Source organism: Ursus arctos, unplaced genomic scaffold (assembly GCF_023065955.2).
Source record: "Ursus arctos isolate Adak ecotype North America unplaced genomic scaffold, UrsArc2.0 scaffold_2, whole genome shotgun sequence".
In the NCBI taxonomy this organism is placed as follows: domain Eukaryota; kingdom Metazoa; phylum Chordata; class Mammalia; order Carnivora; family Ursidae; genus Ursus; species Ursus arctos.
Window position 1 is genome coordinate 18,101,245 of NW_026622874.1, and position 144,179 is coordinate 18,245,423.

Sequence of the window (144,179 nt, forward strand, 5' to 3'; positions counted from 1 at the left end):
TTATTTTCACCAGTATCCAAAGGGACTGATTTGAGTTCTTTATCCTCTGGTGAAGATGCTAATGAACACCGATAGTCAAATGCCAAAACACCAAAGGGGAACCAGGGGGTTTGGATTATCTCCTAAGGATAGATAATTAAGCACAGACTATATTTTAATTTCATACATTACTTGGTCTTAGCAAACTTTACATCTGGAGTCACTCTGTCAATCAAACCCTCCTTTATCTGACACCCCCTCCAGTGACCACTCCACTTCCCTGAGCCCTTTGTAAGCAAAACTCCAGAGTCCTCTGTCTTTATTATTTTCACTTTCCCCTTCCCTTTCTCTCTCAAACCCACTTCAGTTGGCTTGCCCAATAAATGTTTCACTGAAAATGCTTTTGTCCTTGTCACAAATGACTTCCATATTGACAAATTTGGTGGTTAAATTATTGTTCTTCTTTTCAGTTAGAATTTCTTAGGCAATATTTACACTACGCAAAAAGCATAAATAATTCAGTGATTATCTGTGTACCTACCACCCAGCTTAAAAAGCAAAATATTACCAATATTGCTGAATGCTTCCTGTGCATCCCTCCTGAATCACTTTCTCTTCTCCCACTCTTAAAATAACTAGTATCCTAAATTTCTTACATTCTAGTTCCATGTATTTCTTTATATTTTGACTATGTAGGCTCCTCTAAGCAATGTTTGTTCTGCATACTTTAAACTTTGTAAGTGGTATTCAACTGCTCATATTCCTCAACTTTTTTCCTCACTACTGTGTTTGTGGGATTCATCCACATGACTCTACCTCATTCATTTTTCAGCAGAATAAAATTCCACTGTGCAAACATAGCACAGTGTGTTTACTCGTTCTCCTGTTGATAGACATTTGGGAATGCTTCCAATATTTTGCTAAAAATAAACAGTGCTTCTGTGAGCACTCTTGTATGGTTCTTGTATTGACCCCAATAGTCAATTCCCATTGCTCTCCTTACTTGACCTCCTAGAGACATTTGATGCGGAGATCACTCCCTCCTTAAAATGAACTTCTAACAGAACTTGACTTTAACTTGACACCACATTCCTGTCTTCTTCCAATATCACTGCTGATTCTCAGTCTCCTTGCTGATTCCTCCTCTTTCCAACCTCTAACCATGAGGGTTTATCACTCCTCTTTTCTTTTTTTTCACTCTCTAATCTCATCCACTCCTACGGCTTTAAATCCCATTTTTGGATGATGATTCCAAAATGTAGATCATTAGCTCTGCCCTCCCCCGCGACTCTCAGGCTTCTTTATCCAACTTCCTATTCAATACCTCCTTGGGATATCTAAACTTAACATATTCAAAATTGATGGATTTCCACCAGTTGGTCTCCTCAAAGCGTTTTCCTTCCTGTGTTCTCTCCATTTCATTGAATCAAATCATTCAGTCAGTTGCTCCAGGGGAGGGGAGAAAAAGCTCTCTTCTTTTCTTCCCATACACCACTTCAAACACTTCGAATCCACCCAAAAATCCTATGGGATCTACCATCAAAATACAAACCAGTTCTCATCACTGCCACCTCTACCAAACCACCATACTCTCTTACCTAGACTATGTAATAGCTTCCTGCTCTGCCTACTTTCACTTGGGTCTCCCTGCAAGCCATATTTATGTATTTACTCCCTGCAAGTAAGAAAAGTAAATACTCTTTAAGAAAAGTAAATGATATAAATCATATTATGTCTTTCCTCTGCTTGGAACTCCCCAGTGATGGCCCATAATCCAATGGCCCTGCCACAGCCTGTGAAGCTCTAGATGACCTAGCCCCCTAATTTCTTAGCTTCCTAATCTCCAACCACTTCCCTTTGCTCACTAAGCTCCTATCGCCTGGGCCTCTTTGCTGCTCTTCAAATATACTTAACATTTGATACCTCAGGTCCGTTGCATTTGCTATTCCTTCTGCCTGGTTGCTTTCTCCCCCTAGATTTGCATAACTTGGTTTCTCATGTCATTCACATCTCTGCTCAAATGACTCCTTCCCTGACCATTACTCCCTACTTCCTTATCCACACCACTCTTGTGAATATGTTCTAGATTCTTTTGGAATTCCAGGTGCTCTGACTTTGCACTTCAAGCCTTTGGGAATTGAGGTCTAAGCAGAATTTTTCAGTATTTCTGTTTGACATTTGCACTGCTGTGATTCTTCTCATGGGTAAAAAGAAATGCCTGACATGAGCTTGAAAGAATGTGCTGAGGGATACATTTTTTACTCTGTTTTCAGGCCACTTACACTTCTGTTGCACAATCCAAGATTCCCTAGAATATTGGTGTAGACAAAAACTGCCAAGTCTGTCAGCTGGAACTTGCCTCAGACTTTCATGGAAACATCATGGAAGATCTGGGAACACAGAGCTCTCTTGTGGGAGCTGTAGGAATAAATTCATTAAAGCACTGAACCACCATAAGACACAAAGTACCACTATCACTCTATTCAAAAATATGAAAGTGTCAGGCATGGTCTCTACCCATCTCTGTGTCCCAGAGGCCCATCATGGGGCCAGAGATGTACTGAGGTATCTGAGGAGTGCTATACTGGGTGCAAATAACAGGACATGTGCTGCAGTTCAGAGGAAAAAAGGTCAGCAAATAACAGCACCCAGCATTTGTTGAGCAATTAGTGTGCGAGGCTCAGAGCTAAATGATCTACATATATTATTTTGGTTCAGCTTAAAAGTCATTCTTGGAAGTAGACATTTACTATTATCCCCATTGTGCAGACAGAAAAATTGAGGTCCAACATCACACCAGCAGAAAGACCTGGGTCTATTCCATGGCAAAGTCTGAGTTCTTCACCCCACGCCTGCATAAGAGGGTGAGTGCAATGTCACCCACCAGGAGTTCTGCCCTCTGAGCCCTCAGGGTGTACCTCAGTCACAGTAGAGCTTGGAAGAGGAGAGAACTAGAATGCGTTCTGTTTACAAACATTTATTTAGTGTCAGCATTGTGCCACAAACTGGGGGAATAAAAATGGACAAGTGGAGCCACCATCCGCACAGAGATCAAAGCTGAGTCAGAAAACAGGCATTGTTAAAGGCTGTACTGTAGTTAGATCACCCAGACTGGAATCCTGGCTCTTCCACTACTTACAGAGTGGCTTGAACATGTTATGTCACCTCTCTATGTTTCAGTCTCCTACTCTATAAAATGTTGCCTTGTTCATGCATTCATTTAGCAAATCATTTTTGAGTACATGTTATTTGTTCTAGCTGTTGGGAAACAGAACTGAGCAAGATCAACAAAATCCAGGCTCCATGGATCCTTCCATCCAGAAAAAGATCAGAGTCTACCCCATAGGTTTTTACAAATAAAAAAGGAGATAGTAAGCATTTAATATATGTTAGCTATTAATATATTTTCAACACATTCATTTATTCAGTAAATGTTTGTTGGTTGCCTCCAATGTGCCAGGCACTGGTTTAGGCACTGAGGATATAATAGTGACCAAAACAGAGGAAGTCCCTTGTGCCCATGAAGTTTACGTCTAGATGAAGAGACACAAAATGAATAGATAAATGCATGATACAATGTCAGGTGAGAACCATGAATATAAAACAGAGTAATAAACCAGAGGATGACAAGGGTCAGGGGATTAATAGTGTGGGTGAAGAAATAGAGCAGGGAAGGCCTCCCTGAGGAGGTGTCATTTGAATACAGACATCTGGGAAGAGAAAAAGACAGACATGCTAATATCTGAGAGGACAGCATTCCTCTTAGCACTCTCTGAGAGCAGAGAGAAGGGCTGAGGTGCAGGAATGCGCCATCCCTGTTTAAAAGAACACCAAGGAAGCCAGAATGGTTGGAACACAGGGACAGAAGAGAAAAGAGATAGTTCAAGGCTAACATGATGAGAACCAAGTGACATGGCCTGATGGTTAATTTTATGTGTCAGGTTGGAGGATGTTTTTGGACGAAATCAACATCTAAATTAGTGAATGCTGAGTAAGCAGACTGCCCTCCATAATGTGAGTGGGTCTCATCCAGTCAGCTGAAAGCCTGAATAGAACAAAAATACCACAGTCCACAAGCAAGAGGGAATTCTCCAGGTGCCTGCCTTCAGACTTCTTCCATTGTCACTCCTGGGTCTCTGGGCTACAGGCCTTCAGGCTGGGACTGCACCATCAACTCTCTTTGGTCTCCAGGCCATGGGCCCACACTGCAGACTCTGGACTTGCCAGCCTCTTGTAATCATGGGAGCCATCCCTTATGATGAATCTCCTATACGCAGACACATCCTATTGGTTCTGCTTCTCTGGAGAATCCTAATACACACAGGAAGCACTGATGGTTGTGAGCAAAGAGTTACACAATCGAATGCATCTTTCATGTCTAGCTTCCAAGTGGAAAATACACTGCAGGGAGGCAGACATGGAAGCAAGGAGATCAGGTCAAACAGAGCTCAGTAATCATGATGAGAAATGACAGTGGTCTGCACGGGAGTGGTAGAGTGGATGTGGTGGGAAGTAATCGAACTTGGGATATATTTTGAAGGTAGAGCTGACAGGATTTGCTGATGGAATAATTATTATAATCATTGTAAAAATAAATTATGACAGAATGTGGTAAGAGCCATAATTAAGGGACACATAAGGTCATGTAGGATCAAAGATTAAGGAGAAATTAGTTCCTCCTGGAAGGTGAGGGTTCCTGGTCAGAAGAGCACTGAGATGCATTAAAGCGACCTTTGGGTTGAGCTTTGAAGAGCAAGTCCCATGTACAAGGTGGAGCAAAAGAACATTCCAGGCTGACAGAGAGACATACCCAGAAGCAGGTGGGCAAGAACACACAGGGCGCATCCAGGAAAGGTCCCACTAGCCTCGTGAGACCTGAGCAGAGGTCCTAAGGGGGACATGCCTGGAAAGGAGTTTGAAAGGGAGATTGGGAAGGTAGACAGGGGTGTCAGCAGGCACTTTATCCTATTCTAATCAGATGATTGTACATAAGAAGATGCATTTGAAGAGGGTGGTAATGGACTTCTGGGGCCTCCCAGGCCAATGGAAGAACCTGAAAAGCATCTTCAATCCCAGCTGAAAATGGCTGGTGACCCCAAGCAGCTCACACTGCCTAAGTCCCAGAAGCAAGACCAGCGCTTTCAGAATCAAGTCCATGGGTGCAGACTTATATTCATCATCTGATGCCAAAGAAAAAGTTATTTCATTCTAAGATGAGAAAAGCAGTTGAGCTATTCATTCCTACAGCTTAAATTTGCCCTCCGTGCCTGCTAAACACATTTTTTTTTTTTTTACAACCTGGCAGCAATCTTTGCCTATTAAGCATCTCTGGCCACAGAGAAGTGATATTGATTTATTTTATTTTTATGGCCAGAGGTATTTATTCCTATTTGCACCCGTGATTCTTTATCCCAGCTTTAAAAATATCTATGGTGGTGGCAGATCCTGGAGGTGATGATTCATAACTGGGGACATTCGGAGGAAGGGACAATGAAGGTGAATGGATGTTCATCATGACTTCTTCCTGGAGACAGAGTGAGCATGCTTGGTTCGGCTAGACAAAGTTGAAAAGGACTCAAAATCAGTGCAAAAAGAGGGGTCCATGGATTCTAACCAGTTATCTCATTCCTCTAGATCCACTATGCGTCAATTGCAGTGCTCAGAGCGGAAGGTATGGAGATGGAGGTAGGCAGGGCCTTTGGCCACAGAGTTTACAGTGGGAGTCAGATGTGCCAATAAAGCAAACCATCATCACAGAAGATGGGCATGGCTTTAATGGACTGCAAACACTGTTAAGGGCAGTGAGAACTCCAAAGAAAGAACTACTGGATCATCCCAGGGAGGTGAAGAATGGGACCACTGGGAGGTACCCTGCAGCTGAGATGTGAGGAAAGCAGTCATGAGACAGACAGGGTAAGGGCATTCCGCACAGAGGCAACCATGGTAGAGCAAACGATGCTTCGAATATAGTCTGACAAGAAAACTCCAGCAGTCTGTCTGCTCAGCAGAACTTTACCAAAGACAAAAGTTCAGCCACTCATTTCACACTAGCTACTTTTTGAAAAGACGTAAGGCCGTGGGCTTTGTAAAGAAATACACGGCAAGCACTTTGTATTTCCAGTTTTAATCAAAATGTCTCCATAACTGTCTTAAATTCTGCCAGGGCTGGGTCTGTGGCAATCCCTCCTTCTGTGATGCTCTCACTGGGATCAGAAATTACTTCAGTGGCACCAGCAAAGTGGGGCAGGTCTAGGGAAGCCACTGGCTACTCTAGGGACAGACAAAACCACAGGCAGGAGAGAAGGTAAAAGAGAAAGGATGAAAAGCAGCAAAAGGATGAAAAGAGCAAAGACAAAGAGGGGAGGAAGAAGGGCCAAGAGAAGAGAGGATCAGCTTCATTTGAGAGCTGGGGAAAGGCCTCACCGACTGCCACACAGGTTACTATCCAGGCGCAGGACCTACATCTACTTCGGTGTGGCTCACTCACAGCCTCCAGGGGTCCTCAAGCTTGAGGCAAGGGATGGGAGCTAAGAGCTGGCCAGAGGAAGATGCCTGCTGCTGCCCCAAGGGGCCTCCAGTCTGAAAGCTTCCCAAGTATCTTACAAATACCTTAGACCTTAAAAATCAAAACAAAAGGAAGTGGCTCCAAATAACAAAAGTAAAACTGAGATTAAGTGTTTAATTGAATGTCTACAAAATGTAATACTAGGTCGGCTCCATTAACTGTTCAATTTAGTAGTCCTCAGAAAGTCATTATATTAGAAAACCATGTAAGGTTTCTCATCCCATGAGAAATCTTGAATATGGATGTAATTTCTAAAAATCACCTATTGTAAATAATTTTTAAATGAAAATTAGAAAATAATTTTAGGGGCACCTGGGTGACACAGCGGTTGAGCATCTGCCTTCTGCTCAAGGCGTGATCCCGGCGTTATGCGATCGAGCCCCACATCAGGCTCCTCCGCTGTGAGCCTGCTTCTCCCTCTCCCACTCCCCCTGCTTGTGTTCCCTCTCTCGCTGGCTGTCTCTATCTCTGTCAAATAAATAAATAAAATCTTTTAAAAAAATAATAATAATTTTAAATTTAATAGCAAAAACAGAGAGAGAGATAAATTTACTGGGGTCTATGGAGGCATTTCAGATCCTATCATGTACTTGGGATGTTTAAGAAGATCTGGGCTGAGGCTTCATGGGTAAGAGGGCCCAGGGCCCACAAAATCCTCAGAAGAGCCCTGGCTCTTGATCCTTTTCTGGGACTTCCTACCACCGTCTTTCACCAAGACAACAAAAACTATCCAGAACCACTTTGAGCGATTCAGAATATCCTCTGGTAATAAATAACGTTCACTTGGAGCTCTGTTTGATTACACTGTCAGCGTAGGCTCCCATTCTTGGAATGTTTTCTGGAATTCCCAGTAAGTAACAGAATGCCTTCCCAAGACGTCGCTTTTCCTGAGGGCAGGATTTACTTGACAAGTAAATAATTTGATGAATGCCTATCACAGTGCTTAGCGCATAGTTAGTGCTTAATAAATATTTATCTAATGGGCAAAAGCTCCTTCTAGGACTCCACGATGCTTTATAAACCCCCACCTCCAATGCAGCATGCGTCTACTGCCCTGCAGTTTCTGGTGTTTCGCGTCTCTGGGCATGAGGGTCTGCTCCGCTTAGCTGTGCACTCGACGAGGACAGGGTCTACACTACACTCACAATGGAAGACCTAGCACCTAACACGGTGCATCCTAGGTGCTCAAAACGTAGCTGAGTGAATGAGAGGTTAAAGGATAAAGAGATAATAAATGTAAAGATTAAATCAAGGTTTTCTCCTAAGGGGTCAGCTCCTACTAATTCCAGATCTAATAATAATCCCACCCGCCAGTTTCTGAATGGTTAGTGCGCCACTGCACGCCACACACTTTTCAGTGACGCCCCACACGTGTGTGAAGAAGGCAGTAGTAAGACAAGGAGACCGAAATTCAGGGACATGAAGCAAGTCGCCCACGGTCATACACCTAGGAAGTGGTGAAGATAGCATTTGAACCGGTAATACTGATGTCCTCGCAAACAAAACAAGCTTTCTTTTACTCTGTTCTATACTACTGCCTTGCTTGCTCTTTCCACGAGACTCAAGATCTCATGGACATGAAGGGGATCAGAATTCCTGCCCAGAACAAACATACACAGAACAGCTCCCCACATCGATTGTCCTGATGTCCCAGGCCCAGATTCTGACCGTACCCTTCAGGAGGGGGCCGCTGCCCACTAACCATGCAGTGAGCACAGACAGGAGTGGAAGCAAGGCAGACACATGAGTCAGTGCAGCGACCCTCTGAACCCCTCTGGAGGGGGGGCCACACACTGTGAGGGAGAGGGCGCTGGCTCGGGACCAGGAAGCTGGGGCTTGGGCTCCTCAAACTGGCTGCGTGATCCCAGTCAAGCCTCCTAGCTTTCCTGGATCATCTTCACGGCCTCCTCCGTGCTAATGTCTTCTCTGTCTACAGGCCCCATCTCACCTCCACCTTTTTGCATCCCAGGGGACGTGCCTCTTCTCAACCTGGCCATCATGGCCTGTCTCACCGCAGAGGATGAATGACCTCAGGAACTGCAGCCTTAACCAGCGTAACTGCCAAAACGGCCGCTAGTCTTCCAGGCGTCCGAACGCCCAGCTAACGGCCTGCCTCAGTTAATAGCGAGCAGGTTGAGTTCCTTCGCAGGTTAATTACACACTGAGTGGAGAGCACTTCCTTTCATCAGTTCTAAATTTGCTCCCTTTTAATTCTGTCAAGTGCGGCCTCTTTCTCCTAGTAGGGGAAAGGGCAAGCGGGAGCCTGCAATTGGCTTGCTGCTCCCATTCATTACACTCGCCACCTCAGGAAGTGCTCACCCCTTTCCTCTGCTCCTTTCAGAACGAAATGTGTCCTCTTTCTTGGTGTGGAAGTCGTCCCGTCCCCCATATCCATCTGTTCTGCCCTTCTGGCGCCCTTTTCTATTTCTGCTGTGTCCTATCCAGATGAGGTGAGCCGCAAAGTGAAGCTGGTAGTCAAGGTGAGGAGAGAGTGCAAATTTCCCGGATAGAATAACAATTCTTCCCCAATTGTGCTCCGGTTCTCTCTTAATGCCGACTAATGTCTCACTCACCTTTTGACTTACTCTTTCCCTTTAGAAACGAAATCCAATAGCGTATTCAAGATAACTAGTAGATCCTTTTTACCCAAAAGTGTGCCAGTAATTTAAGACTCAAACTCGGAAGTTTAAATTTCTCTCTCCAGTGGTACCTGGGACCTTTGCTACTTTTTTCTTTGTCAATACATAATGTCATCTTCCCAAGAAAGAGAAGTTTGTTCCTTGAAGTAAAACAGCATACTACTCTCAGGCCCAGGGATCCCAGGCCCAGAAGACATCTGTGCACTTGGCACAGATTCCCTATAATTGGATCTGGATGTGGCATTCAAGGCCATCTAGCAGCTACCAAGCCCAAAAAGTTTAGTGGGTTGTCCCAAGTATGCCATTCTCCATTTAACCACTTAACAAATATTTCTTGAGCACTCACAATAAGCAAACACCTTCATAGGCATTGAAAACACAGGAGTGAGTAAAACATATCTAATCATAACAGCTACAGTTGCTGAGAACTTGCCAGGCATTCTATAAATCACTTCATATGGTATCTCACGTCATCCTCCCCACAACTATGAGGAGAACACAGCTATTCTCATGCTCATTTTTCATGTCAGAACACTAAGGCTTAGAAAGGTCATGAGCTTTGTCCTAGGTCCCACAGCCAGAGAGTTGTGGAGCCAGGAGTCAAACCAAGAAGGTGCGACATCAGATTGTGGCCCCGCCTTGGCAGGCTCAGCCTGCTATCTGGAAGCCCGCTGCAGCCTTCCTGTAAAGCTGGGCTGAGAGCTTTTCCTCTCACGATGGGATACCGATTATTTCTTCCAGCTCTCATCACTCCACCATGTCTCAGCCCATCAAGGGCTTTTTAGCTATACCTAAGTCCCACATTAACATCTGAGCCCTAGATGATACCCAAGCAGTTTTCAGGCTTCATAAGTGACACCAATAGTTCTGAGGTTCAGGGCTTTGGATTCAAAAATGCCATCTTAGCCTGATTCACAATGCTATTCCCAAATCCAATGCCAGAACCCAGAGCAGGGAGCATCGGGACATTACTGAAAGAGGGTGCTCACCAGCCCTGCTCCCGGACGGAGCTTCTGCTGGGCTCCTTGAGGCATGTGAGAGAGGAGCAATGTTCATACGTGTACATCTGGGTTCTGGATAATGATGAGAATAGGTAACATCCAGTGAGCATTCACTATGGACCAGGCACTGTGCCAAGCGCTTCCCCCACATTCCCTCATTTAAGACCCATAATTGCCCTATGAAATAAGTACTATTACTTTCTTTAACAGAAAAGGCTGAGACACAGAAAGGTTAATTAACTTGCCCAATATTGCACAGCTAGGCAAGATTCAAACCTGGGCTGTCTGATTCCAACAGAGGAATTTAGAGGGAAAGTTTCAATGATGCTTAAAGAAAAAGAAACTCATAGATAACCATGGAGGTCAGTGGCCCATAGACAAAGGCTCCTGGCTCTCCTACACAGAACAAGCATAAGGATTTTTCTCTCCTGTGCTCAGGCCAGCCATGTGACTGGAATCCAGGAGCAGAAAGAGAAGCCTCTGCCCTTCCCCAGTAGCTCTGTCTGCTTAAAGCTGTGGCTGTTTATTACTGACTTCTCCTGATCTAATGGGAGTTGAAATTTCCATTAATTAAGAATATAAATAAATAAATGGGTAGGAAAGAAAGCGAGATGGTGGCGTGGTGCCCAGAAGGCTCTGCTGAAAGCAGCCAGTTCACGCTTCATTAGCATCTTTGCTTCTTCTCCAAACCTGCTAGCACAGCCTTTCTCTGACACACACTCAGGGAACTCCAGCTTGGAGGGGATGCTTTGGTTTCAGCCTTCGGAGCTCCTGTGCATTTCTCATTGGCCTTCATGGTCTTTAAAGACCAGCTTGCCCCAAACCCAGGATACCTCCTCGGCTCAGTCTCCCTCTTTCCCACAGTACCTTCAAAAAGAAAGCTATTTCTGCAGGTTCCCCAATGGGAGCCTCAATGCAGTCACAATGCAATGTTGTGATGGTGACTCAACTGGTCATTAACATTTTCTTGGTCAAGTTTTCCCCTCAGCTAGGTCTTTATGCTCCTCAGGTCAAATCTCTTCTCACCAACTTGGGTGGAAACAGCATTGCTAGAAGTGAGCGTTTTACCAGCAGGCTGCTGCTGTCGACCAGAAGCAAGAGGTGGAAGGGAGAAATGAAGAAGGTGGGACAATGGTGGGAAGTCCATTAGACCAGCAAGCATGCCCGGCTCACCTGCCACCCTGGGCTTTTGGTCAGATACAAAGTGCTGGGAGCAAGTTCTCTGCCCTCCATGTGCAGCCACTGCAGGAAGAAGACACAATATGACAGCAGGCAGCATTTAACAAGGACAAAACTGTGCGCTGCAGACTTCATACAACAGAGTGCAGGAGAGATGATGGGGGTGGTAGAGGTAGGAAGAAGGTCCAGAATGCCTACATGGTAGAGGTGTGGAGGGAGGACCTAGGCTATCACTTGCTTCACAGCTGCCCTGCCAGCACAAGTGTGCTGTTATCCTTTGCTACAGCGTAAATAGAGCTAATGGAGAGGAGGGTGCCATTAGCACCTCCCAACAAGCTGTCCCATGATGCTGCTACTTTCATTGAGGGCTATGCCATCCTGGAAGCTGGGGCTCGCGTTCGGCCAAGAAAGGATGGTAGACATTCCATTCTGCTTCCTCATGAAAAATAGGATTAGCAGCTAAAATGGGTGAGTGGAGCTGGAATCAATGGAGAATTGTTTCTGAAGCGGAGTCAGAGAACAGAGTCACATGCCAAACAATGCAACTGGGCCGCTGTCTTACACCATCCACAAAGGATTAACTCAAAATGAAAAGGCAACCTACCAAATTGGAGAAAATATTTGCAAATCATATATCTGATGGGGGCTATTATCCAAATTATATAAAGAACTCATACAACTCAATAGCAAATAAACGATCTGACTAGAAAAGGGGGCAGAAGATCTGAAGAGATATTTTTCCAAAGAAGACCTACATATTGGCCAACAGGTATGGGAGAGGATGCTCAACATCACTTATCATCGGGGAAATGCAAATCAAAACCACAAGGAGACATTACTTCACACCCACTAGAATGGCTATTATCAAAAAGACAAGAAATAACAATTTCTGGTGAAGATGTAAAGAAAAGTGACTTATGCACTGTTGGTTAGAATGTAAATTGGTCCAGCCACTACTGGGAAACACTATGGAGGTTCCTTAAAAAACTAAAAATAAAATTACTATATGATCCAGTAATTCCACTTCTGGGCATTTATCTAAAGAAGAAAACACAAATTAAAAAAAACAAATTATGAAAAAAAACAAATAAGAAAATACAGCCTGAACAATGTTTAACGTGTATAAAATCTTCTGTATATATAAACATTTGTTATTAATCTTTGTTTCTTTTTAAATAAAATGTGGGATTCTAGAAGATCCTATAAGAGTACCCAAATTATACAGCCTTCTTTCTGGGAATAAAAGGAAATATAAAAATAAAAAATAATAAAAATAATAAAAAGATGTATGCACCCCCGTATGGAAACAACCTAAGTGTCCATCACAGATGAACAGATAAAGAAAATGTGGCATATATACACAATGGAATTCAGCCATAAAAAAAGAATAGAATCTTGCCATTTACAACATGTATGGACCTCAAGGCACCATGCTAAGTGAAGTAAATCATACACAGAAAGACAAATATCATATGATCTCACTTATATAGAGAATCTTCAAAACAAATCAAAAAACAAGCTCATAGATACAGAGAACAGATCAGTGGTTGCCAAAGGGTGGGGGGTGGGAGAAACGGGTGAAGTGGGTCAAAAGGTACAAATTTCCACTTATAAAATACCTAAGTCATAGGGGTATAAGGCACAGCATGGCAACTATAGTTAATAATGCTGTAATGCACACTTGAAAGTTGCTAAGAGGTTAGGTCTTAAAAGTTCTCATCATGTAAGGGAGCGAGCACAAATCCAAACGTGACTTACCCACAGCCCTGCCTTGGTAACAAAGAGAGAACAGTCTTGTCCCCAAGGCCATTGCTGGGCAACTTCATATTCCATTCTTCATGGACAAAAATTGTTTAAGAAAAAAAAAAAAGAAAAGGAGCAAACAATTTACTTTAACACTTGCTGAACAGTCTCCTTAGGAGAACTGCAAAATTGGGGGTGGGAGGAAAAGATGCTTTTGTAGGATAAAAAATTAAAAAGAAGGAAGAGACAAAGAGACATAAAAAATATCCAATAGCCTGGAGCCACACAGTCAACCTTGTTTCGGGTGAGAAGCCCCAGAGTTGGCTTGACATTTGGGGATTGACTGCTGGATACAGAGCGTTCCTGGTCAAGCAAAGCATTTATGGGGACAAGAGTTATGAAATTCCCATCTGCTGAGGTGGCACCCTTGGCAGGAGCAGCTCCATCTTGGAACAGAAATTTATTTCAACAGACCCCAACCTTGTTCTTATGCCCGCCTTCCATACTTTGCTTAGCTTCCTTATTTTTTTCCCTAAAAGGTAAGGATAAGGCAGCAGCTGCGGTTCCGCTGGACCTGTCTCTGGCTTCGGCAGAGTTAGGACGGCGCTGACCAGAGACGCCCCTTCTTCCCGCCTCCCACCAGTCCCTAACCTCTCCTCCAGGCTCATCTCCAGAACCATCTTCTCCGCGACCCTCTGGCCCCGCGAGCAGCCCGCAGAGCATCTTGGGCTTCCTCCTCGTCGCCCTGGACCATGAGCTCCGGGGTTCACCCGAAGGACTCCACCGCCCGCTCCCCAGCACCCGCGGGCATCGTACCCACCTCTCTCGGGGCTTCCACGCAGCAGCGATGACGAAAGAGCTCGTGAGGGCGTGGGTCACACCCCGCAGCCCCTGAGCCACCGCGGTCCCGGAGCAGAGCCGAACCAGACCCTGTGGGCCTATGGGCTGGGTGCCGCCGACTTCCGGAAGGCCACTTCCGGCGCGAGCACGTGACACTCATCAGGAAGATGCCCAGCACTTGATTCACCCCTGCAGCCTGCGCGGCCGCGTTCTCCTCCAGAGGCCCGCCCTCTAGCTCGGCTAGGAGCCCCGGAGCCCAGCAGCCTAAGAGGGGCCCCACTGGCCTCTCTCCCCCGGAGCCAGGGCTTCCGCCTGAGCCTCTCCCTGCCCCCACTGGGCAGCTCTTCGACCACCCTGCACCCTCTCCGGAGCGGTGGGCCAAATGGAAACAATGAAGCTTTTTTCAGGGATTAAAAAAAATGTAACAGTAGATTCCCTGCAGTCAGCCTGCTTCATAGGTTAACCTCATCAAAAGAGCTTCACAGTGTAATTATTATAAATATTGTCCTATTTTGGATTCTTGGAGGTTGGGGTTAAACTTCAGAGTCATTAACTTAGTAATTTGGGGGGATGTTGGGTGTGAATACGGGCAGGGACGCATTTTAGGGCATTAGAAAGAGCTCATCCAGCATTTCTAGCTTTCTTCCAAATTAAAGTGCAAATCATGTCCTGTTACATTTCTTCTGCCTCTCAGTCCCTGCCTAGTCCTCTCAGAGTTTCCAGAGAATAAGCTCACCCACCTTGATTGTTTAAATGAGAAAGGAGCTGCTATTCTTAGCCAGGGAGATTCACTTGTGTTGCTCTAACAGCCTGCCTTTCTATCCTTTCCCTTGAGAGTGCCTCTCTTACTCTAATGCAGCGCTTCTCAGCCTAGTTACATATTAGAATCACCTGGGGGTGCTCTTTAAAAAAATACCAACACCTGGGCCCCACCTCCAGTGATTCTGACTTAATTGCTCTGCAGAATGTTTCTAATATTCAGCCAGGTTGAAGACAATTGCTGTAGTGGATGAAATAAATTTATCATCCATTTTCCTACCCTCATCAAGCAATGGGCCTTTCCTCTCCTCTGATGGGGTGAGAGTCCAGTTCTACTCGTGATTTGCCTAGCTTTGGATGGATTGGGATTTTTTTTTTAATTAGTTTTTGGGATGATTTTTTGTGAATTAGAGAATTAAGATCTTTGTCTTTCTGAGAACAGTCAGAATATTACATGAACCAACTCACCCCTCCTTTGACCAAAATGAAAGTGGGCAAAAATATTTTTAAAATAAAACTCTGTGATGGGCATTCAGGAGGGCACCTGATGTGATGAGCACAGGGTGTTATATGCAACTGATAAATTGCAGAACACTACATCTGAGACTGATGATGTACTATATGTTGGCTAATTGAATTTAAATTTAAATTAAAAAAAAAAAAGACTCCTTGAGACTCCCAATTGAGTGTAACACTTCGACAGATGTTAGGATCACTTAGTCCAGTCTTTCTCAACTACAGGCCATCTCAGAATCGCCTATGCCCTGCTCGATGCCCCACTGTAATCCAGATACCAGGCCCCATCCTCCAAAATTCTGATTCAGTAAATCTGAAGTAGGGACCAGGAATCTGAAGCTAAAACCAGTTCCACAGGATATTCTGATACATAGCTGATTTGGGAAACCACTTGTTTTGACAATTTCTCTCTTGCATTAATTGATGTGAATGCCTTAGTTTCTAGAGTAGTGTCCTTCAACCATCCTCTTTCAAAATGGCACCCGAACTTTGAACTGTCGATGGCTCATCCCTAGCACCCCTCTTAACAGTGTATTTAGCATGTCTTGCTTACAGTTAGAGAAAATTTCTGTTGAAGATTCTGACAAAAAGTGTAGGGCTAGAGTTAGGGTTGAATTAGGATCACAGAACTCCCTTTGGAAATAATACCAGAGAGGTATACTGCAGTGAGAACACACTTGAATCAAGGGTAAAGTGGAAGGGGAAAAAACATTTGAATAAGAATTTGGCCTGCTCCCTGTTCAAAGACCATGAAGGAGTCCCTTTCCTGGGTATTGATAGGGGTCTATTCTTTTTCCCCAACCCTGTGTGTACTCTTCAGTGCAAAGGAAATGAAACAGGAGACTTGAAAGAGAAAACTAGAGGAAGGCTAAGGTAGAAAGGAGTATGGGAAAGGAGGGAAAACAACCATGTAAGGAACAGTATTACGAAGCCTCCAAGTAGGGTTTGACATTGGGGAAGAAAAAACTCAGAGAGAGAAAAAATAGGATATGCCACATGCCTCAACCCCTAGCACTGACTCCCAAGTCTTCAGGATGTCCCCGGACCTCTCCCATCTCTAAACACATGAAACCTGATGCGGCACCATTTTTCTGCAGAGCAGTATGCACCATACAGATGTGAAATGGGGCTCCACCTTTTCCACAGTACTTCCTTATCAAAATGTCCCTATATTGCTTCCTGCCTGCAGGAATCTTGGAAAAGTGGAGGGGAGCCAGCCTGCAGGTGGAGTTACAAAGTACAAGTTGAAGTTGAGATCTAGGGAGGTGGTGCTTTGAGCCTAAGTCATCAAATCTCTTTGCCTTTCTCTTTTTAAAAAATCACTGAGCACTTGGTAGGTATCCCGAATTTACCCACACATCTCATTTCATCCTCGGTAGGGCCCTAAGAAGCAGGACTACCATTTACATTTTACAGAGAAGGAAACTGAAGCTTCAAGAAGTAGCATGAAGCATGACTGATCCAAAGAAGTAGAGCCAAGTTCAAACCCAGATCTTTACCAAGAACAGTGCTCCTTCCTCTGTCCCCTGGCTGCTTTTAGATTTAAGCTCCAGGTTTTAGCCCAATAGAACTAGAATGTCATTTTTCCCTATTAACTGCTACATTTGGAATATGAAAATCTGCTCATGTTAGGAGAATTAGTAAAATTTAGGAGACAAATGCATCAGAGGGCATCTCTTTGTTACTTTCTGGTCTTTTCCCTAAATTTTCCTCACTCTGTTGATTTCCTTACAATTGCCCTGTTTGTCCCCATCTTGCATTCATAACAGTACTGCAGAAATCTTCCCATCCAGCTGACTATGTTCAGGTTCATCTGTAAGTGGAAGAATAGTCATTATAGTCATCATTTATTTATTTTATTTTATTTATTAGACATCATTTATTTTTAGTGAGTGCTTACCATGTCAAGAAACTAAACTAAGCACTTCATAAACATTATCTCACTTAATCCATCCAATAAACTCTTGTGACTAGTTCAATTAGTATCTCCATTTTACACATAAGAAAACTAAGGCATAGAATTCATGTAACTTACCCAAGATCTCACAGCCATTGAGTCCAGAGTTTCAGACCCATGTCAAGCTACAGAATTCACATGACTAAACCAACCTAGATGAGTCAAGAGAACCATGAAGCTCTCAGGCCAGACCATTCAGAAATAACATAAAGCCCACACCAGAATTTCACAAATGGAACGAGCATGATATTAAAATGTTAAGCAATAATTTGAATCCTAAAGTTAATACGGAACCACAAAAGACTCCTGAAAGCCAAAGCAGTCTTGAGAAAGAAGAACAAAGCTAGAGACATCATGTTCCCTGCTTTCAAACTATATTACAAAGCATAATAATAAAAATAATATGATAATTGGCATAAAAACAAAACATAGATGAGGGGTGCCTGGGTGGCACAGCGGTTAAAGCGTCTGCCTTCAGCTCAGGGCGTGATCCCGGCTTTCTGGGATCGAGCCCCACATCAGGCTCCTCCGCTATGAGCCTGCTTCTTCCTCTCCCACTCCCCCTGCTTGTGTTCCCTCTCTCGCTGGCTGTCTCTATCTCTGTCAAATAAATAAATAAAAAAAATCTTTAAAAAAAAAAAAAAAACAAACAAAAAAAAACATAGATGAATGGAACAGAATAAGGAGCCCAGAAATAAACCTGTGCATATATGGTCAATTAATTTATGACAAAGGAAACAAGAATATATAATAGGAAAAGGACAGTGCCTTCAATAAAGGGTGTTGGGAAAACTGGACAGACATGCAAAAGAGTGAAACTGGACCACGGTCTCACATCATACACAAAAAATAACTCAAAACAGATTAAAGACATGACCATAAGACCTGAAACCATAAAATTCCTATAAGAAAATATAAGCAGTAAGCTCCTTGACATCAGTCTTCACAGTAATGATTTTCTGGATTGGACACCAAAAGCAAAGGCAAAAAAACAAAAATAAGCAAGTGGGATTACCTCAAACTAAAAAGCTTCTACACAGCAAAGGAAAACTTCAACAAGATGAAAAATCTATCTACGAGTGGAAGAAAATATTGGCAAATAATATATCTGATGAGGGGATAATACCCAAATTATATAAAGAACTCATACAACTCAATAGCAAATAATCAACCTGATTTTTAAAAAGGGCAGAGGATCTGAAAAAATATATTTCCAAAGAAGACCTACATATTGGCCAACAGGTACATGAGAAGGTGCTCAACATCACTCATCGTCGGGGAAATGCAAATCAAAACCACAAGGATATATCACCATAAGAATGGCTATTATCAAAAAGACAAGAAATAACAATTTTTAGTGAAGATATGGAGAAAAAGGAACCCTTGTGGACTGCTGGTTGGAATATAAATTGATGCAACCACTGCGGAAAACAATTCCACCTCTGGGTATTTATCTGAAGAAAATGAAAACACTAATTTGAAAATATATGCACTCCCATGTTCATTACATTATTTACAATAGCCAAAATATGGAAACATCTTAAGTGTCCATCAACAGGTAAATGGATAAAGAAATGTGGTATATACATAAAATGAAATATTATTCAGCCATAAAAAAGAAAGAAATCCTGCTATTTGTGACAACATGGATGACAAATACTGTATGATCTTACATGTGGAAACTTAAAAAAAGAAGAAGAACTCATAGAACAGAAAGGTGGTTGCCAGAGGCAGTGGGGTGGGGAGGAGGGAGAAATGGTTGAGAGGATCAAAAGGTATAGACTTCCAGTTATAAAATAAGTCCTGAAAATATAATGTATAGCATTGTGACTATAGTTAATAATACTGAACTACATATTTTAAAGTTTCTAAGAGAGAAAAACTTCTCATCAGGAGAAAAAAGAATTTGTAACTATGTGTGGTGACAGATATTAACTAAACTTATTCTGGCAACAAAAATTAAATTAAAAAGCACTTAATAAATGTAGAGAGTGGAATGAGAGATTTCTTTCTTTTTTAAAAAAGATTTATCTATTTATTTTAGAGAGAGAGAGAGAGAGCACGCACACATGAGCAGGGGTAGGGGCAGACGGAGAGGGAGAGAATCTCAAGAAGACACCCCACTGAGCACAGAGCCCAATGCAGGGCTGGATCTCACGACCCTGAGATCATGACCTGAGCTGAAATCAAGAGTTGGATGTTAAACTGACTGAGCCACCCAGGTGCTCCTGGAATGAGAGATTTCTAATGCTGTTCCAGAACAAATAAGAACTAAGAATTTTCCAAAATGAGTAATGCAAGAGTCACCAAGTCAAGACTGCCCTCTGACTGCTAAGCAAGAAAAATAAAGATAAATCCATATTTGACACTAGTAAACCTGCAGAACATCAGGGAGAAAAGAGAGAAAAATACTTCAAAGCTACCAGAAGAAAAGCCAGATTGCCTACAAAGGAATGACATTTGGAATGACAGAAGACTTCTCCCAAGCAACAAAGAGGATAGATGACAATGCGGTTATGTCTTTGAAAAGCTGAGGAAAAAATGTCAGCCTAGAATTACAGACCCAGTTAAAATATTGTTCAAGAGTGAGAACAAAACAAAGGCAAGTTTTAGTCATAAAAAGGCAAAAAATATATCATCTATGTCTCCTTACTAAAAGATGTACAAAAGGATGTACTTCAACAAAAAGAGACATGAATACAGAAGAGAATCATGGCAACACAGGAAATTAAAAATGACAACAGAAAATAATTTCAGTCGGGGCGCCTGGGTGGCACAGCGGTTAAACGTCTGCCTTCGGCTCAGGGCGTGATCCTGGCATTAAGGGATCGAGCCCCACATCAGGCTCCTCCGCCATGAGCCTGCTTCTTCCTCTTCCATTCCCCCTGCTTGTGTTCCCTCTCTCGCTGGCTGTCTCTAACTCTGTCGAATAAATAAAATCTTTTAAAAAAAAAGAAAAGAATTTCAGTCAATAAATTTAATTAATTATTGGCCATAAACATTGATAACACTTTAGACAATAATAATGAGACAGAGCACAAGAGTTGTACTAATTGGAAAATGGTGTTATGCCCATATCATGTTCAAAAGAAGGAAAAAATAACTTAGCAGCTTGAAATTATTTATAAATACTTGTAATCAAGTGTGTATCTTTTTAAAGGGTAGGGGACACTACCAATAAAAGAGCAGTACCACAGTCTTTATCTTCCAAGCCAACAGAAGAAATGTAAGAGGTTGGTGGTGGAAATACAGAAAATTGATCAATCCACAGAAGGCAAGACGGATAAAAAATAAAAGGAGGGGAAAAGATGATAAAAACACAAAGTAAGTGACGCCTGGGTAGCTCAGTCGGTTAAGTGGCTGCCTTCAGCTCAGGTCATGATCCCAGGGTCCTGGGATTGAGTCCCACATCAGGCTCCTTGCTCAGCGGGGAGTCTGCTTCTCCCTCTGCCCGCTGCTCTCCTGCTTGTGTGCGCTCTCTCTCTCTCTCTTCCTTAGACAAATAAATAAATAAAATCTTTTAAAAAAACACAAAATAAAAATATTAAAATAAGTCCAAATATGCTACTGTGTGTGTATACAGATTAAATTTTCAATAAAACATCAAAGAGCACAATCTTGGAATTTGTTTTAAATACAACTGTTTTTGCTTAAAACAGACACACCTAGAGCAAAACCCCCAGAAAAGTTAAAATAAAGAGTACATCACTTAGGAGAACAGGTTATCAATACCTAAGTAAAATCCAGGATGACCAAAATTCTTACTTCTTGGTGGTATATCACAGAACAGTGTTTTTCAAACCACATTCTGTGACCCATTCTTCAGTCATGGAATCAATTTTGTAAGACACAAATACGCGTGCATGTGCACAGACACACACACACACAAACACGCACACACAGAATAGGAAAAGGAATAATTAGATGACAAAGAATAGGATATAACAACAGGATAGATATCAATGTATATATCACAATGCTTCATGGATATAAGGATGTATTGTTTTCATAAAACTTTTGTTTGTGGCGTGTATGTGTACATGATTATGCAAACATGCATGTTACTACACTGCAACATAAAGTGCATCTCTTCCCTTTTTTTAAGTTTGAGTAACCCTAGCCTAGAGTAATTCTTGCAAGTGTATACAAGAAAACATACAGGGAAGTTCACTGCAGTATTACTTGTAATCAGGAAAAACTGGAACTATATTGAAAGTTCATCAACAGGAGAATGGATATATTAATGGAGATAAATATGCATACAAAAAAGAAAATAAACTAAACTTGATTATGTCAACATGGATAACTCTCAAAAACAAAATATTGCATGAATAGAGGAAGCTGTAGACATGTATACACTATATGCTAAAATTTATACAAAGCTTGAGAGCAAGCGATACTTTGCACTGTTAAAAATGCACACATACAGTACGTAGAATAATGATACAAAAACCTGTAAGGGCTGATAAATACCAAATTCAGGAGAGTAGTTAACTCTTGGGAATGAGGTGGGGGCAGGTAGTGGGGGTATGGAGGATTACATAAGAGGCTTCAACTATATCCATAATGTTAAGAAAAAATGGAAGCAAATATAGGAGAAATGTTAAAATGTGATAAGGCTGGGAGGATATATAAGTGTTAATAATTTACTCCTCACCTTTTTCTCTATAATTGAAGAATTTTAGAGCAAAAATTATAAAGTTTACAAAATCTGTGATTTTAGTCTCTGGGCTAATCCCAGGGTCTGGTATGAGCTTCCCCCCTCCCAAACCTCATGTTTGGCTCATCAATATTCCAAATATTGACCCACTACCTTACTCCTAAGCATGCAGATGTAGTCAGCTTTTCCATGATCACATGAAGCAAAAGAAAATTCTCTACATTGAGTGTGAACCTCACACATTTATTTTTACCTGCAGCAGAAGCAGAGTTAGAACTCAGCTCTATGTATAAAAAAGAGGCGGCCGCATTAACCCTGAGTGCAACACAGGTCCCATTGTGCTTCTGATGAGTGAAAGATGACTGTATCACTTTACTCCACCTAATGAACATTTCAATCTTCTAATAAACACCCTAATAAAGAAAAATTGAGACTTAACTCACTTTTATTATCCCAAATGACATGTCGCAAGGTCTTAATTGGGCTGAAAACGGCTTCCAATAATAATACCCTCCTTAATTGATTCATTAAAGGGGCCCCTACTGAGACAGAAGTGCTAGTTCCAGGAAAAGGAATGAAATAGAGCCCCAATTTCCCACTGAGTGGCTATGATCCCTGTGCCATCAACTCCCCAGGCCGCTGAAGAGGATGTTAAGAGTGTCCAATGCCCGGAATCATTCTTCTAGTCCCAAAGTGGGCACACACTCACCACTCCCTTAGTGAGGTAATAAAAGAAAGCAAAGGAATCTCATGGAATTCTTAGTATCAGATGAATCGGCAAATTAAAAAACCAGGTAATGGTAACTACACCCACTATAGTGACAATTGAGTAATGTATGGAATTGTCAAACCACTATGCCATACACCTGAAACTAATAACATTGTATGCCAACTGCAATAATAAAAAATTTTTTTTAATTAAAAAAAAAACAGATGAGGGGATGCATTAATAGCGAGAGATTAAAGGCTTTTACAAGATTGAACCAAAAATTAACACAGCCCAGCATGGCTGAGCAAGGAGAGGTGGGACAGGAGTAGCAGAGAGAAGACATGAGGATTAAAAGAAAATTGTCTGTTTGCAAGAAAGGGTAGTTTTGATCATATTATACAGATAAGATAGTCTAGTCATTAAAGGCATGGGATTTAAAGTCAGGCAGACCTGGGGGTCTGTCCCATTCTTCCTTTCACTTACAAGCTCTGTCACCCTGGACAGGTTACCAAGCCCATCTACATCTCAGTTTCCTCAGCTATAAAACAAGAATGATAAACTAATAATCTACCCCAGCAGCCAGAGTAAGTCATATCATAGCATTCTCTTGCTCACAGGCTCCAATGGCTCCTCATTGCATTCCCACAGTATCTGTGCCCTCCATCACCTCTCGCACGCCAGCTCCCACTCCCCTCCCCCACTCACTTCCTAGTGCTCTGCCCTCCACCCACCCACCCACCCCCTTCCTTGAAAGTACCCAGCAGGCTCTCATCTCTGGCCTTTGCTAGTGGTGTCCCCCCTCCAGCTTTCTGTACTGCTCACTCTTTCACTTCTGTCAAGTCTTTGATCCAACATGACCATTCTATTTAAAATTGAAAACTGTCCCTCTGTTTATTCCAATACCACCTTCTCTGCTCTACTTTTTTTTTTGCATAACACTTATCACCTTCTAGCAAACCATATAATTCATTCGTTATGTCTATTGTTTATTCTCTCCTGCTGTTTTATTCACTGATCTATCCCCAATGCCTAAAACACTAAAAAGCATATAGCAGGTGCTTAATTTTTGTTACATGAAAACCTCATAAGATTGTTTTGATGACTAAATTAGATAATGCATGCAAAGCACTTAGCTCTATGCAGGCATACAGAAGTGTTCAGTAAATATTATCTCTTATTACCATAGTGGTTGCTATTATTGTGATTATTCTTATTTTCCATTCAACAAGAGGGATATTATTAACTAATCAGGTCATGGTTCTTTCAGCCATTGGTTCCCGGAGATGGAAGGCCTAGATTTAATTAAGTAGAGTTTTCTGACACTATGTCATCTTGTTATGTATGCATCACCGGCCAGGTCCACTGGCCAAGGATTAAAGGTGCCAGGTCACCTATAGACATCACCCCATCCCATCCACTCTGCCAACACACATAGGGCTGAGGGCAGCTGCTAAGTCAAGAATGTATATCAAAGTACATCTAGGAACTCTTGTCCTTTTAGGACTGTACTGCATATAAATACCAACTTGACAGCACCTGCATTACAACAGGAGGGTAGAAAGGGTTTTATTTTACATTTAACAAAGGATAAGAAAGGAAACAGGGAGAGGGATTATCCCACTGGCTTGCTGAGTCCCCAGAATTTACGCTGTTGCCACACTTTCTGAGACTTTTGTGCTTCTGTCCAAGAAAAGAAGAAAACAGTAACCATCTGCCTACCTCATAACCTCCCAGGCACTAATGAGATGCTTTCTTCATTGTCAAACACTTAGGAGTTTCCATGATAAAATGCTGTCCTGGGTAAATAATGAATGGAACAGACCCATTAGCTCAAAGTTTGACTGCATCTTCTGTTTCCAAAACATGAAGGAAGACAGGAGCAGCCTAGTCAATGAGCCATCCAGCACTCAAGAGCCAAAGCTCGCTCTCCGGTTCTGAGCTGATAAACCATGTGAAGAGTACACAGCAGCCAAGATGCCAAATGCAGGTTTCTGTGTGTTTTCTTTCCCATAATGCCCAGCTCCCTTTGCCTGCTGCAGATGGCACTGCACAAGGAAACACAGTTGGTGTGCGTGAGCGTGCTGATGGAGCATCGGCTTGGCCATCTACACGGACACGGGGGGTGGGGACAGGGCAGTGATTCAACAGCACAAGCACCTGAACAAAACCACACTGTATTCAAATCCCAAATCCTTCAATTAGCATCTGTGTGACTTCCCACCAGTTACTTTATCCCTCTGAGCCTCCGTTTCCCCATCTGTAAAATGTGATGACGTTAGCAAACTCATAAAGTTTGTGGAGGACTGAATGATCAGTTAACACTGAGTCTGGAGGATAGTAAGTGCTCAGTAAATATTACCCTTTCTTTGGAAGGCAGAGGGTCTGCAGGAACAAAAAGCTTACGCCAATCATCTCTTCGTTCAACAAATATTTATTGAATATTTACAAGTTCAGTCAAATATTTAATGAATGCCTACTGGTTCTAAGTCGTATGTCTAGCTCCCAAATATATAGCAGTGGGCAAAACAGACAAGATACTCTGACCTCACAGAGCCTACAGCCCAGTGGATAACAGCAGCCCACACATAAGAGGTACTTACCATGTGCCAGGCAGTGTTCTAAGTGCTTTATCTGTATGAACTTATTCAATACTTACAACCACCCTATGAAGTACATTAACCCTTATTATCTCCATATGACAGAAGAAGCAACAGAGGCACAAATCTGTGAAGTAAATCGCCCAAGTTCATAAGGCCACTAAGCATCAAAGCCAGGGTTTGAAACCAATTAGACTGACTCCATAGTCCATTCTCTTAAGCATTCTATGTACCGCCTTCTTGCAACTGCTAGATCGTGAGCTCTTAGTAGGTAGAAAACACATCCCATTGATTTTTGTACCCCCAGTGAAGCACCTGGCTTGTGAGAATGCTCAGTAAGTACTTGCCGAAGGAATGAAGAACGTTCTTCTTTGAGGCACTAGAGCCACTCTTTTTGCCAGTCTCATGACATCTCCCCATAAACCCTGAATATATAATGAAAATACACTATTCTTCCTCTGCATAGAGAACATTATTGATCTTCTGTCCATAGGCTATTAAATGTAAGACTGTTTTTCCAGAAATGGTGATGAATTTTCCTTGAGCCACCTGCATGCATTTGAGAGGGGTCTGGCAGGGATTGAGCTGTATTTTAAAAGTCCAGAAAATCTAGTGCCAACAGGACAGAATACGTAACACTTCTCCTTTATTTTGGAAACCAGTTAAATACCCCAACCACACTCAACACATCTCACTCAAGGCCTGAGATCTCCCACTCAAACACCTCTAACTCTTCACTCTTCTCAGGACTATTTATGAACATACTAGTTGAAATCTGAGTGGGCCACAACTGAAGGAGATGACAGAAGCTACTACTACATTGCGGGGGATGGAGGCAGAAGAAAGAGGAGCTCCCTGGGGACCAAGATTGACAGTCCAATAGAGCAAGCTAATCCGCACTGAATATGGCCAGTACTTGATCAGTAGTAATTATAATAACTATTATCATATTATATTGTATTAATTGAATTCATTGACTGTTATACATTATATTAAATGTTTGTTTTGTACCAAGCATATTACTAATATAGTACGTTATGATTATTATTATTACAAGTGCCATTTATTCAGAAAGTTTGCTAGGCTTCCATTTGGGGGATCCGAGTGTCTTCTTGACTTCCCCTGTACATTCCAGCCAGCAGCAGGTGGAAGGAGCAGTGAGAGAACATGCCCATTTATTTTAAGGATACAGTCCAGAAGTGGCTCACATCGGGGCGCCTGGGTGGCACAGCGGTTAAGCATCTGCCTTCAGCTCAGGGCGTGATCCCGGCATTATGGGATCGAGGCCCACATCAGGCTCCTCTGCTATGAGCCTGCTTCTTCCTCTCCCACTCCCCCTGCTTGTGTTCCCTCTCTCGCTGGCTGTCTCTATCTCAGTCAAATAAATAAATAAAATCTTAAAAAAAAAAAAAGTGGCACACATCACTTACATCTCATTGGCTAAAATTTGGTTGCAAAGCTGTGGTGAGGAGTAAATTGAAAAACCAGATGCCTTGAGTAAGGAATTTGATAAATGTCTACTTCTTTTCCTTGTCTTTTTGACATCAATATCTTGAAAGGGAATCCTAGTATGATCATTTGATTATTTTTCAGCAAAAAGCTCACTCCCTTCTCCTTCCCACTGAGGACAGAGTACACTTCCCTGCTCCACTGATGTTAGGCTTGGCACATAATTTGTCCTGTCCATTGGAAAGTTAGCAGACATGATGCAAGCACAAGCTTTAAATGTGTTGTGTGGTTCAACTTAAGAGTGCTCCACTGATATGTTTTAAGAGGAGATTATGCCCAGCGTAATCCTGAACTGAAAACAAACTCCTATGGAAAAGACCTGAGCCCGGAACAGCCTAGCCAACCCCAATCACATGCAACCTAAAACAAGACCCCTTGCTGAGCTCAGCCTAGATCGGCTGAATGACAATCCAACAGCAGACCTGAAAAGGTGAGATTAAGGACTCATGATTGTAAGTCATGAGTTTTGGGGTAGTGTATGACGCAGCATTATTTCAGCAATAGCTGGCCAACAGAGAAATTGGTATCAGAAGCGGAGTACTGTCATAATGAGAACCTAAAATATGTGACTGTGGTTTGGTGATTAGGCAGCAGATGATGAGGAAAGTGTTATAGAAAGCTGGAAACATGCCATCCATGTTATTTAGTGATGAAGCACTTGGCCAAACTCAGTGATAACGCGGAGGACAGAAATCTGTCTAATGAACTTGAAGCATTGAACAAGAAAGTGTCAAGGCAGAATGTTGATAGTGCAATTTGATTGTTACTAGCTGAATAAGGGATTGAAGGACAAAGTTGAGTTTGTAAAGGAAACTGACCAGTATTCAAGCAATACTGAGAGAAAATATAGAAAGCCCAGAAATTCCAGGACTTGCAGGTTTGAAACGTTAAACTATCTTTATCTTAACCATCTTATCAGCCTCAGGACAAAGACTAAATCAAGTGTGATTGCCACATCCTTTGTTACAACTTCTTTTGAAAGGAGGAAGTGGTGCCTATCAGTACTTTTCAGTTGGACAAAGTGCTCCCAGAAATATAAAAGGCACGATCCCACAGAGGCCTGATAAACCCAAGGTAGCCGAAATTAAGTATTAAGAGAGAGATTTGTCTCAAGATGAATCATAGATTTAACAAACATGGAGTTGACTGAAATCAAATGTAGGAAACTCACAAAACTTTTGAGATACCTGTATTGGTAAGATGCCATCGACCTGAGACTATAACTGTCTGAGATGTAAAAAGATCTCTGGCTCCCAGATATCTATAAGGGGAAGGCAGGCTGAAAAAGTTGCTGATCCAGAAAGAAAGGCTTATTCTTTAAGGTTCTCTTCAGAAGTGGACACGCACGGTGTCGAAAAACATTGGCACCGAAGACATGAGGAACAATGGACCAGCAAGCCACACACAGGGAGAAGAACTAGGGCCTAGTCCAAGGGACGGCCCACAGAATAAACCGTATGTCACCCAATTTAAATAAAGTTTTATTGGAACACAACCCCACCTGTATATTTACATATTGTCTACTGATGTTTTTGCCATAACACAAAATTGAGATGTTACAACAGATAACATGGTCTGCAAAGCCTAAAATATTTACTATCTGGCCCTGGACAGTTGCCAATCCCTGGCCTGGTGACAGAAGACTCTATTCCTATGCAATAAGGAAATGTGGTTATACTCTACACAGAAGGATTTCAGAATGGCTGGGGTCAGTGACTGCAATCTGCTACCAGTCTTCCTTTTTTTTTTTTTTTTTTTAGATTTTTATTCATTTTATTAGAGAGAGAGAGAGAGAGAGACAGCAGAGGAGGGGCAGAGGGTGAAGGAGATAATCCCAAGCGGACTCCACCCTCAGTGGGGGGCCCAATGCAGGACTGGATCCCACATCCCTGAGATCATGACCTGAGCCAAAACCAAGAGTTGGATGCTTAACTGACTGAGCCACCCAGGCACCCCTTTCCCTTTTGCAATTAGGAATATTTATTCAGTTATTCTGTCCGTGTCAATATTGTATATCGGATGGTTAGAAAGCAAATAATTTGTCTATTTCGTAAATATCTCAGTCAATAGAAGCCATATCAGGATTTGGTATAATTTCAAGATCTTCGACATCGGGCCTGATACTGACTGGATGACATTTAAGGGTATTGAGATGGGAGTAAACGTATTTTGCATGCACAAGACAATGAATTAAAAAAACCAGATTATAGGGGCGCCTGGGTGGCTCAGTTGGTAAAGCGTCTGCCTTCAGCTCAGGTCATGATCTCAGGGTCCTGGGATGGAGCCCCGCATCAGGCTCCCTGATTGGCAGGCTCCCTGCCAATCAGGGAGCCTGCTTCTCCCTCTGCCTCTCCCTCTGTGCCGTCTCTCTCTCTCAAATAAACAAATAAATTCTTAAACAAAAACAAAAACAAAACCAGAGTGTGATGGCTTATATTATTATTCACTCCCCTTCCCCTCCTGTTGGGTAGTATATCCTTCCTCACTACATGGGTGTGGCCATGTGACTTGCTCCAGCCAATGGAGCAATGGTGGGAATAGGGACTTTCCCTCTGTGCTTATGTGGTTCATCATAGATCTTACATTCCAGTGATCTGCCAGGAGAAGAGCAACCTCTTCTATCTGGTCTTCAGAATAAATACACATGAAACAGATGTAAACCTAAGACATAGGCTTAAGCCAGATCCAGCTGACCTGAAGCTTGAAGCAGGGCCACCCAGGTGAGGCTCGGCTAGATTAGCTAATTTCAGTGAAGCTGTGGACCGGTAAGTGATAGCATGAATACTTGTTTTGAGCTATTTGAGTTACTGAATTTTGAGGTGGTTCATTACACAACATTATTGCAGCAGTCACTGATTGATACACAGGGCTCCCATAAAATGTTAAGGTGGCTGGAACCTAGTAAATTACACTTGAGTTATGAAATCAAAAGACCTCAGATCAAGTCCCAGCTCTGCCACTTACCTGTTATTTAATTAGAGGGAGTCACTATACCTTTCTGAATCTCAGTTTTGGATTTTTTTTTTTAATTACAAATGAGAGTATTCACAACCTAAATCAGAAGGTCATTAAAGATTAAATTAGATAGTATACTTAAATGTCTTGTAAATACAAGATATTTTTATTATTAACTTCAGTTCACATAAAGCAGCCCTGGTTATTTTTTTTTTAAGACTTTATTTTTAAGGATATCTCTATATCCAACATGGGGCTCGAACTCACAACCCTAAGATCAAGAGTTGAATGCTCTTCTGACTGAGCCAGCTGGGTGCCCCAGTCCTGGTTATTTTTAATCAATTGTGGAGAAGGAGTTATGCCACTTCTGTCCTCTGACCCTGGAAGGTGGCCATGCTAAGTCTGGAAAGCTAAACACCTGTAAGCTGTTAGATTTGCAGCGGTGTTTTAATAATTCTTTCTTGATTTTGTTTAATCTGACTACTGAGTGTTTTTTTTCTCTAATAAACATGTATAATTTCATAATAAAAGTCCAAAACAATATAAAGGTTATTCTTCTTAAAATTGATTATGCTACCCAAGCCCGACACTTCTGAGCACTTTCTACTTCCCCAAACCTGCCACATGAGGAACACACAGTGCCCCTGACAGCAGTAACCTAAGTATTAGAGTGAAAAGAAAATTCTCTGAGCCTGTGTTCCTCTCTCATCGCAGAATGAGGGAAAAATCAGAATGTTTCTCTTCCTATACCACCCACAAATCACTGAAAAGCCCAACCAGTTAGCTGGATCCCCAGCAGACAAGGAACCTCCATTAGAAATAAAAGCCCATATTATTCCACCAAATTATTTTCCATGGACTCCAGTGTACCACACAACCAGAGTTGTGTCTGGGGCATTGCAACACCATTACTTTGTGCTCATGTCAAAAAATCTTTTCCCATGTTGTACACATGAAACTAATATAATATTGTATGTTGATTTTACTTCAATTAAAAAAAAATGTTTTTCCTTCTCCAAAATACCAAAGGGAAGAGTGGGTTTCCTAGAAATGGCTCTAAATTGTCTTGCTGCACCCAAGAGAATGGAGCAATGAGGGCACAGACACCGCCCACCTAGAGAGGGGAAAAGGTCAGATCAATAACACTGGCGATGCCCATTTGTTCCACGAAGGCAGCCAACACAGATCCTGGGGAAGGTTATTTGAGAAATAAATCTACCCACACAGTTCCTCTGAATCCTCCAGCCAAAGTAGCAGAACCCACTAGAAATCAGATCACACCTCTCAGCTTGCTTCCTAACAGAGCAGCCAAGCTGGGCAATAACATGACAAAATGGAATCATTGATCAGATTAGCATAGTGCTGAGAGCTGTGGGCATGGGGTACAGGACACAAGGGCTTTGGTGGAAGGGAGGGAATGGCCCCTGGGGAGAAGTCAGATACTTAGAAGCACAGTCCTCCCTAAGGCAGAGCAATTATGGTGCCCACCGCAGGGCTAACTTCTGAGGGCCGCTGTCCTGCTGTGGGCACCCCCAGGCGCAGAACAAGAAAGCAACAAGCAGCAGAGGAAGGAGAAGCAGAGAGAGTGGTGCTGCCAGCGAGGCCTCATGATGACCTCCAGGCTAGAAGGTAGAACTCTAAGTCACTCATTCCCCCTATAAACATCTGTTACCCACCTACCACATGCTTGACTACGCTAGGTGCTGGGTATGCAAAGATAAGGAAGAGACCCTTCCTGCTCTTACATCGTGTGTGCCCCAGTGCACTTAGCACATACCAGGAGCCCCAAGACGTGTTCAGTGTTACCTTACCGTTCAGCTTTACGGGGCCTCTTTCCTCGGCCCTCCATGACACTTTTTTAAATCCTTATTTAATGAGTACTTACAGCGCTCTGAATTTTAGTTACTGATGCATGTTTTATTTCCCCTAAAATAGAGCAGGATTGCTCAGTATACGATCTGTGTGTTCCTGTCACCACATCGCTCAATAAATATTTATTGAAGGAATGACTATGTCATCATAACTAGTGTGTCACTACCTGCTACCATCATTGGAACAGGATGGGAGGTCTCAGGTCTGCAACTGAGGGAGAAAGCGTGCTGGCTGAGGAGTCAGGAGACCTGCCTTCTAATGGCAGCTGTTGTCGTCCGCTGGCTGGGTGACTGTGGACCACTCCTGAGTGCCTCGTGCTCAGCTGTAAGAGGAAGGAGTGGGTAGACTGTCGCTAAGGTACCTTCCAGCCTTACGATTCAACAATTTAATTGTAGATTACAGGTGACATTCACTGAGCATTTGGTGTGGTTCAAGCACTGCGTCAAGAAGTTTGCCTGAGGGGCACCTGGGTGGCACAGCGGTTAAGCGTCTGCCTTCGGCTCAGGGCGTGATCCCGGCGTTATGGGATCGAGTCCCACATCAGGCTCTTCCGCTATGAGCCTGCTTCTTCCTCTCCCACTCCCCCTGCTTGTGTTCCCTCTCTCGCTGGCTGTCTCTATCTCTGTCGAATAAATAAATAAGATCTTAAAAAAAAAAAAAAAGAACTTTGCCTGAGTTATTTCATGTGATCCTCAGAATAACTTTTTGAGGTACAATGACTATCCCTATTTTATCTAAAGAAAGGAGGCCTAGAGAGGCTAAGTAACTTTCCTAATGCTTGCTCAGCCACATGTTGAGTACCTTTTGGACCATCACTTCTCCTGAACAGCCTCATTTTCCATCATAGTCAATTTCTTTTTTATTTGAGAGGGAGAGAGTCAGTGAGATCATGAGCAAGTGGGAGAGGTAGAGGGAGAAGCAGACTCCCCGCTGAGCAGGGAGCATGATGCAGGACCACAGGACCCTGGGATCATGACCTGAGCCAAAGACAGATGCTTAACCAACTGAGCCACCCAGGTGCCCCCATCATAGCCAATTTTTTAAAAATTGTTAGAAAAGCCTTTATCAGAGAGGCACAGCAGACAAGCTGTGCATACCTCACACGGGCGGATGGTGAATTTCCTTGTTTTTCCAGGCTCTGGAGCACCAGTCCAATTGCAAGAATCCCTACGACAGCAAGAGAAACTCAGCAACGAGTCACAGGGGGTACCAGCCGTGGCCCAGGTATAAGGCAGTTTGAGCCTCATTGAGAAACCACCTGAGAAGGCAAGAAAAAGAAAAGAAAGACAGTATTTGGTTCAAGGAGCTTTGGGGAACTATAAAGACTTTGACCATATTCCAGATCTATCTGACAGATGCTTCTATTCATTCTCCCCTATATTTAAAGCATAGAGAGGAGAGACGTTTACTCTCCAACAGACAACTGACAGGGTCTGTTGGGAGTCCAACAGTGAGCGTTTCAAGGTCCTTGTCAGTTTTGGGAGAACATGGTGCCTCACACATGGGCCTTAAAACACCCAGCGGTGGCAGAGATCAATGGCACTAATGAAGGAATTGGGGCAATACAGAAAAAAAAAAGAAAAAGATTTATCCAAAGGAACATACTTATATAAGGAGATAGAAAAATCAAGTAAAGCTCTAAACCTCTTAGAGTTGTATCCAAATTAAAAAAAAAAAAAAAGATAAATAAGAAGAGTGAATTCAAGAACGGAAAGTAAATGCATGGTCCCCAAAAGTGAGGACCATAAATACGTGCTACTTGAAGGAGAAAGGAGAGGAAAACACAGCTCCTGTTTAGTAAGCAAAGATATGGACAAATCTGGCAGGAGGAAAGGGTCTGATTAATTAACCACATGCAAGTGAAAGGACCTCCCTTCCAAACCAAATAAACTTGAACCCAAGGTAGGGAAAGAATAGGAGCATAGGATTTGGAGGAAGATGAATGCATTTTAATTGTCTGAAAGAGAAATGTGTGAGTAGAAATCCAGGAGTTCTTTGGGGTGTGTGTGTGTGTGTGTGTGTGTGTGTAAGAGACAGAGAGAGAGAGAGTCTCTCTTGGTGACAGAAAAATAGAAACCAGTGGGGCTAGGTGGTTGCTACTCCCACAGTGAGAGGAAGTCCTATTACGTCTCATAACAAGCGAGCACAGTAAGCCTTCCTATTAGTATTGGGCAAATGATCTTCCAGATATGCCTAAATCCAAACCACACAAAAGGAGCCAGGGCAGAGAAAGGCAGTTTGCTCTGAGGCAAAATGACATTTTTCATGCTTAAATTACCAATTCCCTCCTCCACCATCTTCCTTTAAAATGCTGAATTGTTAGAGCAGTGGGCATTCTGGAAAAATAGGCAGGTAGAGATTTCGATTTGTTACCAGAGAGCAAAACCCGGCTGCATTCCCCTGCGCTTGTTGGAGCCTGCCACATCCACCCTGCACGGCCCCGCTACCCTCTCCTGCCCCCTCTCCTCCTCAGAGCTGGGCTCCCAGCAAACTCAGCCACCCTCCTCCTCCTGAATGGAATGGAAACATCGCCGGATGCAGCCTCACACCCTCCCTGATCAACAGCTCAGTTTCCAGACCTGCCCCACGAAGCCGAGTGAGCCCCGACACCCAGGATGCGTGCAGGAGTGGAGGTAGATAGCCAGACGTGTTGTGAGGCCATTTTGAAGTATTTACTTGGCTGTTTCTAAAAACAACTGCTTTGTATCTCCCCTTCTCTGAAGATCATAATCCCCCACACCTCCAAAATTTAAATTGGATCTATTAGAAATATTACAATTTACAATTCTACACGAGGGGTGTGAGGGAAAAGGCAGGGTCTCCAGCCAGCCTTGTATGTTTTCCTCAGTGCTTAAATTATGCTCTGGTGTTTTAAAAACTCTTTGAAGATATTTAATAGATGAAGAGAAATGGGGGCGGGGGTAAAAAAGGAGAAAGAGAGGGCGAAAAGGGAGGATGGAGAGACAGAGGGAGGAAGAGGAGACAGGAAGGCTGTTCCCCTAAGAGGCTGATAAAATTTCCTGGCCCACGGAGCAACTTCCTCCCGTTGAGCACAGTAACACTGCCACCTAGAGGCTGAAAGGGCCTCCCTGAACTTCTACAGGTTGTGCTGCCCAAGATGTATTTATTTGTGTAACTAAGGCAGTTAAGGATATTTGAAAAGGGGGAGGAAGATGATGAGGGGGGAGTGCTATCAAGAACTATAATATTTCAAAGTGGCTCGTATTTATTAGGTGCTTACTGTGTGCCAGGGACTGAGCAAAGGGCTGAGAATACAAACACAGTTAAGACATTCCTCTGCTCAAAGACCTCAACGTAAGGGGAGAGACAGATGAATGTGGAAATCATGCAGGCGGTGATACTAACCATAACATATGGAAACATTGTGCTAACAGTAACAGTGAGATTAATTCTAACTAGATCTGGAAAGAATTCAGGGAAGAGATGCAGGTGAGCTGGGTCACAGGAAATCTGGACAGGTGAGTGGAGCTCCGGGAGAAGGTAAGTGCTCAACTAGGCATGAAGAAAGGATGCTGGGAGTGCTCAGTAGGACTGGACAACAAGGAATGTGGATATTACCTGCAGATGTGCAGAGAGACCATAAAGGCCAGAAAAATGAGTTAAGCCAAATCGCAGATGACATCGAATGTTTGGCTGAAGAACATGCACTTTTTAAGTGACTCTGTAGCTACTTTGTTTACTCTGGGATGCCCCCCCCCCCCCGCCCCCGGAAGAGTGCTTGGCACGTAGCAGTTGTTCAATTACCATCGGAGGAATGAATGACTAGAACAGGAAGAGGGTGACGATTTTAGAGAAAGAGAATAATTGGATACAACCAATGTTTCCGGGAAATATAACTTGAGATAATCTGTAGGAATGGAAGAGGAGTGGAAAGGCTCCATTAGACTGGTACTGCCAAAGTCAGGTCACATGGGTCTGACCTAAGGCACAGTAGTGGGGATGGAAAGGCTGGAAGGGCCATGAGCAGTCTTGCTGAAGTCAAATCTAGAAGTCTTCAATACCAACACCCCCTATATGTGTTAAGCCTGAGTCATGGCATTGGGCCAAGATAGAGAATGCAAAACGAGGGACGATGCTGGGGAGGAGATAGGGAGTTTAGTTTAAGAGATTGAACATTTCAGTTTCCAAGAGACTAACCAAGGGAAGATGGCCAGTAGGCAGTTATAGGCACAGTGTGGGGCTCCGGGAGGGCTCTTGGCACCCACATACCCTGTCCTCACACCGACATGTACATCCTCGCCTGAGCTGAATGCTACTGACATTTTTTTTCATCCTAGTGTCAAAGATAAGGTAAGCCTGTAACAACCTTGAGATTCAATTGTAGTCTATGCTTTGGTAGATCCAGAAGCTTGGAGGAGCATTCTCAGCTTCCACACCTAGAAAATGGGAATGTTGTAACCCATGTAAAGTGCTTAACACAGTGTCTGGCATAAGATAAATGTGCAATATGCGCTGGTTTACAATCTAGTCTCTCATTATGATGTGATAATTAGACTCTAAGATTAAAGTTCAAAGTCCAGCTCATCCACTTATAATCTATATGACCTTGGACAGGAAACATGGCATCTCTGAGTCTCAGTTCGCTCATCTGGTAAATGGGAAAAGTATTACTTAAGACATCAGCCTCACAAGATAAAATGAGATAATGCACCTACGAGGGTCTATAAACTTAAAATCAATTTACAAATATTTTGTATGATCTGTCAAATGGAAGACCGAAGTACAAACATCTCTGAATTCCTTCAAGATACTGTGGTTCTAGATAAGCATGTATCTTTTTAACACCCTTCAGTCCAAAGAGAGAGATTCTTCTCTGCCCCCGTTTAGCAAGAAATTCCTCATTCGCCACCTTTCTATGTTGCAGACATGCTTTCATCACAGCACAGTTCCTTTATCCCATCTTCAATTGAGATTTAAAAAGAAATCTTCGAAACTCCCCAGCTGGTAGAACCACTAGGGAATCAAAGCACATTTGTTCTCTCTTCTACATATTCCCCACATGGCTGACCAATCAAATTCATGCTGTTAATCTCAACTGACAGGAAATGGAGTATTATTTAAAGGAGACAAAGATGACCATGGCAGAGGAATAGAAACAAATAAGATTATTCAACTTCCGACCCACAAAGCATTTTGTTTGTTCTTTGTGCTGTCAATTCCCTCTAGAACATACCTGTAATGAAAGGCCAGAAACCTGGACAGCTGCTGGTTTTAGCCTTGTGGCCATCCACCCACCTCTGCACCTGTGTGGAGGCAATAGGAAAATCACAGAATCATTAGGCTGGAACTGAAGGAAATAGAATATGATGTGACTTTCTTCAGCCCAATTTATAGCACAATACAGGAAGTCTTTTTACAGTCAGTGACCAGCAAGCATTTAGCTTCGACTTAATCCCATTCAGGACCAGGCATTCATCACTTGGTAAGAAGCTCATCCCACCAATAGGCAGACTGAATCAAGCGTTAGCCAGCTGTCTCTATTCTAAGCTGAAGCCCACTCCTGCTGCTTCCACTCACGGCTCTCGGAGCGGCCCTCTGCTGTTGCCCACAATGAGCCTCCTTTTCCCCGCAGCCTTCATTCCTTCACAGTGTCCTTGCATGATGTGTTTTGCTGCCTCAGCTCCTTGCTAAATAAGAACCATAACTACAAAAAAGATTTGAGCTCCCCTTGTTGTCCAGCTACCCCCAGGTGGTCACTGTGCATTAAGCCTCTAAAGCACCCAAACTGTACTGGGTGACCACCATGTAGCCAGCCCCCTTCCACGCAAGGGCAGCATCTCTGTGTGGTCTTGTCTGAGCTACAACAGGCCTGGGGGCGACGGATGAAACACTTCATACCACCACAGCCCCTTCGATGAGGGATAACCATGAGCACGACTTTTAGAGAAAGTTTGGAGGTATTTTCAACTTTTCTCAAACCGAAGGTAACAGCGACTCCCCTCCCTCCCCCGTTCTGCTGGTGGCACCACCACGCTCTCAGTCAGCCTGGTCCTGGGGGCATGACCCTAGCCTCAAAGGCTCCTTCTCCACATCCACATATCCAGTTGGCCGCCACTTCTGTCCATTCTCCACCTCACACCATCTCCTGCATTCACTGCTCTTATTCTGACTGCTGCCAACTACCTCTGCTCGAGTCCTCTTGTGTTCAGAAACACTGAATGATTTCCAAGTGTCCTGATTAAAAAATACGTATATAAAATCTTGAGCACAGCCCTCAACGTTCTCCAAAATCTAGCTATATTCAATCTTTCTGGCCTAGTCTCCCACTACTCTCTGTATCAGTCAGGGAAACAGATAGTACACACACTACAGGGTTCAACGAGAGAGAATACACCCAGGGGACTGTCTGTAGGGCTGTGAGTAGGGTTTAAGGAACCAGCAAAGGAAAGCGAACCCCACAGGAACCAGTACCCCATGGAAGGCCATGCTGTGGCTAGGTCTGAAGGAGTGAAAGCTAAGAACAGTGTTCCCCAGTCCCTGGGAGAGTCACAGGTGGAGAAAGAAGAGCCTGGGACAGAAGCGTCACTAGAAGATTGCTGGACTGTAGCTCTCCTAGAACCTCAGCAGCTTGGGGGTGTGGGGAGGGGGAGGGGAGAAGGAAGGGAATAAATAACCTCTCCTCTTCTTCCCCCATCCTCTGATGGCTTGCTGTGCCTCCTCTTGTTCAATTCCAACAGGAAACCTCAGGGCCAGGGAGTCCCTGTGATGGAACCACAGAAGTCAGTTTCCTGGGGCACAGAGCAAGGACAAGAAAGGCAAAGAATAGATAGATATGAGGGGCATCTGGAGAATAACCCAGACATTCCCTCCCTAGGATCCTATCTTCTGTTAAATGCACGAGCTCACTATTTCCTAATCACAAATACAATTTCCTGATCTATGCCTTTGTTCCCACCACCTCCTCTCTTTGCTCTGCCCGTCCCCTGCAGGAGAGACTTGCTCAGGGTCATCTGAGAGCCACTGAGGGTAACACATTCACTCAGGGGATCCTTGCTGCAAGCCTGGTTCACAGTAATACAGCTAGTAGAATGAAGGATAGACGAGGAGGGCAGTACTTACAGGCAAAGCCCCAAACGTAGGGTTCATCGACTAGGAGGGATGCTCAAAGGGATCCCTATAGGCCCTCAATATACTCTGTTCATTTTTTTTAAAATAATAATAAAAAGGAGAAGCAGGTACTGGAATGAAAAATGTGGACCTGTGTGGGATGACATCTGTCATCTGCAACTGGAAGGCAAAGCCTGTCTCTCTGCAGCACCTCTCACTCCCCAGGTCAGGGGCTGATGGCAGGACCACTGGTTTCAGACCCTGGGTCCTCTTGAGCCAAGTCCCCTGCCCCAGCTGCCAGCCTCCTGAGTCCTCTGAATTGCTCCGTGGAACAGTAAGGCCGGTCCTGCACTTAGCAATTCTTTTCAGAGTAAAGGTTTTCCTCCCCGCATAGTTCTTGCCTTTTGTCAAGGAAAAGAAAAGAAGAATCAACCCAGAGTGAATTCCTTGTAGCTGGGTGTTTGTAGGCAGAAAATGCTGCCAGAAGCACACACAGCGTATTTGTCTGAAACTGGCTCCTGCTGCACAAAGGCAGGAGGCCCCTGCCTCCACCTCATCAGGGCCACCCTGGGGGCTGGAGCTTGGCTTTCAGCCTTCAGGGGGCCAAAGAAGTCACATTTCCCTCCAAGTAGGGTAAGTGGGGCAAGGTGGGGGGCATCTAGGCATTCTAGATGGATCTGGAAAGCTGGCAAGCACTTCTGCTATCATGCAGAACACTTTTAAAGAAAAATCAGGAAAGCTGATGAGGAAGCTTCTCATTTATGTATTCAACGAACATTTGCACTTAGCCTGGCAAAGCGGTAAAGAGCATGGGCTTGGAAGCCAAACTGAATGGGTTCAAATTTTGTCTATACCGTTAACAAACTGTGTGCCCTTGGGCAATTTGGGTATTCTCTCCGTGCCCTCTGCTGGGAGGCCTAATTCAATCCATGTTAAATAATTAGCACAGTACCTGGCATCGAGTAATACCTCTCAAGAAAAACATCTCCATTTTCAGATGAGGTTATGTGGGTGAAAGTTGGTTATATAATTTGCCCAAGGTCATTCAGCCAGTAAGTGTCAGACCTTAGATTTGAAGAGTAGCAATGAACCAAAAGGTAAATTCATAATTACAGCTGGTGAGAAACGCTATGAAGAAAATGTGAAGCATACAGTGATAGAGCACAAGAGAGGGCCCACTAGGGAGATCGGTCAGGGTATCCCATGCTGAGACGTGAAGCGAGAGAAGCAACCAGCTGTGCAAAAAGCAGAGAGAGAATTTGAGGCAGAGGAAATGGCAGAGAGGAGATACTCAAGTGGGGAAGAGATCAGAAACTAAAGGAAGAAGGTGAAAGAAGGCTGGTATGGCCAGAATGGGGTAATTAAGGAAGAAAGGGAAGTGGGATGTGTCTGGAATGGAGGGCAGGATCCAGATCATGGCAAGAACTCATAGATCATTACAGAGACCTCAGATCCAAATGCAACTGGAAGCTGCTAGAGGGTCTTAAAATGAAGAGCAACCTGATCTGAACGTTTCCATGGCACGAGCCAAGAATGAAAGCATGGGGAGTCTTAGAAGCAACTGTGATCACGTTTAGTGATTTGGGCTGGGAACACGTCAAGCTTATTACGGATAAGGAAAGTGCCTTGTGACCAGGATAGAATAAAGGCATCACTCACATCCTCAGCCTGGACTTGATACAAATAAAATATTTTTGTGTGTGTTTTTCCATCATCATGACTATCAAATCATGGGTGGATTTCAGAGGGAAGATGGTGGCAGAGTAGGAGGAACCTAGGCTTATTGTGTCCCAGGAACACAACTATCAAATCATAGGCAAAGATCAAAATGGCCCTGGGCTAGTGATGACTCCATTTGGGCTTCCAGGCACGGGGTCTCCCCTCTGGTATGACAGCTGACTGCACCGTGCCCCAGCCACCATGCATATGCAAGGACCTAAAGAAATCCTAAACGTAAAAAGCCCAGAAAGAGAGTATATGGCACCAGCCTCAAGCACAGACGGAAGGATGAAGACTTAGGGCAATCATGGGAGTTGCCTACAACTGCCCTTTTGACTGTATCACCAATGAGGGACCGTAAGTGCCCTCTGCCCCATTCTCTCAGTGTCTGACTGTTTGATACACTACTGCAGAATATTAAGACACTTACCCATTCATTCATTCATACACCAAAAATGATTGAATAAACATGCTGTATCCCCTGTACTGAGTGTTGGGAAAATACTACGACAAATAAAACACCATCTATGCCCTCAAGAATCGTAAGGTTCCTTACTCCACAGACAAGTAAAAGGGCAACTGCAGGGCAATATGATTGGAACTAGGATGGGGGGGGGGGGGACAAATTGCTGTGCAAGTACTTATGATGGCCATTAATCCAGGGGCAGGGGCAGAGTCTCAGAGAAGGGGTATAGGGAAGACAAAAGAGGGGTGGGGCAGCATGTATGAGACTGGAGGGCACCTCTGGGATACAGAAGGACTGGAGGTACTTAGTGTGATTTAAGCCCAACATCCAAAAGGTGATAAAGGGACATGGGAAGGGCCTTTAGGTTATGCTAAGAAATTAGGACTTTTTCCAGATACTATGGGAAGCCATTAAACATTTTAAAGGAGTGTGCAATGGTTGTATTTTACTTTAGAAAAGCCTTCTGTGTGTAGTATGAAGAGCAATGTTGAGGGGGAAGGACTGGAGGCAAGAAAACCAGGGACAAGTCTTTTGTCATAATTCAATAATCAGAAGGGTGTGAGCTAAGGCAGGAGCAAAGAAAGTAGACAGAAAGAGGGCCAATCAGTGGCATAAGAGCAGGGTAAATCAACAGGAGACTGTGACTAATTGGATTTGGTGAGAAGACAGAAAGAGAAGGGTTAAAGTTTCCTCCCTCATATGAGAAATAAGGCCATACCTGAGAGGTTCTGCCTGCCAGCCTGGGATGTTGGGCTTGACATGGTAGGCAGTGGGGAGACACTGAATGCTTCTGAGCAGAGGAGTGAGAGATAATGGCTGTTACTTAATATGATTAATAGGCCAATAATATATAAAACAGGGTGGAGGAGAGACACTGGAGGGGAGAAGATAAGTAAGAACTCTCTTATGACAGCCTACTACTAAGTGGGAGGAATCAAGAGGCCTGAACTAAGGGACATGCCCATGGACTGGAAAAACTGCAGGGTAGAGGCAAGAGCAAGCAAGTTTCTTGAAGGGAAGGCAATCAAGAGCAAGGGTGGAAGCACTTGCCTTGACAAGGACATAGGGCTCATCAAGCCCTGAAATGGGACAAGGCACAGAGAAGATCAAAGCTGGTGAACCCCTATCTGTCCCCAAGCTTCTCAGTGGCATCAACAGCCATGAAGAACCAGCTAAGAGGGTAGGGTATACCTTAAAAGTTATGTTGAAGGCAAATATTGAAAGACATATAAAAATGTTCAGAATTTATTGTTAAGTAAAAAAGCAACTTACAGGGGCACCTGGGTGGCTCAGTCGTTAAGCGTCTGCCTTCGGCTCAGGTTGTGATCCCAGCGTTCTGGGACCAAGTCCCGCATCGGGCTTCCTGATCAGCGGGAAGCCTGCTTCTCCCTCTCCCGCTCCCCCTGCTTGTGTTCCCTCTCTCCCTGCCTTTCTCTCTGTCAAATAAATGAATAAAATCTTAAAAAAAAAAAAAAAAGCAACTTACAAATGACATAGGTGTTCTATTTTGATGGCTGAGTAGTATTCCACTGTATATATGGACCACAGCTTCTTAATCCAGTCATCTGTTGAAGGGCATCTTGGCTCCTTCTATGATTTAGCTATTGTGGACAATGCTGCTATGAACATTGGGGTGCATATGGCCCTTCTCTTCACTATGTCTGTATCTTTGGGGTAAATACCCAGTAGTGCAATGGCTGGATCATAAGGTAGCTCAATTTTTAACTTTTTAAGGGACCTCCACACTGTTTTCCAGAGTGGCTGTACCAACTTGCATTCCCACCAACAATGTAAGAGGGATCCCCTTTCTCCACATCCTCTCCAACATTTGTTGTTTCCTGCCTTGTCAATTTTTGCCATTCTAACTGGTGTAAGGTGGTATCTCAATGTGGTTTTGATTTGAATTTCCCTGATTGCTAATGATTTTGAACATTTTTTTTTATGCGTCTATTAGCCATTTGTATGTCTTCATTGGAAAGGTGTCTGTTCATATCTTCTGCCCATTTTTTTATTTGATTATTTGTTTCCCATGTATTGAGTTTGAGAAGTTCTTTGTAGATCTTGGATACTAATCTTTTATCTGTAGCGTCATTTGCAAATATCTTTTCCCATTCCATGGGCTGCCTCTTAGTTTTTTTGACTGTTTCCTTGGCTGTGCAAAAAAGCTTTTTATCTTGATGAAGTCGCACAAGTTCACAACATTTGCAGCAACATGGACGGGACTGGAGGAGATAATGCTAAGCAAAATAAGTCAAGCAGAGAAAGACAATTATCATATGGTCTCACTCATTTATGGAACATAAGAAGTAGGAAGATCGGTAGGAGAAGAAAGGGAAGAAGAAAGGGGGAGTAAACAGAAGGGGGAATGAACCATGAGAGACTATGGACTCTGGGAAATAAACTGAGGGTTTCAGAGGGGAGGGGGTGGGGGATTGGGATAGGCCGGTGATGGGTAGTAAGGAGGGCACGTATTGCATGGTGCACTGGGTGTTATACGCAAGTAATGAATCATGGAACTTTACATCAAAAATTAGGGATGTACTGTATGGTGACTAACATAACATAATAAAAAATTATTATTAAAAAAATGACATAGGTGTTCTAATCCTGTTTGTTGGAAGCATGTGTGTGGACTGCAAAGCTCCATGCCAGAATGTTAACAGTGGTCATCTCTCAGAAGGGGAGTTCTAGATGATTTTTATTTTCTTCTAGATGCTTTTTTTGTATTTTCTGCAATGAACAAGCATGACTTTTGTAATCAGAAACCCAGCAGAGTTTAAAATATATTTGTTAAGCTTATATAGCATGGCTGTCTCCCAGAATTGAAGAGAGGGACCTGTTTGTTAACTCCTTTTTCCAGTATATTTATGGTTCTTGAGACACAGAGTAACTTAAATGGTCCTGAAAGGAAAAGTGGGTTCCATTTATAGCATACAGCGTCCCCCCTCATCCCCCTGAAGGACCCTCACTGCTCTCCAGAGGGTCTTCAAACCCCTTCCCCAATTCATGTGGTACTGGCTTCAGGCCTCCCTCCGAGGAACTCCATACTGGAGCAGCCAGGCCCAGGGGGCTCTGAACCTCTGATGCTCCCACCCCTCATCCACAGCCCCAGCCCTCCCTTCATCCTTCAGCTGCTTCCTTCCTCCCAAAACACAGCACTGTTCTTTTTTTCCCCCAAGGCTCAATCCCAAAAGCTCCATTTCTGATGACCAACTTGCCTCTCTCTTCTCCCTGATCCCAAATTCTTTCCTTCTGAAATTATTAAACATGTCATTCAGATCCAAATCTCAGTGGGAGCCAGGGACAGAATAAAAGAATTCAAGTTTCTTTGAAGAGGAAGGGAGTGTTAGGGGGAACATGGGCGTGGGAATCAGAAACTTCCAGGGTATGTACCCCCACTACTGTGTTCACAGAAGCTTCTTAAATATTCTGCATACACTAGCTCCCCTTATCCATGGGGAACACATTCCCAGCCCCCAGTAGATGCTCAAAACACAGATGGTATTAAACCCTACACATACTATGTTTTTCCTTATATATACATAACCTATAATAAAGTTTATTTTATAAATTAGGAATGGTAAGAGATTAATAATAACTAACACTAAAAAAGAGCAATTATAACAACATACTGCAATAAAAGTTATGTGAATGTGGTCTCTCTCTCTCTCAAAATCTTTGTACTGTAGTTACCCTTCTTCTTGTGATGATGTGAGATGATAAAACGCCTATGGGATGAAATGAAGTGATGTGAACAACGCAGGCCTTGTGACACAGGCTGCTATTGACTTGACAATTCAACAAGGGAGGATCATCTGCTTCCAGACCGCAGCTGAAGGCAGCTAACTGAAACCACAGAAGAGAAAGCAGATGAGCAGGACTGCTGTACGTACAGGTGTCTTGGACCCCAGTCATAAGTAGTTGTTTGCAGAGGATTTCCAAAGAAATGAAGGCTCAGGCTTTTTCAGCAGGATGAATTCTACCTGGTGCTGATATAGAAATAAACAGGGATGAAAACAGGAAATCCTGGAAGTGCCCCTACTCCATGGAGGATTTTCCCAGAAACCTGCGAGTACCAGGAACAAGCATGCCTGGAGCTTCTCCACATCCCCATGAATGACAAACAGTAACAACAATGGTCCCATCCCATTTACTCTTCCAGACAGCCTGAGGTCAGTGAAGAGGGGGATGTCATCTCTTCTTACACTACCCACTCCTCAAGAGCCGGGACCCTTTTTGTCTTGTGTCTCACCCAGAGCCCAGCCCTGAATTTTCTGAGTTAATGAAATAAGACACAGGGAAGTTAAACTAGGTGCCCAAGGTCACCCAGTTATTTATTTTTATTATTTTATTTCTTATACTTTCTTTTATTTATTATTAGATATTTGCTATATTTATGAGCACCTCAGGCAGCAGGCATTCAGTCCAGGTGCTCTCCTGGGAGCTAGGGAAACAGAACCTTGCCCTCAAGTGGCTTAGAGTCTCATCATGACAGAGCTGGGACGTGAACCCAGGACCTCTGACTCTGGCCTGGTATATTTTTTCCTCTAGGATATCACTTTCCCTGCTTTTGATCTCCTTACTTATGAAAAAGAAATCATTTTAATTCTACCAAAAATTTTCAAACATCTTATAAAAACTTTTAACTACAAAACCAATTATTTATAATTCTAAGTATACAGGATGAAAAAAAGTATCCCTAAACTTTGGGGGAAGCATTTCCTGGAGACTCTAAAAACAAATAAACTACTCTTTTGTTACATCAGAGAAATTTTAAAATACTTATAATTATAGCTTAGATTTATAATAACTTTCTTATTATTTCATGAAATACTCAAAGACTTTCCACCAATGGTATCCCATTTCTTCTTACAATACTGCTAAGACTTTAGCAGAAGATTCTATGAGGGAAAAAAAAGAGATATAAAAACTTGACATCATATGATTAAGGAAATACTAGCCTACATACCCGTTGCCTGATTTCCTGCTTATATATTGCTTTTTGGTTCCATGAATCTGAAGCGGAACTTCCTAAAACCAGCATTTATAGAATCATAGAAACTTAGTGCCGGAAGGACCAGATGTCTTTAGAACAGCCCCCATGCTTCTACAGATAGGAAAACTGAGGCCATTCAGTAAAGTGGACATCCCTAGTTCCCAAGTAGCTGCTCAACATCACGTCCACCATTAAAATTCTGCCCATACTTGGCTGCTGGAAATCAGGTCACAGAGATAGCCTTTAGGTAATGAAAGATAAGAGGAAGTATCTAAGGTCTATGATAAACTGGGCAGAGGAATTAAGAAGTGGAGTAGACCAAAAGAACACAATTGTTTGGGGACTGTATTCTCCTGACACTCCCAAGATCAAAAACCAACAGAAGGAGGTCTGCTTGGCAGGGTTAACGGGAGCATGGCTGCCAGGCTACCCTCTCAGGCCATAGCCGAATGAGGTCCAGATAACAAGCAGCAGGAAACCCCCAAGGACCTTCTGGCAAAGGAAAGCTTGCACTCTCCAAGGACAATGCAGTGTAGAGAGAGAGGGAGCTAGGTTTTAAAATATAACCAGAATGAAAGGAAATATCTGACATGTTCTGATTTCCAGCTTTGTGTTTTTCTGATTCAGGTCAGCCCAGGGCCACCACCTTGTGCAAATCCAGGTCTCCTTACACAAGTGTGATATGGCGGTCCTAACTAACATGGCCAAGGGTACCATGACCTTAGAGAGGCTCCTCTGTCTCTAATGTAGAATGAGGAGCCCCTGGTGGAAGGTCTATAAAGGGGGGCAGCAGGGACGGCAGCAAGCCAGAAGGCCCAGAGCTGCTGGCTGGGCTGACAGGGGGCCTCTCTGTGGCCACAGGCCTACTGCGGCTCAGACAATCAACTCTCATTTATCCATGGTAACCACAAGAAAGGTAGCCCAGCTCATTTAAATCCATGGCTATAATCAAAATACCCCACAATAGCTGAAAGTCAGCCTCCCCATCTACCAAATCTTTTAAAAAGAGCTGCTAATAAGGAGCAAAACTGAGTAGCTTAAGTTTTATTTCCCTTTACATTTCCTTTCTGGTAAAGGTGTTAATGAGGATGGAAAGGCCCAAAGAACACAGAGAGAAGAGATGAAAATGGTCTGGAAAATATAAACTGTGCAGTCAACCTTCAAATAAGGGTGGGCCGATGCTAACATTAGTAGTGACAGACATATGCAGAGAGTTCAAAGAGTTTCCTTATAGATGGCCATGGAGATTGTAATGCAAGTGAGGGGAAACATCGAGGAACAAAGGAGACCTGGCCTGGGAGTCACAGTTCATGGCTTCTCTCGTCCTCAGCTGTTTACACTATAAAACAGTAAGTATAGACATAGTGATTTAATGTTCTAAAATCTAGGATATAAATTCTCACAACTCTGTAATATTGGGTTCTCTTTGTAGAATGGCAGTATAATAATACCTACTCTTCAGGGTCTTGTGAAGATTAAATGAGAGAAGACAACATAAATATATGATGTGCCATGTAATACAAGCACTTAACATGCATTAAGTCATTTATTTCTATCAACAACCTTCCCAGATAGGAATTAATATGATCCCCATTTCACAAATAAGAGTGTTGAGGCTTGGAAAAGTTAGTGGACATGTCTAATGTCACACATGTACCAACTGATAGAACTGGGACTTCAAACATATCTGTTTGAGTTCAAAGTCCATATTAGTAACCTCAGGGCAACACAGCCACTCTGATAAAGTGTGTGCAAGCTCCTGAAACATAACAGACTATCGATAAATATCAATAACACTTGGACTATCAGTCAGTATGATGCACTATTTTAATCTATGTTTATTGAATGGTGAAAAAATGCAAATGCAGATGAACCACATGTCACATAAGACTGTCACACTGAGACCTTGCACTTCCAGCGGCCAGCCAACCCCATTGTATAACAAATCCAATTACTAGGGGAACTCCCAGACAGTTGCCTTTTCAAAGAGTCAGGAGCCAGAGTCAAGGAAGTTGTGCCTATCCAAGGACTAAAGTATGGAGGAGTCTCAATAAACAAGGCAACCACATTATAGCACAAAAGCACCTAAAATATACTATGAGTCTGCCTTTTGTTGAATTTTAAGAAGAAGAAACAGACCAGGAAAGAAAACATCTTATTTAATGACATTTTCCTGCTCAGCTCATTCAAGAAGAAAGGAAGGAAGAATTAGAATTCCAATAAGGAATTTTCGTATTTTCATACTGCCTTCCTGAAGTTCTTTTGACTTTATACAACTGTATGCAAGACAGCCTCTTCAGAACAGGGGTGACATTTAATGATGATCTGTTGAGCAGGGTATGTGCCTTCACTCACCCTCCAAAGCAGACAAAAACAACAGCTGAACAAACTCCTCCCAGAGCTATGGTTATAAACTTCTCACAACCCCACTCCCCACGGTGATCCCAGTCTACATAGCTAGTAAGCAGGGTAAGAGGTTGTCTAAAGACAAAGAGGTGGGCTTCCTAGAAGCAGGCATCTGTGCAGACAGCATCCCCTGCCCTTCCCTCCTTATTGTTCAAATCAGCGCCATCTCTCACTGTCCTCTCCTACTACTGTTGCTGAAAATCTGGGTTACTGGGTGGTAAATGGACCTGTCTCAGCTTGGAGAACCCTCACAATCACACACAGCGTCCAGTCCCAAGTGGTGAATTCTCTCTACTTCACCAATAGAACCAGCAAATTGTTAAAAACAAGAAAGAGGAGAAAATAACATCAGAAGTAAATAAATCACTAGAGCATGAAAGTAACCTTCTCAAAACACACAGACACAATGGGCAAAAGGAGGCTAGGGAATGAAGAACAATGTGTGCTGTCCTCCAAGGCACAGAAGAAACAAAATGTGTGCTGGAGCCCAAAGAATGCGTTGTTTCAAATTGTTAATCAATGTTAGACACCAACACCAGCAACTGCTAATAACGAAGGAAGAATCACCTCTCTTCAGCTGTAATTATTTCTGACACGGGTCTCCAGGAGGAGTGTCAAGACTCAGGTTAGCAGCTCAGTGTGATAATAACCCAAGATTACCAGCAATCCTCAATGTCTGAAGAAAAGGAAGGCTTGGAGGAAGGGAAGTGGCAATTAGAAATACTTGTCATGGTAATTGCATTGTGAATAGCAGGCATCCACTTTTCTTCTGCCTGACTTTAGAAATACATCTTCCAGGCAGGTAGAGCAACGAAGGAATACATCAAATTTTCAGAAATAATAGTGTGAAAAAAGTATTATTTCTGTCCAAATAATGGTGTGCTGGATAGTAAAAACTCCTGAAATCCATAAGGCTGAGAATAATATTATTCGACCAGCCAGTGAAGCTGCCTTAAGCCAACTAGCCAACCCCTGATTTTTTCATTCAGAGTGATAATTTCAGTCCATGTCAACATATTGTCCTCTGCCAAGACCAAGATATCTCTCTAAAGACAAAGAGTTGAGGCCCTTTGACAGTATTCTTCAATCACTCACTTTGTCAAAAATGGGCACATCAAAAGCTCTCCATGCTGGAGCTGATCTAAACATTTAAACTGAAAATGGTCAACCAAGGCCTCTCAGATGCCAGTCCTGTAGGATTCATAGCAACCCACTCATGGCTCCAGCAAATGGGACAATATTACCCTTCCATGTGCTTCGAAAAATCATAGAAAAAACAGGAAATGCAAATAAACATTGGAGTCTCCAACAGAGTCCTGTTTGAGCTCTAATACTGAATGATGCAGCTACTATTAACCTTGGAGCCTATGTGAGCAGTGAGCATTCTAAAAAGCAACTCTAACGATGTCAACCCATGCATAATATCAATCAGTGGTATCCTGTTGTTTTTTGGACGAACCATGGACTCCTTAATATGAAATCCTTCACCTTTTAGGCTCTCTACCATCATGATTCTCTCCGACTCTCATAACTCAGCCCTGACACACTCACATCAAAATTTCAAACTGTAGTGAATTCATGACATTTCTTTAGACACACCATGCTCTTCAAGGCTTCATTCTTTTGTATATGTTGTTCACTCTGAAAATCCATTTCATCTAATTAACACTCATTGAGCCCACCTCTGGAGTCACCTCCATTCTGAAGTCTTCCTTAATCTTATCCTTCACCCTCCCCTGCCAAATCCGGTTTTGGTATCTCTTCTGTATGTTCTTACTACCTCTAGTGCATTTCCGTATAACAGCTATCATACCCTATGCTGTTTACTTGTCCATTTCCCCCACTAAATTATGAGCAGCTTGAGGTCCAGGGCTTGCCTTTCATCCCATTTTCCCTCGGGCAAATTATCAGGAAGAACTCATTTGCCAGTCTCAAACTGAATGGAATCCGTAGATCAAGGAAGAAAAGAAGGAACAAAGTTAAATAATGATGATAATGAAGAGTAATATTACTTGGTACTGTTGGGGAGAAAAATCTCTCTACCCTTCTAGCCTCTTTGGCTGGTCTAAAAATTAAATCAACACAAGCCAGATTAACAGGAGAAAAACAATCAGAAGTTTTTTAATTTTTAATTTTATGTAAAGTTCGATGATTCATTAGTTGCGTATAACACCCAGTGCACCATGCAATACGTGCCCTCCTTACTACCCATCACCAGCCTATCCCATTCCCCCACCCCTCTCCCCTCTGAAGCCCTCAGTTTGTTTCTCATTCCCCCTTCTGATTACCCCCCTTTCTTTATCCCTTTCTTCTCCTACCGATCTTCCTAGTTCTTATGTTCCATAGATGAGAGAAACCATATAATTGTCTTTCTCTGCTTGACTTATTTCACTTAGCATTATCTCCTCCAGTGCCATCCATGTTGCAGCAAATGTTGAGAAATCGTTCTTTTTGATAGCTGAGTAATATTCCATTGTATATATGGACCACATCTTCTTAATCCAGTCATCTGTTGAAGGGCATCTTGGCTCCTTCCACGATTTAGCTATTGTGGACAATGCTGCTATGAACATTGGGGTGCATATGGCCCTTCTCTTCACTACGTCTGTATCTTTGGGGTAAATACCCAGTAGTGCAATGGCTGGATCATAGGGTAGCTCAATTTTTAACTTTTTAAGGGACCTCCACACTGTTTTCCAGAGTGGCTGTACCAACTTGCATTCCCACTAACAATGTAGGAGGGATCCCCTTTCTCCACATCCTCTCCAACAATTGTTTCTTGCCTTGTCAATTTTTGCCATTCTAACTGGCGTAAGGTGGTATCTTAGTGTGGTTTTGATTTGAAGTTTAATAACACATGTACCTCCTATATACATGGGAGGAATCCAGAAAAACTAACTCCCCAAATGGCTGAAACCATCCCCTTAAATACCATCATCAGCTAAGAGAAAAGAAGATGTTGAGGGTGTGGAGTCAGTTGTAGGAGGCGAGCACGGTAAACAAAGGCATAGTTGTTGTGCAGATTTAAATTGTTGCCTTCTCCTCTGGTAAGTGTTTCTAGAGATTGAGTCATCCCCCTCTTCCTGCTACAGCATTGGGGACACCCTTAGAAGGGGAGATTTCCTTTATAAGTGTAACTATCTCTTACAAAAGGCTAACTGCTACCCAGTGTCAGAATTTCACCTGTATCTGCTGTCTCTTGAAAATAACCAGCTTATAATAATCAACATGCCAGAGAAGTATATCTTAGGGTAGCAAGATCTGCTTCCCTTCAGGACATTCGGAAAGAATTAAACTTCTTTCAAGCTCTGTGCTCAGCACAAAGTCTGCTTGAGATTCTCTCCCTTTCCCTCTGACCCTCCTGCTTGTACTCTCTCTCTCCCAAATAAATAAATATATCTTAAAAGAAAGAAAGATGAGAGAAAGAAAGAAAGAATGAATGAACTTAACTTCTTTAATAGAGAATGGTTTTGCAAAATCTAGGCACCAGAAGCTAAACTCTATTAGTCATATAGTATCCTCTCTGGCCAGATATCTGTATTTTAACAATACTTAAAGAGTTTTTTTTAACATGGCAATTTATTAAGGATTTGTTCTACAAAAGGATTTTTTGAGAATTTATAGACAGAGGCAGTGACTTCCAATGTTCCTCTACTGTGCCTTCTCTCTGAAGAATAGTGATGAATAGTAAAGCAGAGACTATCCTGGGCCTGCTTGGGCTCTCTTCTGCAGGTCCCACATGGTTCTGCCTAAAGGTTGGAGTGTAGTTTGAGTCTTGTCTTAGGCACTTGCCCAAAGAATAATCTTTTAAGAACTGACCAGTTAATTTCTAGAAAGGTGCTGCTCTGCTCTTCTCTGCAAAATGCTGTCTGTGCCTCTATAAGCCTACAGCACCAAATTCCCGTCTTAAGCTCCATTTCCATGGTCCCTCTAACTAGTAGATTCTCTGGGAAGGCTCCAGATTAATCTAGGCAAAGGGTGGTTTTAAAGTCTGTTTGGTAGGAAAAGTCTTTCCCTGCTCTGATTCAAACTTATTTGGACCACATTTGCATAATGCCACATCATTTCCTGCACACCACCAGTAAGTATCCCCTGGGCAAGGCAATTTGAGACTTGACATTAGTTGAATTACTTGATGCTAGGTTGATTGTGGCCTATGTGGGGCCAGAGACACTCACAGCCCTCATGTCGGATACTTGCTTGCATGGGGAGAAAGTGGCTTACAAGGAGAGGGAGTTGAAGCTCCAGCTGTGGAGAGATAAGAAACGTAAGGAAATAAGATCCTACGTGTAAGATTTCCAGTTGGGCTTTGCTTGATACAGGCTGGGCCCACAAGCAGGAGTGAAGGAGCTGTTTTCATAGGAACACTTGTAATACTTCAGGCACAGGAGTGCCACACTAGGGCACAGAGGACAAAGTGCAGCAACCCTGATGTACTTTATTAGCATAGTAATGTCAGGAGAGTTTGCAGGTAAGAGTATCAGAAGACAGCAGCCCAGTCAGGAAAGCAATTTCCCACGGAGGGTACCAGTCACAGGGTACACTCCTTGCAGTGTCTTACGGGCCAGAAATTCCTAGATGGAGGATGGTGATGGGCAAGACTTCAAAGAGGCTGCAAGCCTGCAAATGTAGGTGAGGTGGGGCTAAAATTTTGCACATGCAAATTAGCCCTCATTAACCAGGAAACAAAATTAACATTATTGTTAAGGCAATTTCGGTCATACCCTTCATGTGCAATATTATCAAAAGCACCTAAAACCATTTCTGGCATAAAGAAGGTACTCGGCAAATGTGATTACATTTAGAGCTGAAGCGGGATCATGGAATATGAGACCAAAGCTGATATGCAGCTAGTACACACCACAGTGGCCAAGTGCTCACCACCAGTGTCTGCTCTAAGTGGTCTCTGCGCTATTCTGTTCATTGTTTTGAATATCGCCCCTGAATGAGACCCTAAGAAGTCTGAGATGACCACGCCTTCTCCTCTGGTGATTGTCAAAGCGGTTCTGGACCAGCTTAAAAGGCCACAGGTTCAGCAACCTTCCCTGAAAGAAGAGACTGGAAGCAGTTCCCCCACCACCCCTCTTGTCCCCACCCTCTGGCTTACCTCCCCATCCACACCACACCAGAACCAGGCACGTCCCAAACCAAGTTCTCTACAGTCCTCTCACGGAAAGACTCAACATCTGTGACTTGGGAGTAACACAGCACATCTTTTGTAGCATTTTGTAAGTTTTGCCCTTAATGTGGGTGCCGGCCCATCTGACAGTTGTTTTGTGAGGAGTAGGGAAGGGTGTTTTACAGCTCAGCTGCTGGGAAGCACAGATGTTGCAGGCTGTGTCGTGGTGAGGTGGTAAAGGCTGCAAGGAAGGTGGGAGAGCATTAATTATCTTCCCGCAGCTGTTCATTAGCCCGCAGATGCCTTGTCTTGCCATCTTCGGGACTGACAACCACATGATTCCAAAGCAAAGCAAACCAGGAAATTAGAAGGAGGAAGGAAAGAACTACCTGAAGGTTAAAATGGAAAGCGACATGCAGAACAGCTTGAGAAGACACCCCCAATTTCGGCTTCAGGGAGCACCAGTGATCACAGGAGTCTCCGGGAAATGACCTGGGGCTCAGCCCATCAGCACAGCAGTGAATCCCAACACAGGCTGCAGGTAAAGGTCTCTATCCAGATGCTAGAAGACCAGCCATACAGGCGGCAGGAAACAAGATGCAGGAGCAAGCTTCTCCTTTTAAAATTTAACTTGCAAGTGTTGATGAAAGATGCTGCTTCAGCTGGCCTTGTCAACTCAAAAGCTGAGCCAGTTCGGTCTGAGTAGAAGCAGAGTTCTTGCCAACAATCTGAAGGACAGCATTTCAGACCTCAGTATATCTTACCTGGTGAGATCTCACCTGAGCTTCATCTCCTTTTGCTCCACACAGGGAAGGCACATGTGATAGCCTCAAACACCAGGGGAACAATGTGCAAACCAGCACCCACGAGTTTTAGCCTGCCCGTCCTGTCACCAAGTGCCTGGTTCTAAGATGGCATAATTATATCAGTATCTTCATTCCCCACACATGGTGTTGCCTTGCTCCCAGACCCTCTTCCCAGAGCAAGTGCCTTTCTTGCTTCAAAAGTGACTTCAAACCCGCAGCACTTTGTGAAACTTTGAAGTCGAGGGTACCATACACCCTTGTTCCTCATGTGTTCCACTCAAAAAGGAATGAAAATGATAATACTGTATGTGGCGCAGATTGAGAGTCTCCATCTGACCAAGCCAGATGCCCCTGAAGTGGAGCATGTAATGTGCTTCCTGCCAAGGCTGGTGGGCAACTGCAGCAAGAAGGGGTCTCAGGCAAAAGATATGGGTGAATGAAGCCCTTCTCTGGCATCTCGTGGGAATTTCTTCAGGCTGGGATATGGCCTCAACCTGTCAGGCCTTCAGCTGGCTCCCAGCACTTAGAGACTGCCCACCCTGGTCCCACATGTTGAAGCCCCACTGTGAGCAAGGAGCAGGGCTCTGTCCTGCCCCTACCTCTTCTCGCTTCCTGCAGGCGATCATGCTAACCCTCCTTTCACTGGGACCGTCACATCACAGACAGCCATGTGGGTTTCTACTAGCCACAGAATACCAGTCAAGGACAGTATGTCACAGCTATTTCTCTAATGACCTTATATTTGGTCTTGATTTAAGTGCGGCTACATGCCCTGAAAGACACAGTGTTCGTGTGGAAACTAGAGAGCCTCCCAGGCAGGTGTAATCTGAACCAGCCCCTGTACTCAGAAGGCAGGGAGAGATGGAGGAAAGAGGCAGCGCTGCAGGTTGGTAGGAAGCAGGTATAATAAAAGAAGAGAATTTACAGATGAGGCTTGCCTTGGGTTTCCGCAAGATGAGTAGATCCCCACAACTGTCTGCACATCTTAAAAGTTTATGTAGAGGCTTTCACTGGGTTCAGCCATGTATACCATCCCGATGGTCTCAATGTATCACCATCTCAAGGCTCTGTTCTTAGGGTCACCTCTGGGAGCCCGTATTCCAAGGGGAGGGGATGAGGAGCCTCTGAGTGCTGGGGTTCATCTCATGGGTCAACCAGAGGACACATCCTTTCAGTGACCTCCCCGAATGAAGACATAACAGAACCCAGGCTGAGGGGGAGTCCCAGATGCCACCTTGTCCGTTCCAGACTAAGTCGTTTGAGAGAATTGACTTTCATTTTAAAGATCTCTGGGCAAAGGAACTCATTCTTTCCTCTGTCATCAAGTCACCATTTGGCCTTCTCTAAAAAAGTTCTCCTTCATGCCTAACCTGAACACTGTCGAAGTTTTGAATCATTTCTCCCAGCTATGCACATTCCCTGTCTCTACCAAGTTTCATGACCTATTTCACATGTAGGCAACAGGAGTTAAAGGCTGCTCCCTGACAAATTAATATCATCAAGGACAAGGGATTAAAAGCCTGTCTGCATCCCACGGCCAGTCACTCAACCACTTTTCTGGTCCAAAATTCCTAATCAAACAGTCAAGATCTGGGCTCTTTCAAAAGCAAGCATTGATTCCTGTTCTTTTCCTCTTCTTTGCCCCTAAGTGGTAATTCGGAGCTATCCACTTTTAAGTGATTTTCTTCTTTCTCAGTAGTTCCACTTTGGGCATTTTGCTATTTTTATATTATTTATATGGGTGTGATCCTTTTGTGATGATTATCTGTGATTAATCCTCGCAGCTATGGGAAAATCAGTGTAACAGCTTGTACTGCATCTAACAAGAGTTGATGTCTGTGTAGCTTTTTTGTGTTAAGCAGCTTTGCAAGTTCACTTTAATTGACAAGAGAAAAAGAGGATATGCAATTAAAAAGGTGTTTATTATTTATTTTTTAATTTATAATTTATAGAAATTATGTATATAGTAGACAGATAATAAGGCATGCTTTCAGCGGGATTTAATGAAGCCAGGTGGCACATCAGCAGGGCCCTAGTGCCCTTCAGCAAAGGGCTTCGCACGCTCTCCTCCCTGGGTCTGGGCTGCCATCAGAATGAAGCCACCCTCCGCCAGCTGGAGGCAAGAGAAAGGGGGATGTTGTGATAGTCCTAGGAATATGATCACGGCGTGGATCTCCGACTCCTGTTTAAAACGGGAGCTGCGTCTAAATCACCACACCTCATTCCTGACCATGTGGGACAAGGAGAAGCCAATTCTCTCCCCCAGGGAGTGGCTGGCTGTCCAGACACTGTCAATCAGGCAAGAACGACTCAGCCCTCGAGTGTAAAGGGTTAAAAAGAAGATTTACAGCACCATATTTCTTTCCCTGAAACATCAGGCAGTTCATATGTACACATTTCTCTCCACTAAGACCTAATTTTCCACCATTTCCCTTGATTTGCAGCTCCCTTTCCCCCATTTCCTTGATTTAATGCCCAATTATTTTTTGTCCCATTGCCAGTAAAACAAAATATTTCATAACTGCTTCTGTGAGGTTTTTGGATACTGTGTTAAACACATGACTTACACACCTTCTATTGCAAAATTTAGAGAAATCTAGTGAACACTTCCATATGAATTCTGCATTTTTCTCAACTGGCTGACCTAAGCTTGACATTTAAAAGCACTATGCCATTCTTTAACTCATCCTCAGCGTTCCCTGTCTCTCGGTTCCCACTCAGCATTCTCGGTGTCTACTTGGGAGCAGGGACGTTGAGACCCCATTTCTCCTCCTTTCCCTCCTCTGGTCACGAAGGGACACAAGAGGACAGAGAACTAGCTGGGAAGTCTGGAGATGGGCACCCGGTTCCATGCCTGCCACCAACTGACTGTGGAGCCTTGGCTGCCTCATCTCACCAACTTGCTCACTTGTTACTTCATGTACAGAACGGGGGTTTTGAATCAAATCACTTGTAATTTTCTTATAGCTCTGAAAACTAGATTCCCTTCTGTGTCCTAGAAACAAAAATTAAACACCCAGACTTATGGGTCTGGTTTTGGTATTTGAGGAGGGAGAAAATAAAACATCAAGAGGCAAGGCAGCACTGGGTGTTATACTTAACCAATGAATCATTGAACACTACATCAAAAACTAATTATGTACTATACAGTGGCTAACTGAACATAAAAAAAAAGAGAGGCAAGGCTTTTCTACTATTAAAATCTTTTTTCCCTACTTAAGCCTCTTTTGGCCTAATATTCACATGCCATAGACACAAGGACGGTAGGACAGAAAGGAATCTTATAGAAGTTGACTCTGATTTGTTTGATAATCTTACTTATTTTCCTGCTCACCAGCTTTACACCTTACTGTTCTATTCTCAATAAAATAAAAGTAAAAGCAACTTTGTTTTGAGAACTTCACAAAAGCTATAAAAATACTAGAGACAACCTGGGGTATCCAAAACCATTATTACCAAACTCACTCTGGAAATGTCACAGAATGTGGCCACTCAATTGCACACCTACCAGTAAGAAGGGACTACTTATAATTCAAGGCAAAGCTGCCCCACATCAGCCCCAGTTCTGTCACATTCACTATCAGGCACCTGCCTGATTTCCACTACCCAGAGAGGGCAGAGCTGGCTCCAGCCAGGTCCTCAGCCAAGTGTCCAGGGCAGGGATTAGGTTCTATAAAAGGCACTTCCTACTAGAGACAAGATCTAGTGGGATAAACACAACAAAGCCCCAGGAAAAAAATCAGCTTCAAATCTAAGTCCAGAGACAGAGTGACCAGAGGCAAGGAAACCAGAAGTGCAGAGCTGAGTGGAGAAATCCCAAAGGGAAATTAGATTGGACTAGATAAGAAGGGACTCCCAAGACCATCAAGGCAAGAGGGCAGCCTGGACAAATTACCAGGCCCAAGCTAGGAAGGGGTCGGATTATACTGCACATCAATCAAATCAGCCCTTGCTAGAGGGCATGCTTTTGTTTTTGTTTTTGTTTTGTTTTTTCCACTGGGGCCAAATACACTGTCATGTGCCTGGGGATTTTAACGTGATTACTATAAACCACTGATGGTATTTGCTTCTTGGAGACAGACCAGAGCCTGATACCTGGTGGGAATAGGCTGGAATTAAGAGGATTTTGGAAAGATGGTAGATTGACCACACAATGGTTCCCCCATACTTCCATCTCCAACTACCTCTGCTTCCTGAGCAAAGGAGCCATTGGAGCCTGAAGGTACCAGGACGAATATGGGGGAACCCTTCAGAGTCCCTGTGGGAGAAGCTGGTGGAACTTTCTCCACTGTGGGCTTCCACTGAGACCCAGCTTCAGAGTGCCCAGGTCAGAACCTACAGGTTCTAGCAGAGCTTAAAGTACACAGTTGCCCTACACACACACACACACACACACACACACACACACACGCACGCACACGCACACACATACTGACAGGGGAAGGTCTACATCTCTCCTGAGTGAGGGTCCTGTTCTCCTTGCCCCCATGAAGAGATGAACTAAGTCCTCCCTGCTCTTGGGGTTGGAAGGGCCCAAGGAAACCAGGAAGAAAAGAGAGTCTTCCTAGAGTTTGGCTGCAACACGGTTTTCATGGGTGATGAACCTTTGGCCTTTCTCCAGAATACCTCCACTTAAGGTTCCCCAACAAGCACACCTTGAGCTTCAGTGAGGAGGCAAAGAAAGACAGCAACACAACCAGCAGTGAAAGAAGGTGTGATCACATTAAGCAGCACAGTCCTCCCCTGTAGGAGCTTATATTCTAGGAAGAGACAGTATCACAGCAAGAGTCATACATTTCCATCAACTCTAAAAGGAACCCAACACAAGAAAATCATCCTCTTTTCTAAGAGGCAAGTAGAGGGGCACCTGGGTGGCTCAGCAGTTAAGCGTCTGCCTTCGGCTCAGGGCGTGATCCCGGCGTTATGGGATCGGGCCCCACATCAGGCTCCTCCGCTATGTGCCTGCTTCTTCCTCTCCCACTCCCCCTGCTTGTGTTCCCTCTCTCACTGGCTGTCTCTATCTCTGTCGAATAAATAAAATATTAAAAAAAAAAATAAGAGGCAAGTAGAGTTGCTCACAACCCCCTTCCCAAGCAGGAAATGGGCATTTTTCTCTTTTTCCATATTTTTGAAGGACTTTTTAAAATAAAGAGATAGGGCCAAGGAAGACTTTCTCTCTTGTGGCTCCTTACTTTTTACTATGTCAGGCATAACTGTAACACAAGGAAGCTGGCCTCATAATACAGGCAACAGAAATTCATACATCCAAATGAACATAGTCGATGGTGTTTTAAAAGGCTAATAAATAACACCTCTTTCTTTATCTTCTGGAGATTAAAACCAAATGAGAGAGATACACAGGAGTCACACAGATAGAATTCAAAATATCACCAACATTATTGACTGTGAGGTTTTAGATCTGTGGCCAAGAGGGCTTACTAATACTTCACTTCCAAGTTAATCAGACCCACCCATGCAGACTTCTCCAGGGGGTGACTTACTTCAGGCCAAGGCATCTGCAGTCCGGTAGATTTGAAAGTAGAGCCCAGAAGAGGCTGGCCACCCATGCCCAATCCCTCTACCTAACTCAAGGTCAGCCACGATTATCCTATGCCCCTGGAAGGAAGGCATGGGGTGGGGAGAGGACGGAGAATGGCCTACAGTGTTATTCTAAAGGATAGCCCTCTACACAGGTGCATATAATCAGGGAAGACGCCTCCTCTGTCCCCAGCCTAATAACCATCTCCTTCCAGGGGGACCCTGGGCACAAAGCTTCTGTTTTCAATGCTACAATTGTTCAGAATATTTAGGAACTCCTCTCTAGGAATCCTGTTCAGAGTCTGCAGCTATTCTGTCAACACCTTCAGCTACAGCAAAGTTGCATCTCCAGACAGGAGACCGTCTGAAGTCGTTGGAGTAAAGCAGGCAGAAAACTCGGGGGCCAGTATGAGTCCCCCCTTATCTGCAGCGGATACGTTCCAAGCCCCTAGTGGATGCCTGAACGCACGGAGAGTCCCGACCCTGTAAATACTATGTTCTTCCTATACGTACATATCTATGGTGAAGCTTAATCGATAAATGAGGCACAGCAAGAGATTAGGAACAGTAACTAATAATAAAACAATTACAACAATATGTGTCACAAAAGTTACGTGAATGTGCTCTCTCTCTTTCAAAACATCTTACTGCGCTGTACTCACCCTTCTTGTGATGACGTGAGCCGAGAAAATGCGTACGTGATGAGGTGAGCAACCGAGTCCCGGAAGACGGCGCAGGCGCCGTGATGTGCAGTTGGGCTACTACTGACCTGCCAATCATTTGTCAGGGGGAGGGTCCTCCGCTTCCGGACAGCTGGTGGGGGGGGGGGGGGGTAATTGAAATTACAGAAAGCGAATCGGCAGATAAGGGGGGTTTACTGTATAAACTGATCCTGAAATTCAATGGGTGTTTTTACATAAGAGCAGCGCCCTGGCCATGAGGGTATGGTGACTGTGGCGATACTTTCTGAAGCTAAAAATCGGACACATGAGCTGACGAAGACTTTCTAAGCCGCTTTCACGTGGAAGAAGCTATCTTGCAAATACAACTTAGACTTTGAAATACTGAACTTTCTGACATATTTCGGTAGTTTATGAACAGAACCAGAGGAAACTTAGATGGAGAACTGCATTATCAATTCTAAACACAGAAACGGCATGTGTGGAGTACTTACAAGTTGAGAACTTTGAAGAGGACAGTTTCATTTCACAAAATTCTGGTATATTTATATTTTAAGAAAATCACACGCACTGCTTTACAGTAAAACCTCAAATGTGAACACTGGCGAGAGACTTTGGGGGTTACACTGACCCTCACCAGGAAGCCCGAACAGCTGTACCGGCTTAGCTGCTAGTGGAACAAAGGATTGAGCGGAAACGAATAAACCATTCTTGATCGCATGTCAGTGTTAGAAGAGGAATTAATCATATTTTCTACTACATTTACATTTTCCATTGCTTTGCAATTAATTTTGGGGGATGGCCTCTTTTATAAGATGGGAAACAAGTAATAGAGTTCAAAAGGTGGATAGAAGAAGGTGAGGCATTCAAAGGTAGTTAGAAGTTAGAAACCCAAGGGCCAAAAGGAAGTTCAGTAGCCACATATGAAAAACTTGGCAGTTGGAGGGGCTTGCCCCTTCTTGGTGCACACAGGGATCTGAGGAAGAGAGGGAAAGGCCCCTGAGTGTTGGGGAAAGCAGACAGGGTAGAGCTTGAGACAGAAAGAAATGAGGGGTTTTTTCCAGCTACCTCCTCATAAGGAGGGTACGAGGGGAAGAAGAGGTCAGGGGAGTAAGGCAATGGGAAGCCCAAATAAATAACATTTCTTAGAGAATCATAAGAAGTATGGGACTTATTCCTCTTGGCAAATACTGACATTTAGGAATGCACTGTGCAGGGCAGAACACAGAGGCCCCCAGGGCCGCGTTACCATAGCACGCGGCTCTTCTATGGCAATCCTGGAAGACTCCCATTAGAACTTCAGACTGTTCACCCCTCTGCTCAGAAGATACTTCAACTGCTGTCCGGAAGACAAGAACAGCTGGGCTGTTAAAGTCAACAGGCTCCCACTTCCACACCGACCAGATTGTGTCATAATTGGAAATGTGAAATATGCCTTCCTCTGTTTAGACTTCCGAAGCAGGGTATGGCTTGTTTGTGTTTCCTCCAAACCCCAGAAAGAGCCAGTCGCAGGCTCGCGTAAGTGCTGCAGGCTTGTTGGCGAGGAGAAGGAGCCATGGCCCCTGCCAGGTTCAGGTGAAATGTATGGGCTCAATTGGAGGGAGGAGGAGGATAGGAGACAGGAGGATGCAGGAAAGGCTAAGCCTGAAAACATGCCATCTTAGCCATATTAGTCTTGCACACGGAATGATCTCACCAATCCCCTCCACCTGTCTACAGAATCTTCTGGTCTTCAAGTTCAGCTCAAATCCTCCCTGTTCCATGAGGCACCCCTGGTGCCTCAAGAAACCCTACTTCTCTGAGGTTGAACTCCCATAATGCCTGCAGTTTGCACATGGACACTCCCTGGAGCCCAGAGAAGTCTTCTGTGGGACCAAGCCCTCTGTCCCTACACTGCTTTTTCTTCCTTTTCCTTCCATCTCCATTTTATTCAACCCTTTCCTGAAGTTTCCCTTCCTTACCCTCCCCCACCCATCCAGAACCCACTCCGTCCAACCACGGATCATGTAGCCCCAAGACCTCCATTACTCAGGCTCTGCTGTCTGTGGTGAGTCAAAGATAGGCCTACTCAGCCCCCAATTTCTGCTGCTGGGCATGTGTTCTGGGGCTCTGGGTCTGTGTATTGGAAAAAGGACTTCAAGGTTTACCATTCAAGTTTGTAGTTTGCTCCTTCCCCAATATCTAACCATACCAGATGCATCTCAAACTGCAAGGATTCATTTCCTGCCAAAACTCATCACCAGAGCTGCTGAAAAGATACACATTTATCCCATTAATGAAACTTTGAGCTGATTATTCTACCAAAAGCCTTTGTTCCCCCACCCAACTGTCCTGCATGGTGAAAGATACCGTGCCCAGCTCCTCCTCTTCAACTCTGGCTTGTTTAGGGGTTAGAGGTGAAGACAGTTAGACAACTACCCTGCTACCCAGAAAGTTAAGATTTTTTTTTCTCCCCAGTTAGAAAGCAAATTCTTTTTTATTCTCCACAGGATGTAACATAGCACTAGGCACATTAAGTTGCTTCAGAGCTAGCTAAGGGACAGAACGGGGACTCAAACTCAGGTCTGTCAGGCTGTGGACTTCCACACTGTCTCTGCTCGACACCCCATGCTTTCCTTTGTCCCATAGTTTTTCATGGCTGGGCTGACCAGAAGGTTCTCTGGGGAAAAGTGATGATGATGATGATGATGATGATGACTGGATCTGGGGATGAGAGGACGGGGTGTTTGGAACTAGCAGATCTCCCCTGCCCCCTGTCCTGCTGTGCATGGCCTCCTAGCAAGCACACAAGTCCTCAAGTGAAGAAGTGGGGTCCAAGGCCATTTAACGTCTGTGGCAATGTTATCAACAGCTCCATCCTAGCTTTTGCCAAGAAATTTGATCCCTAGCCAAAACTCGGCCCTGTGGCCAGGGAAAAAAATGTGAGGAGGCCCGCCCAGGAACCCTACTTCTCCATAATAATTTGGCTGAGAGAAAGGACAGAAAGCATTAGTAATTTGTACTCTTATTTATTGATAAGAATCATGCCACAGAGTCAGTTCAACCTGCTAGGGCCCCACATCTAGACTGAGATCTGACCCTGGGTCATTAGACAGAGGCTTTCATGCATTTTCTAGTATTGCAACCCCTTTTCTCCAGTGAAATCTTCCACAGAACCCCAATATGGAAAAGCAGTGAAGGCAGTGGAGGTGGGGGCGGGGCTGTCAGAGCCCATTTACCTGGTCCTCCTCCTGGGTCCTGAGCCCCTGGGACAGCCGGGTGAGGAGAGGGGCAGGCAGCGGGGGAGGGAGCGGACAGGCCGCAGGGCTGAACGGCACATGTGCTCTGCACAAGGCCCCTGGAAGTGGAGCTACTTCTGTTTTTAGAGACTAAATAATGGGCTGAGAGATCAGAATGAAGCCTGACACAGGACCTGTCAATGTTTCTAGCATTCATCGTCTTTAAATATTCAAACACCATGATTTTGAAGGATCTTTGACTTATCTCTTCATTTTTTTTTTTCCAAATGTCAACAAACACTGCTTCTGCTGACTGAAGAGTCTGGCCTTGCCTTTCCTGGTGGAAAACAAAAGAAGGGGAGTGAGAGAGAAGGTGAGGAAAAACAAGGACAAAGGATGAGGCTCCTCAAGTGTCCTGAGAGAGAGAGACCCAGAATTTGGGGAAGGGGTGAGGTGGAGGAGCTTGAGAGCCACAGCCCAGTGGCCCCCCGTGTGCTGGGCTGTTCATCCATGCCCTTCACTCTACAGATCAGGAAACTGGGGCTCCAAGAGGTAAAGGACTCACATTAGATCATAAAGCCAAGTTAAAAAAAAAAAAGTAAAATTGAAACTAGAACTCACAGTTTCTGGTTTCACAGGGCAAATGTTTTTAAAAGGGAAAGACGATTCTCACAGATTACGGGGAAAAAGGACACATAGACGTGAATTAATGCTGTCAGCAAGCATTTATTGAGCCCCTACTGTATGTCATCCGTTGCCCTGCGGGCTGGAGAATAGGGATGAACAAGACACAGTCCCGGGCCCCAAGGCATCCACAGGCCAGTGGGTGAAGTAGACAGATAACAGCCACAGCACTACAACCTCATAAGTGTCGGGACTGCACTGTGTATACGGTGCTGTGGGGGTGTCACCATGACCAGATACATAATTTGTGGGCTCCAGTACAAAATAAAAATGCAGGGCCTTGTGTTAAAAAAAAAATTACTAAGAATTTTAAGATGATGAGAGCAGGGCATTAAACCAAATGGGGGAATCTTCTGAAATGCGGTCCTATGTGACTGCACAGGCTTCATACACTACTTCCCAGGGGAGTGCCTCAATAGCCAAGCCGGGAAGACAAAGAAATCACCAGCATACAGGAGAGGAAGAACATTCTGGGAAAAGATAACAGCATGTCTCAAGGCATGGGGAGGTGGAAATGTACAGTATATTTGAGAAATGGAACAAGTTCAGTTAGGCCAGAGTGGGAGCTAAGGGGTGGGAGAGAAATGAGACTGGCAAGTAAGAAGAGCCCAAGTAGCTGGATGCTTTCAAACCATACTAGGCTGGGGCACCTGGGTGGCACAAGTGTCTGACCCTTGGTTTAGGCTCAGGTCATGATCTCAGGGTTGTGAGATAGAGCCCCACATCAGGCAGAGTCTGCTTGAGATTCTCTTTTCCTCTCCCTCTGTCCCTCCTGCTTGTGCTCTCTCTCTCTCAAATAAATAAGTAATCTTTAAAAAACAAACCAAAAACACCATATTAGGAAGTTATCCTGTTGGTATTGGTGAGTCACTGAAGCTACTCAGGGGTATGATCTAATGGGTACTTTGGGGAAAAGAAAACAAACCACTTGGGCAACAGAAAGAGTGTGGGTTGGAAGATAGTGAGCCTGGAGTGAGACCCAAGTTAGGAGGTTGATGCGATGACCCAGGCAAAAACTGAAGAGGAATATCCAGAGAGCATCCAAATACTGAAGAAAAAGTGTCTGGCCAGAGATGGAGATGGAGACTTAGGGGCTCATCCATGCATAGGGCAAGTGAAGTCTTGAGTCTAGAGTTGCCCAGAGTGAGAATGAGAATGGACACCAAAGGTAAAGATGCAGGTGAAGGAAGGAGACTTCCAAAGAAGGGTGATTAGATAAGAGGATGATCCATGGAGCAAATGACATGATTCAAGAGACAAAAGAGCTTCATGGGGGACAGAGTGGCGAGCTTATAAAATAATCCAAGGGTAAGGTAAAGACTACAGTGTCTGAGATAACCGAGGGGAGCAAACGAGGGTGAAATGTCCAAGGTTGCAGATGGAATTGGTAGCTATTTCCCAGGCAATGGTGTTCCAGCCAATAGAAAGTTCTGGCTCTGCATCTCCACCTGCCCCATGGCTGGACACCTGCCTCCCCCCGGGATCTCAGGGGGCTTCAGGGGCTGTCCCTAGAGCTGAAGCGAAGTAGCTCCTCCTCCCACCTGCTCCCTTGTGGCTGCCATGTGCCCTTGCAAGGGCTGACAGAGGCCGTATCTGAGCTTGGGGAGGACACTGAGGTATGCAACTGCTCCACGGTCACCCTCCCTCATCCTCACAGACACTGATCTAGTCACTCAGCCCATTGCCAGCCACACCGTGGCCTCTGCGGCTGCCCAAGCTGTTCGCACGGAGGTTGCACTACTCTACCACCAACCTTGATACTCTTCCATGAGGCCTCAAATAGGAAGACTTCCTCCACCATGCTTGTTAGAATGCAACAGTACTTTTATTTGACTTATTCTCCCAGAATAATAAACAGCTCATCTGATTTAGAGGTTAGTACAAGTTTCCTATAAGGACCTGCTCAGGTACCAATGAGCAAGGTCTGTACAGCATCCCAGGTAAAACCTCCTCCTCCACTGGCCCTCGGCCAGTAGACTGAGCCCCCTCCAAGCCCCACAGAGCTCCTGCCGCATTAAGTGCATGGCCTGGGAGATCAGTGGTCCAACACAGAGTCGTCTTTTGTTAAGTTCCTCCTGCGTGCCAGCTGTGTCACATTGATTGGCTCATTGTCTTCTCAATTCAAGCCAATGGGGCAGGTACTTGTATTGTCCTATTTCCCAGAAAAGGTAAACCAGACATCCCATGGTTGTACGACAGTACAAAGAGCGTTCAGGTCCTCCACTGCGTCTGGGGGAGGAGGCCTTTACACACTCTTCTGTGCTATTCAGTATCTCAGGTAATAGTTTCTATAAATTCAATATATTCTATATATTCAATAGCTTCTGGCCTTGCCTCTCCCCAAAGATGGCATAGCAAGATGAATCAACCAGTGCGATCCTCTCTCATTCTTGGCTTCACATCCCCTGGCTACCAGAATGCAGAAAGGGAAAGGGATGGGCCAACCTGGCCATAGTCCAGGGTTTCCAAAAGAGGTATCCCTCCTGACCCTGCAACAGAGAGTCTGGTGGCTTCCAAAGGAAAGCTTCCTTTCCACTCCCAGGAAAGCTTCCTGCTATTCGCTGAGAGCACAACACACACACACACACACACACACACACACACACACACACACACACACACCCTGACCTCCTCCTTCCTGAGTAAAACCCATTTCCCCTGCACAGAGATAAACCACAGATGGAACCCACATCAGAGTTGAAAACGCAAGCCAGTCCACACTGGTTCTGGCTTCTTTACAGCTGGCATTGCCTCTGATTTGGCTCCCATCCATTCTGACTAACTGATGCCCATGCCGTATCTGTTGGCTAAATATTTTTTATATCAGCCTTGATTCTGGAGACAATGAGGCCCAGACAAGTTAAGTAATATGCCTATGGACTCTCAGCTGTTAAGTGGCAGAGCCAGCACTTGTAACAGCCCTATCTATCTCCATAGCCCAACGCTCTTAGCCCCAACGTTCCACACATCATGACTCTCTCCGACTGAATGCCTATTGGTGGCCATGTAGATGGACCCCTAGTTGGTCCACCCAAATGTGCTTGATGTCCCATGATAAAAATTCAAAGCTGACCCTTTTGGAACCTTGGCTATGCACATTTTTTAAAAAAATATCTCTAAGGAAAGGCACATGGTGAATCCCATTTCCACAAATCTCATAAATTTTGGATAAACCCTCCAGTTGGAAGAATGAGCCAGGCCTTTTTTTCCCCCCTCTGAAGTGGATTACTAGTTCCTGGGAAATGCCCATAAATCAACGTGCTTTCAGTTTCCAGGCCTTTTCTGAGGTTATTGTATGCTTTTAAAGTCCTCAGCTTGTTAGCAGGTGACCCTCACGAGTTTAGGGCAGTGGACCAGCCTAAACACTACCCAGATAAGAGACACTAAATTGAAAGAGACACAAATAACCACCCTTCTGCTCTCCTGTGAAATAATGCTCAGGAAGCACTCAGCAAGCCACAGGGGCTATAGCAGCATTGCCCCGCTGGCCCCCGGGACCGGAGGGGCTGGGCACAATGGGTGCCTCGCCTCCCACACTTCCCGGCTTCCCTAATCCACTGAGATAGTGATTCTCAAAGTGTGGCTTGTGCCAGCAGCAGCAGCATTACCTGGAAGCTTGTGAGAAATGCAGATGCTCTGGCTCCACCCCAAAACCGTTGAATCAGTGTTTTAACAAGCCCACCCACTGATTCTGATGTGCACTAAAATATAAGAGCGACACTATACTAGAGGTCTGCAAAGATTAAAATCGTGAGAGTCTGTCCCTTTGACTAAGAGAACTTAGGAACCGTAAGCCCTTAAAGAGAAGCCTGTCTTAAAAAAAAAGTAGTGTGGGAAAAGTATGAATTTCAGAGTTCAGAGTATAAACATGGAATTATATCCCAGCTCAGCCACTTGCTAGTCATATGGTCTTGAGCACATCCCCTAATATTTCTAAGAATTAGTTTCATCAGCTAAAAAATAGAAATCATAAAACCTAGCACAGTGCCTGGCATACAGGGGTTAATAAAAGGTAACTGTTATAATGATGCTTTATCTCAATCGGCAACTGAGCCCAACAGCCAGCAGCTACTGAGTACCTCTCTCTCAGGTACGTAGACTAGAGGGAGCAACCATGAAAGGGGACGGATAACCTCCCTGGGGAGCGGGGGCGGATGGACTCCTCCACCCTCACCTGGAGAGCTGGGTGGGGGAGGTTCAAACTTGGATGAGCTCTGTTCGTGCTCAACAAAGAGAATAACAGGATCACAGTGATCTCATCAGCACAGTTGGGGAGCAACAGATACGAAGCCCAGATCCAGATCTTCAGGGACAGGATGTCACCAAGGGAAAGCTGCCTCACTCCTTCATGCCGACATTCTCCCAAGAAACCATTGCTTGGAGAAACTTCAAGTTCTGTGCTGAAGTGTAATGCAAAGCTTAACAAGACCCTGAAATGCAAATGTCTTATCAGCACAGAGCAGGGCAAGTCTTTACAAGGTAAACCAAAGGATCTCCAGCTCCCATCTTCCTGGGAGAGAAGGGGCAGAGGTCAGGATAGGAGGCAAAGAATCAGGGGCCACGTGGACACCTGACACAGGCAAGAGTGAATGTAATTTACAGCAGGGCCTCTCCACTACCCCATGATGAGTATAATTCACTCATTAAAATGCAGATACGGATTCACCAAATCTGGAAGGGTGCCTAAGACTCTGCATTTCTACGAGGGGAGAAAATTGGGCTAGATAACAAGATTATTTTTGATGGGCTGGAGAAAGAAAGAAAGAGGGAAATTTATAAACGCTGGCAACTTAATAAATTTTGTCTCCTTGCATAGGAACGTGTCCTAGTCCTATGCTTCACACAATGTATTGCTTAGGAAAATAAAGGATAAATTATAAAAAAGTCTCCAGAAAAAAAACACTGGTAAATGAAATGTTATTGTCATAATCATCACCGTGTTACTCTGGACTCTCCCTAGCATGTGGTATCTTAGAGTGCCAATCAACCCTCATTTATTCAACAACCCGAGGCTCTAAGGACCTCAAAATGGGCCTGATTTTGGCCCAGAATTTACTCTGAACCCACACTATTATTTTTTAGTCCATAAATACTTGTGCCTGCAGTTAAGCAGAATAATATTTTTGTAATGTTATTCTACATATTTTTCATTTCTGGTAATTTTATAGCTTGTGTTGCCCCCCAGCCCTCCATCCTCAGAGTCTGAGTTATCCATGACATGGGGTAGGGTGAAGTAGAAGACTGAGCAAGGAATTAAATTTTCCAAGAAGAAGAAGGCTTTGACATTCAAGTTCAATTTTTTTAAATTCACAGAAAAGACATTCATCTTGAAAGCACTGGCTTTCCAGTGCTGGAACTAGGCACTTGAGAAAATGAAAGAGGCTTTCTGAATTCTGTAGACTAGGCAGGATGGAAGACAGGAAGTGGGAACAGTATACCTCCACTGAAGGAGGAGAAGCTCGAGAAAAAAATCACAGAGTAGAGAGTTATGTAAGGTGAATGTCCTGAGAGGACTCTGCCTGTCCCTTCCAGAGCACCTCTCCAGGTGGTTGCTTACAGAATTCTGAGTGGAAAGAAAGTCCCCCTGTCACACGTTGATTAGGCATTGATCAGGGTCCCTTGTTCTGAACCAGGAGGACAGACCATACATTACACCAGCTGCAGATATGGAGACAACCAGTGCAGTGAGAACACAGGGTAATGCCCCCAGACCTGGTGGGACCAACTGCTCCACCTCAAAGGCCAGTCAGGACCAGAGGCCAGAACACAAACCAGACAGGAACCTTTCCACCTCTTGTTGCCATGGTTCCGTAACTTCTTCCTGCAGGCGGGTGCTGTCATAGAAGAGAGAACACTTGAGAAGGGACAAGGGTACTGATAGGAAGTTTACATTTAAAATAAGTCAGTTTTAACTGTCTGAGTAATTAGTGAAAAAAGACTACAAATCAAGCCAGAATTTGACGAAGCTACCTTTAATTGTCAAGAATAAGTCTTTTCACAAGAGCAAAAAATGATGGCTAGTGACAGCTGTAAGAAAATAACATTACGTTTTACGTGTCTGCATTGTGACTAAATTTCAAACCCACCACACGTCTTGGGTTGTGGGCAACAGCAAGAGCAAAACAGATGAAGTCTCTGTTCCCCTATGGAGCCCATAGTTCAGCGGGAAGGCAGTTGTTAAACACCATTCCCACAAATAAATAGAGGACAAGGTCATGCTCAGTGCCATGAAGGGAAGGAGGAAATCGAGGAAGACCCCTGCCCTAAATCATCCTGCCTGCTCATCCTGATGCTAGAAATTCAGCATCTAGAAATGAATTCTATTGGTTAATCATTGCTTTCTCCCTTAATCCTCTCAAATGCAAAGACTTGTGGAAAGAGCTGTTCATGAACTTGCTAACCTTTTCATTTTGAGAGTTTAGTGATTGTCATTCTGTTCAAAAGATCAAAAAGCAGGAAAGTTCCAAAAGTCTGCTAGGGAAGGCAGGGAGGGGGTGAGCAGTGGAGACCCAGCAGAGGGGAACCCACAGGGGCTGGGAGGATGGAGAGGAGAATAGAGGATGGAGGGAGAGGTAGGGGGGCACAGGCAGGAGTGCGTAGGGATGGAGGTTTCCACAACAAACTTGCTGGGCAGTCTTGCCTGAGGTTGCTCTATCCCGTACAATAGCATTTGGAGCCTAGCAGAAGTTTAAAGTGATCCTGTGGGTATGGTCTGATGCCTGCAGTAAGGTGGAATAGAGAGCACCTGGATATCAGGACAAGCCTGGAAGGAAGTTTAGTCTGTTTTCTCAACTCAAGGGACCTCAGCTTTCATCTCAGTGCCCAGTGGGAAGCAGGGTGCTTCTTCCAGTAAGTATAGGAAACCCAGTTAGCCAGAAACCCCTCTCACTTCCAGGAAGGAGCTCGGCATTGTGGTTAAATCCATTGCTCTGACATCCAGCAAAATTCAGACTCAGCCACTTACCAGATGCGGGACTGCGGGTGAATGACTTGACCTCCTGCACCGTCACTTTCTCATCTACGATATGGGAAAAATAGCTATAGTTATCTCACGGGATCACTGTGAGATCAAACGAGACACCTCATGCAGAATGCTTTTTACTTACCTGCTACTTGAGTTCAGAGAGAGGCAACGGTGTGAAGCGGGCCACAGCCATCTTGGCAGGTGCACCCAGCATCAGTATCACCTGGGTGCTTGTTACACCTGGGCTCCACCCCAGACCTACAGAACCAGAATCTCTAGGAATCTGTGTTTTAACAAACTTTCCAGGTGACTTTTATGCCCTCAGGTTTGAGAAGCATGACTCTATAATCACAGATAAGCCTGAAGTCATCCGTAGTATCCTTAGTGTGCGAGTAAAGCATCTGGGGAGGGGCAAGAGTGTTGAACTCTTGCTGGCAGAGTGTCTTAGGCAAATCCCTGCTTCTCCAGAGGCAGTGACGAGATTGATGAGAGCACCCCATCCTATGCCTCAAAGGACTTTGCAACACATCAAACAACGTGAGAGTGGAAGAGAATGCTATTCTCACCGCCACATCTGTAATAGGGTTTTTTAAAGGGAAAACAGCCAAGTCCTTGGTTTTCCTTCTCTGCTCTTGGCAAAACCTCCTACTGCTCTGGGAGGATTGTGAGAACATTGACCCAGAATTCCCTCCATGTTTCCTTGGAAAAGCAAGCTAACTCTGACAGCTAAAACTGCTACACGGTGTATCATAAGATCCTTGAGGCTCAGACCTGACAGCTATTCCCTGGGGTCTCTGGCCTGTACAGCTGGCCCACAATGGGGTGGCTCCCTGTGCCTCAGGAGCTTTCTGCTGATGGAGCATAGCTTCCAGGAAGCCCCAGGATTTGAATCGAGACCAATAAATGGGTAGAAGCTACAAAAGGTCAGGTTTCATGCCCAAATAAGGAAGAACTTTGCAGCTGTCACAGCTGCCCAAAGGTGGCACGAACTTCCATAGGAGGTGGTGAGTGAGACCCCTGACCCAGGAGACGGTCACTCACAGGCCAGTGTGTGTGGCAAGGCCCTGGTGGGGCTATTTTGTACTTTTCCTCTTACCCAGCTCTAGTTGCGGTGTGCTCTGCCTGACACTGAGGGACCTTCTTCAAAACATCCCTGAATCCCTTCTTTCATTCAGTCGGTATTTGCTTATCGCCTCCTGCGTGTCAGGTGCTGTCCTAGACATTCAGGGTGAAGGGCTCTGTTCTCAGTTTAGACGAGATGAGCAAGGAAGGCCTCACTGCACAAGTGATGTTATAGGCTGAGATCCAAATCACATGGAACCAGAAGCAGGAAAATCATGTGGAGGAGCCTATCAGGTCAAGAAAACAAGTGATGGTAAAGCAGGTCCTAATGCAGGAACCCTGGAGCGCAGTCAGTGGGGCAAACAGCAAGAGAAGGGAGGGAGGGACCAGATTCTGTGTGGAAGGCTTTTTGAGCCAGTATATGGCTTCTTTCTTTCTTTCTTTCTTTCTTTCTTTCTTTCTTTCTTTCTTTCTTTCTTTCTTTCTTTCTTTTTCTTTCTTTCTTTCTTTCGTCTTTCTTTCTTCCTTTCTCTCCTTTTACTTTTCTTTTCTTCTTTTCCTTCCTTCCTCCCTCCCTTCCCTCCCTCCCCCCTCCCCCCTCCCTCTACCGCAGCCGTTAAGCAGGCCTGCTGATCGCCAGCATCATCAAGATCCCTTTGTTGAGCACCTAGTTCCTGCTACAAGCCTCAGGGAACCGGGGCCATGTCCTCCCATCCAGCTGCTACTTCCTCTGAACACCCTGGAGCCTGGCCTTTGTTTTCGGCTTCTTTCTTCACCCAGTATTATCCAAGAACTTAGATCTGACAGCCAATTGCTTATTTTCTGATCCACTGGCTGGTTACAGAACAAATATCCTTTTTCTTCTTTTATCTGTATTTTCCATGTGATGAAACACAGGTGCACTGTGGACACGGGTCCAGATACAACTGGGAACAGAAAACTCAGTCTCTCAGGGTGGGGTCAGGAGGGGCAATGTAGCACAGTGGTTATGGCATAGGGTCCGAAAGCAAATGCCTGGGTTTCAAAGCAGGTTCCTTCTCACTTGCCAGCTGTATGATTTCGGGCAAGCCACCTCCTGGAGCCTCAGTTTTGCCATATGTAAAATAAAGATATTGATAGTCCCTACTTCATGGGAGGGTGAGTAGGGACTGACATTTTACAAGTAAAGAATTTAGAGCAAGGACTGGTGCTTAGTGAGTGCTTAATAAGCATAAAGACTTATTTGGCCCAATCTTCGGCATTTTGTGAATGTTAACATGTGTTCACCACTGAACGGATATTTGTTGAGCAGCTACTATGTGCCAGGCACTGTGCCAGGCATAGTTTCACAGAAACAGCTTTGGTCTAGGAGTCAGACAACCCACATTCAGGTCTCAGTTTTGCCATGAGCGGGGTGACCAAAGACCAACCTCGTCATCTCTTAGTCCTCAGGTTTCTTCCCCCTTAAAGGAGTCCACTGGGATCCCATGACTTGCGAGGGCCCTTCGGGTCCTGGCTTGGCTGAATGACTGTCCTCAGGAGGACGCAGACTGTAGTCCTCTCCAGATGGGGCTGACCCCTCCAGCCACTCACATCCGCCGGTCCCGGTGTGTGTGTGCACACCCTGGAGAAAAACAGGCCTGATCACTGTCTTGTGCTTGCCATAAAATATTGATTAGGGAATTTAAAATTTCGAAATGATTTAGGAGCCCCGAGATGGGGACGTAATGTGCTGTGCCCAGCTGCATTATGAGCCATCTATCTCCTGTCAGCAAGCAGCACAAAACTGACAGAATCAATACAAACGTGTCTGAAGAGAGGCTTAACTCATTTCCTTCCTTCAGGGGCTGTGGTTGGAATGGGTCAGCCCTGGGAGACCAGCATTGAAGCTGGAGCCTGGACACCCATCTGCCAGGTGCAGGGAAGGCAAGGCTGCTGGGGTACTGCCTATTTTCACTCTCTTCATTGGCTGCTACCTCAGGAAAAATTAATGAACCTAGAACTTCCATTCTCTCTTTTCCTTTTCCAAGGCTTCAAAGAGGGATCTTCTGGGCAGTGACCTGAAAGGAGTAGGATAATGATAGCCACCTCATATTTAGCACCTCATGGGCACCAGGAATCTTCTAAGAATCATCTTAACTTCTCAGAGCCCCAGTTTCCTTATCTGTGAAAGGAAGAGAATGATCACACAGCCTCATAGGGTTGATGCCAGATTAAGGCAGATGCCTTGTGAATGTACTTTATGCCAATGACTTATATGTTCAAAAATGGTTAGAATGGCAAGTTTTGGGTCATGTGTATTTTACCACTATAGAAAAAATAATAAAAACCTAACAAGGTTAAAGCAGAGAAGTGACAGTGCATCGCACATAAAAGGCTCTCCAAACATGGCAACTATTGAGGAGACTGGGAGGCAGAGTGTAACAAGTAACCTGTTCAAGACAACAAGCTTCAAAGCCACGGAGCTAGCATCTGAACCCAGAGCTCCTGATGCTCACACAGCAGCACCGTCCTCCCGGCTGCCCTGTGCCACAGAAGACAGAGCAGGTGTGCTGCGGGAAGGTCTGTATCCTTCTTTGCCAGGTTCACCTATTTCCTGACTGGCATCCAAGGTGCAGTGAGCTTAATAAATATGTCATTCCCAGGGAATGGCTTTGCTCCTTCCTGCCTCACACACAGTTCTATGCACCTGAAGCATTTATTAAACACACTGAGAGGCTTGAAGAGGAATTCCATTTTTCTGGCTAAACAATGGTGTGTGCAGCAGACAAATAGAATTACTAGTTCAATCTTACCTTTGCACGCCTATTCAGCTTAAGGGGGCTCGCTTACCTTCGGAGCAGTGTGGCATCTCAGGATTTAGGATACTGAAGAGCACATCTATAAAGGACCTATTTACTACAACAAGGAAAAGCCAATCCGTAGGTCTTCTAAACTCAGGATATTTTTTTCATGATAAATTTGTCTTCCTAAGGATGTATATACTAAAGCTGCTTTTCCTCAAGGCTGTGTTGACCCCTCACAGTGCAGAGTATAGTAAATAAGTATAGTATAGTATAGTAAAGATAGTATAGTAAGTATATCTTTGTTTTGTCACCCCAAGGCTCGAATCCTAGGATCTCAGTGTGGCTTTTGCTTATCATAACTTACCTTTTATTCCACCCCTCCCTGCAGTCTATCATTCCTTTACTCCAGTTATCACATTCATTGATTGAAGAAGCATTTGTTGGGCACCTGCTACAGGTCAGGCAATAGGAACCATATGGAGAGATAATTACAACAGAGTTTCTGCCCTCAGAAAATTAATGGTCTAGCAGAAAAGACAAACATGAAAAGAAAAGAGTGCAGTATAGTATTGGAAGTGATGCGATTCAGGGGTGCCAGTGGAGGGAATGTTAATTCTCCTGGAGGGTCAGTAGCAATATCAGACTATGACTGACTTTTGAAGCGCATCTTCATGCTAAGCAAAGGGACCCAAGAGGACTGAGTGAGGAAAAGTATTCCAGAGATGGCATATGGGCCGTGGCGTGGAGCTGAAGAACAGGATGGCTGCTAAGGGAACTGAGTGTAATTTGTCAAAACTAGAGTGTAGGTTGTGGGTAGAGGTGATGGGGTGGAGATTGGGGGCCAAAAACAGTTACTTTGGTCGTTAGCAGCCAGAAGATCTGAACAAACATTTTCCCAAAGAAGACATGGCCAACAGGTACATGAAAATGTGCTCAACATTACTCCTCATCAGGAAAATGTAAATCAAAACCATAATAAGATATCACCTCTCACCTGTTAGAATGGTTATTATTAAAAAGATAAGATACAGACGTAGTGAAGAGAAGGGCCATATGCACCCCAATGTTCATAGCAGCATTGTCCACAGTAGCTAAATCGTGGAAGGAACCGAGATGCCCTTCAACAGATGACTGGATTAAGAAGCTGTGGTCCAAATATACAATGGAATATTACTCAGCTATCAGAAAGAATGAGTTCTCAACATTTGCTGCAACATGGACGGCACTGGAGGAGATAATGCTAAGTGAAATAAGTCAAGCAGAGAAAGACAATTATCATATGATTTCTCTCATCTATGGAACATAAGAACTAGGAAGATCGGTAGGCGAAGAAAGGGATAAAGAAAGGGGAGGTAATCAGAAGGGGGAATGAAGCATGAGAGACTATGGACTCTGAGAAACAAACTGAGGGCTTCAGAGGGGAGGGGGGTGGGGGAATGGGATAGGCTGGTGATGGGTAGTAAGGAGGGCACGTATTTCACGGTGCACTGGGTGTTATATGCAACTAATGAATCATCGAACTTTACATCAGAAACCAGGGATGTACTGTAGGGTGATTAACATAATATCATAAAAAAATTAAAATTTAAAAAATAAATAAAGGGAAAAAAAGAAAAAAAAGATAAGAAATAACAGCTCTTGGTGAGGATGTGGAGAAAAGGGAACCCTTGTGCACTGTTGGTGGGAATGTAAATTGATACAACCACTATGGAAAACAGTATGGAGTTTTCTCAAAACATGAGAAATAGAGCTACCCTATAATCCAGGAGTTCTACCTCTGAGTATTTATCTGAAGAAAACAAAAACAGTAATTTGAAAAGATATATGCACCCCCATGTTCACTGCATCATAATTTACAATAGCCAAGATATGGAAATGGAAACAGCCTAAGTGTCCTTCAGTGAATGAATGGATAAAGAAGATGGAATATTATACAGCCATTAAAAAGGATGAGACCTTGCCATTTGTAACAACATTGGTGAAACTCAAGAGCATTGCGCTAAGTGAAATAAGTCAGACAGAAAAAAATACTATATGACCTCACTTATATGTGGAATTAAAAAAGAGAAAAAACCCCACAAACAAACAAAAACCCAAGCTCATAAATACAGAGAACATAATGGTTACCAGAGGTGGGGGCAGATGAAAGAAATACGTGAAAGAGGTCAAAAGATACAAATTTCCAGTTAGAATATAAATAAATCTTTGGATATAATGTACAGCATGGTGACTAAGGTTAATAATACCATACTGCATATTTGAAAGTTGCTAAGAGAGTAGATCTTAAAAGTTCTCATCACAAGAAAAAATTTTATAGTTATGTAAGGTTATGAATGTTAACTAGACTTTTTATGGTGATCATTTCACAATGTGTGCAAATATGGAATAATTATATTGTATACCTGAAGCTAATATAATATTACATGTCAGTTTTACCTCGATTTAAAAAAAATGGTGTGTTACATTATATTATTGTTCTCAATCGTTCCCTCTCCCTTTCTGTAAGAGAAATATGCTATCCCCTCCCGTTGCCAAGCAATAACAACTTACAGAAACTTCCTGTGAAAGGAGCGTATTCCCTGCCCTCACTGACCACAGGCTACGTGAGACTTGCTTTAGCCAACTGAATGTGAACCAAAGTGACATATGCCACGTTCTACATAAAAACCATTGTGTGATTCAGCCATATCTCTTTTTCATCTTCCGTAAGAATAGTTATCCCAGATGGTGGCTGTTTCTTCAACCTAGATTCTTAAAGGAAGAATATATTTGTTGTAGGAGCAGTGCCATTCCAACCCACAGACGATCTGAAACGTGATCAAGAAATAAACTTTTACTGTAAGCCGCTGAGATGTGGGGTTTGCTTGTTACTGCAACATAATCTAATGAAAACTTACTAATATAGTTGGGAACCTATTCGCACAAGGCTCCAAGAAACAGACAAATGAAGCTTTAATGTTTAATACTTTGCCAACTAGAATGGAAGTTGTGGACAAATGAAAAAGGAGCATTCATTCTCCCAAAGTCATGGTCCATTTCGAGCATGACACAGTTTTTGCGATTGCATTCACTGCACAAAATCTCTCACATGTCTCACAAAAGACCTTTGATCATCATCTTTCTGCTAGGGGAGAGACACTAGTAGGGTTTCCGAATTCTCTAAATTGAAATTATTCAGTTGAAGTCAAATACCGAATAAATCTAGGAAATAAGATTGAGCTTGTTGATTTCGTGCTTTAAATTTTTTTCTTTTCCAAACCTGTTTCTATCTGTAAAACACCAAGGCAGTAGACCATCTGCCACTTAAGTTTCTGCAGTAGCACTTAAAGCAGACAATGCTTTTTGCCTGCGGAAAGTTATCTTCCTTCTTGTGTGAGCTTATCCAAGAGAGACAAAGATAGAGTTCTGGTATTATCCAGAGGAAGACATTGCTAGAAGGGTTTTCACAGATTATTCGAGCTTCCTTTTTAGAGATGAGAAAATCGAAGACGTAATGTGACTTATACATAGAAGCTGGCACGTAATACGTACTCAATAAATAACTATTGAATAAATGCATGAATTAAAACCTGAATGAATGAATGAATGAATGCTCACCCTGATTGCTGATGGCAGGAGTGGCCCTAATTAGACCTGGTATACCATGTCAAATGCACTTTTCACCAGGATGAATTGTGTTTTACCATTCATTTATCTGTTCATTCAATAACCAAATTGTATTGAGCTGTCCCTTTGTGCTATATCTAATGCCGTACACTGGGAAAGAGAAAGATGGCTCGGGCAGGTCACAGCTTCTGCCCTCCGACAGCCCTGGTCCAATGTGAGCCCCTCACCATTCTAACTTCCTCACCAATACCACTTTTGTGTTCTATCTCAGTTCTTCAATCATCCACCCTTTCACAAAGGAAATTTTCTACCAGTATGCTTTTCTTTAATGAAGCTTTTTTTCATTTTCCATAATAACTGTTAACACTAACAATATTTACCATATTTGAAATAAAAAATAAGAAATATGTATTTATTTATTCATTCAAATATAACTATAATAAACCCACTACGTGTTAACATAAATAGCATTTTTCTTTTTAAAAAGATTGCATTTTTCAAATAAAATCATTTCAGTGAAAAGAATGCATTGTTTTACATTTTTTCAAATATCTTTAATGAACACTTAAAGAAAATAACTAAATTCTCATGTCTGGTTCATATATTTAATCTCTAGTGATAACACATGTCCTGTAGCCTTTGGAAAATTCCCTGGTACACTGTGAGAATATGGAAAGGAGAAATAGTAAATAATGTCTTAATATTGTTTTGAACATAGTTTCTGTCTCAGGGACCCGCTAAGCAATCTTAAGGACATCCTAAGGATCCCTAGACCACACTTAGAGAACCACTATTCTGAAGACAATTTAATCTTCCCTTCAAATGGGGGTGGGGGGAGGAGGGAAATTGGAAAGTTAAAAGGGAAAGGAAAATGCTAAGGGACCTGGGTGTGTCAAATCTCTGAACACAAGTCCATTCAGGATGTAGAGAGTCCAGGTGGAATGTGGCCTCCCGCCATGACCACTTAATTATTTTTTTAAGGTTGGACAGCAACTCCCCACAAACACTTAATACTCTTTACACCAGGGCCTGTGAAATTTAAGGCAGGGTCATTGCTATACCAGTGTTTCTCCTCCATTAATCCTGTTTCATCCTCTTGAGGACCAAATGGCTTACAAGGATAAAGGAAGCTGTTTTAAAGGAAAAGGTACAATCAATTACCCATACACCAATCCCATGTCAAATAAATAAATGTCACCTTTACACTAGTGATGACAAGAATAATACACCCAAAAATTGTGTCTAAGCCTATGAAACCTATCTCTTGTGTATACATAATCAAAAAGTAACCCTCTGTAGCAAAAAAGATATGTGAGAGATTATAAAAATATCCAAAATACATAATTATAATAAAAACAAAAATAGTGACATTAAAATAAAGAAATAATCAGCATCTAACAGTAATATGAAGCCATGGAGGGATAGTAAACAAAAATGCAAGATTAAAAGACCTGCACAATTATCTAAATCATTTAAATTTGAGATCCAGATTCCTTTTAGCCCTAGCAAAAGCAGAAACACAATTAGTGACAAGATAATATGTGCTAACTTTATTTAACATAGCTTTACTGGCACTGAAACCATGGGTCCTCATAGAGGTGGACAGTAAGTGGCATGGAGAAAATACATTTCTTATAACTTCCCTCAGCACAAGCTGAGGCCATAACAGCAAGGTCTTTAGAGCACAAATTTCATATCTATAATATATTGAGGGTTTCATGATTCTAAGTAATTCCAAAACTACTTGTACAAAGGTTTCCGGTGGCTTTTCACCTTCAATGACTCACATCCACACTCCTTAGGCCAGCATTCAGAGCCATGATCTAATTTCCTGAAGTTCCCTCTCACTGCACTCATGCTCAAACCCTGTCCCCCAGACAGGCTGCAATAGTCACCCCTTCAACCTTGATTCCTGCCTCCGCACTTGCATCTATGCCATGTCTTCCACTGAGTGTGTACCTGTCGGGTATTTGTTACTTCAGGTCTTATGCCACGATCAGAGAAATATATATGAGTAACCTGCCCTCCCTTTAAGCTCTTTCTCACTCATTTTTGTTGGCTTGTTTTGTTTTGTTGTTGTTTCAGGAAGAATAGAATGAAATGGAGCAAGTCATGCGGACCAGGGTACGATGTCTACAATTCACTTAGTGTCTTCATACAACATGCCCTCCCACCCCTTTCCTTTTCCTGTCCCTAGTTCATTGACTAAGTTCCATGAAAGGTGGTCATTCATTCCATTATTCATCCATTCAACAAAGATTTAAGAGTCAGGTGCTGTTCTGAACTATGGGTATATAGCAGTGAGTGAGAAAGACAAAATCCCAGTCTAAGCAGACAAAACACAAGTGAACAAAGAAATTGCAAGTTATAATTGATGCTATACAAGCCAAAACAAGGGACTGAGAATGAAATTTAGCACTTCAGATAGGGGAATTAAGGAAAACATCCTTGAAGAGTGATATTTCAGCTAAGACCTAAAAAAAAAAAACCCCAAAAACCAAGAGGAAGTTGTTATAGGAAAAGGTGGAAAGAGCATTCAGATGAGTAAATGTGAGTCAATTTTCTCATCTGTTAAATAAAAGAATAACAGTTCCTATCTCGTGTGGGTGATAGGAGAATTTAATGTGTTAATCCATGGAAGGCACTTAGAACTGGCTAGGCTCATAATAAATGTCATTAAGTTAGTGATATAAATTACCATTCCTGGCAAAGCGGACAGCATGTGCAAAATCCTTAATGTGTAAGGGAGTGTGATATGTTCAAGGGATTAAAAGAAGACTGGCATGACTGGAGCATGGTGAATAAAGAAGAAAATATGGTAAGAAAAAACTGGAGAGGTAAGAGCAAGCGAAGGTGGGACATAATATAGAACTTCAGTTTTCTTCTAGAGGCAATGCAAAAATGTGGAGGTTTGTGAGTAGGAAAATGGCTGCTGTGCATAGAACAGACAGCAATATAGAGTAAGACTGGAAGAAGAAAAGCCAATTAGGAAGTGGCTGCACTAGCCCAGGTGGAAGATGATGATGTAGGCCAAGACTAGGAATGGCAATGGACACTGAAAGGTATATTATAGAATTTGGAGTGACAGGACTTATTGAAGGATATGTTGTGAGGAGTTGGGAAACAGGCACCAAGCGTACCTTTCTGGTCTCACTCAGTTTGAAATGTCTATCAGGAGCAATGCCAAGTAGACAATTGGATTTATAAGTCTAGAACTCAGAGGAGAGTTGAGACAAAAGATATGAATATTGTGGACATGAGTGTAAACATATTTAAATACATGGGGCTTGAGTAGATCAGCTAGAATAAGACTTTGGAGAGAAGAAGAGCCAAACCGAAGCTCTAAAGAATCTCAATATTTAGAGGTTGGGTGGAGGAGAAAGAGCCAGCCACGGAGACTGGAAATCATGGTCAGTGAGGTCAGAGAAGAGTCAGGGGAAAAAAGGGGCACCTGAGTGGCTCCATTGGTTGAGTGTCTGCCTTTGGCTCAGGTCCTGGGATGGAGCCACACATTGGGCTCCCTGCTCAGTGGGGAGTCTGCTTTCTGCCTCTCCCTCTGCCCCTCCTCCTGCTTGTGCTCTGTCTCTATTGTTCACTCTCTCTCTCAAATAAATTAATAAAATCTTTTTTTTAAAAAAGTCAAAGATGTTATTTATTTATTTATTTGAGAGAGAGGGAAAGATTGAGTGAACAAGTAGGAGGAGGGGCAGAGGGAGAAGCAGACTCCCTGCAGAGCAGGGAGCCAAATGCAGGACTCAATCCCAGGACCCTGGGATCATGACCTGAGCCGAAGGCAGATGCTTAACCAACTGAGCCACCCAGGCACCCAAGAAAAAAGAATTTTCGAGGAAGCTAAGAAAGCAGAGAGTTTCAAGAGAGAGGAAATGATGAACATTGCCCCAAGAGGTTGAGGGTTCAAACAAGGTGAGAATGAAGAGATGCCATTGGATTTGGTAATTTGGAGGTCACCAATAATCTTGACAAGATTGAGTTCAATCAATTGGTAGGATCAAAGGTTTGACTTGAGTGGATTTAAGAGAGTTTGGAAAGTTAAGATATAGTAACAATGTGTGTAGACAACTCTTTTGAAAATTTTGTATAAGAAGAATATCAGAGAAATGAGACAATGGCTGGAGAGCATGTGGAGCCAAGGAAGGAGTTCTGCCATAACTGATCACTGGTACTTACAGGAAGTGAACTTTGATTGCCATGATTTCACCTCAGAAATTCTAAGCTCAGTCTTAGCAAATGGGTTACATCTTTTGTCCCCTAAGGGGAAACATGCAGTTGTAGGAAAATGCTGACAGATGTAAGGAGTCTCACCTGGGCATTCCTCCTAACTTCCTGCGCCCACCTCCAGCTATTATGTTACTTTTCCAGCCTCAGTAGGATATTCCGAAAGTTCCCTTATCCCAATATCAAAATAACTTTCTATGATATATCTCAGAAATTAATTCAATTTGCAACTGTTCTTGGTTGGAAGACATGCGTTCCATATGTCCTCATCCCTGCCTGAATGCCACAGCATCCCCCCTTCTCTCACCTGGATGCAGAGTAAATCATTAAGTTTCAATGCACCAAAGCAGTGTTCATTTAGATAGACGCTACAGTGAGCCAAATATACTCATTTAAACGTCAATAAACTCAACCTCCAACTGAGTTCATTTGTGCAGAGGAAAGTAGGATAGATTTGAGAAACATCAGTGAACCCCGTTAGCTCTCAAGATGTTATTAAAGTGGTGGAAGCACCAACCTCCCACCAATAGTTCTTAAATGTGATCACTTTCAATTTGTTCAATTCGGCAGATAAGTGATATACAGATTTGAGGCTTGGAATAAATCGTAACAAGAATTCCAACACTGTAATGTTCTAGCAGGAACTGAGAGCACATATCCCCATCCCACTCTGCTGAATTAATTTGGACCTGTTGTGGCTGGGTAGTCTGCTCGTATCACAAATCAGCAAACTTGTGAAAAGCGAAGTCTGCTTCTATCACCAACTGACCAAAACACTAATGGCCCTACAGCCTGCAAATGCAGTTGGATAATTGATTTTTTTTTCATTTTTGTACTTTGTCTAAGGACTGTACAATGTCCATTGTATATCATGCCATAACAGAAGACAATACAAAGCCAATTCCCTAATCGAGATTCTGTTCAAACTCTCTATATTAAAGTAATCGTTGGTTAGTTTGAAGATAGAGGTTTTGCCTTGGATTGGGTCAAGCACCTTTCATTTCACCCAAAAACAAAGGCTCAGGAAACATTTTCATTAAAGCACTTTATCAAGGCTGAGGTTTATTCTAACCTAACAAATGAGTAAAACCATAATTAATTAATGTGCTGGATGTTTATCCTTGGTATAAACATTAATCATTTAAAATAATATGGTGGGGAGGGAGACTAAAAGGAATCTAATCTTTGTTTGGGTTTCTAATGTGGCCTAGGAGCTGTGTCAGGCACTTTCCTTTTAGTAACAGACTTAATTCATGCACCTCTCATATAAGGTATTATTACCACTGATTAGGAAGTAGGGTCTGGCATGTTAAGTGATTTGCCCAAGGTCACACACCCAGTAAAAACTGAATCAAGTTTTGGCTGATCCCAAAGTCCATATGCTCTTCCCACTCCACTGGGCAACCTCCCCCACAAAATGACCCAAAACATATTATAAATGAGAAAGGGGAGGAAGTCAAAAACAACTATTTGTAGGGTCAAGACCCTAGAGCATTCACCTTTGCAAGAAATAAATCATGCTACCACACTGATCCGTGCCAGTGAGTTAACTTCTCATTTATTCATTCCACAAAATAATCTAATTATTTTAAGCCACTAGAGAACACGAAATTACTGCTCTAGTGCACTACATTGCTCGCCAGTAACTTTAACAAGCTAACCAAAAGGTCTAAGTGATTCCTGGAAAACCCATCAGCCTATCAATCAGCAAGAACTCATCCATTGCCCGCTGTAAATTGAGGTATTGCTTCCTATTCAGCTCCTGAAATTTCACACCCTAAATAGCTGGATCTGCCCAGCCACGATACCATGAAGTATTTTTCTTAGAAGAGGTTACTTGATCGGTCCTACTCACCTAAACCTGAAAATGGAGAGACAGGAAGGGAGAGAAAGAGAGACACAAAAAGAAAGAGTGCCAGTAGGCTGCATATGTGCATGCACATGCGTGTCCACTATTTATTTTTCTCTGTGTTGGTATGTTTAACCATCTCTAATGGACTCCATAAATGCTTTCAAATCCAGTTTCAATGGTCTATTTGCTGCCTAGCATAGCATGTAATCTTTTCCAAAAGTAGTACTGATCTTGTTAAGTCTTCTCATCATCTGGACTTTGAGCATCCCTCTGCAGCATCATTCCTGTGGACAAATCAGGCGCTCCCTCCATACAGCTGTCCGTCCCCAGTATCTGAGAGCTTTGCCTACTAAATCCGATCAGGAGGCAGGGGGATAATCATGATAATACCCACCAGGTATTGAGAGGTACTGTGCTGAACAGCTCACATGCATCTTCTCAAATGAGCCTCACAACAGCCTATGGGGGAAGTATTATTATCTCCCTGTTAGGCCAGGTGTTAAATGTTATCCCTATTTACGACAGGGAAACTGGTCTGAACGAGTTTAAGTAGCTGGCACAAGGCCACTCATTCCACTCAAAGGCACCCCCCACTGGCTCCTTACCTCTGTCCTTTCCTTCCCTCTGCTCATCATCCCCAATTTTTATGAAGCGCCCAAGAGAACTGTGTGATTGTTTCCTCCCTCATCTCTAAGGGCAGTATCCAATTCCCCTGAGAATCCTGCAGTGAGAGATGAAATGGAAGGTCAAGTAGCGTTCTGTCCCCCAACCCACAGCTGAGTATGGAATGAAAATCAAACTCCTAACATTTTGCCCAATCTTTTCTCCCAACCAAATATTCTGTCTCTTCCTCTTCCTCTTCCTCCGCACCCCGCATCACACACACAGTCGTATTTGACCAAGTCCAGACCTCAGAATGCTCTGCATCTCTCATCTGGCTGAATTCTTATTCTTTCTTCTCAAGTCTTTTCCCTGCCATTTCAACCTGTCCAGATCTTCGTCAGCCCTCAAGGTCCCGCCAAATTCCACCTATTCCTTAGAGGATGTCCTTGTTCCTCTCAAGTCAAGATTAATCTTCTTCCTTCTATTCTCACTCTACCCTTGCTCATGGCTGGCCTTGTATGTCTCTCTTCTCAGTTAAGTTGTGATTCCCCAAATGTGACTATCCACGGCTTATTCATCTTTGCAGCCATTCCTCTGCCTCCTGCTGCCCCATCGTGTCAGCACATGGCTCTACAGAAAGCATGTTCTCACTACATGTTTAATGAGTTGAATTGGCTGTTTGGGTCCCAGGTGGCCCATCAGCAATGGATATTGAAGACAGAGACCTAGAGAAGATCGCAGCTCAGAATAGCACCTAAGAGTAAAGGAAAACTTTTCTTTAGGCAGAACGAAGAAGGAAATTGAAAGTGAACACTTACCACCTACAATTTAAGAGAAAGGAATGGAAAGATCCATTGCCTCGGCTGATTGGCAATACCTGGGAGGGGTTTCTGGGTGAGAGCCAGAGATGAAGTGAGCCTCCTGGGTAAATGAAAGGACTGACAAGAAAGTGTGATCAAATGGGGCAGGCCTGGAAAAAGATGACGTTGAATGTTAAGGACAATCTTTGCCTAGGACCGACTTTTAACTCAGTTGTCACTGCTGAGATAGCAGGAGGCTCTGCAGACAGCCTGCTTCCTTGCCCTGTGCCGCTGACAGGAAAGATTCATAAGGCCTGGTGAGGAGCAGTGACCTGCCTGCTATCTCTTTATGATCTCCAGCAACATAGTATGTACGTGGTAGAGAGGGAGGGAGCCAACAGAGGAGCAGACACCCCCCTCACCCCCTCGACATTCACATGACCTGATTGTGTCAGCGCCACTTGTCCCCCCATCTGTCACAATGTCAGCTCCTGCTGAGGCCCCAGGATCCACAGAGGTTGCTCCACGTGTCGCCCCATTTATCTTTGCAGGCGGCAGCGCTGATGTGTTTGACACTTCTATTTGTTATCCTACAAAGCAGGGTCCCCACTCTTCAAAGCAAAGGGGAGAAAAGTCAGGCACAGCATAGGACCAGGACAGAAATAAGCACTAGGAGAAATCTGGAGAAGGAGGTCTGCCGCATCTGCACATCTAACGGAGATGAGAAGGGAGATCAGGCAATTTGGGAAAAGTAAGCCCTCCACCTTGCTTTCTGGAGGATGGCTGAACCAGCAGAAAGTGTGTGTGTGTGTGTGTGTGTGCCCATGCACATGCGTGTGGAGAGACATCACACTATGACTCTCTGATGACAAGAACGGCCTGGTGTGCTTTTGTGAGACTAACCCCAGTGTCTCATAGCCAACACATTCAAACTCTCCCTCCCCATCTTGTCCTCCCCCCATACCTTCTTCAAAGAGGGGAATGAATGGAGACATGGGTCCTCTGCCAGCTGACACCTCGTGCTCCCCTTCTTAAGCTATGGCATTTGTCATAGTCCGTGCTCAGAACACAGGCTCCATCTCTGAAAAGATGCTATTCCTGGAGCAGCCCTGGATCCCCCACACCCCTCAGAGCTCCCATTGTCATGAAAAGCCCTCCACCTGGATAACATGCACCCCACGGGAAGTTGCCCAGCAGCTGCACAGAGGGGCTGGTGCTCTGTACCAAACGCTGACACCAGAGGGCCTACTGGGGTCTGGGATAGACTAGACTCCAGAAATAGCACCCAGGGGACTGGGCTGGGAGGTGTTGATTGATGTAGAAAGGAAACCAGGTGTGACTATCAGGTGACGAGACTAATCGTCTTGTGGCTCCTTAGCTGATTCCAAATGAATAAATGATCTGAAACTCCAGGACTTGGGAATCCTTAAGAATAAATGGTGCATAAGGAAGCCAGGATGATTGGGCCCCCGTGTTTGGTCAAAGTTTAATGGAACAAAATGGTCTTGGAAGTCCAAAAGGATTAGGATAAGAACTCAATGACATGATGAGGGAAAGCACCTAAACACAGCAGATACTCTGTAATTGGCATCTATTCTGACATTTTTATCAAAATAATTATTAAAACCATCTGTAAGTCTGGCCAAAAAGGCTTCTATCCAGTCACCAAATATCCCCCTCTCTATTGCTTCACACCAAGCCTGGGGGAGGAGTGGGAGGGATGAGCGAAAAGCATCCACATTTGGAATGTCTGGAGCAGGCTGGCAGGGCCCGCTGCGGTGCATTCACAGAGCTGAGGGATCGTCTTTGTCAAGGGGACAAGAATGAGCAGTTCCTCAAGGAACTGTCAAGGGAAGCCCAGCAGTGGACGTGTGATGGGGACTGGGGCGGGGAGGGGAGAGCCCAGGGGAAGTCGGAAAGCAAGCTCTGCTCTGGAGCTGGGGATGGAGGGGGGGGGTTCCCTCATTCTCACCTTCATCCAGCCCCACTGACCACCGCAGGAATAATAACTAGAATGATCACTGCTTTTGAGTTCTCATTGCAGCCGAACATTAAGGTAGGAACTCTCCATATATGATTATTCCATTCCTTATCTCAGATACAAAACTACTTCTAGATGGTTAAACTGGCTTGTTCGATGTCACTCAGTCAGCAAAGGGGGCTGAACCTAGAGACTTCAGATGCTAGTTTGGGCTCTTCTCATGAAGCCATGCAAAGAAACGATTTCTCAACTGATTCAGACCAAGCTAAAGAGAGGGTGTGGTTTGGAATATCAAAAGAGGAGAGCTGGCGCTCCTGAGCATGGACCAGAGGCTATGAAGAACAACAGGCCTGTTTCCTGCTGCTGCCCCGTCCATGAAAACCCAAAGGGCTTCAGGGAGAGCTGACCAGGAACCCAGCTGGCTTCTTTGTGCTTCTTCCATCCCTGGGGCTCTTCTCAGGCAATATTGGCTTGGCTTTGAAGCTGCCATGCCTCCCCTTTACATCGCTCCTCTCCAAGCTGTTTTCAGGTATATCCGATGACATTCCTGCTTGAAAGAGTGGACTAATGAGAAACTGCGATGAGATCATAAAGCAGGCCCATGGCCTAAAGAAGACTGAGATGTTGGTTCATGGACTCCTGGCTCAGCAGCCCCCCACCGGCCAATGATGCTCAACAGCCAGGGCCCTGAGGGAACCGCTGGGCAGGGAAATATAGCCCAGGAACCCACCCTCACTTGGCAATTTCTTGCCCCAGGATGAATAACAAGAATGGCACTCATTCACATGAGAATATGCCCATTTGTTCATGCTAGAACTTGGTGCTGTATTTTTCAAATGACTTTACTATGACCCATCAGTTATTCAAAGAATGCGTCTTCAGAACCATTTTTTCTAAATATATATACATCTATTATATAAAAACATAAATCATATGTAAAAACATATGAATGTTTTTTCTAAACATATCTTTTCACATTGAGTATCTTTTATCCTACAATCACTAAAGTCCTTTATAATTATATTTCCATTAGCCTCCCCCTCCTTGCTGCCATAAGAGACTGGTTACTGAGTAATATCATTCCCATAATATCACCAAGGACACGGAGTTTGCCAGCAAATGTTTATAACATATATACCCTCTCCTGAAATATACCCTCCCCTGAAAACTCTTTGTGAGTGCCTACTATCTGCCAGGCAGGTGGCACACCAAAGCTCATCAAGCAAGTAACCAAGAAAAGAAAGATATTTTCAGCCCAACTTTTCTCCTGCTGATCCCTCGCCCCGTCACCCTAGGCTGTAAGTGAAGGACTGCCAAGGTGCACATCTACTTTGTCAGGTTCCGACGTGAAGTTTAGTGGCGGTATTTGAGTTTCAATAGCTATTGAGCTGGAAAGAAATATGTGGCAAGGAAAAATAGTACCTGTGCATAAAAGCAGAAAGGTATCATATATATACACACGCACACACACACATATACACACACACACATACATACATATACATACATATATAATTATATATAATTAATGTGTTATAATTTATTATAGTGTAATTGTAATATATTCTATTTCATCATATTAGATTATATTAATTAGTGCTCCCAAAAGAATTGTGCTGATTCCATTCTCTCCAGACAACCTCAGTAAAGGGCCCAACAGATGAATGCAACAGCCAGACGCAACCTCTGACCAGAGAAACAACTGGAGATACAACTGGGGAGGCTCCCTTCAGGAGGCGAGGCTGACATCACCCAAGTCAGATCACAACATGCTTACTTATAAGATCTAATCTCAGGCCCTGTAGAGCCCACTGTTTCTTGGCTGTTCTTGCCCAAAGAAGGAAAAGGATATTGGGACAGAGGGAACGTTGGACTTGGAGAAACCGGTCTGGCTGTGTGTTCCAGGTCTACCGTAGTGGCTAAGTCACACGCTTTCTCAGCCTCAATTTCTTCATCAATGAAATGGAATTCATATCTTTCTCATGGATATTAGAGGACTGTTTTGAGACACATATTAGAGTTATAATTTATAAATTATAAAATATATAAAACCAGAGAAGGAAATTTCCCTGCACTACAACTGGAAAACTGTAATAGCTTTCAGGTTTAGAGGCAGATTCAGAGTGGTTTACAGACCAACCCACGCCTCTAACCTCCAGGATGTGTGTTCAAGGGTGCTTGGAGGTTGTACAGTCATTTATGGGTATGGAAGGTGAGTCACTGTACACAGGCAGGTTTCTCACGGGAGGATACAACCCCATCTAGGAGATGGTAGAGACAAGCACAATACTCCATGTGAACATAGTTACTATTTCAAATGCATTTTTCACTATTTTGGTTCGGAGATCTGGATTTTGTGGGGTAAGCGGAGGCAGGAATGAAAGCAGACAAAAAAAGAGAGAGAGAGAAGATAGGAATTGGAACAACCTAGAAAACAGTCTTCAAGTCTTCAGGGTACACTTTGTCAGGCTAGATGTCTCATGGATTCTCCAACACGGCATGTCCTAAGCCAAACTCATCATTGTCCCAACCCTAGCCTGCCTGTACTCCTCTGTTCCCCGTGTCAGACAATGGCTGCACCAGACACCCATTGCTCCACATCTGAGCATCAGCCTCGACTCCCGCATCCAGTTAATCCAAATCCAGTGACAGAAAATGCCCTTAAAATGCCAGGCCGGTGACTATGTCTGGTGCCCTCTGCTGGTCTAAATTACCACAATTACCTCTCAGAGTTCCCAGTACTCTTCTTTGAATCCATTCTCCACATTCCTGATTCCTAAAACCAAATCTGATCTTGTCCTTTCCCTCAAGCTTCTACCTTCTTCTATTTGTTTCCTGCCTTTCTCTCACACACATCTAGACTTTTTGCTCTTGCTTCTGGGTCTTTGCAAATGTTATTTCCCCTGTCTGTAGGTGCCTTTCCCTACTTCCCCTATGTCAGTCCTTCTCATCCTGGAGGCTTCCAGAAAACATTCCACATTCCCATAGGCTGAATTCAGTGTCCCTCTCCAGTGCTTCCTGTTCACACTCTCCTGGACATGATCAAGTATTGAGAACATTGAATGGTAAAAATTGGTTTGCCAACTGATTCTGAGACCATGAACAGCTCTGAAGCAGAACCCAGATCTTATTTCAGTTCTGTTCATTCAGTGCCCACAAAAGTGACTGGAGCATAGGAGATGCTTGATAACTATTTATTGATTTTTTTAATTTAAATTCAAGTTAGTTGACATATAGCATAGTATTGGTTTCCAGAGTAGAATTTCGTGATTCATCATGTACATATAACACCCAGTGCTCATTCCAACAAGTGCCCTCCTTAATGCTCATCACCCACTTAGCCCATCCTCCCCCCTCACCTCCAGCAAACCTCAGTTTGTTCTTTATCGTTAAGAGTCTCTTATGGTTTGCCGCCTTCTCTGTTTGTATCTTACTTTATTTTTCCTTCCCTTCCCCTATGTTCATCTGTTTTGTTTCTTAAATTCCACATATGAGTGAAATCATATGATATTTGTCTTTCTCTGACTGACTCATTTCACTTAGCATAATACACTCCAGTTCCATCCACATGGTTGCAAATGGCAAGATTTCATTCTATTTGATCGCCTAGTAATGTTCCAGTGAAAATATATATATATATGTATATATATACATATGTATATATATACATATATATATGTATATCCCACATCTTCTTCATCCATTCATCAGTCGATGGACTTTGGGCTCTTTCCATAATTTGGCTATTATTGATAACACTGCTATAAATATTGGGGTGCATGTGCCCCTTCAAATTGGCTTTTTTGTATCCTTTGGATAAACACCTAGTACTGCAATTGCTGGGTTGTAGGGTTGTTCTATTTTTAACTTTTTGAGGAACCTCCATACTACTTTCCAGAGTGCCTGCACCAGTTTACATTCCCACCAACAGCTTCTCTTAGACTTCCCCTTTCTCTGCATCCTCACCAACATCTGTTGTTTCCTCAGTAATTTTAGCCATTATGACAGGTGTGGGGTGGTATCTCATTGTAGTTTTGATCTGTAGTTCCCTGATGATGAGTGATGTTGAGCATCTTCTCATGTGTCTGTTAGCCATCTGGATGTCTTCTTTGGAAAACTAATCTTCTACAAAGCAGGAAAGAGCATCCAGTGGAAAAAAGTCTCTTCAACAAATGGTGTTGGGAAAACTGGACAATGACATATAGAAGAATGGAACTGGACCATTTCCTTACACCAGACACAAAAATAGACTCAAAATGGATAAAAGATCTAAATGTGAGACAGGAATCTTTCAAAATCCTAGAGGAGAGAACAGGTAGCAATCCTCTGTGACCTCGGCTGTAACAACTTCTTACTAGACACATCTCTGGAGGAAAGGGAAACAAAAGCAAAAATGAACTACTGGGACCTCATCAAGATAAAAAGCTTCTGCACAGTGAAGGAAACAATCAACAAAACTAAAAGACAGCCTACGGAATGGGAGAAGATATTTGCAAATGGCATATCACATAAAGGGTTAGTATCCAAAATCTATAAAGAACTTATCAAACTCAATGCCCAAAAAACAAAGAATCCAGTTTTAAAAAATGGACAGAAGACATGAATAGACACTTTTCCAAAGAACTATTTGTTGATTTGGGTAGCATTAAACTGAAGTGGATCTGGTTCCATTATTCTGAAGAAATCGGAAGAAGCTTGGTTCTGACTATACCCCATTCCAGAGGATACCCTTTGCATTCTCCAGCCCGGTAATTTGGTGACTGACTGGAGCCTTTCCACAAGTCAGGCTTCTGCCAGAAGTCATGAAACTTACTCCAAAGCTGGCCCAAATACGTTGTTTGCCCCAGTGAACCTGGCTTCCTATACTCCCCAATATAACCAATCTTCAGAGGTGGGTTTTCATGATCTTAGACCCAGCAAGGGCCTACAGGAGTCCTAAGACCATTACTTCAACCTCTTGACAGGACTATTGAATGCATGTTTCCCGAATAAATCAATGAATGAATGTAAATCAGGTTCTGACACATGCCCTATGTATATTCTGCAGCATAAAGGAATAAAATTATTTCCATTACTTCCAAGCTTTATTCCTCACTGCTTCAACAGGGCTCAGGGAGAGAGAGCATTCCTCCGCTATCAGTGAAGTATATGGATGGGCTTTGTGATAACTATATTCTCGACTTTTTTTTTTCATGCAAGTGATACTCTATATGGCCAAACTTGCCAAAACTCAGGTCCTATTGTCTATGTATTATTATATGAAACACAGTCCTTAAGATTTCTTGGATTTTTGAAGTGTCACTTCACCTTTCTTACTGGTCTGAATTGTCCACAGGCTTGAGGAGGTTGCACAATGCTGTAGTTTCCCACAGTGGTCACAAGGCTTCATTTCTCCCTTTATCCAAGCACTTTCCAATGTGGCTTTAGCTCCTCCCAGCAAAAGACAGTCTATTTTCCCTTCTCTTAAATTGGGCTGGCATTGTCATGTGCTTTGCACCACAGAATGCAGTGGAAGTGACAGTAAGCTAGTTGAGAGCCTAGGCCTCAAGAGACCTTTAGCACTTCCGCAGGAACCCTGCTTAGCTACCCTGCAAATAAGCCCCGCCGAGCCTGCTGAGTGACACCATAACTCCATTCCAGTTATCTACCCCTGCATAACAAGCCACCTCAAACTCAGTGCCTTGAAAGAACAATTATCATTCGTTTTCCTTACAAATGAGCACTTTGGGTAGGTCCTGGCAGAGACCACTCATCTCTGCTTCACACAGCATTAGCTGGGGCAGCTCAAAGGCTGGGGGTGACTCGTCTGGGATCTGGAGTCAGCTAAGTGTTACTCACATGTCTTGTGGCTGATGCTGTCAGTTGTGACCTCGGCTGGGACTGTGGGCTGGACACCCAGTCATAGCCTCTCCTTGTGGCTGCTGGACTTCCTCACAGCATTGTAGGTGGGTTCCAAGAGCAAAGCATGACGGGAAGAAAATGGACGCTGCCAGTTTCTCAAGGCTAAGCCTGGAAATTAGCCTGGCATTACTTCTGACCTATTCTAGTGGTCAAAGCAGTCACAAAGTTCTTCCCAGATTCAAGGGGAAGGAGAAACTGCAATGTCCCACTGTAAAAAGTACACATGAGACAGGATATATTGTGGTAGTCATCTTTGGAAAATACAGTCTTTCACATCCGCATACCCCAACCAATAGTTAACCAACCGCCAGACATGCGATGAGGCCCTCCTGAACCAGTCAGACACACACACACACACACACACACACACACACACACACACACCAGCCAACTGGCAAACTGGCTGCAAATGCATAAGCTAACTCAACCAAGATGAGGTGAACCTGACCCAGATCGGCAGGACTGCCCAGCTGCCCTGTCCACTAATACTGGCTGTAGACAGACGTGAGGGCATTAATAGATGACTATCTTTGTAAGTCATCAAGTTTTGGGGTGGTTTGTCCCACAGAAATAATCCTGGCTCTACCATCTACTAGCAAGTTAACCACTTTGAGCCTTAGTTTCCTTGTTTATGAATATACCTACGTCACAGGTTCATAAATTATTAGGATTCAATGACATAACAGGACTTATGTGCCTAGCAAAGTGCTGGCACTGAATTCATATATGATAGTTCCCTTCACTTCCCTTCCTCATACATCCAAAGCTGTAATGAAGGTCATGTTCTCATCACTCCCTATGCCGCATAAACCAAGGTCGTAGAATCTTGACTGTATGTCTGTCTCAGTTCTGCTTTGCAGAAGGTGACATTCAAAAATAACTCTCCCTACTAATCAATTAAACTAGTGAGAATTTTCAAAATCACTCAACTATTCCAGGAGAAAGGATAAAGGGCAGGACAAGAGGTGAACTGTATGATCCTCCTAATGAAAATTTCAAGGAGTCTTGGTTTATAAACACTGCAAAAATCCATTCTAAACAAAAACATCAGCTTTTCACTGTGACTTGGATATTAGCCAGCAATGAAGGAGAGATTGACCTGATTTAGGGTTGGTTGCACAATATGAAAAGTGATTTTTTTCCCTTTCCCTAGACCTAGAGCTAATAGCTTTGTTTGTGTCCCTGATCAACAGAACATTGTGCTTGTCCCCCTTAAAATCTGTAAGTGCACAAATAGAGCTTTGCTTGTGGTTAACTCCACATGTGCTTTGGAGCTGCTGCAGTTAACATAAACTCAACGAAAGCAGGGGTCCCAGAATCAATACATCACATTCTATGCTCTCTGCCTAAACTCCTGAGGGGAGGGGAGTGCAAAATAAAAACGCAAAAGATGGTGGTCTTCTCAGCTGTTGGCCCTGACAATAACAACACAGGCTTATATGTGCAGGGAAATTTTCATCTGGCCGGGGCTTCAGGTCCCTGGTTTCCTTTAAACCTGTACAACAGCCCTGTGTGACAGGAGAGTAAGTGTTAATATTCTCCTCTACAGATGAGGACAATTCTGTGACTTGACTACTGGTTTAATGGTTGCCAAGCTTTTAAGGAACTCACAAACTGGGGAGTTTGTGAGAAATTTGGATTATTGGGTTCTACCTCAGATAGTTGGACTTAATAAAGTGGGGGTGGGGCTCACAATTGGTATTTTTGAACAACATCCTAGATGGTCCTTTGATAACATTGCTTCAGTCTGATACTCTTCCCACCATGAAAAATCAGAGAATGATTTTTAGAACTCATGCACACAAATAAATCCTATTTTTTTCATGGCTTGTTACTCTTGAGAATTTGGAAATACCACGGGTCACATCATGCCCTCTTGAAGCATAACTATTACCTTCAGTGAAAGCCTCATAGAGCACAGTTAATGCATTAGGTTGGTGCTTGATCCGACTCCCAACACCACAGTATTTGGCTTTGGAATGCAGATTTTTTTCCAGTAGATTTGTCTTCCTAATTATGTCTGACTTCAGATAACATTAAAATTAAATTGCTTTTCCTTTTTCTTGGGCTCCCACCAGGGCAGGGAAGAAGTAAGGAGTGTTAGATGGCAGAACAAAACAAATGATCAACTCAAAGAGCTGTAGTGATTATCTGGATCCTGCTTCTCATTGACTGAGGTAGAGAAACAAAGGAATAGAGATATTAAAGGTCAAGACAATCAAGACTTGACCAAAATAATACTGAGCCATACATCGTATAGCCCAAATGGCATCTGAAAATTCTGTGAGGGTAGTCTTGAGTTCTTCCTCTGAAAGTTAATCAACACTCAACCATATTTGCCCACACTCTCATGGAACTAATAACTCCAATGAGAAGCCAACAGCCATATAGCATGATTATTCCTTTAGCACACTGTCTTATGCCTTTATAAATTACTGTTATTGGATAGATTGTTTCATGAACTGAAAGTTTCTACCCCTTTGTAAAGCCACATTACTATCTGAAGATATAACCAAAAACTATCCTTATTGTCTTTTCATAGTAGACACTCAATAGTAGTTTGCTGGATGAATGAGTGAGTGAGGGCAAGGCAAGACCATTTTGATGATCCAGACAGACTCAGATGTAAAAGTTAAAGCATATTAAGGGAAAATTCTAGAGAAGAGATGGGCAATATCAAATTAACATCAAGTTGAATTACATTAGCCAGATGAAAAGGGTTTCAGTATCCTCTGGAGGGGTCTTGATGTTAGCAGAATATCTAGCAAGCATGAGGTTACCGCCCCTTCTTCATCATCTTGACCTAAGGAAGCAAAAACGAGTCGCACCCACCCCAGTGGATCAGGGCCATCCTACTCAAAGAGGTCCTCACTGCTGTACACATTAATGTGCATGTTCACATTTTGACGTACAAAAGGCTCTTGCCTTGATCCAGTGGCCAAGGTTTCTGAACTTCCCTTGTGGCAAACCACCCTATAAAGCTTTACCCAATACAAAACCTTTTTAATTTCACATCAACATAAGTCATGCATCAGAAGTTAACTAAATGTTTGCCCGTCCCTCTTTCCCGTCATGGGAATACAGGAAACCTACATTTCCTAGCTTCCCTTACAGTTAGGTTGGAGCCATGTGACCAGGTTCTGGCCAGAGGAATACGAGAATAAATGATGATTGCCACTCCTAAGCGGGATATAAAATATCCCACATAATCAACCTCATTCTGTATCTTTGCTCATCAGCTGAGGAAGGCTGAAGCTACAGTGGAGAACTCTGAAAAAGTCCTAGGAAACATGGGGACCACAGGGCAAAATGGGTCTAGGTCCCCATATCAACACTGGAGTTGAGCACTCCGAAGATGTGCCTGATCTCCAGGAGGCTCTGGCACGAGGGAGAAGGCAACCTCTGCTAATCTAACCCCCAGTGAGGGGCGCCTGGGTGGCTCAGTAGGTTAGGTGTCTGCCCTTGGCTCAGGTCATGATCCCAGGGTCCTGGGATAGAGCCCTTCATTGGGCTCCTTGCTCAGGAGGAAGCCTGCTTCTCCCTCTTCCTCTGCCTGCAGCTCCCCCTGCCTGTGCTCTCTCTCTCTCTTTCTCTCTCTCTGACAAATAAATAAATAAAATCTTAAAAAAAAATAACCCCCAATGAGAGGTGGGGGGTGTTGTCTACAGCACAAGGGGAGTTCTAACTAACGTGGGTCACATCTTCATGACTCAAGAATGGAGTCTATAATGGGCATATCTATAAACCAACATAAAACAACAGGATCAGAAGAGGAAACAACTTTTGTCGACTTGTTCTCTCTCTTCTGGAGAAAAAAGAGGTTTAGTGTACTGATCACTAAAAAAAAAAAAAAAAAAAAAGCAAACTGAACTTCACTCCCCGTATTTGTAGAAGTAAACACTTTCTCTGCCATACTTATACCTCTTTTATATCTGAAACTGAGTCAGTTATTTATTTTTGTGATTATATAACCAAATCCAGTCAAGAGAAAATCTGAACTGCTCTCTATTATTAGCTTGGATGAGCTGGTTTTATCTTACAGCTTCTCTTTATTTGAAATGCTCATCTTTGTGTCAGACTCTTGGTACCCCCAGGAGAAAAAAAAATATTATTACCAGATTTAATAACATTTACTGAGCATTTACTGTGTACCAAGGACACTGGCAGCATTCTCACAAGCGCCCTATGAGATAGGTTCCAATTTAGCGATGAGAACATTCAGGCAGAGAAAAGTTCTGCTTGTTTCCAAGGTCACCTGATCATAAATTATTTAGGCAGATTAGGATCTGTTCACTCTCACTATAGAAGCTGCTCTCCTGGGATCCCTGGGTGGCTGAGCGGTGATGTGTCTGCCTTTAGCCCAGGTCATGATCTTCGGGTCCTGGGATCAAGTCCCATGTCGGCCTCCCTGCTCAGTGGGCGGGGGGGGGAGTTTCCTTTTCCCTCTCCTTCAGTCCCCCCACCCCTGGCTCATGCTCTCTCTCACTCTTTAGCTTTCAGATAAATAAATAAATAAATAAATAAATAAACAAACAAATAAATAAAATCATAAAAAAAAAGAAAAGGAATCTGCTCTCCTAACCACCCTAGCTTCTTTTCTTCCTTAACGCAGTTTTGGATGCTCATGTTCTTGGGTTTTCTGTGACTATCACATAGTAACCATTTTCCTGGAGACAGAATTCCAAATTGGCTATGAGGCCAGTTACTTTAATTATGATCTGGTCACCTTCCTCAATGGACCTCCACATTGGCCCTTATTTTACTACTCTAAGCTCTACACATTTATGAAGGTAACTGAGGTTCTTTTGAGTTAGGAATTCTTCAAACTTTTCCAACTATTTTTCAAAGGCTTGGGGCTACTCACACTCTTTAATGACTTAAAGGGAAATTTTCTCTCCATTACAAATTTCAAGCCTGCTTACCTTTTAAATATTTAGCATTTAGGTATTATAAGAGCAATAGGATTATTTGATGTCCTAATTGCCTCGGGCCTTGTTTTCAATGCCTTTGTAGCAAAGGGTGATGCCAGCAGTGGCATCCATCCTGCTGCTTAATTTACAGAGCATCCAGACAGCCTGCCCGATGTGAGACCCAGGGCTGAGCTCACAGGAATATGAGGGTGCAGACTAACCACCCCCTGGAGAGTCGTAGTCGGCCCCCCCACCACCTCCAAACACACAGACACATGGACACACACAGACACATGGACACACACAGACACACACACACACACACACACACACACACACCTGCTGGTAAAATGAAATCACAGTTCACATCCAGGACAGTATGAAAGAGAAAACAAAGAAGGCCAGCGTGAGGCACAATCCCCTGACCCGCTTTTTCTTTGTTACTGGGAGTTTGCGCACTGATATTTATAGATAAATGTACACCAGTATGTCCATTTGTGTGTGCCTGTATAGAATGTGAAAATGGGGCTTTAGGCTAAAGTCTTGAAACATAGATATCATTTTGCTATGGTATTGAATTTCAAAGGAGGGGAAAAAAGCTATTCAACCCTTAATCCCTTCACTCACATGGAGGGTGTAAGGTGACAAGATTAAGAGATAAGGAAGATACACATATGTGTATGTACGTGTATGTGTGTATAACGTAGATGTATGTATAAATATATATATTAGTTCTAATTTTCCGGAAAACCGCAATAAAAGGGGAACAATTAATAACAAAGCCCAGGCAGCAAACAACTGGGACCAGCCTGAGTAAAACAGGATGCATGATCTCTTTCATCAGAATCCAAATGTGGGAGAAGGATTAGAAGTGCCAGGGAGGAGAGGGGACAGAGAGAGGAGTCTGAGAACACTCCTTTTCCCTGACCATGGCCTCTGGCCTGGAATAAGCCTGAAGTGAGAGAAAGGGAGAATTTGTTTTTTTAAACAAAATTTGAGGGTTTTGTTTTGTTTTTGTTTTTTGTTTTATTTTTTTAATTTAAATTCAATTAGCCAACATAGAGTACATCATTAGTTTCTGATGTGGTGTTCAATGATTCGTCAGTTGCGTACAACACCCAGTGCTCACTTATTAATTTGAGAGAGAGAGAGAGAGAGAGAGGGAGGGAGTACAAGCTGGGGGAGGGGCAGAGGGAGAGAGAGAAGGACAAGCAGACTCCCTGCTGAACAGGGAGCCTGACAGGAGGCTGGATCCCAGGACCCTGAGATCATGACCTGAGTTGAAGTCAGATGCTTAACCAACGGAGCCACCTAGGCACCTCCGAAATTTGAGTTTTGATTATAACATCGGTTCAGATACACTGATTTCTATCCTGAGATGATGCTGGTGCCTTGCAGTGATGAGAGAACCATTTGAGTTACTCTGGCTTGGACAGAAAGGTCCTAGGGCACGTCTGTATTTCACTGGATGAAAGAAGAAAAATTAGTCCCACAGAGTGGAGTTAGAAAGGCAGTAGAGACAAACACAAGTGACTACCCACCTTCCCACCCTGCTTACGTGTATGTGTATATCCTTCCCCTTGGTGGGAAGCCCACCTGAGTTACACCCACCTATCAGCCCCTGCAGCACCAAGGCCCAGCCCTGGGGCCCGGGCAGGCACCCTTATTCTCCATACTCAGGGGCAGCTCTGGTGGGCTCCATGACCCAGGATGAGCTCAGCCACAACTCGTATTTTCGCACTCAGCGTCTATTCTGCTCACACCTCACTAACACGATTAGCCCATCAGGGCATATGGTTAATTGCAAAAGCTGTTGAACACATTCATCCATACTATACACATTCGGTACGTATTTATTGAGCAACTCCCTGTGCCTGGTGTTATTGGATAGAAGTACAAATATAGAGCTTCTGGCTTCCAGAAACTTGCAATCATATGTAAACTTTGACATATATATATATATATATATATATATATATATATATATATATATATATATATATATAAAATCCTCTTATGTATCTTAGTCAACATATTTTAAATTCTGAGAGTTCTGAATTTGATTTACTTGTTTTTTCAAACTTACCCCTGTAAGTTCTGTTCCCAGCTATAAAAATCAGAGCAAAGACTAGTTTTGTGGTTTGAATGAGAAACCTAACATAAAACAGCACAAACTTTAGATTAGGGAGACTTTTCTTTTACTAGAGACTTAGAATGTGTGCAAAACCCTGTTATTGTGTATAGTACACAGACACACACACATGTGCAATCATTAATTTTAGATTTTTCAGGTTGCACTTAAGTGATGTACTTTTTTTTTCCTAAATGCTGAAAGAGGGCCTGAGGACTAAAATAAATTGCTCTTCCTAAGATATGGGAGTAGCACTGAAATTATCCTTTTGAAAAGCAGAGGGCCAGATGGCCAATCTATACAATTCTTTGAAAAAACTTAATTCCACAAGAGAGAGCTCATGAAATGGCCTCAGATTTTCTTTCAGGAAGTGAGCTAAGATGAAACCAAGTGGCTAACATTCTTCAGCACAAGACCAGTGCTCTGGAGGAGGGAAAGGAGCAGGGGCCCAAGCTTTGTTCCCAGATACAAAGTTCAAATGTCAATCGATAAGGAAGGACCAGCAGCAGCAGACAGGGGGTCCGCAGGGCTTAAGAACAAACAGATCAGAATGAGACCCTGTGGGCTACGTCAGGCAGAAGGGATGTTGTCCCAAGTGCAGTGTAGGCTGTCAGCACTTACGGGCTTACCTCGTGGAAGAACGAGCTACCGGCACACCCAGGCCCCACGCCACCGGCCGCTTGCCATTCCCATGAAGCTGCCCTTTAGTACCCATTTCAGCCAAAGCCAGCTCCACTGTCCCTGAAGCCTCACTCTGCACTGGTATTTCCAGAATAAACCAGAGACCATCCTGAGACCTAGTTTATAAAGGAAATGGGAGGGGGATTGCTATTGCTTTATCTAAAACCAAATGTATTTCTTTGCTCCCTGTCTGGTTATTGTCTGTAAAATCAAACAAATTTCCTTGAACAGATCTTTGCTTGTTTCCTGTGAAGCCCACTCCCCGTGCCCCAAATAAACCAAAGTACCCTCAGCCAGCTTAACACCACTGGCAGCTTGCCTCCCCCTCGTCCCCATCACCAGATCGCACTAGAGTTGCCCAGCCCTGATAAGCCTCACTCCCCTGCGAATTCAGTTAATTCACCTTTTCCCCTCAAGGGTACACATGGCTTCTGCCTCACGGAGTATCCTTGGCCCATCACCGGCCCACGCCTGTTTTACCACCAGAATCTCCTGAACTTGATCAGAGATGATACAGATGTAATTAAACCTGAATTCTACTCTCTCCTTGTGACAACCCAGCGGACAATTAATGATGATAAAAGAGCCTGCCAGCTGCTGTCTGACATACCAATGTGAGCTTCCAACTCCTACGAAGATGGGGGGTGAAGGGCAGGTCCCTCTGGCTCCATTTCAATCTGTCTTTTATCTCACACTAGCAAAAAATTAACACTCACTTTGGGGAAATTTCGATTCTTTCTTCTCCTTTCTTAAAAGCACCAAATAGACAATCCGGGGTAAGGCAACGTCTATGAAATAAATAAGAACGCTTCCGAGAAGAATCATTTAAGCTTTATCAGCAGGGACGGTGGATTCGAGCCTTAAAGCCAGAGAGCCAGGCTCTTTGTCACTGACCCCAGTGGAAGAGAGGATGTGCCCACCGCCTTCTGGTCATGGTCATGGGGACGTATCAGGTGGTAGGGAGGGATTTTCCTAAGGAAGGCACCTTGTGGGTCATTCCACAGTAATGCTGTTCCCCTTAAAACTAACTTTGATCTCATGTGCCCCCCCCACCCCTTCCAAAATCTCAGGTTCTGTCATGACTGCCACCTGGTGCAATGAAATATTTGGAGCGAGACCAAGGCTGGAGGGAGACAGAGGCTGTGGAGGGAGATGACTGGAGAGAAAATAATCAAAACAAGGAAGATGAGAGGGAATAAGAGAAGCCTGTTCCATACTCACACTTCAAAAACACGTGCAGAGGCTCCGTGGCAACAGAGCGGGGCTGCTGGCTTCCTGTGTTGCTTTCTGTTTAACAGTTCGGTGTTTGGGGGGCTTGAGAATCCGTCTAGACAACTCCCAGGAGAAAAATGCAAATGACTCATAAACATAGGAAATAAATGTTCAACATCCCTTGTAATCAAAGAAATGCAAATACAAGACAACAAGATAACATTTTCGCCTATCAAATTAATGGAGATTAAAAGGAATTCTAACAGTCAACAGGGGCAGTGGGGTGGCCGGTTTCTAGCTGCTGCGGAGCTGATTCATACAACCTTTCTCCTGGGCAATTTCGCACTATGTAGCAAAAGTCTTAAAAATATTGCTACTTCTTGGCCCAGTACTTCCCCTTCTAGGTTCTCCACTAAGGACATAAGCAGCAATTGGAGCAAATATATCATTGGGATGTTGTTTACAACAAGAAAAAAGCACAAAAATAAACTATTACTTTGTTATTAAAAATATAAAATAAATAGAAAATATATAATATAAATATAAAAATAGATTACAACATTCCTTCACTAATATTGTGCAGCAAATGTATGTATTTTAAAGACTACTGATATAAATTTAAAGAGCAACATTGTATATATAATGTGATCTTAGTTTTTAATATTTAATACATATGTGTAAGAGAAAGAAAGAAGTAAAATACATCAAAATACGAATAGAAGTTATTTCTTTCTTGGTGATTTCAGTAAATGTTTATTTCTTTTGTGTGGGGGGGGGGGCACGGTCAGTAAATGTTTATTTCTGATACTTTTCTGTATTTTCAAAATTCCTCATGATGAACATATGATAATCAGAAAATATGAGCAGCCTTTTAAAAATGTGTAAATAAATATAAAAGCATATGAGTCAGGATGGGATTTATAACAAACAAACCCCAAACCTCAGTGGCCTCAAATAATAAAGGCTGCAAACCCACCAGAGACTCACGCCCACATGGCGTCACTCGGGAACAAAACGAACAGACCCTCCATCATCCGGAGCATCATGGCCACCATGACAAGGGAAAGGAAATGTGCCAAATCCTGAACTGGCGCTTTCGTTCACCCACGGGTGAAGTGTGTCACTTCCACTTACGTTTCATTGGCTGAAGTCAGTCCTATGATGAGTCTTTTCTAAGGCAGATTGGGAAATTCAATCCTACAATGTGCCTAGAGGGAAGAGAATCAGAAATATTTGTGAACAGAACCAGTATTTACTACCCCGAAAATGGTCATTGTTTTCTCAAGAATTAATTAGATGTCTGAGCATAAGTCTTTCCTCTCTGCTTCATTAGCAGTCAAGATGTGCCATTATGCATCATTCATAAACCCTGAACGACTTGGTTCTGCTTCTCAATTCAGGGTATGGAATGTAAGCCATTTGGGAGATGTCACTATTGCAAGCAAGAGGCTATTTAAAAAGGCATAAAGCTGCAAACATACCAGAGCTACATAAAGAAACATCCTTTCTTTCCAGAGCTCACGGAGTAGCCAGAGGAATGTCAGCATTTCCCAACCAGCATTCTAAACACAGAAAAATCAAAAGAAGCAATGTTGGAAATGTCTCTCACTTTTTCTTCAATGTTGGAGAATGGGTCCTAATTGTTAACCCAACCACTGAGAACATTTTTTTTTATTCATGACAGAGAGAGAGAGAGAGAGAGAGAGCGCACACCAGCAGGGGGAGGGGCAAAGGGAGAGGGAGAGGCAGGCTCCCCACTGAGCAGGGAACTGGACTACATGACTCAGGGCTCCATTCCAGGACCCTGGGACTATGACCTACGCCGAAGGCAGATGCTTAACCAACTGACCCACCCAGGAGCCCCACCACTGAGAACATTTTTCTAGTCAATATAGCCTGTTTTCTTTTTAAATCTCTATTCTGCAAACATAAGAGATTAGAACACACCAATTCCAAATACACCAATGTTAAAGAAAATGCCATTATAATCCCCTGTACATTCATTATCATACCCTGTTAAGTACCATTTTTAAATGCTTTTGTGTTAACAAAAAAGGAATATGACTTTATGAATAACGAGAATGGAAGGCACCATCATTCGGACATTAATTCACATTGTTTTGTAAAATATAACTTGAACCACGTTAAAAATAAAAGCTAATTATATGGAATGTTAGCTTGTAGCTTGCATTGGTAGACCTCTCTGAGGGATTCAGGTATAGAAAATTCCATCCAAGCTAGAACCCTTAGGGTTATCATGGAATCTTTTCATCACCCACTATATCTAATTGGTCTTCAAATCTTACAGATCCTAAACTTCCTAAATATCCTTTTACCTGATTCTTTCTCTCCATTCACAACTGCTACATTTAGGGCTTCGTCATCCTTTATCCGAGCTATTGCAATTGCTTATTTGCTTGTCTTCTTCCTTCAGACTCCCCTCCCTCAGCCACCCGCACACTGCCACCAAAACACGTAATCCTGACAGTTCTTCTCTTAAAATCCCACAGCCCCCCCCCCCCACCTGGAGGATAAAGTCCAAACTCCCCAGCAGAGTGTGGAAAGTTCCTCGCCTCATGGCCCCAGGCTACCCCTCAAGCCTACAGTGGCCTTCTTCAAAATGTGTTCAATGGAATAGCATTTCCACAGTTATGTAGAGGAATGTGGGTTCTGTGGTCAAATAGATTGGGAAAAGACAAGTTCAACCTGTTTCATTTCTTCAGGGATGGTCAGGGTTGAGAATTCAAGTGTGACACTCAATTCATCCCAAGCCTCAACCTGGCACTCTTCTCTTCCTCGCCTACACTCGTATTCTGGGTGACTTCACCCAGTCTCCTAGCCTTAACGACTGATATATGCTGACAATCTTCGGTTTGTATCTCTGGCTCACACCTCTGCTCTTAGCGCCAGACCGCCGACTCCCCATCTCCCTCAAGATATCTGAGCGACATCTGCAACTTGACGTTCTTTCAACCTCCTCCCTGTCTTGCCACCCATGTAACAGCAACTTCATTCTGTTAAGTTCCTCGGTCAAAAAGCTTAATGCCATTCTTGATTCCTCTGTTTCTCCCACACCCCATATTTTGTTTATCAGCAAATTCTGTCAGCTCAACATTCAACCTATATCCAGAATTTGACCACTTCTCATAGCCCAGTCTGCCACTTCGGTTCAGGCCACCATCGTCCTTCACCTGGATTCTTGGAAGGGCCTTCCAACCAGTGTCCCTGCTTCCGCTCTTTCCTGATGGTATCTGTTCCCAACCCCATCCCCTGGGTAGAGTGCTTCATTGACTTTAACAGGTCACCACACCCCTTTCCTTAAAACCCTGAAGCGGCTTCTCCTTTTACTCAGAATGGAAGCCAGAGCCCTGACTATGACCCCAAACCCTAAATACTGCTCCTGCATGACCTCTCTGCCCACATCCCCCATCTTCTCCCCGCCCTCCCTGGGCTGTGGCCACACTGAGCTCGTTGCTCTTCCGTAAACCCTGGATGCTCACAGCTCCCTCTCCTCTGACTGCCCGTTAGCCAGAGATACACCCACCTCACTCCCTCTCTTCTTCTGGGTCTCTCCTCAAACCTAACATCTGGTGAGAACGTCCCTGACCTCCCTTTCAAAATTCCCACACTCCCCTCCCCCACACTTCCAATATTCTTTCCCACTTTATTGTTTTCCCCGTAGTAGTTAATACACTTCTCTAAAATACTATGTGCTTCAAGCTTATTTCATTGATTGCCTGTCTGTCACACTAGATAGAATGTAAGCTCCATGTGGAAAGGGACTTTGATCTCTGCCAGTCACTGCTGTGTCCCCAGGGCCTACAACAATGACTGGCACATAGTAGATATTTAAAATATATTTATCCAATGAAGAGATGAATAAATAATAACAGAATGAACAGAAAGGAGTAAACAGCATTTCCCCCAAATTATTCTAACTATTCTAATTATTTTTGTCCAACTATTCTAATTATTATCCTAACATATATCTCTTTTTCATGGGGCATTTCATGAGACAAGTTACAAACAAGACGCCACCCTCTTTGCCAGAGCTGAAGTCACATGCCATGTTCCCAGTAACGCTCAGTCTAAGTAGGAGAGGAAAATGCCAGCGAGGTGCAGCCCTTCCTGATGCTGCCCCCCTCCAATGCGCCCTAATTACATCACCTTCCCCGCATCATGCATACCACACATATGCCAGGCAGGGAGACCACGATTAGTCCAGTACTGAGTCCTAACTCTTCAGTCATGCCTCTGCTAACATAGCGCTTTAAAAGTCCTTAGAGCTGCAGACCTTCATGGAGTCAGCTTTCCATTCTACTTCTTTGTTGGTGTAAGTCTGTCTCCTTTAGCCAGTCATTAGCTTCTTGAAATCAGGAAGCATGTTTTAGGCACCTGCGAGTCTATCAGGTCCTTCTGTGACGTCTAGCACACAGTGGGTGTTCCATAAACGTTTGCTGCATTGCAAGTAATTGTGCAAGGGTGGTCAATCAGAGGTTGCCGCTGAGAATGGGCTTCACTAAAACGGCTCAATGGCCCATGCGAGCCTCACACCTGAACTGCGCTGTGACTCCAAAGGGGAGCAGTGAATCCAAAGGAAATTAGGATTCCCAGACTTCCAATAGAGGGCAGCACATTTATAACATCTAGACAATCTAACGCCTAATCACTGGTCTGTGATGGTAGGAAATGTGCCCCAGCCCAATAGACAGAAGGAAAACTGCAAAGAAAGCGTTTATGGCTATAAACAATTTTTCTTTATTCCTCATCTGGGTCCTGAGACCTGTGATTTGGCTCCAATTTTTCATTTGTGGTTGTTTGTTTCAGGTAATAAAACTGTTCCTTTAAAATAATGGAGACTACATTGAACCTAAAAATAAGTATCAAAAGACCAAAGTCCCTGAGTTGGAGCAATTATTGCAAAGGACCAGCCAAGCTCAAAACAGCTGTGAAGGGATCCTGGCCCAGACTGATCCGGAATCAACGTGAGCAGGTTGACAAACCAAAGTAGACAACATTTTAAAATACAGAAAACAAACACACACAGCAATGGCAAATAGACCACCCTACGAACATCGCTCCTATTCGATCATTACTGACTGCTAACTCCTTGCAGTATCGTTAGGACACTTCGCAGAATGGAGAGAGAATGAGCATTCAACGTGTGAAGGGAAACAACAACAGCAACAACCAAGAAACAACAGTAAGAGCTACTTGTGAATTTCCAAGAGAAATAACACCAGGGTCCAATTTTGCTGTTAGAGATAATAAGACCCAGTAAGTCAGCAAACGAGGAGTAAGCCAAACTGATGTGGCTTCATTTCAATGCTCTGGTTGTGCGTTCTCTGATGCATTCAGAGAAAAAAAGTGACAAAATTATTTAGTAAGTTCCACGTGCAATAAGTACCAGGAGTCTGCAGCAACTTTACTCTTCTTTTTTAAAAATATTTTATTTATTTGTTGGTTTGTTTTAGAGATAGACAGAGCATGAGTGGGGAGAGGAGCAGAGGGAGAAACTGAGTGCAGAGCCCAATGCAGGGCCAGATCCCACGACCCTGAGATCATGACCTGAGCCAAAATCAAGAGTCTGACGTTTAACCCACTGAGCCACCCAGGCGCCCTGTGGCAATTTTAGAAATGACATTCTCCACAAGATCTGGGTCTGAACAATTCAAAAGCACAACCTATATTTATTTTTCAAGAAACCTCTATGTAAAGACAACTCTCTTAGAAAGTACAGCATCTCTGGGCATACATTGTCCCCTTCTTAAGTGAATGTTTCAATATTCATGTTGTTTAGGGATGCATTCCAACCAATAATCATTTCATCAATTATTTTTAATTACAGATTTTCTCATCATTCATGTATTTAATAAACATTTATTGAGTGCCTACAAGGCACCAGGCACTCTACGAAATGATACCAGAAAAAATGTATTTAGTTTCTGTCCTCAAAAAGCTCAGGGTCTGGCGGAAGAGTTGCAAGTAAAGAGACATGAAGGACTAAACAAGGTAAGTGTTGTGATTTGGGAACACAGAGGATTGGCACTGAATCCAGCCTGGCAAGCAAGGTCTGGGATCAGAAAGACTTTCTGGAGAAAACTAAAGAGGGATTGTATGGGAGGTCTCCCTTAATCAGGTGGCTTTGCCAGGACCTGCGGAGAAAATAAGAGACTTATTGTCATGTGCTTATCAAAAGCAAAAACAGAAGCTAATATTGATCAAGAGCTTACTCTATGCCAGGCATTGAGTTCAGTATTTTGAATATTAGATCTCATTGAGAAGACATTATTAATACATATAAAACAACAGGCCATCAACATCTGGTTGTGGTAGGAAGAATAATGCCCCCAAAGATGTCCACGTTCCTGTCCCTGGAACTCGTGATGGTATTACATTGGCACAATATGGTCACATGCAAAAGGAGCTTTGCAGATGAAATGAAGGTTACAGACTTTTAAGATAGGGCTGTGGATTAGCCCAGATTATCCAGGTGGGTTCAATATAATCACATCACATGGGCCCTTAAAAAAGGAATAGGGAAACAGAAAAGGAGGTCAAAGTAATGCAGTGTGAGAAAGACTCCCCCAACTGTTGCTGTCCCCGAAGATGGAGGAAGGAGGCCACAAGCCAAGCAAGGTGGGGGGCCTCTAGCAGCTGAGAATAATTCCCCAGCCTCCAGCCACGGAGAAAATGGGACCTCAGTCCTACAGCCTCATGGAACTCAATTCTGCCAACATGATGAATGAGCCTAGAGGGAAATTATCCCCCAGAGCCTACCGACACCTTGACTTCAGTCTCACAAGACAGGCAGAGAAACCTACAGAGTCCACTGGACTTCTGACCTACAGATCTAAGAGATAATAAATGTGTATTCTTTTAAGTAACTAAATTTGTGGTGATTCATTATGACAGCCGAGAAAACTGATACAATAGCATCAGCCGATTAAGTGACAAAGTAAAATAAATGGGAAAATATTACTACCACACCTACGATGTGCCTAGGGCTTCTCAAATATCATTCCCTTTAATCCTCATAAACATGCAAAGTCGATATTATTCTCCCCATTTCACAGATGACAAAACTGAAGCACAGAGATGTTTAAATAACTCAAATCACAGTTAACAAGTAGAATTAGGATCTGCGCCCGGGCCTGTCAGATCCCAATGCTCCTGTTCCTTCCACTCTGCCTTGGGCTCCCAGGTAATTACTCTTCATACGTATATATGCTGGGTCAGAAGCACTTCTCTGTGCATTATCTTAATTGAACCCTGCAATGGCCTGTGAGACAGACCGGGCAGGAATCATTTACCCCTTTTTCCAAATGAGGACGCCCAATGTGAACATAAATTATGAGCTGCCTGTGGGCGCTCACAGGTGAGAACCCAAGCCTTCCAACGGCCAGCCCCACCCTCTCTGCTCCACCAGCCCAGCGGTGCCGTGGACATGAATTACACCCTCCTCCAAAGTGACCAAGGACCAGTCAGGTTTGCCTCAAATATGCGGCTTGTTCTCACAAGCAGTGGGAGTGGGTCACTGCCAGGAGACAGTGTTGCTGGGACCCTGGGTGAAAAGTCAGTACTCTCCGTGAAACTGAAACCTAACAGCTACATTGCTAGAGCCATATAAGCATTCTTTGTTCCAGTTGGGATGATAATTATCAATAAATGCTGTAATATGACTTTAGTGCAGAGAGCCACGTCTTCAGCGTCCTCCACAACTGTGCTAGGGACCGGCGATGATGCTCTAAATGTCTCATTTTTACTCCATTATTTAATATATGTGTTCCTAGAATCTTTTGCACCCTGTGCTTTTAAAAAAAAATCCTGTTTTTGAGAAGGCTCCAAAGAAATCTGCTTTCTCCATAGCATAATCCATTTACTCAAAGGTCTTTCTGGAATGCCTCCACGGGCCAGGCAGGGTGCTAGGCACCAGCACTGCTGGTCCCCACCTATCAGGAAGACAGACAATACGCAAGTCCGCAAGTGAATATAATGAATCACTGAACACTACATCAAAAACTAATGGTATACTATACAGTGGCTAACTGAACATAATAAAAAAGAATTATATTGAAAGATACAGTGAAGGCAATAAATAGGATCTGAAATAGATGGGAGGAGCCTATTTTAAGAGCACGTAGGGGCAGAGGCTCTGTCCATGAGGATTAGAAGCCTGGAGCAATAGGGCTTCTGCACATAGTAGTAATCCCTGCCAGCTGTGCCCTGGGAGGGGCAGGGGCTAAAACAATGGAGAGATCCTCCATCGAGAGCCTGGTGTAGCAGGAAGGTAGGGGTAGAAGGGTGAAGTAATTCCGTTCCTATAAAATACACCTGCTCTGCTTCTCTTTCCTTACCACGTGAAGCTGGGCCGTGTATTGACCCCGCTGGGCCTCGGTGTCTTCATAGGATGGTGTCAATGCTCATAAATCACTAAACAGTGTTCAATCCATAGGAAGTGCTCAAGAAATGCAAACAGTTCCTGGTACATAGTTTTTGCTTGATAAATGGTAGCTGTCTTGAGGGCGTGTCTGCCTGAAAAGTGAAGAAAAGGGAACTACTCCCCATAGTGGGTCCACAGTGAACATATATGAACATCTCTCACTATCATTATCACCCCCACAAAATGATGCAGGCTCTTATGGGTTGAATTGTGTCCCCCAAAAACAATATGTTGAAGTCCTAAACCCCAGCACCTCAGCATGTGACCTTATTTGGAAATAAGGTTATGGTAGATGTAATAAGTTAAAATGAAGTCATACTGTAGCAGATGGGTCCCTAATCCAATATAACTGGCGTCCTTATAAAAAAGGGGACATTTGGACCCAGACATAGACATGCATAGAAGGAAGACAATATGAAGAAAATACGAAGACACTGGGAGAAGATGGCCATCAACAAACCTAGGAAAGGAGCCTGGAACAGAGTCTTCCTTACAGCCCTCAGAAGGAATCAATCCCGCCAATCACCTGATCTCAGAGTTTTAGCCTCCAGAACTACGAGGCAATAAATTTCACCCAGGTTATGGTACTTTGCTAGGCAAGCCCTAGCAAACAAATATATATTCCTTAAGGGTTAGAAGTATATATTGTCACCTAGGAATAAACTTAACCAAGGAGGTGAAAGACCTGTAGTCTGAAAACTATAAAACACTGATGAAAGAAACTGAAGAAGACACAAACAAGTGGAAAGATATTCCACGCTCACAGATGGAAACAGCCAATATTGTTAATATGCCCATCCTACCCAAGCAACCTACCGGGTTAATGTAATCTGTATCAAAATATCAGCAACGTTTTTCAAGAACTAGAACAGATAATCCTAAAGTTTGTATGGAACCGCAAAAGACCGCTAATAGCCAAAGCAATCTTGAGAAAGAAGAGCAAAGCTGGAGGCATCACCATCCTAGATTTTTGCAGATCCACTACAAAGCTGTAGTAATCAAAATAGTACATTGCTGGCACAAAAATAGACACGGGGACCCATGGAACAGGATAGAGAGCCCAAAAATAAACCCACATTATATGACCAATTAATCTATGAGAAAGAAGACAACAATATACAATGGGGAAAAGACAGTCTCTTCAGCAAATGATGCTGGGAAAACTGGTAAGCTGCATGCACAAGAAGGAAACTGGATCGCTTTCTTACACCATACACAAAAATAAATTCAAAATAGGTTAAGGGCTTAAACATGAGACCTGAAACCATACAACCCCTAGAAGAAAACAGAGGCAGTAATTTCTTTGACATCAGTCATAGAAACATTTTTCTAGATATGTCTCCTCAGGCAAGGGAAACAAAAGCAAAATTAAACTATCGGAACTACACCAAAATAAAAAGCTTTTGTACAGCAAAGGAAACCATCAATAAAATGAAAAGGCGACCTACATAATGGGAGAAGATATTTGCAAATGATATGTTAAGTGGTTAATGTCCAAAATATACAAAGAACTTTCACAACTCAACACCAAAAAAATATCTGATTTAAAAATGGACAAAGGACCTGAATAAACATTTTTCCGAAGAAGACATCCAGATGGCCAACAGACACATGAAAAGATGCTCAACATCACTCATCATCAGGGAAATACGAATCAAAATGACAATGAGATACCACCCCACACCTGTTAGAGTGGCTAGAATAAAAAAAAAAGAGAGAGAGAGAGAGCTGTTCCTAGTGAGGATGTGAAGAGAAAGGAACCCTTGTACACTGTCGGTAGAAATGCAAACTGGTACAGCCACTCTGGAAAAGAGTATGGAATTTTCTCAAAAACTTAAAGATAGAATTACCATATAATCCAGTAATTCCACTACTGGGTATCTACCCCCAAAAATGAAAACACTAATTTGAAAATACATATGAACCCCTATGTTTATTGCAGCATTATTTACAATAGCCAAAGTATGGAAGCAACTCAAGTGTCCATCAAGAGATGAGTGGATAAAGAAGTGGTATGTCTATACAATGGAATATTATTCCACCATAAAAAAGAATGAGATCTCGCCATTTGCAACAACGTGGACGGACCTAGAGGGTATAAGGCTGAGTGAAATAAGGCAGTCAGAGAAAGACAAACAGCATATGATTTCACACATACGTGGAATTTAAGAAACAAAACAAATGAGCAAACAAAGAAAAAAAGAGACAAACAAAAACCAGACTCTTAACTACAGAGAACAAACTGATGGTTACCAGAGGGCAGGTGGGTGGGGGTGGGTGAAACAGGTGATGGGATTAAGGCATTCACTTGTGATAAGCGCTGGGTGTGCAAAGACCGTCTTCAGAATGAGGGATGTTCTAGAAGCCCAGGCCCACAGTCTGAGAGACCAATGGGGATGTGGACTCCCACCTGGGAAATGAGGTGACAATTCAGGGGTCGGCCTGACACGAGGGGGTGCTCAGTTCTGAGCCCACTCTCTCAGGGGGAGTACGAACGTGAGGCCTCTTCCGGAAAGGAGTGGAGAGGGGGGCTAGGCGAGCCGAGGAGCCACAGCCGTCCAGCCAGGAGTGCTCGGGGTCAGCAGACGCAGAAGGATGAGAAGCAGTGTCCACACAGGGCGGAGGGAGTAGCAAGAGTTAAGGTGATAATTCGACAGAGCAAAAGAAGAAGGGAGAAAAAAGGATTTTTGTAATTGAACTATTCTAATTGACTGCTGACTCTACACTGTTCAGATTCACCAGGTAATTGCTCAATTCCCCATTTCATTTCGTCTGGGGCACTGGAACGGCAGCCACTCGTTGGAGGGGGGAGGGCGGCTTTAGGAACTGATTAGGGGAAATCACTCCTTGCAGGCCTTAGGTTATTCTTGTTAAAAATGATGCCAGGAAAATCATAATTAAAATGGGAACATGGTGAATAACAAGTGCCCCTTTCCTTGAATGTGAAATAAATTTTAACAGCTACCTTAGCTAAAGAACCCAACACATTCGACCTTCCAATAAGGGTACGCAGAGTTTTCTATCAGAGTGAAATAGAAACTATAAATCAAACGTTTCATATCTAAAGTCCAAGCTGGCTCCAGTGAGTAAAATTCCACTCTCCAAGAGTCTTATGCTTTTTTTCTTTTCTTTCTTTCTTTTTTTTTTTTTTTTTCCTCTCGCACTGGCTGCTATCAGACTTCTTGACTCCGGAACTATATGGATACTGTTTCTTCATCTTAAATCTGTGAAAGTACCTTCAACAGCTACAGTCTTGACTACTTGTGACATACGATCCAAGATAAAGCAGCTGGTCAATAATAAATGCGCCCGTGTGCGAGATTCTATCAAGTGCATACGGTTGAGATGGAATCGTCCTCGGGAGGAGAGCGGGAGAGACGGAATGGGGTGGAGGCGGGGAGGGTTGCAGAAAGATTCCAGAGGACGAGGCCGGCAGCAGGAAGCAGAGTGCTGGCTCAAAGGCGTTTTAGAGAAGGGTTTATGTTGATAATCTAATTCTCCTGCTTCGAGAACAATGAAAATTTTCCTTCCCTGAGCCTACGTCTTCCCTGGTCTCCTGAAACTCAGTAAGGGACCCCAAAATATCCTACACTGAGGGAGCATTTTACATCTCGAAGGAGACAGGCTGCCTGTAGAAGCCTCAGGTAGCTTTTCTAGGATGCAGTTTGCTAACCAGCAGAGTGCTGGGAGCGGCGTGACTGACCACTACCTTCGTCCTGTTGAAAACACAAGTGAATCATCCCTCAGCAGTCAGGTTCAGGGCAAGATGAAATATGCTCCCATGGTCACAGTCACACTCCACAAACTCTTCAGAGGCTCTCACAACTCTCCAGTGACTCTTTGATCATCTTAATGGGCTTGACAGTGGGAGTCCCGGGGTGCGGTGCAGCTGCTGAGGGGACCCAGATCTCAGGGGAACTTTCGCAGCCTTTGCAAGAGGCAATGGAGTCTTCCACTGACCCAGCCCAGCACCTTCATGGCTCCAGGATACGTCAGCGCCCTTCCCCTTCCTTACTCACCATGGTATGGAAAACCTCAAAATTATAGCAATGAAGTAGTAGAAAGTTCAGTGCCTGTTCCAATTACTAAAGCTTACCTCCTTCCTCTGCAGCCATCCTTCCAGCACCTTCGCTGTCCCGGTGCTGGGCTGTCTTCCATCCAAGCTCGGAGAGGTCTCTTGGAAATAGTCCTGGAAACCTAAGGGTGGCTGACGCAATTCCACCCTCATGCAGGTGAGACCTGCAGTTCGTTACCTCTGGCCAACTGCAGACCAAGGCTCCTGGCAGGTGCCACCGCCTTCCCACCTACAGATGCCTTTGTCCAGTGCTTAGAACCATCCGGAGAGTCATTGAAAAGAAAAACCCCAACACCCAGGCCCTGCCCCCCAGAATTTTGATTTGATCGGTGTGGAGTGAGGTCCAGCCTGGCAACCGTATGTTTTCAAATCTCCCCCAAGTGATTCTAAGCCACAGCCAGGGTGGGCTACCAGGTGCTACCACTACCCCAAGTCCTCTGGGTCATTCTTTGCAAGGATAGGTGACCACTCTAAGGGAACTCCTGACAAAGGTAGTCTCACTTATTCCTTGTTTTCCTGAATAAATTCTCAGAGGGTAAACAAATCCAGAATCCACCGGTCATAGAGGTCATCCTCAACACAGGGACGAGAATACAAACCATCTATTTATTCAGAGCAAGCAAATATTTGGTGAATGCCTGCCACACGCCAGACAGACGCGCTGCTGGAACGGGGGTGGGAGCGTGTACACCAGTGTCTCCACTTGCTCTCTTCTCCTTCTGCCCCTTCGGATTCAGAAGCCTGATGTTCTGTTTTGAAATCCTTCTCTCTCTCAACTCTCATACATGACACGTCAACATAGACACACCCACTTACAAGTCTTGCAGTTCATGCTCACCAATCAAGAGCTAATCTCCCACCTATTCCTGAGGTTTCGTGTAATGAGAATATGAAAAAAAAACCCACAGAGAAGATGAACGCACCTCGCACACTCTCCTTTCCCGATTTCATCTCCTGATCAAGTTTCCATTATATGAGCCTAAGGAGCTAACCAATGTTTCAATATTCAAGAAGCCCAAATAAAAGGCTGTGTCTACGCTCTCTGCCCTGCCCTTTCAAGTGTTAAAATTGGACCAAGCTGTCAGGAAAAACACAGTCATGAAACTCCCACCCAGATTTCATAATTCTTGTGTACGCGTGAAACCTGAGGGAAAGGAAAGAAAATCCTGCTGCGGTAAACACGCTCCTATCAGCGCCTAAAAGACCAGAGATCTAAGACCACAAGCGTGAGTGGCCCTCATTAATCACGAGTCGCTCCACCTCCGAGACGCGGCTCTACCTCCTGCCTGCTTTGGCCATTGTTTCCCAGTTCAGTGTGTCTCCGTCTGTCTTCCCACCAGACTGCGGCTGAACCACGAGCTGTGACTTACATTTTGCTCTACTCCCGCCCGCCATCCCCATCCCCCATCCCCCATCCCCACGAGAGAATGCATATAGTAACAGTTCACATGTATCGCACGCTCACCATGGGCCAGGTACTGCCCTACATGCTTCTCACATGTTCCTTAATCTTCCACTCTGTAAATTTCATACTTTCTCCGTGGAGGACAGAGTTTAAGCAGCTTGCTCACATATATGCAGGACCCAGGCGACAGAATGCTGGTTCAAGTCCAGGCCATCTACCCGCGGATCCAACTCCCTTAGCCATTACTATACAATGCTGGGACTGAGACAACAAACAAACAAAACAAAGCACCAAAAACAGTTGTTCCCAAGGTTTTTGTTCAGTCGGAAGCAGCTGCAATAATTACTAGACACACGACCTTGAGAAAATTACTAAAGCCTCTCTCAGCTTCAATGTCCTCTTCTAGAAAATGAGAGGAAGAGTAACACTGAGCTCCTGGGGTTACGTGATGATTAAATTAGATGATGCATGTAAAGTGCTTAGCACAGTGCCAGGCATTTCGTAAGTACTTGAAAGCTGGTGGAGGCTGCTGGTATTTGGTACGTGGGTTTCTATCGTCAGGAGCATCTGGGTCACTCCCCAGTCTGAGCGGCATTGCCTCTCCGTGAGAGCAGTGGAGAGCAGTGGAGAGCAGCCACTAATTTTCTTATAACTTTATTGAGATGTAATTCACACGCCATACCATGCACCCATTTAAAGTATACAATTCAGTGGTTTTTAGTATATTCACAGGATTGTACAACCATCACCGCAATCAACTTTAAGACCAATTCTTTTTTAGAACGAATTTAGAACCAAACTTAGAATCACTTCTGGGGGACTTTTCATCACCCAAAATGACGCTCTGTAACCATTAGCAGTCACTCTCCATGTCTCCCACACCCTCCCCTCACCATCCCCTGACAACCATTCATCTATTTTCTCTATATTCTGCACATTTCGTGTAAATGGTCTCATACAATATGTGGTCCTTTATGACTGACATTATTAGGACAATGTTTTCAGAGTTCGCCCAGGCTTAGCATATGTTGTTCCTTTTCACCACAAATAATATTCCACTGTGTGGGTAGATCCCACCTTACTTATCCCTTCATTAATTGATGGATTTTGGCGTTGTTTCCACTTTTTGGCTATGATGGGTAATGCTGCTGTGAACACCAGTGTACAAGTGTTTGTACAGACACGTGTTTTCATTTCTCTTGCGTCTATACTTAGGAGTCAAATTTCTGGGTCATTTGGTAACTGCATGTTTAACCTTTGGAGGAACCGCCAGACCATTTTCCAAAGTGAGTAGCTGCTAATCTTGCATTTGCTTTGAGGTGACCTGGAACAAATCTGTCAACCTCAACAAGCCTCAATTTCCTCAGCTGCAAAATGACACTATCTACCAAAGGAGGTCTTGTCAGTACAGCGCCATCTACTGTCTGACACATCAGCAGGGGCTTAACAAGGGGCAAGCACTCTGTTGCCCCGGCAAATGGTTCTCAGCCTTCTTCTCCCTCTCTATTTTGGATTCAAATTGGAAGACCTGCACCGTGGAAGGCTTGAGTACAGCCTGATGCAGGTGTTCGGTGGAGAAAATCAGAGTGTGACCCAAGTCACACTACCTCCTGGACCATGTCACCGTCTCTAAAATAAAGAAAATAAAGAAAGAAAGGAATGACTCTCCATTCAAGTGTGTGTATGTTCTCTTTGCTTCTGTAAACTGGACTTTTGCCCAGAAACCACAACAAGCAAAGAAGAAATCAATAACCCAAGTTTTATATGCTAATGTAATTTGGTGAAAAATGTACTACAATGAGCTCGGTTAAAGAAATACTCTCTCAGTTGCCAAAATTTCTTACCGGCCGCATCTCCGGAAGGACCTACAAAAACACTATTCAGCAAAACCATCGTCCACGTGGGCCTAAGCCAAGCATGGAAGTGTGAGTCCCCAGTCCCATCATGCCGACGGCCCGATTAGCATTTCTGTTTCTGGCAGAAAAGACTGACAGTCCATCAGTCCCAAATAACAATAAGATAGCTCTGCAAAAAGAAGCTCTTAGGTTCCTAGGGGAGTTTGTGTGTTTTCAGGGTAAAAAATATCCCTTGGGCAGATTCACTTCACTGCAGAAGTTGGTTTCAGAGTTACTTTGCAAAACCTGGGGGGAGAAGGAAAAAGAAAAGCAGAAAAACTTATGCGTGCAGTATTTCACACTGTGAGGAATCTTTTTGCTTTGGGGACAATAGACAGGACATTTGGAGAGAGACCTCTCCTAGCATAGGGGAAAATAGAAGGAATTTTATCTTTAGCTGCAAAGGACTAGGACAGACTTGAAGATTCAACACAAGTGAGGCTGCCCTAATTAATGGGTGTGGGGGTCACACACCAGCTGAAGCCATTGTCCCAGGCTTGCTTTCATGGGTTCTAGCTTCTGTCTCCCTCTCCAGTAATGCTAATTATGGGGTGAGAAAAATTAATCTTTTCTTTTCTAAAGACATTAATCAAACCTATCAAAGAAGTACAAAAAAAAACTTCAGCTGGGGATTGCTATGAAAGATTTAAGAGAAAAATATATATAGGATTTGCTTACTATTAGCCATGCAAGGGTTAAGAGGCAACATGATAATTAAGTGAGTAAAAGCCACCTGGGATGTTCTTTATGTGTTTTCTACACACAAAAAAAAACCATGTAAGCTGAGTATCATAGCCTACTTCTGAGCACTCAGTTGTCACTGAGTAAAAATATATGCCAGATAAATACACTGACAGCTCCCGCAGGTGGTATTCCTGTTTTGAGGCTAAATTCTGTGTGAAGCAGGTGTGGCATAGAGCCCGTCAGTTACTAAAGGACTAACCGATCTCATTAGGAGTCGGTGCCTGAAAGGCCTGGAAACAGTACCGGTGTGGGCGGTGATGGGGAAGGAGCTGGAGCGTCTGATCTCAGAGCCAGAGAATAAGTACAGTGGCCTTCTTGAGTGAAATTGAGGTATGGTGGTGGAAGGAGGGGTGGATTCTTTTCCTGGAATATTGCGGTTTGGATCAAAAGAAAATTCTAGTCTCTAAATCTAAAATGCTCTCTGTAGCCTCTGGGGCTTTGTTTAGGTGGTTCCTTCTGCCCCACCCCACACTAGCCTATTCATCCTGTGGTCTCTGCCCAGACACCACTTCTTGTAACCCGAGGTGCCCGGCTCCCCAAGGCTGAGTTATGTGACACCACCATGTGCTTGCCCAGCACCCTATAATCACATCCTCCTAGAAACTGCTTACTTCTTCATCTCCTCCACTAGATTGGTAAGTTCCCAGTAGAAATAGAAAAGGCATATCTTGTTCACAGGGTATCCTCAGGGCCAACACAACATGTATTTAAGGTGCTCAATAACTGTGCTGACTTCACAGAAGTCTCTAGCTGAGTGGGAGAAATAGAGCATCTGAACCCAGGAGTGGAGCAAGTCCTGAAACAGCCCACCAGCCAAGGCAAATGGGGTCAAGTACTAGGGGACAGAGGGTTCTCGAGGGATGGTTCTAGAGAAAAACATCTCAAGGACAAGATTTTTCCCCTTGCCAATCAATATCCACTGGAGCTTCCTTTTAAGAATCTGTGGCTCCTTAAAGAATGGGTTCAAACTTAAGTGACCATCAACTGAACATAGACTACTATATGCAGAAGATGTTATATACAAACCAAATGGGAGCCATAAATGAAAAACCAGTAATACATATGCAAAGGAAAAGGAGGACCGAATCCAAGTATATCACTAAAGAAAGCCAGCAAACCATGAAAGAGAGCAAGAAAAGAAAGGATCAGAGAAAAACTATAGAAACAACCACAGAAGAAGTAACAAAATGGTGATAAGTACATATCTATCAATAATCACTTTGAACGAAAATGGACTAAGTGCTCCAATCAAAAGACATAGGATGACAGAGTGGATTAAAACAAAACAAAAACAAGGCCCTCAAGCTCTATTACAAAGCTCTAATCATTAAGACAGTATGGTACTGGCACGAAAATAGACACAGAGATCAGTGGAACAGAATAGAGAACCCAGAAACAGACCCTCAACTCTATGGTTAACTAATCTTCAAAAGAGCAGGAAAGAATATCCAATGGAAAACAGTCTCTTCAAAAAATGGTGTTGGGAAAACTGGACAGCAACACGCAGAAGAATGAAACTGGACCACTCTTTTACACTATACACAAAATAAGTTCAAAATGGATGAAGGACCTAAATGTGAGATAAGAATGCATCAAAATCCTAGAGGAGAACACAGGCAGCAACTTCTGTGATCTCAGCCGCAGCAGCTTCTTGCTAGACAGTCTCCAAAGGCAAGGGAAACAAAGGCAAAAATGAACTATTGGGACTTCCTCAAGATAAAAACGTTTGCACAGCAAAGGAAACAGTGTACAAACCAAAAGACTACTGACAGAATGGGAGAAGATATTTGCAAACGACACATCAGATAAAGGCTAGTATCCAAGATCTATAAAGAACATATCAAACTCAACACCCAAAGAACAAATAATCTAATCAAGAAATGGGCAGAAGACACGAACAGACATTTCTCCAAAGAAGACATCCAAATGGCCAACAGACACTTGAAAAAATGCTCAACATCACTCAGCATCAGGGACATACAAATCAAAACCACAATGAGATACCACCTCACACAGGTCAGAAAGGCTAACACTAACAAGTCAGGAAATGACAGATGTTGGTGAGGATACTGAGAAAGGCGAACCCTCTTACACTGTTGGTGGGAATGCAAGCCAGTGCAGCCACTCTGGAAAACAGTATGGAGGGTCCTCAAAAGATTGAAAACAGAGCTACCATACGACCCAGCAATTGCACTACTGGGTGTTTAACCCAAAGATACAGATGTAGTGATCTGAAGGGCCACCTGCACCCCAATGTTTATAGCAGCAATGTCCACAATAGCCAAACTGTGGAAAGAGCCCAGATGCCCATTGACAGACAAATGGATAAAGAAGATGTGGTGTATATGTATATACACACTGGAATACTACTCAGCCATCAAAGAAAGGAAATCTTGCCATGTGCAACAATGTGGATGAACTAGAGGTATTACGCTAAGTGAAATAAGTCAGCCAGAGAAAGACAATTATCATGTGACCTCACTCACATGTGGAATTTAAGAAACGAAACAGAGGATCATAGGGGAAGGGAGGAAAAAAATAAAACAATGAAATCAGAGAGGGAGACAAACCATTAGAAACTCTTAAGCATAGGAAACAAACTGAGGGTTGCTGGAGCGGAGAGGTGTGGGGGGATGGGGCAACTGGGTGATGGACATTAAGGAGGGCATGTGATGTAATGAGCACTAGGTATTATATAAGATTGATGAATCACTAAACTTTACCTCTGAAACTAATAATATATGATAATTAATTGAATTTAAATAAATAAAAAATAAATTCCAAATATTATTTCTCCTAATGCCAAAAAAAAAAAAAAAAAACCTAAAATGAAACAACTCCCATCTATATGCTGCCTACAGGAGACTCATTTCAGACCTAAAGACACCTGCAAATTGAAAGTGAGGGATGGAGAAACATTTATCATGCGAATGGAAGTCAAAAGAAAGCCAGAGTAGCAATACTTATATCAGACAAAATAGACTTTAAAACAAAGACTATAACAAGAAACAAAGAAGACACTATATAATAATATAAAGGGGGCAATGCAACAAGAAGATCTAACGATTGTAAATATTTATGCATCCAACATGGGAGCACCCAAATGCATAAGACAGTTAATAACAACCATAAAGGAACAGATCAGTAGTAACACAATAACAGTAGGGGATTTTAACATCTCACCCACATCAAGTGGCAGATTATCCAAACAGAAAATCCACAAGGAAAGAGTGGCTGTGAATGGCACATTGGACCAGATGGATTTAACAGATATATTCAGAACATTTCATCCTGAAACAGGAGAACACACATTCTTTTCAAGTGTACATGGAACTTTCTTTAGAACAGATCACGTATTAAGCCACAAAACAAGTCTCAACAAATATAAAAAGATCAAAGTCATACCAGGCATCTTTTCTGACCACAATGCTGTGAAACTACAAATCAACCACAAGAAAGACCATGGAAAGAGCACGAATCCATGGTGGTTAAATAACATGCTATTCAACAATGAATGGGTCATCCAAGAAATCAAAGAAGAAATAAAAAATTACATGGAAACAAATGAAAATGAAAACACAAGGGTCCAAAACCTCTGTGATAGAGCAAAAGTGGTCCTTAAAGGGAAGTGTATAGCAATATAGGCCTTACTCAAGAAGCAAGAAAAAGCTCAACTAAACAGCCTAACCTTACCCATGAGGAAGTCAGAAAAAGAACAAACCCCAAACCAGCAGAAGGAAGGAAATAACAAAGATTAGACAGGAATAAATGATATAGAAACTAAAAAATCAATAGAACAGACCAATGGAATCAGGAGCTGGTTCTTTGAAAAAAAAAAAATCAACGAAACTGATAAACCTCTAGCCAGACTCATCAAGAAAAAAAAGAGAAAGGACCCAAATAAACAAAATCATAAACGAGAGAGGAGAAATCACAACCAACACCACAAAAATACAAACAATTTTAAGAGAATGTTATGAAAAATTATATGCCAACAAATTAGTCAACCTAGAAGAAATGGATAGCTTCCTAGAAACATACAACCTACCAAAACTGAAGCAAGAAGAAATAAAAAATTTGAACAGACTGATTACCAGCAAGGAAATTGAAAAAATCCCACCAAACAAAAGTCCAGGACCAAACGACTTTACGGAGGAATCCTACCAAACATTTAAAGAAGAGTTAATACCTATTCTACTCAAGCTTTTCCAAAAAATAGAAGAGGAAAGAAAATTGCTAAATTCATGTTATGAGGCCAGCATTATCCTGATACCAAAACCAGATAAAGACACCACTAAAAAGAGAACTATGGGCCAATATCACTGATAAACATAGATGCAAAAATCCTCAACAAATTATTAGCAAACCAAATTCAACAATACATTTTAAAAAATCCTTCACTGCAATCAAGTAAGATTTGTTCCTGGGATGCAAGGGTGGTTCGATATTCACAAATCAATCAACATAATACATTACTCAATAAGAGAAAGGATAAAATCCATATGATCACTTCAATAGATGCAGAAAAAGCATTTGACAAAGTATAATATCCATTCATGATAAAAACCCTCAACAAAGTAGGTTTAGAGGGAACATAACTCAACATAATAAAAGGCTTATATGAAAAACCCACAGCGAACATCATCCTCAATGGGGAAAAGCTGAGGGCTTTACCCTTAAGGTCAGGAACAAGAGAGGGGTGTCTACTCTCACCACTTTTTTTTTTAATTATGATATGTGATTCACCATACAGTACGTCATTAGCTTTTGATGTAGTGTTCCATGATTCATTGTTTGCCTATAACTAACCCAGTACTCTCACCACTTTTATTCAACTTAGTCCTGGAAGTCCTAGCCACAGCAATCAGACAACAACAACAAAATAAAAAGGTACCCAAATTGGTAAGGAAGAAGTAAAACTCACTATTTGCTGATGACATGATATTCTGTATAGAAAACCCTAACAACCCCACCAAAAAACTACTAATGGATAAATGAATTCGGTGAAGTCACAGGATACAAAATCAATGACAGAAGTCATTTGCATTTCTAAATACTAATAATGAAACAGCAGAAAGAGAAATTAAGAATACAATCCCATTTACAGTTGCACCCAAAATAATAAAATTATAGGAATAAACTTAACCATAGAGATGAAATACCTGTACTCTTAAAACTATAAAACACTGATGAAAGAAACTGAAGAAGACACAAAGAAATGGAAAGAAATTTCGTGCTCACGTATTGGAAGAACAAAGGTTGTTAAAATGTCTATACTACGCAAAACCAATCTACAGATTTAATGCAATCTTTTTCAAAATACCAATGGCATTTTTCACAGAACTGGAACAAACAATCCTAAAATTTCTATGAAACCACAAAAGACCCTAAATAGCCAAAGCAATCTTGAAAAAGAAAAGCAAACCTAGAGGCATCACAGTTCCAGATTTCAAGTTATATTACAAAGCTGTAGAAATCAGAACAGTATGGCACTGGCACAAAAATAGACACATAGATCAAGAACAGAATAGAGAGCCCAGAAATAAACCCACAATTATATGGTCGATTAATCTATGACAAAGGAGGCAAGATTATATAATGGGGAAAAGGCAGTCTCTTCAACAAATAATGCTGGAGAAACTGGACAGCTGCGTGCAAAAGAGTGAAACTGGACCACTTTCTTACACCATAACAAAAATAGATTCCAAATGGATTAAAGACCTAAAAGTGAGACATGAAACCAAATAATTCTTTGAAGAGAGCATAGACAGAAATGTCTCTGATATCAGTTGTAGCAACATTTTCCTAGATATCTCTCCTGAGGCAAGGGAAACAAAAGCAAAATTAAACTATGGGGACTATACCAAAATAAAAGACTTCTGCACAGGGGCACCTGGATGGCACAGTTGTTTGAGCCTCGGGTTCTTGGTTTCAGCTCAGGTTGTCATCTCAGGGTTGTGAGATTGATCCTCGAGTCAGACTCCACGCTCAGTGTGGAGTCAGCTTGGGATTCTCTCTCCCTCTCCCTCTGCCCCTTCCCACCACTCTCTCTCTCTCAAATAAATAAATAAATCTTAAGAAAATAAAAATAAAAAGCTTCTGCACAGTAAACAACAAAACTAAAAGGCAACCTATAGAATAGGAGAAGATGTTTGTAAATGACATGTCTGATAAAGGGTTACTAGCCAAAAAAAATAAAGAACTGTTACAACTCTATGAGCACTTGGTGTTGTATGGAAGTGTTGAATCACTATATCGTCTACCTGGAACTAATATAACACTGTACGTTAACTATACTGGAATTAAAACTTAAAAAAAAATTATAATTGACACAAACACCTAAAACAAATAATCCAATTAAAAATGGGCAGAAGACATGAACAGACATTTCTCCAAAGGAGACATCCAGATGCCAACAGACACATGAAAGGATGTCCATCATCACTTACCATCAGGGAAATGCAAATCAAAACTATGAGATATCACCTCCCACCTGTCAGAATGGCTAAAATCAACAATACAAAAAACAGCAACTATTGGCAAGGATGTGGAGAAAGGGGAACCCTCTTACACTGTTGGTGGGAATGCAAGCCAGTGCAGCCACTCTGGAAAACAATATGGAGGTTCCTGAAAAAGTTGAAAATAGAGCTACACTACGACCCAGCAATTGCACTACTGGGCATTTACCACAAAGATACAGATGTAGTAATCCAAAGGGGCACCTGCACCCCAATGTTTATAGGAGCAGTGTCCACAATAGCCAAACTATGGAAAGAGCCCAGATGTCCATTGACAGATGAGTGGATAAAGAAGATGCAGTATATATATATATACAATGGAATACTACTCAGCCATCAAAAAAAAAAAAGAAATCTTGCCATTTGCAACAACATGGATGGAACTAGAGGTATTATGCTAAGTGAAATAAGTCAGCCAGAGAAAGACAATTATCATGTGATCTCACTCATATATGGAATTTAAGAAACGAAACAGAGGATCATAGGGGAAGGGAGGAAAATATAAAATGATGAGATCAGAGAGAGAGAGATAAACCATAAGAGGCTCTTAATTAAGCATAGGAAACAAACTGAGAGTTGCTGGAGGGGAGAGGCGTGGGGGGATGGGGCAACTGGGTGATGGACATTAAGGAGGGCACGTGATGTAATGAGCATGGGTGTTATATAAGACTGATGAGTCACTGACCTCTACCTGTGAAACCAATAATACATTATATCTTAATTGAATTTAAATAAAAAATAAAATTTTTAAAAAAGAATGAAATCTTACCATTTGCCATGACACAGATGGAGCTAAAGAGTATAGAGCTAAGTGAAATAAGCCAGTCAGAAAAAGACAAATACCATATGGTTTCATTCATATGTAGAATTTGAGAAACAAAACAAACAAGCCTAGGGGGGAAAATGAGAGAGAGAAGCAGACCAAGAAACAGACTCTTAACTCTAGAGAACAAACTGGTGGTCACCAGAGGGGGGAGCGGGGGGGTGGCTGAAACGGGTGATGGTGATTAAGGAGGGCACTTGTTGTGATGAGCCCTGAGTGATGTATAGAATCGTTGAATCACTATATTGTACACCTGAAACTAATATAACACTGTGTGTTAACTATACTGGAGTTAAAATAAAAATTTAATTAAAAAAAAGAATGTGAGGGGCACCTGGGTGGCTCAGTCAGTTAAGCGTCCGACTCTTGGTTTGGGCGCAAGTCGTGATCTCAGGGTCATGAGGTGGAGCCCCTCACTGGGCTCTGCACTCAGTGGACAGTCCGCTTGAGATTCTCTCTCTCTGTGCCCCTCCCTCCCCTAAAGCGTGCTCTCTCTCTCTCTCTCTCTAAAAATAAATAAATAAATCTTAAAAAAAAAAAAAGAATATGTGTCTCCTTCCTACTTTATCTTTGAGCAAAGAAGCAACATGGCTGTTACCTTCAAAAGGTAAAAATAGAGCTACCCTATGATCCAGCAATTGCATTACTGGGTATTTACCCCAAAGATTCAGACGTAGTGAAGAGAAGGGCCATATGCACCCCAATGTTCATAGCAGCATTGTCCACAATAGCTAAATCGTGGAAGGAGCCGAGATGCCCATCAACAGATGACTGGATTAAGAAGATGTGGTCCATATATACAATGGAATATTACTCAGCTATCAGAAAGAACGATTACCCAACATTTGCAGCATCATGGACGGGACTGGAGGAGATAATGCTAAGTGAAATAAGTCAAGCAGAGAAAGACAATTATCATATGGTTTCACTCATTTCAGGAACATAAGAAATAGCAGGAAGATCGGTAAGAGAAGGAAGGGAAGAACGGTGGGTAAACAGAAGGGGGAATGAACCATGAGAGACTATGGACTCTGGGAAACAAACTGAGGGCTTTGGGCGGGGGGGTGAGGGACTGAGTTAGGCCGGTGATGGGTAGTAAGGAGGGCACGTATTGCATGGTGCACTGGGTGTTATATGCAAATAATGAATCATGGAACTTTACATCAAAAACTAAGGATATACTGTATGGTGACTAACATAACATAATAAAAAATTATTATTAAAAAAAAAGTCAAAAGCCCTTTGCAAGTGTGAAGTGTTGTTATTAAATAGGAGCTTAGATCCTGAATACAGACTAGAAGAACAGAGGCAAATAGACCTGAGTTCAAATCCTGACTTTGCTTAATATCTCAGTAGCTCAGGGATTTTTTTTTTTATTAGAGTTGAGTTTCAGAGTGCCTTGGTTTACTTACTGCAAAATAGTGATGATAATAGTAGTTTCATTGCAGAGTTCTAATAATGATTAGGTTAAGTCATGTAAGATTTTATGGGTCACTCCATTCAGTGATGTTTGTTGGTGACAGATGTGTGTGTATACAGATGTGTTTCAGCAACACGTAACCTGTTATGTCAAGCACTATAAAGACAAGCAAGCTGTTATTTCCTACCCTGGGGGAGGTCATAGTGGACTGAATTCTACTGACCCAGGACCAGCTGCAACAGAGAGGTAAGACACTGGCCTGAGGCTTCCATGGGACACGAGCGGGACAAAAATATAGGTCTAGTAATTCCCAGACACTGCTCTTTCCAACGGCTCCCATTTCCGGCGAAGGGGAAAGGGCATTTCTTCAGCTTTCGTGGCCCCTCTGTGGAACGTAAGCAAAAGGAGAACAATACGATGTCAGATGGTATCTTAGTCCACTCAGGCTGCTCTAAGAAAATACCATAGGCTGGCTGGGTTTCAGACAAGACATTCATCCCTCGTGCTTCTGGAGGCTGAGAAGTCCAAGATCAAGGCACGAACAGACTATCTAACTAAGATTCACTTTCTGGTTCATAGAGAGCAGTCTTTTCCCTGTGTCCTCATGTGGTAGAAGGAATGAGGAATCTCTCTAGGATCTCAGTTTTTAAGGGCACTAATGCCATTGATGAGGGCTCTACCCTCATGACCCAATCATCTTCCAAAGACCCCATTTCCTAATACCAACTTGAGGGTTAGGATTTCATCATATGAATATTGGGAGGACCAAATATTCAGTTCATAGCAGATGGCAAATGGGGTTTTTCCTAATAAGGATGCATTGAGGCTTACTGCAAAAAAAAAGACAAAAAATAAATTTGAGTTTTATTTAACAGTGTTGTCTCATGGGTCACCCAGGGTAGAAAACCTGGACCACTGAAGACCAAGGAGCTATTTTTCAGCTGTAGAGGGAAATGCAGACCGGCTTCCATTTTCCCCCCTACATTTCAATGACTCCTCTATCAAAAAAAAAAAAAAAAAAAAAAAAGCTTCCTGTTGCAAAAACTCTTCCATACCCCGCCAGGGAAAAATTTATGTGTGAAAGGAAGAAAATCATTTATTAACATTCTACCTCCCATTTCAACCTGCCACCACCCAAAAGACTAGACCCTGATAGCCAGAAGGTTCTCTGTTTAACAGGTAGAGTAGGGGTGTTCAGAAAGGGGTTGGGGGCAATAGATTCTTCTGCGTGAGAAAGGAAGAGCTGCTCCCAGGGCAGGCAGCTGTGCTGTGTTCCTGGAGCAGTTTGTACACAGCTTGCAGGAGTCAGGGTGGCACAGGGGACCCTGTCCTTCTGCTATTGTGAATCAACACTCTGATCACCGAATGCTACTTTTAATCTCAGAGGTGCAGACAAAATGGTGGGAGGCCATTGTTTTTTGTACCTCCCTCCACTGTTGCAATCCTCTCCCCTCCAGCCGAAGTGACTTCCAGGGGATTTAAAGGACTGGCACCCTTCTCTCTCCCCTTTTATTTTTCTCTTTCTCCAATTTTTGGAGCCAGACATCAAAGACTAAGACATTCAAAAGCAACTGTGTATATGGGGGGAAATCAGAAAGTCACTGCACGTGCACAGGATCAGAAAACACCTGAGAACATCCTAAATTCACAGCTCAGGCTGGTCCTCAACAGAGGCAGCTGACAACAATCAAACGAAAATTTAGCAAAAACAAAAACAGTAAACCCTAGGGAAGGGGAGGAATCTGATTTTTAGAGTTACCACCTTATTAGATTAAGAAAGAAAGAGGGAAGGAAGGAAGGAAGGAAGGAAGGAAGGAAGGAAGGAAGGAAGGAAGGAAGGAAGGAAGGAAGGAAAGAAGGAAAGAAGGGAGGGAGGGATTACTGAGAGGGGCCTTTGGAAAGTTCCCAACCTAAAATCCTCCTAATGAACGCACACTGAGCGGCTACTCGTCCTTGGCATTGACTAGCTGGTTCACACGCGGTCCTCACTGTAAGTCACAATGCACCATGAGTCACAAGCTAGGCGTCATTGTTGTGTATCATTTTTTAACTGAGGAAACAAGCTTGGAGATAAAATGATTTCTTAAAGGTGAAACTATGATCTGTAAACGCAATGTCTAAATGGAATTTAGTTTAGACAAAGTTTATGCGTTTAGGGCTGAGCACAGAGCTTGGCAGGAGTGGGGAAGGAGACCGAAACATTTGCTGAGGCACGGGGAGGGAATGGGAGAAGTTGCAGAGAATACTGTGAAGCTAGGAAAGCTGGGGCGTTGGGGGAACCCCTCAGGGGAGCACAGGAGTTGGGAAAGCAGAGGAAAAGTGGAGGCTTCTGGAGGAAGACCAGGGCAGGAAGGCAGGCTGGGCCTCCATCAGAATTTTACCGAAGACCAAATCTGGGTGACAGCAAGGTGACTAGACTCAGAGGACATGGGCTTTCATCCTAGCTGTGCTGCACGCTTGCCGTCCGACCCTAGTTGGGCACGTCACGGACTCTCCTCCAGTTCTGCCATTGTCTCACCTGCAAAATGGGCACTGTTCGCTTCACCCCAATCATGAGTTGGTGCCTTTGCAGGTAGTTTGAAAACTGCATGGGCCTCGGGAACATGGCCTGTAGGGAAGTTTCCAGATGGTTTCTCGACACCATCTCCCCTTTGTCTGATGCCTCACCCTCTTTGGGGGACACCATTGACATCTCAAGCTTTATTTGTTCAGGGTCCAATTATTTCAGAATGGCACCTGACCAAAAACAAATACAATACTGTATTATAATTATATTTGAATTAAAAAAAAAGAATTGTACTTGGCCACATTTATTTCCTTCCCTAGATAAGAGAGATGCCAGGTAGGGAGCAGACCTCTCACCCACTCACCCGCACGGCAGAGCTAATCACCACCTAACCCTTATTCTAGTCCCAGTGGTGCAAAGTCATTGTCTCCTTTCGACCGGGTTTTCTTATCCTTAAATGAGAGGGTTGGGACCAATGATCTCGAAGGTCCCTTCAGGCTCCAAAGCTGTGTGGTGGCTTGGAAGATCCCTCCTGAGGCTGTCCTGCCAGCCCAGTGTTCCAGCTCTTTCGGTTGCCCAATTAGCAGCATTTACCCAACTTTTTTGTCAGGTATGTGCTTCTATTCCAGGCATTCTGAGCCAATTCTGCAAATCAGACTTCTTGGAAGACTCAAATGTTTTAACAATCTTCAAACATATGACATCAAACGTGTCATTTTCCCTTCATCCACCAACTTTGTACTTTTATCCCAAAAAAAAGAAAAAAGAAAAGAAAGAAAGAAAGAAAAGAGGTACTGAGTCCATCTGGCATGATTTGCTTTGAATAAAAGTCCATCTGCTTATTATTTCTAATTTCATTGTCCTCTAGAATGTTTATAGAAGTTTCTTTCAATATTTATTGCACCGTGTTTCTAATTACTGATCCAGACCATCCGCGCAGACATGGTGGGGTGCCGGGCGGGGCTCTAGGTGTCTTTCTCGCTTTCATCTCCACACTGCTTTACTCTGGGGGCACCATGTGGCCCTCGGCCGTCATCACACCGCCCCGGTGTCATGCTGCAGGGACCGATTCTGACAATCAGTCCCTTTATCGTTGAGTCTCCCTGGGGACTTGTGAAGCCGCCTCTGATGAGTTTTTGCCTGCCTCGACACCATTATTGTCACAGGAAGGATGGAGATAATTACCTGGTTTATTATCCCGAGGCTGGCTTCATCTGGGGGCCCCGTGATCACTGGGAACAGAAGGCTCATCTCTGACTTCGGGAGTCCTGAATAGATGGCTAAAAGTTTCACATTCCCCAAACGGTGGTGTCTCTGAAAGGCAAGGGATGGTCTCTGCAATGAAAATACTTCCAACTGGATCCTTTTTAAATTACCTCCCCCTCCAAAACACCCCCCCAATCCAAAATGCTATTTTAAATTAAGCTCTTTTCCTCCCCAAATAAGTTCCCATTGCTGATCTCCCCAGTTCTCTTATAATGCTTTATTCTTCTCCTCTCACGGCTCTATCACCTCCCACAACCGAGCAAGGCCCGTTACTCCTTCTTTGCGGCATCTTTGTGGCCTTTCCCATCTGTTCCACTCCATCATCCAGTTTCCACTCAATATCCCATTGTCTCCGTTCCTGCAGGACCTCCTTCCTGTCTCCTAGTCTCTACCCGACCCCCCCCACCATGCACTTGAATCTGGAATAACCCACATAAAATCCATCAAAATCCACATACTGATTTCATCGCTCTCCAACTCAGCAATACTGTGTGAGTGCCCTTTGCCTTCAGGGTGGCGTCTCCATACCCGCTGACGGGCGGGATCTCCACTGTGGGGCCTCACAGCCCCCCGCCAGCTGGCCATCCACTGAATCCTCCTTCCAGCCCCATAGGAGTGCTCTGGGGCTTTGCGGTCCCAGCTCTCCCTCACACACTGACTTCCCCAGCATGTGGAAAAGCTGAGAAAGAAAAAAAAAAAAGGCAGTATTTGAGGGGATGCCTGGGTGGCTCAGTCAGTTAAGTGTCTGCCTTTGACTCAGGTCATGATTCCAGGGTCCGGGGCTTGAGCCCCGCATCAGGCTCCCTGTTCGGCAGGGAGTCTGCTCCTCCCTCTCCTTCTCCCCAACTCATTCTCTCTCTCGCTCAAATAAATAAAATATTAAAAAAAAAAAAAAGACGGTATTTGGGTGATTCTTAGTTCAGACATCTCGGAGTTAAAAGTGAATTCTACCCTATTTTTGTATGTGACATATCATGATGCTCCTAATTCTGATACTCCCCCAGATCCTGGAAAAATGTTTCCACTGTGTCGTCCACTAAATAGGCCACAGCTCTCCCTCAATGATTCAGAAGGAAGTTCTACCAAAAAAAAAAAAAAAAAAAAAAGGGAAGAAAAGAAAAGAGAAGACATAATACAGGAAAGGCAGTGAGTTATGGGTTAAAAAGGAGGGATCTGGAATTAAGTAGAACTGGATTCAAACCCCAGTTCAAACACTTACTAATGCTTGGCATTAGTCGAGCATATCACTTAACCTTTCTGAGACTGCCTCCTTATAGCAAACACGGCTAATATTGCTTTGCAGGGTTGGCGTGAGAGCTAAAGTCAACACACATGGAGTTTCTTTGTTAACCCAAGTGAGAGCTGATAAGAATCTGAACTAAGACCTATTGGTAGGATTGAAAGGAGTGCAGAGATTTCAGAACTATTTAGGAGGTGAGATCATCAGGATGGGGGTCTGGTTAGGAAGAGAAGGGAGGGAGGCAGTGATGAATGAGTCCCAGATTTCTGTTATGAATGAAAAGTCAAGATTTGATTTGGAAGTTAGAAAGTCTAAGGGTATTGGGGCGCCTGGCGGGCTCAGTCAGTGGAGCATGCGACACTTGACCTCGGGGTTGTAAGTTCTAGCCCCACATTGGGTGTAGAGATTATTTTAAAATAAAATCTTTAAAAAAGAGTACTTAGATTTATATGATACTTTTGCTGTGCAACATTACAGATATTCTCAATTTTCAGACAATGCTAAATCAAGGTTTCATCATACCAAATGGATAACAAAGAAAATACTTAATTTCTAGACCCTGAAGCCTCAGATGGACAAGTTTTTCAGGTAGTAAGAGATCTGGTCTCCAACTGAAGCATATTCTACTGACGTTCAGTCCCCAGGAAATGACACCTCTACAAAGAAGACCAGATGGAAGGGGGATCCATCTGGAAGCAAAGACTGTCATATTGGTACGGGACAAATGCCTGTGGTCCCAATGGTGGGACTGTGATCACTGGAGAAGATGGGCAAGTGAAGCGCTGCAACTTGGCCGCGCTGCTGCTAACCAGTCCCCAAACCAGAGTGATGAGGGACCACACCTTGGGGCTGACCCTATCTGAACCTCTCCATTAGAATTTTCAATCACAAAATACTCCACCATGAGTCATTTCCAATCTTGGTCATTCTGGATCATTCACGTTTTTTGTTTTTGTTTTTGTTTTTCTCAGGCTCTACTAACTAGAACCAGAAAAGTCTACATGAGAAAATGGAAGATGGGGGGAGTTGGAAATGAGTTTTAGAGGGAAGGCAAATGTCGGGCTTGGGGATGTGGTCTGCATTTGTAAGCAATAGGGAGTCCAGAAGGTTTTAGAGCAGAGCCATGATGAGATGAAAGCAAATTTTTAAAAAGAATAGTCTGGCAGAGCTGGGCAAAATGAACTGACTCGAAATCCACTCAAATACTGAATTATTGTTGTCATTCTAATTAGACCTTTCACTTTCCCCATTAGTTGCATCTTTAAACTTGGGTCCCTCTAAACTCCCTGACAATATTCTTTCCTGAGAGTTCCTAACTCTCTAGCTCAGCGATTTTCAACCAGAGGAGAGGCAAAGGATTTGGAAATCAGTTGGCATTTCTTACTGAAGTAGTTGTGATATTCACAGGTTGGGGCGGACAGTGAGGTAGGTAAACTGGGGTTTATTTCCAAGAGGTCAGTGATGCCAAGTGTCCCGAAGACACTAAAAAGCCACGTACGAAGACTCATCCTGCCTCAAATGCCTGCAGTGCCCTGAGTGAGAAGCATGATATCTGATCTCTTTTGCTGCCCCTATCTTTGTCTTCCATAAATTTTCTCCTTCTGTCTATCACCAGGCACCCTGCCAGCAGCCTGATTAGCAGGTTAAATGGCCAGTCAACTGTCATCAAACTCCTCCCTTGATTCAGGAGCAACTGGAGGAAAGCCAACAACCATTACTGACCTAGTCGCACAGCACTTAAGATTTCCGCAGCACTTTGCAATGGTTTCTATGAGCTAATTCTCATGTCAACACATGCATTGAGTGAGTTTTGTTATTTGTGGTTTGCAAGTGAAGAGACTCAAGTACAGAAGGTTTGGAAACCTGTTCATGTCTCTTACATTTAATTCATAGAACCAAATTGTGGGAAGCTCTTTTCAAAGTCACAATAATTCTCTCATACCTCTAGGACATTCACTTAGTAGGGTGCCATTGGTGACAAAATTTTAATATAAATGTCCATTGCTTTTTGGCATTTAAATACTTTGAAGGCCTAGTGATGAAAAGTGAATCGCCCTCTCCACTGGTTTTCATTATATTGAAGATATATTCAAAGGTGTTTTTTTTTTTAAATCTCTCTTAAAAGCTGTATGTTTTATTGCCATCTCTATGGACCTCTCTCTGGATGTCTGTCACATTTCACTTTGTATCACTTGGCCCCTTTGGGGGACTGTTGTATCTTCCTAACAGATGGGAAGTGTTTTGAGGGCAGATGGTCTTTTCCTTTGTATTTGTCCAGACACTATAACAGGGCCTCACCTGCAATAATGACTTATTAAATATTTGCTGATGGATTGGTGCTCAAATTGTTGGCCAATTCCACAGCATAAAAGGTTTTACTTCCTAGGAATCTACTCTTTGAAAAAAAAAATCCTATGCCCCTGTGATGTCCCTGTTGTGATGAGTCACCTTTCACCAACACCATCTCTAAGCTCTGGATATTTCTCTCATGATGGAGTCTCTGATGCCACAACCGCCAATCCTGTCATCTTTTTTCCACCCAGAAATTTACTGTGCCAAATATGGCTAATACCCAGTGGGGGTGTGGTAGATGCAGAAACGATCACAATTTTCCACTGGTCGCTATGTCCTTGACCTTTGCAATGTAACTTTCCATCTACTCCTATCAAGATGTAGGGTCTATTTTCACATCCCTTTGAATTAAGAATAAAAAGGAAATCCCTTAAGTTGATAAAGGAGAAAGGAGATCTTCCCAAAAACCCAGAGGAAACCTCACACATAATCAATGCATTTTTTCCTAACTTTTTTGAGTGTAGCTGACGCACAATATTACGTTGGTTCAGGTGTACAACATAACGATTCAACCTCTCTATACATTACGTTGTGCCCACCACAAGTGTAGGCACCATCCGTCACCATACAACCGTGTTACAATATCATCATCAGTGCATTTTAAATGCATTCCTTTTAATACTGGAATGAGACAAGGGTACTCACTATCACCGCAGCTGCTCTACAGAGTCCTCCACGTCTTGGCCAATGAAATAAGACATGAAGATTGTAAGAGAAAAGCAAAACTGTAAATGTTTTCAAAAACAACACACAAGAATTTTATAGAGAAACGTTAAAAATTTTATAGCGAAATTTTAAAACCCATTAAATCATACAAGTTCTGATTAGTGGAGAAGAACCCAGTGCTCATGGATGAGATTATTTAACACCGTGAAGGTGTAAATTCTCCCCCCAAATTAATTCATACATTTAATGGAATTACAGACAAAATTTCAGTAGGCTTTTTTAAACATCTCATCACACTGAAGCAAAAATGAGTACGAAAGAACAAAGGTCCGTGAATATTAAAGACAATTTTGGAAAACAAAGGGCAGAAGCCATCAATATCTGTTTCAGGTTCCCAGGGCTGCTGTTACTAAATTACCACAAACTAGTTTAAACAACAGAATCTATTCTCTCAGTTTCAGAGACTTGAGGTCCAAACTCAAGGTGTTGGCAGAGCCATATTCCCTCTGGAAACTCAAGGGGAGAATCCATTCCTGACCTCTTTCAGCTTCTGCTGGAAGTCAGCATTCTTTGGCTTTCCTTTTTTCCTTTGGCTCTCCTGGGCTGCATCACTCCCTCTCTGCCTCCATGTTCACGTGGCCTTCTTTTCTGTATGTCTGCATCTTTCCCTCTTTTGTCTCTTGTAAGGATACTTGTCATTGGATTTAGGACCCATCTAGGTAATCTCAGTAAATTTCATCTCAAAAGCCTGAATTTTTTGCATCTGTAAAGACAAGACTTCAAAAGCACAAGCCATATGGTAAAAAATTGCCAGTTTTGATTACATTAAAATTCCTTATAGAATTCCTAATAATATACATAGATACTCAACTGTCTAGAAGCTGAAGCTTAATTCCCTTCCCCTTCAGTGTGAGCTGAATCTCATGACTCACCTCCAAGAATAGCATATGCAAAGGGAAAATGTTTAACTTTACAATGGAGAAAACTAGGAGACATCACCCAAGTGTTCAAGGTTAACATTTACCAGTGATAAGTTATATTGATATTGTAAACCCCTCGATATATGATAAGAAGCTCACTTTACTTCTGCAGTGCTCTTCCAAGAAATGCATAAGCCCAGGCTAATCATAAGAAAATAGCAGTCAAACTCAAACTGAGAGACATTCTACAAAATGCTTGACCTTCAACACTAAGGTCATGAAAAACAAGGACAGGCTGAGATAGTGTCACATATCAAAGAAGACTAAGGAGATAAGGCAATTGAATACAATGTGGTATTCCCCCATACAGTAAAAGGACATCAATGGGGGAAAAAACCTGAAATCTGAATAAATCTGTGGTTTTATTAATAGTATTGTACCAACATTAATTTCCTGGTTTTGACAAATGTGCCAAGTTATATAAGATGTTTAACATTAGAGGGAGTTCGGTAAAAGGGACATGGGAACTCCCTGCAGTCTCTTTACAAGTTCTTGGAAATCTAAAATTATTCTAAAATGGAACATTTGCCATTTACAAAATAATCTCAACAAAAAATATCAGAATAAACTCATATCAACTGAAATTTACAGAAATTAATGTCTAAAATATACATAGAACTCTAAGAAATTAATGAAAGAGACAAGAAACCCAGTAGTAAAATGGACAAGGATACGACCAGACACATCCTAGATGGGAATATATCAAGGGATGCATTACATTGTTAATAACCAGAAACATGGTGAATTAAACCAAAGAAATATATTTATATGAATCAACTTGGGGAAAAAATGTATATTGATGAGGATGTGGGGATATAGGAAACCTAGTTCACTCCTGCTAGGAGAGGACAGTGGAAGAGCCATCCTGGAGGGAAGGTTGGCAGTGCTACGTGGGATGAAGTATGAAATTACCCTGTGACGTGTGATCCCACTCTAGGGCTAACGCCCCAGGAACACTCACCTAGGGTCATATGGGGGCATATAGAAAAGGAGAAAAGGACGGTCCTCACAGTGTTGTTTGTGACAGCAAAGCATTGAGCCCACGATGGTGTAGTAAGCAAAACGTGGTGGACGCACACCCTAGAAGATGATGTAGCAGAAGAACTGACCAGAAGCACATTCACCAACATAGATAAACTCTGAAAAATTACACAGAATAGAAACAGTAAAAACAAACAAAATAAAAAAGCATATACTAAAGTACTATTATGTGAATCTATATACCATACATTTCAATGATATTCTAAACACAGCAGTATGGATGTTTACTGTTCATGAAGGAGACAATAGGTGTAGGGACGGGCATGAAGGTGGGAAACACTATAATTAACCCAAGTGAGAGACCATGAACAGGTGGATGCCATGAGCTCCTTGGGATGATGACTTCAATTCTTTGCATCTGAGGCCCAAACGAAAGCCGAAAGGGCAGACGGCAGTCGGAGCAAGGATTTGAGGAGATCACCTGTGAGCTAACAGTATGAGTTTTAGTGTGGAGAGATGTGGGAACATCTATATTTTCTGCTCAGCAGCCCCCCTTTTTTTTACAGACTGATTACAAAATAAGTCATTTCTTAATGTCCAGATAAGCAGGGTATTGCGGTACTTGGTTTCATTACAATAAGATATACCCCACAGCATAGCATGACACTCAAGAGTAATTCTTTCTAAGACCTTTATAAATCTCCTCAATTCACAAGGAACCACTAGATCACACAGGTTCCCCCATAACATGCATATACAATGAGTGGAAAACATTGTTTCTTTGAGCGGCTGGGGGCAGGGTGTTGATTCATTCACCAGCCATGTAACCTACACGACACTCCACATCCCGGCCAGCAAGTGCAATTCTAATTCATGCTTCAACAAAAATACAAATTATAATATATTTTGAACCTGGAGGGTCATTTGCAAATAATGAGAAATGCAAATTTTAAATCAGTGTAAGTCCGGGGAGTGCTATACCGTGATGGCCACTCTGGTACCCTAGAAGAGTTACTGCAGCTTTTTTAAGTGTTTAATATAATCTCTGAAACAACGGAGGCCGTGAGCAAACCCTGATCATTTTGATTGACCATTTGGCCCGTGGCTCAGACCACTGCAGCACGGACTCTAAGCAAATCACAGAAGATTGAAATTCTAAAAGAAGCTGTTGATTTCAAAGCTTTTAATGATTCAAATTTTCAATCAGCAGTTTTTTTCCCAGTTCATTACCCACAGACTCTGCGGATCAACCAATGTGTGCAGCCCATCTCCTCCTTAATTCCTCTCGTAATACAATCCTGTCCATCACGTTATCCAGCCCTGGAAAACAAAGCCAGGATATACATGTTAATTTTACCTTCATTTGCTTTGGCAGCATTCCAAAAGCACGGGAACCAAGTACAACCCCCACCCTCTCAGGAAGCTTCAAAATGAAGGTGCTGATCAAGCTGTTGATTCCTTAACACAACTGGACTGATGGGAAATCGCACGTGCGCTGGCAACTGCGGCTGAGACAAGTGAGAGGTGCCCCTGAACAAAGAGGGGGAGAGGAGAGAATCTTCAGCCTTGACTCAGAATCCTGTCCATCCCACAGGGTCACTCTACCTCGGGAGTCAGGAGATGGAAATAACTTGGCTTTGAAACACACACAGGCTATTCGGGGAAGCAGCCGACAATTACAAGTAGGAAGGGGGATACGGGAATAGGTTCCTACTGTGTAAGATTGTATGTTATTGAATTGATGGAGTTGTCATTCAGAAAAGGTGATTTTGGAAACGAAGCTAGCGGGGAAATAAATAAAGCAGAAATTCAGATAAGATTCATTCAAGTCGTGCCACTGTTATCTGTGAAATTAAAGGGTTGCAGCTTGTGAAGTAATATGATTAAACAATGGGGTTGAAGGTCATTCCTTATTACTCTTTTCTATAAATTATCCCATTTTTCTCTTTGGCTCAGTGACTGTCACTTAGCAGAGTCACTTGCTCACTGAGTCACCTGGAGCTGCGGGCAGCCAGGCCTTGGTAATATTAAGTTACATGCAACTGATGAATCACTAAATTCTACCTCTGAAACTAATGCAAAAAAAAGAAGGAAAAAAAAAAAAAAAGAAATCCCCATGTCATCTTAAAGGGTTCTTAGAACCTGCTTCTCAACCATCACCCATCCTGACCTCCAGCCTTCTCAGTGTCCCCAAGCTGTCAGGTCCCATGACTGATGGTGAATGCAAGACGTAGGGATCTCTGGCCCAGCCTGAGGGCATCTGGTGAGCTAGTCAGTAGTAGCACGCAGTGTGGTTTCTAAAGGCAGGTGGCAAACTCCTGTTGAAAGTCAAGGGAAATCAACTCTGGATTGTGTCTTTCACGTAGTAGGTGCTCAATAAAAATGAGTTCAGTGAATGAAGGAACTGGCATTTCCTTGCAAAAGCAGGAGTCAGAGGGAATAAACATCAATCAGCATGGACTTCTGGCAGATTTGAACAGAGAATAAAACCCCGGCTGAGGGTGGGAGCAGAAGGAACAGAGCTTACTTCCTAGCAGAGAGAACTGGCAAGGAAGTGGCAGGTGTCCAGGACTTCGGCCATGGAGACGGGGGGTCAGAACAGGGCTCCAGTCCCAGCAGGCAATGCGAACACAGGATGAGATGAACACAGCAAGCGATGAGGAAGTGCGTGCACACTCACGGTGCACGGGTGCCTGGTCGGGTCAGCCCAGCAACAGACAGGGAGCATTGCAGAGGAGGAGGGGACCTTGGGGCCTGCCCCAGCTGAGCAGGGCCCAGAGGGGACTGCTGAACCAACCCTCCTATTCACATCTCCACCTTCCAAAACTGGCTCCCAGGCTGGTTTGCATTTAAATCGTGGACTTTCCCCCTGTAAGGTATTTAATGCAAAACTTGCTCTAGCGGAAAGATCACAAAGGAGGCAGTTCTGCCATGACCTTCATGTGCCCTCAGACAAGTCACTTAACTTCTCCAAGTCACAGGTCCCTCCTCATAATTGGGGCCAATGATCCAACTTATTGGAGCGTTTGAGGATAAAGAAGAGTCCACATACGGAAGCACTCTGTAAAGAATGTAGCTCTTTGTATGTTTCGTATTGATTTCAGTGTTAAATGTGTCACATTGAATTTTCTGTAATCATAGAAATAAAGCTTTAGTTTCGAGAAATTTTAAGCATCAAGCAGGCAAAATGAGCTTCGGAGGGAGCCAGAGAGGTTTCTTCTCTGGGCCCCTAAAATCAGACTGCAGTTGGCATCCTCCCGATGCAGCTTGACTTAATCAGGCTTTGCCTGAAGCCGTGATCTGCAGACTCGTCGGAAGTACAGCTGAGTATCTGCTGGAGAGCGTGTAAATAAAACCTTCACGGGGTCAACAGTTGTTCAGTTTTACAGCCTGTTCACATGAAACTTTTATGCTCCATTATGATAGATGGCTTCTCTGCCTTTGGAAGTCTTGGAACGTCGTTCCGTGTGGTGGCCTCTAAGTGATGGGCTGATAAACGGTTATTTACTCACTAGTTTTCAAGGCCCATGAAAGCCTTTAAACTGGAAAGTTGTCCCTAACTACCCATTAGTGGTCATGGTAATTCTTCCTAGCTGGATGTGAGCCAGTTATCCTGACAGCCTTAGCGGCCCAGGGCGGAAGGGTGGGTGGGATGAGGAGGAGCCCATGGTTCCATCGTGTTGTCTAAACCAAAGGCCATGTCTGCCATCGGTGCATCCCATGGTGAGAAAACAGCACATGCCTGCAGTCTTCCTAGCACATGGCCCATGTCACAAATACGAGAAGATTCCAGGAAAGAACATGAGTGCTATAAACAGCACCTGCTACTGAATCAAGTAACTGAACCCTCTGTACCCACCTTCTGCTGGTTTCACACCAAAATGACTGTTCAGCCGCCTGACTTGATTGTCAGGCACAGACAAGAAAGTCAAGTATGTTTTTTCCAATTCCTGCTGACACCATGGATGCTTCTGGGATGGAAGGCGAGTCTCTTCTCCATTCTGGGGGAGGGGACAGTCCACAGCTTGATAACGGAATGGATCCAAATTTTACTTGCAAGATTGTTGGTTGGAATCTGCAAAGTATTTTTAATAGAAGAAACATTATAAATAAGAGTTTGAAACTGTTACCATGGTTATCATAACAATAGTTCCCAAGTATTGAGTGCTTATTACTTGTGAGAAACTATGCTAAGCATTTGCTATGTAATATTCATGAGATGCTCACAGCAAGCCCACAACCTGAGGTTTACGCTTTCTATTCATAGCTGAGACTACTAAGGCTCAGAGAGGCTAAGTAACTGGCCCAGCATCACAAAGCTGAAGTTTGAAGCCCATGCTCTTGACCACTCCTCCACAGGCAGTGGGGACCCTTGTGTTTTTCAACCTTCCATAGTCCCTAAATTTAAAAATGAACAGTTTGAATTGTACAGTCAGGAAGATATTTTATCAGCTTTCTAGACTAGCCTCGAGAATCAATGCTAACATGCATCTGCACAGAGGGCCAAGTGAAAGATGAGAAAGAATATGGAAACCAGGGGTAGAGGAAGAAGTCAGAGACAAAGGAAAAGAGGGACAGCCAGTGGAAACGGGAGAGAAGAGTGCTTCATGGAAGAGAAGACAAGGGGAAGGGCATTCCAGGCAGGGGGTGGTTTGAGCAAGGCTGGAGGGGGGAGAACATGGAGAGGGTCTGTGGAAGGAGGTTGGGAATGGACAGTGAAAGCTCTGAGTGTCCCAATCAGAATGCTGGATTCTACTCCATCCCCTAACCAGTGCAGCTGTCCGCCTCATGTGGATTCCATCAGCAAAAATATAATGAACGTTGGAACTGCTATCTGTCAACTGAAAGACAAAAGAAGCAATTGTTGGCACCTACACAGACCAGATTTTTTTTCAAAAAGAGTGAAATTACTTAAAAGTCGTATTTATCTTAAGAATCACCTTGTCCTTTGAAGTAATGGAAAAAATAATTTTCGCATTTTCAAAATCCTAATGATAGTCCAGCACATTAAATTATTACAAACACTGGGGCGCCTGGGTGGCTCAGTCTTTAAGCATCTGCCTTTGTCTCAGGGCGTGATCCCAGCATTCTGGGATCGAGCCCCACGTCGGGCTCCTCCGCTGGGAGCCTGCTTCTTCCTCTCCCACTCCCCCTGCTTGTGCTCCCTCTCTCGCTGGCTATCTCTCTCTCTGTCGAATGAATAAATAAAATCTTCAAAAAAAATTATTACAAACACTTGGTATATGTGATCATGGGTGAGGTCGTCTGGTATGTTTTTTTATTCTGTACGCCATCCTCAACATCCTGACGGTGTGTCTGCACTCAGCAGGTCCTCACCAAACCTTGGGGACTGGAGTTTCTGGGTGAATCTCCAACCTTGGCAAGTAACTGGAATATTAGGCAGGGAAACTGAGGCAGAAGCCCAATTATGAGCGAACTCAGTGCATTTCAGAAGACTGCCACCTGGAGCCTCCTCGGCAACTCAGGGCTCAGGCCACCACAAGAAAGAATTGAATGCCAGGTGCTGGTCCTGACACAGCAGAGACACACACTCGTCGAGTGCCCTGCATGCCAGGCACTTGAGAAACTCAGTTTCCTGGCACTTCCTTCCTGGTCAAAATTAGCCCAGGGACCAGTGAAGCAGAGCTGACAGGAGGAGGGCATCCGTGAGTCCTGTGCTAAGAGGCTGTTGGGGAAGGAGAGGAGGCAACAGGTGCGGGGACCAGGGCAGGGACCCTCCTAGACCAGATGCACACGGTCTTCACTGGCCCTCCGCAGCTCTGCGAGGAGGGAGCCTCCTCTCCGACACCTAGTGCTGAGACACAAGACAGGATGTCTATTTTAGCTTTGATTTGTTTTGACCTTGTGCCAAGGGAACACATGGTCCCTTGCCAGCCCCAAAAGGGTAAGCCCAAACTCTTGGACATCCTGGACAACTTTGGGTTTTTCAAAAGCTGCACATTCTCTCCACTTTGGTCCCT

At 43.3% G+C, this 144,179-nt stretch overlaps 1 long non-coding RNA gene across 3 annotated transcripts; it reads right to left on the bottom strand.

The window, feature by feature from the left end:
• Nucleotides 1–35,273: 35,273 nt before the first annotated feature.
• LOC123001597 (uncharacterized) lies at nucleotides 35,274–115,924 on the bottom strand. 3 transcript variants are annotated; one of them, XR_006410653.3, is made up of 7 exons: nucleotides 115,424–115,907; nucleotides 104,366–104,446; nucleotides 104,019–104,092; nucleotides 102,894–103,007; nucleotides 73,616–73,809; nucleotides 71,145–71,198; nucleotides 65,983–70,014 (listed from the first exon to the last, which is right to left on the bottom strand). It is a non-coding gene; the product is annotated as an uncharacterized LOC123001597 (long non-coding RNA). The 3 variants fall into 3 exon arrangements; XR_008960395.1 differs by lacking the exons at nucleotides 65,983–70,014; nucleotides 104,366–104,446 and adding an exon at nucleotides 35,274–36,744 and having other exon boundaries at nucleotides 115,424–115,924; XR_006410654.3 differs by lacking the exon at nucleotides 104,366–104,446.
• Between the last annotated feature and the right edge of the window lie 28,255 nt (nucleotides 115,925–144,179).